The 121,896-nt window shown below is 34.8% G+C and overlaps 6 protein-coding genes, 5 long non-coding RNA genes and 1 pseudogene across 58 annotated transcripts; 9 read left to right on the forward strand and 3 right to left on the reverse strand.

Annotated features, from left to right (window-relative positions):
* Positions 1 to 2,361: 2,361 nt before the first annotated feature.
* LOC126722563 (putative disease resistance RPP13-like protein 1) lies at positions 2,362 to 4,286 on the forward strand (the record flags this gene model as incomplete). Its single annotated transcript, XM_050425714.1, has 2 exons — positions 2,362 to 2,875; positions 2,962 to 4,286. Coding segments are annotated over exons 1-2 (1,839 nt in total), but the record flags the coding sequence as incomplete, so codon positions are not given.
* Positions 4,277 to 16,330, forward strand: LOC126723679 (putative disease resistance protein At3g14460). Of its 9 annotated transcripts, none has more exons than XM_050427336.1 (10): positions 4,277 to 5,928; positions 6,784 to 6,852; positions 7,367 to 7,593; positions 7,747 to 7,860; positions 12,677 to 12,890; positions 12,988 to 13,608; positions 13,736 to 13,836; positions 14,480 to 15,124; positions 15,648 to 16,024; positions 16,131 to 16,330. In XM_050427336.1, the coding sequence occupies exon 1, from the start codon at positions 4,287 to 4,289 to the stop codon at positions 5,910 to 5,912; it is 1,626 nt and encodes a 541-aa protein (XP_050283293.1). In that variant the 5' UTR covers positions 4,277 to 4,286; the 3' UTR covers positions 5,913 to 5,928; positions 6,784 to 6,852; positions 7,367 to 7,593; positions 7,747 to 7,860; positions 12,677 to 12,890; positions 12,988 to 13,608; positions 13,736 to 13,836; positions 14,480 to 15,124; positions 15,648 to 16,024; positions 16,131 to 16,330. The 9 variants fall into 9 exon arrangements, with proteins under 9 accessions (XP_050283293.1, XP_050283294.1, XP_050283295.1 ...); XM_050427337.1 differs by having other exon boundaries at positions 12,988 to 13,548; XM_050427338.1 differs by having other exon boundaries at positions 6,724 to 6,852; positions 6,959 to 7,593; positions 12,988 to 13,836.
* LOC126723680 (uncharacterized) lies at positions 8,709 to 12,489 on the reverse strand. Its single transcript, XR_007654412.1, has 3 exons — positions 11,801 to 12,489; positions 11,295 to 11,584; positions 8,709 to 10,546 (listed from the first exon to the last, which is right to left on the reverse strand). It is a non-coding gene; the product is annotated as an uncharacterized LOC126723680 (long non-coding RNA).
* Positions 16,331 to 32,363: 16,033 nt separating the features above from the next.
* LOC126723681 (putative disease resistance RPP13-like protein 1) lies at positions 32,364 to 47,070 on the forward strand. 9 transcript variants are annotated; one of them, XM_050427348.1, is made up of 12 exons: positions 32,364 to 36,004; positions 38,941 to 39,234; positions 39,836 to 40,088; positions 40,207 to 40,592; positions 41,413 to 41,993; positions 42,113 to 42,503; positions 44,042 to 44,117; positions 44,203 to 44,417; positions 45,045 to 45,169; positions 45,296 to 45,406; positions 45,837 to 45,941; positions 46,488 to 47,070. In XM_050427348.1, the coding sequence occupies exon 1, from the start codon at positions 32,505 to 32,507 to the stop codon at positions 35,973 to 35,975; it is 3,471 nt and encodes a 1,156-aa protein (XP_050283305.1). In that variant the 5' UTR covers positions 32,364 to 32,504; the 3' UTR covers positions 35,976 to 36,004; positions 38,941 to 39,234; positions 39,836 to 40,088; positions 40,207 to 40,592; positions 41,413 to 41,993; positions 42,113 to 42,503; positions 44,042 to 44,117; positions 44,203 to 44,417; positions 45,045 to 45,169; positions 45,296 to 45,406; positions 45,837 to 45,941; positions 46,488 to 47,070. The 9 variants fall into 9 exon arrangements, with proteins under 9 accessions (XP_050283305.1, XP_050283303.1, XP_050283300.1 ...); XM_050427346.1 differs by lacking the exon at positions 45,296 to 45,406 and having other exon boundaries at positions 41,413 to 41,601; positions 41,727 to 41,993; XM_050427343.1 differs by lacking the exon at positions 45,296 to 45,406.
* Positions 47,071 to 47,791: 721 nt separating this feature from the next.
* On the reverse strand, positions 47,792 to 66,865 carry LOC126722564 (uncharacterized; annotated as a pseudogene).
* A 1,370-nt stretch (positions 66,866 to 68,235) lies between these two features.
* Positions 68,236 to 69,533, forward strand: LOC126724547 (uncharacterized). Its single transcript, XR_007655028.1, has 5 exons — positions 68,236 to 68,455; positions 68,588 to 68,646; positions 68,722 to 68,788; positions 68,898 to 68,947; positions 69,246 to 69,533. It is a non-coding gene; the product is annotated as an uncharacterized LOC126724547 (long non-coding RNA).
* A 1,884-nt stretch (positions 69,534 to 71,417) lies between these two features.
* On the forward strand, positions 71,418 to 75,819 carry LOC126724548 (uncharacterized). Its single transcript, XR_007655029.1, has 3 exons — positions 71,418 to 71,514; positions 73,381 to 73,460; positions 75,626 to 75,819. It is a non-coding gene; the product is annotated as an uncharacterized LOC126724548 (long non-coding RNA).
* A 3,451-nt stretch (positions 75,820 to 79,270) lies between these two features.
* On the forward strand, positions 79,271 to 81,125 carry LOC126723685 (putative disease resistance RPP13-like protein 1). Its single transcript, XM_050427387.1, has one exon. The coding sequence runs from the start codon at positions 79,440 to 79,442 to the stop codon at positions 81,099 to 81,101; it is 1,662 nt and encodes a 553-aa protein (XP_050283344.1). The 5' UTR covers positions 79,271 to 79,439; the 3' UTR covers positions 81,102 to 81,125.
* LOC126723682 (putative disease resistance protein At3g14460) lies at positions 81,107 to 91,467 on the forward strand. 31 transcript variants are annotated; one of them, XM_050427377.1, is made up of 16 exons: positions 81,107 to 83,185; positions 83,714 to 84,111; positions 85,363 to 85,400; positions 85,484 to 85,790; positions 85,879 to 86,194; positions 86,368 to 86,440; positions 86,587 to 86,701; positions 86,818 to 87,086; positions 87,668 to 88,346; positions 88,460 to 88,600; positions 88,728 to 88,825; positions 89,333 to 89,396; positions 89,643 to 90,009; positions 90,093 to 90,183; positions 90,633 to 90,998; positions 91,105 to 91,467. In XM_050427377.1, the coding sequence occupies exon 1, from the start codon at positions 81,146 to 81,148 to the stop codon at positions 83,153 to 83,155; it is 2,010 nt and encodes a 669-aa protein (XP_050283334.1). In that variant the 5' UTR covers positions 81,107 to 81,145; the 3' UTR covers positions 83,156 to 83,185; positions 83,714 to 84,111; positions 85,363 to 85,400; positions 85,484 to 85,790; positions 85,879 to 86,194; positions 86,368 to 86,440; positions 86,587 to 86,701; positions 86,818 to 87,086; positions 87,668 to 88,346; positions 88,460 to 88,600; positions 88,728 to 88,825; positions 89,333 to 89,396; positions 89,643 to 90,009; positions 90,093 to 90,183; positions 90,633 to 90,998; positions 91,105 to 91,467. The 31 variants fall into 31 exon arrangements, with proteins under 31 accessions (XP_050283334.1, XP_050283332.1, XP_050283318.1 ...); XM_050427375.1 differs by having other exon boundaries at positions 85,363 to 85,790; XM_050427361.1 differs by lacking the exon at positions 85,363 to 85,400 and having other exon boundaries at positions 85,401 to 85,790; positions 86,368 to 86,455.
* Positions 91,468 to 106,903: 15,436 nt separating this feature from the next.
* On the forward strand, positions 106,904 to 112,253 carry LOC126723686 (putative disease resistance protein At3g14460). 2 transcript variants are annotated; one of them, XM_050427389.1, is made up of 2 exons: positions 106,904 to 107,323; positions 112,182 to 112,253. In XM_050427389.1, the coding sequence occupies exons 1-2, from the start codon at positions 107,000 to 107,002 to the stop codon at positions 112,209 to 112,211; spliced, it is 354 nt and encodes a 117-aa protein (XP_050283346.1). In that variant the 5' UTR covers positions 106,904 to 106,999; the 3' UTR covers positions 112,212 to 112,253. The 2 variants fall into 2 exon arrangements, with proteins under 2 accessions (XP_050283346.1, XP_050283345.1); XM_050427388.1 differs by lacking the exon at positions 106,904 to 107,323 and adding an exon at positions 109,759 to 111,340.
* Positions 112,254 to 112,477: 224 nt separating this feature from the next.
* Positions 112,478 to 119,097, forward strand: LOC126723688 (uncharacterized). The gene is made up of 3 exons (XR_007654414.1): positions 112,478 to 112,615; positions 118,582 to 118,749; positions 118,893 to 119,097. It is a non-coding gene; the product is annotated as an uncharacterized LOC126723688 (long non-coding RNA).
* On the reverse strand, positions 114,119 to 117,358 carry LOC126723687 (uncharacterized). Its single transcript, XR_007654413.1, has 2 exons — positions 116,609 to 117,358; positions 114,119 to 116,392 (listed from the first exon to the last, which is right to left on the reverse strand). It is a non-coding gene; the product is annotated as an uncharacterized LOC126723687 (long non-coding RNA).
* Positions 119,098 to 121,896: the final 2,799 nt, after the last annotated feature.

Here is a 121,896-nt window from a genome sequence, read left to right on the forward strand (position 1 = left end):
ATTCTGACTGGGCTTCATGTCCAGATACCAGAAGATCTGTTACTGGATATTGTATATTCCTTGGAGACTCATTGGTTTCTTGGAAATCAAAGAAACAATCCACTGTTTCCAGATCATCAGCAGAGGCAGAATATCGGGCTATGGCTGTTTCAACTTGTGAAGTAGTGTGGATTCTTTATCTGCTAAAGGATCTTCAAGTTAATCACAGCAAAGAAGCTTTGTTGTTCTGTGACAGTCAGGCAGCACTCCACATAGGTTCTAATCCTGTTTTCCATGAACGAACGAAACACATAGAAATTGGCTGCCATGTTGTAAGGAATAAAGTGTTGGAGAAAGTTATCAAACTCATTCATGTTAGAACTCAATCCCAATTGGCAGATTTACTCACTAAGGCTTTGAGTCATAAGCAATTGTCAGGACTTTTATCCAAGATGGGACTTATCAACATTTATCAACCCACAGTCCATCTTGAGGGGGAGTATCAAGATCAAGGAAAACACCTGAAGCAGAAGAAGACAGGTTCAACGTGTATAGCAGAAGTTGAACAAGTGATCTCAGAAGCTCTTGTCGTTTAAGTAGCTGTATAGATATACGACTTGTAGTTTAGTTTTATTTTTCTTCCATTAGTTGTTACACGTGTGTAGGTTAGTTACTTACACGTGAGAGAAGTTGTTAGTCTGTTAATTCTGTTTCTGTTAGCTTAGATCAGAGCTTATGCTCTGTTTCCGTTTCTAGCTAATCTTGTAGATGTATATAAGGACAGATAGTAAGTTAATCAAATCAATTCAGTTTTTCCCAATTCTTTCTTTTCTCATACCGTGCACAAATTCTATATCTATGATATTTTTACAAATCTTATCTGGTAGGCATTGTTACCAACCGGTAATAGTTTGCTGCATCAAATTTGCGGTAAAATTATCATGAAAATATTGTAGATATGATATTTTTCATTTTTAGATTTGTAGGCTTACTGATTATTGTAATGAGAAGTATTACTACCGCATTATGTTCACAATATTTTTACAAATATCATAATTGAAAAGTTGATTTTGGTTTGAATTCACCATAATTTAGTAACAGTCAATATTAACTTGTTATTTAGGAGTTGTCGTAAAAATATTGTAAACATATTGTCACCATATCATTTCTCTATTAAGATGTCACGATATTTATCATATCATTATTCACAAATATCCTTTTACATGTACCTATCAGTAGGTGAGAAATTGTTGTGATTCTATAGAATATTCAGTAGACTTTACTGGCTTTAGTCATCTTGGCAGTAATAGTCGGAAGACTTAATTTCTTTGTTTCACACACCAAATGAGCACAGTGCCGACCTTAAACAGTCCATTCTCTTACCGACAGTACCAACTGTCCTTCACCAAGCTTCTAGAGATAAAAGAAACATGTGAACGATAGGAAATATCTTGGAAAATTTTCCACAGAGAGAGAGAGAGAGAGAGATTGAATTTTAAGAGTATCATCTCTATCACAACACACCGTGAGAAAGATGCTAAGGACTGTTTTAATAGTCCAGGTGTGTTGTGATAGGAATGATACATGCATGCATTTAATACACAAGTTAAATGATAAATTAAAAGACTTTTTTATGTTTACATTGCACTAGTAACTTAAATGATAAATTAAAAGACTTTTTTATGTTTACATTGCACTAGTAACTTAAACTTACCTTGTAGACACACAATGTGTATAATGTTGTAAATATATTATGTGTTTACAATGTAAGTTTACATTGTTAGAGCACTCATACTAATGCTTATATAATAGAAAATGTACCATATTTTAACCAACTAAGTCCAAAATTCACCCACATTAAGTCATACAAAATTGTGTAAAAATACATAATTGTTGCATAACTGTGTATATGTATTCATTTTGTATTTATTTTTTATTCTTTTTTTACATATCTCAAGGATGAAGAAATAGAGTGAATGATAATTGTTGGATGTGAAGAAAGAAAAACAATTTTAAAAATCAAGAAAATTTGATATTTTTTTAAAATAAAATGTAGTGTAAAATAAATAATATGAGGTGGGGTGTTTTAAAAAATAAATATGGAAAATAAAAAATAAAAAAGTACATTTTAATATTAAAATATATATGAATTTTTTCACAAGATTTGAATATTCGTACAGTGTAAACTATAAATTTTTCTAAACGTTTTAAACACTCAAAAGGGAAAAACTCCTTAAACGTGAATAAGTATTTTGAAAGGGAGCAAGTATTTTGAGAGTTGCAAAACGCTTTCACAGAGAACATTCTCTCTCTTGTGGTTCTCTTGTTTGCATTCTCTTGCCTTGGTTTTTCACCGCTCACGCCTTTCGCTAGGAATAAAGCATGGCTGAGACCATGGTGGTAGAAGCAGCTCTCTCTGCAATCTTTCACGCGGTATTTGAAAGAATAGCTTCTTCTGGCGTGGTCAACTATTTCATGGAAAGGAAACTCAATGATGAATCACTACAAAAGTTGAAGATGTTCCTGCTGTCTGCTAATGCTGTGCTCGTTGATGCGGAGGAGAAGCAAATTACAAACCCAGCTGTGAAAGAGTGGCTGGACGAGCTTAATGATGCTGTTCATGATGCAGAAGACCTTCTCGATGAGATTGCCTATGAAGACTTGGAATATAATTTACGAGCAAAATCTCAAACCGGCACTAGTAAGGTATGGAATTCCATCACTGCTTTTATTTCATTTGACGAAGGGATACCATCTAAGCTAGAAAAGGTTCTGGCAAAATTAAAAATTATAATAGAACAAATAGGTGTCCTCCGTCTGAAAGAGGTTGCTAGTGGGGTACCATTATCATCATCACGAACAACAACTTCTTGCCAAGAAAAATATGATGTGTTGGGTAGAGATATGGATAAAGAAGCGATATTTGAGTTGTGGCAATCAGATGATGCAAGTAGCGATGAGATATGTGTTGTGCCCATAAAGGTATGGGTGGTATTGGCAAAACAACTCTCGCTCGGTTTATATATAATGATAGTAGAGTAAATGAGAGATTTGACCTCAAAGCATGGGTTTGCGTTTCGGTGAATTTTGATAGTTTTAAAATATTTAAAACTATTCTTGAGGAGGTCAGGTCCGCTAATGACTTTCAAAACTTGAATTCTTTGCAAATTGAAATTAGAAAGACTTTGGCAGGGAAGAAATTTTTTCTTGTTTTAGATGATGTGTGGAATGAGAATTATAATGAGTGGGATGAGTTTCTTAAAGTCTTTAAATGTGGGGCACAAGAAGTAAAGATCATTGTTACCACACGGAGTGAAAGAGTTGCATCAAAATTATGCACGGTACCAACTCATCATTGTCTAAAAGAATTGTCAAATGACAGGAGTTGGGATTTATTTGTACAACATGCATTTGGAAATGGAAAGTTTTGTGCAGACCTTGAGGTAATTGGCAAACAAATTGTCAAAAAGTGTAGAGGCCTACCTTTAGCTATAAAAACAGTTGGGGGTTCGTTGCGTTCAAATCAAAACCCAACACATTGGAAAAAGATTTTGAAGAGTCATATATGGGATTTACCAGAAGCTAAAACTAATATCCTCCCAGCTTTAAGGTTGAGCTATCATTACCTTTCATCGCATTTGAAGCGATGCTTTGCTTACTGCTCAATTTTCCCAAAAGATCATGAATTTGAAAAGGAAGAGTTGATCTTGTTATGGATGGCAGAAGGTTTATTGCAGCAACCCAAAGAAGATAGGAGTATGGAACCTGAAGAAATAGGTGATGAATACTTTAATGATCTAGTATCAAGGTCATTTTTCCAACAATCAAATAAATCTAAATCACATTTCTTGATGCATGATCTTATTAATGACTTGGCAAAATCTATATCTGGGGAATTTTGTTTGAGGTTGGAGAACGATGAGCCCAATGGAGTAACAAAAAAGACACGTCATTTGTCATATTATAGAGCTAACATTGATGCCTCTAAGAAATTTGAGATCCCTTTTGAGGCTAAGGGCTTGAGAACATTCTTAGGAGAAAGATGGTTATCATTTCTGTGGTGTGAATCTAAGGACATAGTGAAGATGATAGATCATGATTTGTTTCAGAAATTTAAGTGCTTACGAGTGTTATCATTTTCTGGTAAAAACATTAGAGAGTTGCCAGTTTCTATTGGTAACTTGAAACATCTACGTTATTTAAACATTCGTAACACTAGAATCAAACACTTACCTAATTCTTTATGTAACTTGTATAATTTGCAAACCTTGATATTGTCACCATACATTAATGAGTTGCCGACCAATATGGGTAAACTAATCAACTTGCGCCATTTGAATAACAGTGAAAGCAAAATGAAAAAGATGCCACCACAAATGGGTAAAATGAAGAATCTCATAAAATTACCTATTTTTGTGGTGGGAAAACATGATGGGTCTAGCATTAGCGAGTTGGGAGAGCTCCAACACCTTTCGGGGAAATTGACTATATTGAACTTAGAAAATGTTCATTGCATTAATAAAGATACTATGGAGGTTATATTAAAGGATAAGCAGGATCTATCTAAGTTAGAGTTGAAATGGGAGCATGGTCATGGCACTGATGATTCAGAAGAGGAAAGAAATGAGCTTGAGCAGCTGTGTGCACATACAAAATTGAATTCTCTCACCATTGAACATTATGAGGGCACAAGCTTTCCAAATTGGTTAGGAGATTGTTCATTCTCTAATATGGTTTCCATAGTGCTAAGGAATTGCAAGTATTGCTTCTCCTTGCCTCCATTTGGACAACTACATGCCCTCAAGGAACTTAAAATTGAAGGTTTTGATAGATTATTAGGTGTGGGTCATGAGTTCTATGGGAATGATTCTTCTACAATTAAACCGTTCAGATCCCTTAAGTATTTAAGCTTTAAGAATATGCGAGAGTGGCAGGAATGGATTATATTTGAAGATGAAGTTTTCTCTTGTCTTCAATGGCTTCACATAAATTATTGCCCCAAGCTAAGCAAGAATTTGCCCGATCAACTTCCCTCTTTGACCAAACTTGAAATTAGAGAATGTAAGCAACTTGTTGCTTCATTCCCTTGGGCTCCTGCTCTCCATGAATTGTACTTTGATGGGAAAATACAGTTGCCAAGTGATCATTACTATCCATCACTTGAAAGTATGATCATGATTGGCGGCTGTGATTCACTTTGGTCATTTCCATTACAATTTTTCCCTAAACTCAAATTTATCGAAATTTTTAATTGTAAGAACCTTGAATCTCTTTCGGCATCAACAGGATCTCATCTAGATCTTACTTCTCTCACTTATTTGAAAATCTCTAGATGCCCAACTTTTGTATCTTTTCTTAGTGGAGGAATCTGTGCTCAAAAATTGACAAAGATTGAAGTCTTTAGTTGCAAAAAGTTAAAGTCACTACCCGAAGGAATGGTCACTCTCCTCCCATCTCTTTCGTCTTTGCAATTGTACAAGTGTCCAGAATTAGATTCATTTCCTAAGGATGGTTTGCCCTCCAATTTAAAAACACTTACGATCCAGTATTGTGAAAAACTCATTTCCTGTCGCAAGGAGTGGGGATTGCAAGCTCTTCACTCTCTGAGAGATTTCATAATTTGGAGTAAATGCGAAGAATTGGAGTCCTTTCCTGAGGAGGCGTTACTCCCTCCTACTCTTACCAATTTCAGCATCTCAAGTTTTCCAAATCTGAAATCACTAAATGGTAAGGGGTTTCAACACCTCACCTCTCTTCAAAGCTTGACGATTTGGTCCTGCGATAAACTCCAGTGCTTACCGGAACAAGGCCTACCCACCTCTCTTTCTGTGCTACAAATCTTTGGTTGCCCTTTGTTGAATCAACAGTGTGAAAAAGAAATAGGGAAAGACTGGCTCAAGATTGCTCACATCCCCTATATAGAGATTGATTGACATGATCAGACAACAGGTATTATTCTACACTAACGTTTAACTTTTCTTCTGCATATTTGCTCAATTTCATCAATACCCATCAAGCTAGGTCTGAGTTTTGTATGTATTTCTTTTCAAAGATTTTTTTTTTAACTCCTCTAAAAACAGCTTCATCAATATATTACAATATTTGACCCATTTCCATTATATATCATCTTCTTCTTTCTTTTTTTTCTTTTTTTTTTTTTATGATAATTCTACCAATAAAAAGAGAGAAATAAAAATGTCTATGCTGCATTTGGGGAAAATTCATCTTCCCATAAAGAAAATGTTTTTATAAAAAAAGAAAAAAGGTGGGCATACCAAAAAACAACCATCTCAAACTACTCATCAATATGTTTACTGAATAGAGGAGGAAAAAAAAAACCATAGAATTTTTTTTTTTATATGGGGATATATGTTAATTTCATTGCCCTTTCTTTTGTAGTGTAACTTTTAGTTGTCAATAACAACTGCCCACACAATTGCTATCAATTTCATGCCACTGCTAATTGCTGGTCCTTTTGGATCATGTATGAACTCCTTTCTGAAGTGTTTTCAAGTCACTATAAAAGCTCATTCTTTACTCTCATTCTTAATGGATCTGCTCTTGCCTCTTTTTTTTTCTTTTTTTCTTTTTTGTGATGATGTGAGACCTCAAAAAGGTAGGCCCTTGGAACTCACCTTTGAAGAGTAAACCACGAATACATAACCCTACCCACCATAATTGTGTATCAAGTCATCCAAAGGAATTTTTTGTGGAGATTTAAACCCAGGATGTTTGGATCTACAGCTCATCCAAGCCTCCCACCATTAGGCTGCACCTTGACGGATTGCTCCCTCCTAATTGTAGGTTCAGTACATATCTACTTTGGACTTTTGAAGTGCAAAAGACAGACTTTTCTGGAAATGATCAACCTAGGTAATGAACTTTTTCCAACATATGTCACATTTGTTTATTAAGTAAATAGTATTTTAAATAGTATTGTGATTTGACCTGCACATTATGGCATGCTATTTAATCTCAGGTAGACACTAGGGGAGTTGAAAGATAGTGCTACTTATTTACCTTCTAATAGCAGATGAAACACACTGCTCATTTTTTTAGAGGAACTTTCTCAATCTCCTTTTGATATTTTGGAATTGGTGGTGGATAGATAGATGTCAATTCCTGCTTATGTGTGGAGAGGAACTTTCTCAAATTCTCTCTCTCTCTCTCTCTCTCTCTCTCTCTCTCTCTTTGATATTTTGGAATTGGCCCAAGTTTTCTCAAATACTTGTTCTATAACAGATTAAGGCCAATCTCCGAGCACTCTCATGTCATTACTAATACGCCCTTTGTTGTTAGATTTCTTCAATTGATTTTTCTTTTATTAGTTTAAACTTTGGACTAGTAATCATAAATGATTTATAAATCTTTATCAACTCTTATGCAGGTTTTTAGACACAAAATGGGAAAAATGTTGAGGCCAACACTACAAGCATCTTCTGTTTAGTTCAAGTTTTGATTGCCATATGTACCTTGATGTATTGAAGAGCAGAAAAGAGAATTGTGCCTTATTGCTTCAGTTTCAGGTTCTAGATTTGACTGGAAGCATATCCTTAAGGCAATTTATGGGAAGTCAATTACGATTGTGATCTCTAGAACTTTATCTTTTTTTATGTGAGTTTGCTTAAATGTTTGCTTTAGTATTCTACTTATTTGATTTTAATTTCTGTAATTTTGTTCCATGTGTGTTTCAGGGCCATTAATTATTTTTTATTAATTTGTTGTCTTTTTACTTGTATGTCCTTCATTTCTGAAACAATACCAAAGAAAGAAGGGAAATAGCGGTACAAGATTGCTCTCATTCTTTGCATACATATGAGCAACGAAGTCATTGTATGAGCTAAAATTCCAATGTGGAACAAGCCCTTGTTTTACAATCAGGTACTTTGTTGAATTTAGCTGCTTTTGTTTGATTTTATTTATATTTATTTTCAAGTTTATTTTTGGATAAATATGCATGTCCTAAAAAAAATTTATACTTAATAAAAGATTTAGCTAAAGAACAGTGTCATTATCAGTTTCTTCATCAAGCTCAAGTAAATGTCCGCCAAAAGATGGGCTGCCTACCTCATTTTCTTTACTGAGCATCATTGAGTATTGTCCATTTTTGAAGGAATGGTGCCATATGAAGAAGGAAAAAAAGGGCAAAATATTACTCACTTGCCCTGCATATGAATCAATTATTAAGAGATCATATGAGCCAAGAGTATAGACTAGTGATTCATCATCCACTGTTTTCTTCATCCACACGTTCTGCAGAGACTAGCTAGCTAGTTGTCGAATTTATTTATTACCTTTAGTATTGGATAATCAAAGTTATCCCACTAAATCTAACTCTTATTTATTTTCACAACAATTGAACGTAAAAATTCATCATTTGGAGTGAATCTATAAAAAGTGAAAAAGGATGCATTACAGAAAACGATCGTGAGGGGCATTCTGTTTATCTTAACATTAGGCATATATTAACACATTCATATGTCCAGTATAATCCACCTTTCATCATCAGATGCAACAAACTCACTCCATTGGGCTTGATAAGACTATATCTGTCTTTGAGACTTTGGATTTGGTGGCGGAAGTGAAGATATGAAGTCCTCTCCAGAAGGATGGGTGTTTTTTTTTTTTGTTTTTCAAGCTAACTGTCTGAAGGCACAGCTTTGTGGAAGTGTCTGTCACGAGCTGAACCCAAATAGGTCCAAATCATGAGAAAAAAAACCATCAAGAAAAATGGTAAGGGATTTTTTCCCCCTTTCTTTATGATAAAGATAAGTAAACATTCTGAACTCTCCACAATATAAGTCAAAGCTCTATAACACAATTACAAATGCTACAATTGAATCATGTGCCTCCAATTATACATAAACTATTTCAAAACTCCATATGAATTAACACAAGGTTACCCCCATTTATAGCCACACTTCTTTCTTTTTGGCAAAACCCAATTAATTTCCCCACCTACACCCCATCTATAGCCACAGTGCCACACTTCTTTCTTTCTTCTTTAGAGAACGAATTAGTTTCTTTTCATCTCAAGACCAAAAAACAAAAAACAAAAAAAATGAAAACAAACAGATTAGTTTCTATCTCTCTCTGGTAAATTTATAGAGATCTGCCGCCTACAGCTAGCATGGTTACCATATCCACAAGCCACCGCGACAAAGGGTGTTGGATACTAACACGGCAACCCAACTACTGTGTCCATGCTTTCCAGTTTGTAAAACTATGAGAGAGTAGGATGAGCTAAAGCCCAGTAAGTAGCATAACTAATGGGTTGGGGGAAATGCAAGTTTAACGACAACGAGCACATTACAAAACATGCTATAATTTGAGAATTACTATTATTTTCTACAAAATCAATTTCAATAAAAACATGACGAGAATGATTAAAATAATGTGGGTCCAAGCTTCCCAAAATAACCATGAAACTACATAATGTTTACTGTAAGTCATAAACAATGTCCAATGCTATTTCAAAACCAGAAACAAGGCCACATGACAAGGTGCCACAAAGACGTAAATGTCACCGAGACATCATACTGCCACAGACATGTTAGAACCCAAACACAATTGCATGATATGTACCTCTTTTGGCATGTGGTTTATCGGCCCTATAGGCAACACCCTCAATCACACTCTCAAGGATTTACCTCTCCCCCTCATGGGGGGCAGGGAATAACGCGTCATGTAGTACCTCTTTTGCATGTGGTTTATTGGCCCTGCCTAGCCTCACCCACACACTCAAAGATTTACCTCTTCCCCTATGGGAAACAGGCAATGACGTGTCACATAGAACCCCTTTTGCATATGGTCTTTTGGCCCTATGGGCAGTGACCTTACTCACACATTCAAGGATTTACCTACGTCATGCAAAGTGGGAGGCTCTAATGTGGCTTGTTGTCATAAAGACAGGTAATCACACATCACAAAGATATTGTCACAAAGATAGGGCAATCACACGTCACACAGACATCATCACAAAGACTAGGTAATCACCAATAACATAGCACAATGGCAAACCCACATCAAAAGCCCATAAGTTATATGTATTCAAAAAACATATTTTACTTCCAAGTAGTTTCATAATATAATTCAATAGCCAAGATTTCTACAAAATTCTCAAATTCTTCGAAATCACTCCTTGCCAAAAAGATTTTGTATAACTTCCCAATTAATACAATTTAAGATAAAACATCTTTTAGTATTTCCAAATAACACCATAAATATATGAAATACATTATCAAATGATGAGATCAAAGACACTTGTCTTTCCATGCCAATAATTCATGCATTTCCCCATGTACAATATTAAATATGATGCACTTTCAATGTTTCATGCGTTTTCCATAATTTATTAACAGAATAGTTCAAATAGTATGTTTTAGGAAAACTATGAACAACACTTTAAAATGGGTTTAACTATAAAATACTTAAGTGCAATAATGATTCTTTTAAAAAATCCCATTAAGAAGCCACTTACCTCAGAAGACCAACTGATTTTACCTCAAACGGGCAACTTGTAATCAACCAATCCAATCACTAGGTCCATCACCAAGAATCTTGGAACCTAGAAACATTAGGATCAAGCATATCAAGAATTGGGCCTATCACAAGGTACTATTACACTTTGTTTCATAAATCGAAACAACCCCCTAAAATCAAACCAAATGCCCTAAAGCCTAGCTTGCCCATTCTAAGAGAAGTACCCCTTTCCCAAACCGGAACCACACAAGCATACAAGAAACTCATAGGGTTGTAAACAACCAAAGCATTTTATATCCCTACTGCAAATAATGTGCATTCATTAGATAAAATAACACACATCACTTTAAAAAATGGAGGTAGCTAGTCTCATGAATTCCATTTGGGTACTAAATAATAAGATCAAGCCATAATAAAAATTAGGCAAGTGTAATATGTACAAATGAATAGTCATATAAAGAATTATCACATCCACAAACTCAAGCAAATACAATTTCATAACTCATTGAGGTAATTTATCAAACATTTGGTATGCAATAACCACATGCTTACATCCCTTAAACAAAGTTCAAAGTTAACACTACACTCACATCCACACATGCCAAAGCCATTCAAATTGCAAAGAAATTAAACACACTTCCAAAAATCAACCCCAATGATTGCTCAAGGAACCCAAATGATCACCACTTGTAAAAAAAACCCTTAACCATTTAACAAATGAGTCACCAAATCAAAACCCACATACTCAATCACGTGTATATCACTCAAGTAGCTTAGATTAAAAAAAATCTTACAACAACATGAAAAGCTACCAAAATAGTTAAGATTTTTACCTTTAGAGTTTGAGATAATGGAGGTTGCTATGGAGTTTTCCCCGGTAAATCCCACCGGAAAGTAATGGTGGAGGAAGTGGTGGTGTGATGAACCGGTGGGAGATATTTAAGAGAACATAGAGTAACCTGCTTGCCATTGATGACATGGGTCTCTTGGATCATCTGGTCAACAACAGAAGGATCCTCATAGGTTATGAAACCGAATCCCTCTGGTCAATGTATGTGCCGGTCTTTCATTATAACAGAATCTGTTATCTTTCCATACTTCTCAAAGTAACTCACAAAGGTTTCTGAACGCAGTCAAATACGAACAAGAACTACATCATATATATAATATGTCACACATTCAAATAAAACCCATCAACAGAAACAAACATGCAAAAACAGTAACTTTTCACATACAACAACAATAGCAAACCCCCCATTACAGATTCAAAAACACCCATCAAGAGAAGCACAGTACCCACCAAGAGAATCATAGAAAAGAATAGAATGCTCTCTCTTACCGTAGGTGGTGTCCTTGGCTAAGCCTCCAATGAAGAATTTACTGCACCAAAAAAAAAAAAAAAACAAAAAAGAGGAAAAAAAAAAATCAATTCAATAGCACGCAAACAAAATAGTCAATGGCTTTTTACTAGAGACCGAAACGAACGCCCCAAAAAAGAAAAAAATCTAATCTAAAAACAAAAGAAAAAACCCTATTATTTCGGTTTCAGCTGCCTTTTGCTTTTAATTCATCAATCGCTTTCATCAAAAACTCACTCACTCTCTCTCGCTCTTTCTCTCACTGATCACTCAACTCACTCACTCACTTTCACTACAATTTTTTCCCTCTCTTTCTCGCATTTTTGACTAGGAGGAGGAGGAGGTGGTGGTGCATTGGCGGTGGTGAGGGAAGGTAGGGTTTCGTTTGGGAAAGTAGGTTCTTGATGTCACGCAAACTACTACTATTATTTTAGCTGCTTCAATTCAATTAGCCTTGGCAATTTATAATCTATAGGATTTTTGTTTTTTTTTTTTTTGAATTTAAATATATTATTTTAGTACAAACCACTAGTGTCTGTTGCTTTGATCAAAACAAGACAAAAGGGATACTGCCTAAAACAGTTATTTATTTGTATAGAGATAGAGGGATGTGTGTGTAAATGTGTTTAAGTGTGAAAGAAAAAGAAATAAGGGAGAGCCCTTAAACTAGTCGGCCAAGAGGGAGAGATATTTACAAAATTTGCGTGGTTCAGACTTGAGAGGAGGTAGGTCACGTGTGGGCTTTTAAAAATCTGATTAAATGATTTGATGCATTTATTGGTTTATTATTTATTTGAAATAATTTGTTTATGAATGATTAATCCATGATTGTTATTTATTTTCCTTTTCTTTTGCAGAAGTAACATGTTATTGACCAGTCCCAAGAAGAGGCATTAATGTGGTCCGTTGCAGAATAAGCTTGTTCGTTATTTAGGGATGAAACAATGATTGTGGCAGACAAAGTATAGACAATTATTTAACTTGGCACCCATACAAATTGACAGCCTTCACAAAATATAGATCAGGTGGAACTCTTTAACTTGGCACCCTGGGAATTTCAAACGATTAATAGTATGTTCCGCCTTTTATTTTTGGTTACTATTGAATTAAGCATTTGCTTGACTATCGATAATCCTTGGTTTTTTTGTGAATGTTATGGATTTATCAGCTCAGTACAAGCAATTGCTATTCAACTTTTAAAATGTTCATGGGATTGGCATGAGGAGATAGGGATGACTATATTTCTGGAAGCGAACTCCAGGCAAATCTTAAACGCATGGATACAACTTATGCCTTGGAATGAAAGACAGTTCTAAATCCACTTTGATTTTTATTATTTTCTTTGCTTTTTTTTTTTAAAAAAAAAAATTATTTTCAAGGGGTGTTGCACTATTCTACATGTTTTTCAAACAACAATATGCTGTAAATAGCCATTTGAGATTTCAGTTTATGATTTTGAAAATTATTACCTTGCTTTTAAATTCTAGGGTGACTGCAGCCAACCTCCCTCCACACGAACCGCACCCAATACTTCCTGTAAGTATATAAACCTCATCTTCCCATCAATATTTTCTGCAAGTAGCTGCACCACCTCATCCTTCTTTCAATATTTCTACACAGAAGTTTCCTAAGCTTCTATATTTGCTAAAGTTGCAAGTTGGCCCTGAGGGCTTGTGTTTACTTTTTTGCTAGACAAGACTCCTAAGAGCAATGGCAAGAATGGCCACAGGTGGTCCTCATTTTTATCACTGAAATTTGATTAAAAGAACATGTCATTCAAGCTAGTCGAGTATGAATCATGATCTTGAAATATCTACAACTTGATTAGTTTCTATGTGAAATATCAAGGGACTTTCTTGCAATTATATTGTTGTTCCTATTGCACATAGGTATTGATTTCCATTTATATTTTGTAGGACTCGTTGTTTGCTTGGTGAGAGAAGTGAGGTTAGGAAATTTAGGAGAAAAAGTATTGTTAAATGAGTATTAACTGTGGCAGCACTCCAAAGCTAACCTGGTACTCCATCTATAATTGCACTTCCAACTTGATTTTTTTTTTTTCCTAGATTTAATTAAATAGTCAAGGCCAGGTAGGAGTTTCACAAACTCTAGACTACATGTTGAAACTTTAGAGAAGGATTGCTGTGATCCAGTTCTTGAATTATTATTATTTTGGGGGGGGGGGGGTGGTTGGGGGTGTTATGATGGAAAGGATGGGAGTTGTTATGTATATAGGGATTGTGCATTTATAATATCTTTGGTAAATCCTGATAAAAGGTCTCTCAGAAACTTTGAGGCTTTTGACTATGATCTTCATAATGATCATAATTCATTGCTAATTATCATTGATCACAATAATGTGAAAATTGAGAAACTTCTCAAAATGTTGCTTATGTAGGGCTTGTCTCCATGATCTGTTTAATACAGTTTGAGTTTAGTAACTGACATGGTGATTCAAAGGAGAGTAGTTGGAAGAATTAATTAGCTGATTCTCTAAATGTAATAGAGATATATATATATATATCTATCTAGGTGCTCCTTGACCAAAATATACATATTTTTTCACTTTGTATTGAATATTTCATAGATCTACTCATTTGTATTCTCATTATTTTCGCCTATGGCCATTGACCTCAGCGTTTATTGTTGATATACTACAGAATTGTGGCTAAATTCTGATCCAAGTTTCCTTAACAAATTGGGGATTTGGACAATGATCTTATTGTTAGTTACTCCAACTCACTTCTTTATTATTATTTTTTTTAACAATGAGAATCATGAACCCCATCTCCAATGAGGGAATTTTAGCAAAAGTAGCTTAAAATCTCAGCCTCTATATTGAAAAGCAAATATATTATTTATTGATTCACAACATACAAAACATTAATATAAACTTCTATGGAAGAAATTGGTTCTGCTAGCTAAGTTACTAATGTCAATCTCTTATAATCTTAAAACATTCAGATTTGATCTCAACAAGACTCATTACTCCAATGCCACCTATGGCTCTGACAAGTCCATTATCGACATGGTATGATCCAAATGCTTGATGCAAATACCATATGCAAGGAAGGGGACATTGGACTTATGATTGTTATTACCTTAAACATAAGATTTCGGACCTCTGGAGTCTGTATATTAGCCCCATTAGTCGTTAGGAAAGAGAGGATGCAATACCACTTACACATTACCAAAGGCAATGACATGATCGATATTGAGAGCTATGGCCAGCTAACCCTATCTCTAATAGCTTCTGACATTCACAAAACTATAGGCTTGCCACCTCAATTGAATGTTACAGTCAGGTATATATTCTACACAATCCAGTATAGTATGCTTTGATTGTTGTCATGTATTTAACAATTGCTTCACATTTCTTTAATTCTTGGATTCTTCTTATTTGTGGATGCTTACTCTGGTTTTGCAAACCCACTACGTGCATGGAGTATATTGCTGTTGCACAAACAAGTTGTTTATCAAATACAAAATTTCATTTTACAGCTAGGTTCGTGCCAAAAAAACAAGGATCAACATCAGTTTTCTTTTTTGTTGGTACTCGTGAATCATTTTCCTAACCATCACCTATCCTTTTAATTCTTTCTAGCAACACATCCTTTGTTGCTAGAAAAATTTACTAGCCATTTCTGGGATATTATGCTCCATTGGATCTAATCCTCTCTTGTTGATTACAATAATGTTTGAATTTAAAAATCCATCATCTAGGGTGTATTTATCACAAGCAAAAACTAATGCATTCCATTTACCATATTGGGAAGGAAAATTTGTATATTTCATATCCCTAGTTTTAAATCCAATTTTGATCTCCAGATGCAACAATCTCACAATGATGGGCTTGCAAAGACTATTTGACATTTTGAAATCGGTGGTGGATGTGAAGATGTGAAGTCATCCCCTGAGGACAAAGTGCTATTTTTAGTTGTTCTCTTCCACTCCAAATGGCTCAAAAGTCTCAACATTCTTTATGTCATTGCTATGCTCACCAGTAGAAGCTTCCCAATTCCCTTTTGTACATCAAGAATTTTATATTGTCTTATGTCGAGACAATGGTTTCTAAAATATAGAAAGATGTAAATCTTGCTACTAGCACAAAATTGCTTAAGCCTTGTTCCTTGAAGGATCAAAGTCAGTCTTGAGGCTCTCCCATATCAATACCAGACTAGTAGATTTTCACGCCCAACAAGAAGGTGCTCTGTGGTTGTCAACTTTGTTCAATTAATTTATGTTTCTCGGTATAAGATTCTGACTTCCAACCAATGATTATTTTTAAATTATTTGCAAACTCTTTCATAGGTTTCCAACACAAAATATGCAACACATTTGCGGCTTCTAACAACAGTAGACCAGGCAATTGCTCCACATGATTCAATTTATTGGCTTGGTTTGATATGGGTTCTTCCAAAAATATCCCTTAATTTTTTTTTCTCTTGTTGTACTCTCCAATGCTATCATGTATTTAGCTTCATGGGTTTCTTTTAGTTTTTATTAAAGCATAGGAAAGCCTAATGTTTCCTTTGAAATTAATGCGAGTTGAAGATTTAAAAATACTATGTGGTTTGAAGGCATAGCTATAGGGAAGTGCCAATTTTCTTAGTGATTTGAATTTCAATAGTACGTGTTTTAGAGATCATAATGAGATCAAATCACTTTATTTTACAAAAATAGATAGGATAATGGAGTATTATCAAGTTTTAGTTATCTAATTATGTTGTAAGATGTTGCATGTGAGATATTGGGGTCTCTCTTCTCAAATATAAGTAGTCTTTTTGAAGGAACTTCAAATCTCTTGCTGTAAGAATTTCGAACTATTTTTCTCCCATCTTTAGATTTAGACAAAGCTACTAATATTTTTTTATTTGTAACAAATTATGTTTTGCAATGCATGAAAGTTGTCCCCAATTGGAAACTTTTATTTATTTTTTTTAAAACGTAAAATTTGAATATAGAAGATTTTGTTTCACATTGGAGGGGGGCAGGGGGGGCAACAAACTCCTTCATCTAAATTCTTGTAGATTTTGCTGTGTTTTGCCATCACTTTGGTAGCTCCCTATCTCCAAGACCTCTCAGTTTTTTATTATCCTCACAAAGATGGGTAATTGTTGTTACCTACACACTCTTGCACACAATTGAATATAGTGACTTTCAATGAAAATTTTGCTTGTGTATGTTTGTGTGCAAGAATTTTTATGTAATAAACACCACTCAAAGATACTAATCTCGTCCCTATTTCTTCCTTTATTGGGGTTGTGTATTTCACATTATTTTAATGGGCTTTTAAGCAGTTTCCTTAATGAACCATGCGATTCTATTGATCCAACTAAAAGCCCTTTGTATATTATCCATTCCTAGACTCGGCCTAAGTTCTTGAACAGTTCAGCCTATCAATACTATTTAATAATGATGTATCATATATTAATTCTTTGGGGTGTGACAAGGTATTTAATTCTTTGGGGCTAAAACATAAAGAGCTCTAAAAATTCTAAAATATAATATAAATGGGCTCATAGTCATGTCCGAATAAGAAAAACAAAAAAGGAAAATAAGTTCGTTCTAAAAGTGGGCTCTAAGTGGACCTAAAACCCAAATGCTGTTTCTAAAAAAACTTGACCTAGATTGAATTTACTTCCCAAGGAAATACCGCTTGTGTAACACCAAGTCCAACCAAGCAATACATTCATTATTATCCCACAACAATATTTTAAAAATGCAGTATCTCATGCTTTAGCTAAGTTAGTTAACTTTGTTAATAGTAATGTACTTATGTTTGTTGTAATAACTCTTCAAATTTGTTTGGTTTACTTGGAGGAAAAACTCTTTATTTGCTTTGTTGAATGAAATTTTAGATTTAAAAAAAAAAAAAGAAAAGGTTTGATGAGATTATAAGGACCATGACCATCCAATATTGAGAATTTATTGGATCAACTTAATATTCGGCTGGATGAACTTATTTTCATATTTTATTTTGTTTATTTTTTAAGTGCAATATTTTTTTAAAATTGTGTAAAATTATATTTTTACACGATAAACAAAATTTATTGAAGGAAATGAATTCATCAAATGCACACACGACATCTCTATTAGAAACACTAGAAAGTACTAGTTGAGTTGCAAGATTCTTGACATAATGAAGGTTGAATTATATAGCTTACAGTTGGAACTGAAAATTAGAGACATCAAATTGATTTCTTTAGTGTTTGGCAATTTTGAATTTTTAGGAAAATTTAAAATGCTACAACATGTATAATTGGAACTTGTATATATAGGAAAATACATGTCCAAAAAACCGATTTATATTATCAGCTCAAAATAGTATGAATCTTGTGGTAAAAGTAAATAGTGTTGGCGTTGGCTTTCTCAACATCGGGAAAATTCTATTATGGCCGTTATTGATGATGTGGCATGGTCGGTTAAAGAAATTGAATCAGAAGATTGTTCCAAATTTACTGTAGGGAATATTAGGCCCAAAAGTGGTTTGAAACCCATTAAATATGAATGAGGCAAACATTAATGAAGTATCATTTTCCCAACCATGGGCTTTACAAAGTGGCAGATGCAAACTATTAGATCTTTCCCTCAAAAAGATCTCAATATGAAGCTCTTCGAGCTATTCTTGGAGAGGAGGTACTGAGAGTTTTTTTTTTTTTTTTTTTTTTTTTTTTTTTTTTTTTTATAATAATTATTTTCTTAGGGTGCTAAAAAAAAGGAGTTATTAAGTTACGAGTCCAAATCTTCTGTCCCTTTTTTCCTATACCATTCTATGCTCCACAAATTAAAACTTAACACATGGCCACTTATTTAATTAAATTTTACTCTTTTGCCTTTCTTATTTCAATTGCTCAAAATAAATATTAAAAAAACAAAAAACCCAAAACATCTCATTGCCGATCCTCCACCACCAAAGATCGTCGACGACACTAACAAAAGATCGCTGGGGACATCAACGCTGGCCATCCACCACCACCACCACCAACATTCATTTGGATTCCTATTCTTTTGTCTGATCTCCAAGGCTCTTAAGCTTTCAGCTCCTATTTTTTGATCTAGATCTGTAAATTCAGGCCACAAAGTGAAATGGGTCTCTCTGGAAGTTTGGCTCTTTATGGTTTGTTGGGTGGGCTAAAATGTTGGTTGGTCATTTTTCTGGAGATCTATTGTAAACATTAGTGGGTTTTTGGTCTTTTGACTTGCTGAAACTTGTATGGGATTTGAAGAAGACAAGGAGGCAGTGGATATGGGTTACAGATTCAAAGAAGACAATGAGCTGGTTGTGTGTGTTAATGTTCATGGTAGTTCTAATTCAAAGAAACAAAAGAAGGATGACAATGGTTGAATTACAAATAGTGGGCACGAGGTTGAAGATGAGTTTCCAATGTATAGTGCAACGCACCGTTTCACTTAAAGTTAAAACCACAAACGCACCATTTTACTTAACACACAGCGCACCGTTTTAAGTGATAGTTATTTAAGCTTCTGAAGTAAGAAACGATGTCGTCTTGACTGTAGATTGTAGCTGTTGGTTTTGGCACCAAATGCAGTTGTGATTTTGGTGTAGATTCTGTTATAGTTTCCGCATATTGTGGATCGGTAGTTAGATAGTTAGATAGGCTCAGTGTATTATAAATATCCTTGTACTCCCAATTTTATCATTATGTAAAAGATTCAGAATTTTCTCTTTTATGAAATATCTCTCTCTCTCTCTCTCTCTCTCTCTCTCTCGTTCTTTCTCTTTCTCTCATTTTCATTCCTTTCTATCAATCTTTCTTACTTCACAAACAGAACTTATCTTGCTTAAAATCTAGTTTTGAACTCTGTGATTGTGTTACATAAAACAACACAGATTTCTTCATGGTATCAGAGCCTGAGATTTCTGAAATTCCTGTATAGAACTCTTCCATGGCATCTTCAAGTTCAAGTTCTACTACTTCTTCAACAACTTCTGGTTCTACAATGAATGTAATGAATCAGCCACTACTTCTTCTTTCAAATATGTCAAACATGATGACAATCAAACTAGATAATTCCAACTATATTGTTTGGAAACACCAAATCTCAATGATTTTGGAAACTTACTCTCTGTTTGAGTTGCTTGAAGAACCACAATTGATTCCAGAGAAGTTTCTCAAGGATCTAAGTGGTGTTTATACTACAATTGTTAATCTAGATTACACACTCTGGAGGTCAAAGGAGAAAGCTTTATTGACTTTTATTAGTTCCACTCTATCACCATCAATTTTAGCACTCACAGTTGGGTGTACTTCTACTTTGGAGGTCTGGAAGGTATTGGAGAACAGATTTTCTTCAATTTCTAGGTCTCACGTAATGAATCTTAAGGGTGAACTTCATAACCTTAAGAAGGGAGCAGATTCTGTTGATGTTTACTTGCAAAAGATTAAAGTGGTGAAAGATAAGCTACTAGCAGTTGGTGTAGCAATTGATGATGAGGAATTGCTTCATATAACTCTTAAAGGGCTTCCCAAAGATTTCAATGCCTTTAGGTCAGCAATACGAACTAGGAACACTAAGTTGAGTTTTGATGAATTGTCAACCATGCTTAATGCAGAAGAGGAGTCTTTAAATGAAGTATTGGATATTAAAGACTTAATCTTTGCAATGGCTGCAACTGCTACTCCAAAACTAAGTGGAAATTTCAATCAGAATCAGTTCAATAGAGGAAGGGGCAGAGGGAATTTCAACAATAGAGGTGGAAGAGGAGGCAGAGGTGGTCATCACTTACCTCAGTACAATCAGTACAATCCTTTCACTCTTCCCTTTCAGCCACATCAGTCAAATTCTGGTTCCTCAGCTCCTAGATCAGACAGACCTTCTTGCCAAATCTGTGGTAAACTTGGTCATATAGCCATTGATTGCTATCATAGGATGGATTATGCCTATCAAGGCAAACATCCACCTACTAAACTTGCTGCCATGGCCACTGCTTCCAATGCTTGTCTTGCATAGGAGTAACCTTGGTTAGCAGATAGTGCAGCTACTGATCATGTCACTGCCAATTTGAATCACCTCAACTTTCCTCAGCCTTATGGTGGTCAAGATCATTTGACAGTTGGTAATGGACAGAATCTACCCATCACTCACATAGGTAAAACTCTTCTTCCTTCAACTTATTCCACTCTTCAATTGTATAATGTCCTTAGGGTCCCTTCTATTTCTTCTAATCTAGCCTCTGTCCATAAAATCTGTCATGACAACCACTGTTGGTGTTATTTTGATGAAAATCTCTTATCCATTCAGGCTTTGGACACAGGGAAGGTCCTCTACCAAGGCAAGAGTGAAGATGGAGTCTATCCCATCTATCCTCATCAAGCCTCACATCCAGCTTTGTCTTCTAAAGTCTGCAACAATGTTGCCAAGTTTGTTGTTTTTAATAAAACCTTGTGGCACAGGAGGCTTGGTCATCCAAATGATCAAGTTCTTCAGTTTGTCTTTCCAAATGCAAAATTTGTAATGCATAAGTGTACTCCTTTTGTTCAATCTTGTACTCACTGCTTATATGGTAAAATGCACAAGTTACCTTTTCCAAATTCTCATTTTGTTGCTTCTTCTCCTTTTGAACTTGTGCATTCTGATGTGTGGGGTCCTGCCCCTGTGATGTCTATTGATGATTTTCGTTATTATGTTCTACTAGTCGCCAACCCGTGCTATGCACGGGAACCTACCTATTTATGTGGTAAACTAAATTGATTTTATAAAATTTTAAATTGATTAAGAAACTACATTATTGCATTAATTGCTCTTGTATAACTTCAATTTGTGTTACAATTTGATAAAGAAGTCATTGTTTGAACGTGCAATGACTTACGAAAAATATTAAAGAATAGTTCATGACTATAAACTTATAACTATTGAAAAGAATCAAAAGATTAAGAGCTTAAAAATTATAAAAATATATATGTGTGTGTGACTACACAACAGAGAAATATAAAAGAAAAATTTGTTACACTCCAAATAATAATTCATGGTTATAATTATTGAAATTTTCCAGATAGTTTTGGATATTACAAAAATATAACTCAAAAAGTCAGATGTTAAAACTTCCAAAACGCCAAAAAATATTAAGGAATCATAAGATTTACATCCTATAAATTATTGAAACAAAACTATATATATATATATATGATTTTATAATAGAGAAATATAAAAGAAAAATTGATTACCTTCAAAAGAATAATACATGGTATAGTTGTTGAAATCTGCTAAACATGTTCAAATATTGCAAAAACTAACACAAAATATATGACTATTCAAAAGAGAAAAATAAGAAGAAGAAAAAAGTACATGAACCTATAAAGTAATAAGTTTTAAATTTTAATGGGTCTAAACTTTAAACAATGAAAAAAAATCACATGTTAGGTTGTGTTCCTAGCAAACTTGAAAGTAAAAGTAAAGGGAAAAAAAAAAAACCATGAAATACCATCAGCCAATAAGTTTTAATGGGTTTAAACTACAAACAATGAACAAAAATAATCATAAACAATCATAGGTGCAGGGTTTGGTTACCAAGATCAGATGGTTGTAAAACACAACATTTCAACATTGATTTAGGGTTATGCAGAAGGCAACATAAATGATAGAAAATTGTTTTTACGTTGTCTGCTATGCCAACCATCTAAATATATTAATTCCAAAAAAAATTAAATAAAATAATTCCTAGAATTATATGAGATAATTAAGAAGAACATCAAGCCCTTGCGTGGATGTTATTTGTGGACGACTGTCCATCACTGCAATTCATAGACTTTGTTGTTAATAAGACAATCGAGTTCAAAACTAAAAGCAATTAGGTGGCCTTTGTACTACAGGATTTGTTCTCGTTGAAGAATCAACTTGCTTCCTACTATGGCTTCAATTTGATATGTGTGTTTTCTTTGTGAAAATTTGAGTGAGTATGAAGGGTTTCGACCTTGGCAGAAGTTTATATTTGTGAAAATTTTTGTTATAGAATTTTAGTTGAAATAGAATTTTCAAGCTTTTGAAACATATATCTAATAGAATTTTATTTAAACTAAACTATTGTAATACTTGATAAGATATAAAACCAAAAATAAAAAGAATCTAAAAGAAAAAGAAAATAGTGATGTCGTGGAAAATTGTGGGAGCTCCAAAGGCTATTTTCAAGCTTTTGAAACATATATCTAATAGAATTTTATTTAAACTAAACTATTGTAATACTTGATAAGATATAAAACGAAAAATAAAAAGAATCTAAAATAAAAAGAAAAAGAAAAAGAAAATAGTGATGACGTGGAAAATTATGGGAGCTCCAAAGGTTTCGGTTATATATATATATATATATAGATTAGTCACAAACCTGAGCGTTGCGCATGATAATTATTTTTATGATAGTTTTATTAAATTTTTTTTATACAATTTAAACTAATTTAATAAAGAGTAATGTATTTTGTAATTATATTTTTATTCATTATAAGAATAATCATAAATGTAATATAGAAACAATCATAAATCATAAATTTAATAATTTTTGTCGTACTAAAATGAAAAAAAATACAATTTTTCTCAAAAATTCAAAAGGCAATTTAATGAAAATATTTATTTTTTAATAAAATTTATTTATAACATTTTGTGAATCATTAAAAAGAAAAGAAAATTTAGAAATTATTCTTTTAGTTTTAAACAAACTTTCTCAAACTTATTTTTTCTGCCTACAATCCAAAACACTGAAAAAAGTAACTAAAAAAATTAATAAAACTTAACTATGATTAATTGGACCAATTAGGAAAAAAAATTGTTATTTATAATCTACTAAGGTTATTTTCTTTGCGGAAATTGTAATTTCGTCCACCCAAAACATATTATCAAATAATCAATTATTAGAAAAATCTAAGAAATAAATTTCTATATATGCATTGTTATAAAATAATAATAATAATAATTAAAGTAAAATTGCAAAAGATAAAATTTGTCTCTCATCCAATAACTTTTGTTTAGCCAACCTTTACTTTTCTCTAAATAAATTGCATTATAGAGTACTTTATCTACCACAAAGAATTAAAAAATAAACAAAAATTATTAAAGTCTCATAGTTTAACATCTAAATTGAGCACTATAAAAATCATGCTATCAAATTACAGTAGCTACCAAATTAAATTATCCAAATCATGCTATGTATTAGAATAATATTATATTTTTATATTTAATCCTTTATAATGTAATAGGATAACATTTAACAATCAAAGAGAGAGAGAGAGAGAGAGAGAGAGAGAGAGAGAGAGAGAGAACTGAATCGCATTAACCTAAAGTAGATTAAAGAATATAAAAAATTATCAACCTAAAGCGAAGATGCAAGAAAAATAAAAAATAAAAATCCACTCAAAAATTGTGTGTGTGTGTGTGTGTGAGAGAGAGAGAGAGAGAGAGAGAGAGAGCCTTTTTTTTGTAAGGGAAAACTATGCATGGAATGAATGAGATAGTGACAAATTTATAATAAGAAAGTGTGAATAAGAAGAGACAAAAATAGAGGAAGATGAAGGGAAAGATGAAGAATGATATTGATGTAGAGAGTAGTGGGGAGATGAGAAGGTGAGAGAATGAGAGAAGGAGAAAGGTTAAAGAAGTAGTGGGGAGATGAAAAGGTAAGGGAGGAAGAAAGGTTGGAGAAGTGTAAATATGAAATAAAAAAAAATTATAAATAATTATAAGAAAATGGAAAAAAAAAAAAAAAAAAGATGATGACGTGGACGTTGACGTGGCTCAACGTGAGTGCAACAGCATTAAACGCTACGCTTCAGCTTTTAGTAATATATTGATTTGTTGATCATTTTACAAGGTTTACCTGGCTATATCTTCTTTAGTCCAAATTTGAAGTCTTTTCAAAATTTATTGAATTTAAGGCAATGGTTGAAACCCAATTTTCTACTAAGATTAAGACTTTAAGGTTTGATGGTGGTGGTGAATACACCTCTTCTTCCTTTAAGTCTTATTTACTTCAACATGGTATTACTCATCAAATTTCCTGCCCTTACACTCCACAACAAAATGGTCTTGTTGAGAGGAAGCATAGGCACCTTGTTGAGACAACCATTACTCTTTTGTCTCAAGCTTCAATGCCCATTGCTTACTGGTCTTATGCCATTCTTACCACTGTTTTCTTGATCAACCTACTTCCAACTTCTGTTCTTGGCTTTACATCACCTTGGTCCAAATTATACTCTTCCTCCCCAGATCTGTCTCAGCTAAAAGTATTTGGTTGTGCTTGTTACCCTCTCCTTTGACCTTACACCTCTCATAAACTTGATCCTAGAACCAAAGAATGTTTGTTTTTAGGCTACTCTCCTAAATCAAAGGGGTATCTCTGTCTTGATCTTTCAACTAATAATCTCTATGTTTCTAGGCATGTTTTGTTTAATGAATCCAAATTCCCCACACTTACATCTTCTTCCCAATCTAACTCATCTTCTTCAGTTTCACATCTGTCCAATGCTCTCTGGTTGTCTAACCTTCTTTATCTTCATGCTTCAAATCAACCCTCCTTATTAGGTCCTTATTCCTCCAACACTACACCTTTACTTCCTGTTACTCCTAACCCAGATATACCATCCCTTTCTACTGTTCATACCAGCTCTGACCATCCAAGTCCTGATCACCCTCTACCTACTCTCCTTCCTACTGCACTTGTCCCTTTACCTACAGCATCAAATGATTCTTCACTACCATTACCACCTACACTTCCTACTGCTACTGTGGCTAATCAGCATCCAATGCAGAGTCAGTCCAAGAGTGGCATTGTCAAGCCTAAACTTTGCTATAAGGCCTTCTTGGATTACACCAAAACTGAACCTACTTCTTATAAAGTGGCTTCCAAATATCCTGTGTGGTGTACTACTATGGATGCAGAGTTTCAAGCCTTACAAAGGCAACAAACCTGGACATTGGTTCTTGCATCTCCTCATGCCAATTTGGTAGGTTGTAAATGGGTATTTAAGATCAAACTTCACAGTGATGGGTCTATTACTCGTTACAAAGCCAAACTTATGGCTAAAGGGTTTCACCAACAAGTTGGCATTGATTACTCAGAGACTTTCAGTCCTGTTATCAAGCCTGCCATAGTTAGATTGGTTCTTGCCATTGCTGTTAGCTGCAATTGGCCTTTGAAGCAGCTTGATGTGTCCAATGCCTTTCTCCATGACTACCTTAAATAAGAGGTTTACATGCACCAGCCTCTTGGTTATGTTGATGCAGCCCATCCTTCCTATGTCTGTAAGCTCCATAAATCTCTCTATGGTCTCAAACAGGCTCCAAGGGCCTAGTTTGAGAGGGTTACCTTCCACTTAATTCATCTTGGGTTTCAAGCTTCCTTTGATGATAGCTCATTGTTCATCTACCAATCCAAGAGCACCATCATTTATCTCCTTCTTTATGTGGATGATATCATCATCACTGGCAATAATTCTCAACATGTTTCATCTCTGATTGCTGCCCTCAGTTCAGTATTTGAACTCAAAGACTTGGGTGTTCTCAATTATTTTTTGGGTGTTCAGATTTCTAGAACTCAGTTTGGGCTTACCCTTTCTCAATCAAAGTATGCATCAGAGGTCCTTCATCGTTTTCACATGGAAAACTCCAAGCCCACCAAGACTCCATGCTGCCCTTCCTCACATTTGCTTCCTAATGATGGTGTTGCTCTTTCTAATCCTTCAGAGTTTTGCAGCATGGTTGGTGCTCTTCAGTACCTCACTTTCCCACGCCCAGACCTTGCCTTAAGTGTGCACCAATTATGCCAATTTATGAGCAATCCTACCACAGTACATCTAGAAGCTGCTAAGAGGGTTCTTAAATATATCAGAGGTACTCTTTCTCATGGCATTTTGTTTACTCTAGGTCCCCTCACTCTCACTGCTTTCTCTAACATGGATTGGGCTGGTGATCCTTCTGATCGTCGTTCCACAACAGGTCTTCTTGTGTTTCTTGGTCCTTCTCCTATTTCTTGGTCTTCCAAGAAACAGACCACTGTTGTTCGTTCTTCCACTGAAGCTGAGTACTGTGCTCTGGCTACTACTGCTGCAGAGGTATCTGGGCTACGCATTCTCTTCAAAGAATTGCGAATTTTTCTCTCACATGTACCTATTTTGTGGTGTGATAATGCTTCAGCAATTGCCCTCTCTACAAATCCTGTGTTTCACTCTCGCATGAAACATATTGAAGTTGACTATCACTATGTTCGTGAGAAGGTGTTGCATCGTGATTTATGTGTGCATTTTGTCTCAGGCAAGGATAACCTCGCTGACATGTTCACCAAGCCCTTACCTTCTCCCTCCTTTCTTCTTCAACGTCGTAAACTCCTATTGGATGCCTCCCCCAGTTGTTTGAGGGGGGATGTTAATGTTCATGGTAGTTCTAATTCAAAGAAACAAAAGAAGGATGACAATGGTTGAATTACACACAGTGGGCACTAGGTTGAAGATGAGTTTCCAATGTACAGTGCAACACCGTTTCACTTAAAGTTAAAACCACAAATGCATCGTTTTACTTAACACGCAGCGCACCGTTTTAAGTGATAGTTATTTAAGCTTCTGAAGTAAGAAACGATGTGGTCTTGACTGTGGATTGTAGCTGTTGGTTCTAGCACCAAATGCAGTTGTGATTCTGGTGTAGATTCTGTTATAGTTTCCGCATATTGTGGATCGGTGGTTAGACAGTTAGATAGGCTCAGTGTATTATAAATATCCTTATACTCCCAATTTTATCATTATGTAAAAGATTCAGACTTTTCTCTTTTATCAAATATCTCTCTCTCTTTCTCTCATTTTCATTCCTTTCTATCAATCTTTCTTACTTCACAAACATAACTTATCTTGCTTAAAATCTAGTTTTGAACTCTGTGATTGTGTTACATAAAACAACACAGATTTCTTCGGTGTGGTCTGCTGGCAGAGGATAACTGCGTTGATGATGCCAAAGACCTCTTGTTAGTTTCGCCGGTGAGGATTGGTGGTGGTGAATCGGTGGCGGTAGCAATGGGGATCTGTTGTTGGGTCTGGGATGTTTTTTTTTTCTTTTTAATATTTATTTTGAGCAGCTGAAATAAAGAAATGCAAAAAGTTACTAATTTAATTAAATATGTTAATACATGACAAGTTTTTATGTGTGGAATATAGAGTGGTACAAAAAAGGTGGAATAGAAGATTTGGACTCTTAAGTTACAAACAAAGTTTGGCTACAATAGGAATAGGAAGATAACATGTATTTCTATAATGTTCAATTTACATAATAAGGACACACTCATTTTCTTATTGTTGACTGTAACTTTAGATTACAACTAAATTTTGTTTCTCAAAAAAAAAAAAAAAAGATTACAACTAAATTTGTAGTCATCTCATCAAAAATAAAAGAAATTTTGTAGCCAAACTTTGTCAAAGACATTTTTCAAATTCTTTTGATCTTACTGGTCGACCAATTCATTGTGATATATTAGGAATTGTCATTTTAAAAATTAAGAAATTTAATTATTTAACCAAACTTTTAACCCATTTAAATATACAATGATGAATTATAATCAATTTCAATTTGCTAAAAGATGCACCCTATTATATATTTTTGGAGCATTTGATTAAAGAATAACAACTGTAATGTAGACAATGTGAGTCAATATGCCCTCCCAATAAGCGAAAATTATCTCCAATGCACAGGGATGCATTTTTAGCCTTTTTCTCTTGTGCATTGAACCTAAGCCCCCCCTCTTAAAAAAAATATGATATTACTTAGACTAAATCATCATATTCACATTATTCCTCAATAAAATAGTTAAATTAAATTAGAGTTCAAAATTTGTAGTCAAATTCTTGAATCCTCAATTTTTCTAACTTCATATTTTTAAAGTACTTTTCTAGTATTATGGAGTATTCTACTTATTTCCAAAGGAGATTTTTAACTTCTACACTACGTAGAACTTTCTTATGTAAAACATCTAAACTATTTCAAATCAAATGAATATGTTATATCAAAATCTAAATAAAAGATAATTAAATCCTTGAGATTAGATCCTATTTGTATCATAGATGGGGTTTATAGGAGGAGAACGTTGTACTAGTCTGGGCAAAACAAATGGGCTCTGTAGGGACAAAGTTTGGAGTCCAAGCCCAAACGTATGGAATCCAGGTCCAATAAGCCCAATACAATGAATTTTGTAGAGTATGGGTCAAAGAACTAGGTCTAGATAAGTTGGACAACGACTAGCATGGAGTTAAGAATCGATCAAACACGAATAAAAGCTATTATGACCAGAAGAATTTTCATCCGAGGAGACCAGGATTTTACGTACATATATAGATCACAATATTAGGATTGTTTAGCATACTACAGTATTCTCTCTCACTCTTTTTCTGTCCACCTCCTTCACAGGGGCTCTTCCACATTATATAGGTCTTTCCTGATCATCTGGACCTTACACTTGTTGATCACCTGGATCCCCACTTGAGTATCCATCTCATCAGACACCCCTTTCAGCCTTCTGTGAGTTGCAGCAGCCAAGACAGCACTGTTCAGGGGTCTTCTCCACATTAATGCGGTCAAAAAAGCAGCCGCAGTGCATTAAATGTGGTGGTGGCAGCTTTTCCTTAAATATTTTGAGTTTTCTTCCCTCTCACGTGCTCTGAGGGTGCACTTCAACTACTTGAGTATACACTTGGTCTGCATTTGTCGTGTCAGAGGAGGAGTTCCTCCTCGGACCATCTTCCCTTTGTCTCCCATTGATGAGATTTGTAACGTAGATCATCTAGGCCGTGTTTTCTTCCTCGGACTTGTTAGTGTCCTTGGACAAGGCCCAAGGCCCAATACATTATTAAGCCCATAGGCCATCCCAAGTATTTTTGAACATTCAACAATATCAAACTCATAAAATGAACAGTCCAAAGCACATGAGTCAGTCACTGATCTTGCTGTTATTGATGTTTTTGTTTTACCAATACATGTCCTTGTCCATGATTAAACTAAATTTGTACTCAATTAAAAAATATAAAAATAAAATAGTTAATCGGAGGGTGACAACAAAGTCCATCAAAAGACCTCTCTATTGCTCGACCAACTTATTATCTTTATAAAGACACTAATCTCATCCCTCTCTCTTCTTTTGTACAAAGCTTGTGGGATCCTTGAAGTTAAGTTACAAAGATATTAATCTCAATTTTGCCTTCGTGAGACAATCTCTAACAACAACCCAAATTTTAGCCATCATACTAATAGTGACTCTTAATAGCTCTACCAAAACCTGCAACCCATGTCCCATTACTGTCTCTCAAAGTACCACCACCCTAAAAAAAAAAAAAAAAAGCAAGTTTCATGAACGTTATTATCAATTTCTTTCCCTTAGAAATGTTCTTACTCCGTTGGGTTCATAAAATACCCAAATTCCCATTGAAAAAACAAGATTCCAAGGCCAAGAGAAACATAAATCATGAAAAAAGATTGAAGAACTCTGATTTGATTCAAGAAGTTGGTAGGAAACACCATAGACAGATAGAAACATTCCAATTCAAGACGCAATAGCTTACAAAAACTCGCAATCCTTCATCAATCAAATTTAATGGGTCATCAAGTCATTCTCTTAATGGACCATTGAACTCCAGTGATCCAAATAAAGCTCACAATTGGCCCATTTCTTACACTAAACCTAAGTTCTTAAATAGTTCAGCCTATGACTATTTAATGATTTATTAATTCATTTGGGGTGTAATGTGATGAGGTATTTAGTATTCACTCCATAATGTCTAGGTCCCTAAGCCCGTTTGGTTTGGTAGTAATTTGGAATTAAAAATTATGGTAAATTTTTTTTTTTAAAACAAAGTATAATTTGAGTATTCATAATGTAAAAAATTGTGTTTGATACCATATTTTTTTAACTTCTTTGAAAAAAAGAAACTGAAACCACACACTCAAGTGTTTTGCATAAGTATTTCCTTTTAACAAAAGTGTGTTTTATGTATTTTTCAACATCTTGTGGGTCCCATGATTTTGAAATTAATAATAACCATGTCATTCAAAACTGTTACTTGAAAACTAAGTATATATATGTGTGTGAAACCCTCTCTTAGAGACATGAATCACAACCCTTATTCTCCAACTCACAAGAATTTGTACTTGTGGAGTGATTATCACACCAAAGATACGTAGCAATCACAATTTTTAGCACTTAAAAATTAAGAACTGTAGTTTAAATCTTTCTACCAAACACGCCTAAGCCTTACATTTCCATTTCTTACTCGGATCAAGATTTTTAGAGCCCTTTAGAGTACTCTACCAGGTAGAGTTCATTTAATCTGGACCATTCAATTTCTTAACCAATAACTTATGTTATAAAATGTCATTAATCCACCTAGAAAAGCCTTAAATGACAATGTCATATCAGGCTGTTAAAAAGGACAACTTTACAAGTTAGATTGTAAATGTGCCTTTTGGAAGACCAATAACTGTGTGGGATCTACCACAACGCGTAATTCAGTCACCCCATTAAAATCAGCTGTCCTATCTCTTTCATCTTCATTTTTAGCAATCAACTTCCACTCGATTTTTTTATTTTTACTTTTGGAGCCTAAACTTGTTACTTGACTTCCTTCCACAGAAAATAGTTACAAACATTACGAGACATCTGTCTCTTGATTTGTCTCATTTTAAAAGAATCCTCATGTAGTTAGCCTTTACAAGTCAACAACTATGTTCTCCACTTCTCCTAAAGCAAGTTACATGAATGTTATTATCAATTTCTCCCCCTTACAAATTTTCTTATTCTAGTGGGTTCATAAAAACCCAAATCCCCATAGAAAAAAAACAAGAGTCCAAGGTCAAGAGAAACAAAAACCATGAAAAAAGATTGGATGGCTCTGATTTGATCTAAGAAGTTGCTAGGAAGTGACTTCCACTAGGTTTACTATTTATTTTTAGGAAGTGAAGTTCCTTTCACTGGCTGAAAAAAAACCTTGACCCGCATTGAATTTTCTTCATATAAAGTTACAAACAATACAAGAAAAGACGCCCCAATCCAATTGTAACCTCAAGGAAAATAATGGTTTGAGTAAAAAACACTACTTGTTGATTATAATCTTTCAACTGCTCCTTTCTATTATCAGAAATTACAGAAAAAGAGACACCTTGCACCAATGCTAACCTAAGGATATAATGGTTTGACTAACACCACCCATTCTAAGATCAAACTCATCAAAGCTGGATGAGATTATATCCATTGCTTCTTTAGTTTATTTGTTAAGTACACTTCTTTTAAAATGAATAATTGTAATTTTGTATAATAAACCCACGAAAATAAACTCAATTAACTAGATAAATTTTCCTGGTCACTCGATCACTTTTTATTTGTTAGTAGGAACCACACAGACTGATAGGCAGCACAGTTGCACAAAGAGCCATATATGTCAAATTCTTTGTCAATTTTTGTGCTTATAACTGTGTCTGGAATGTGGGATCCACCAGAACGCGCAATTATTCATTTACATCAATCAGTGGTTCACATTTGGTTCACACCTAGATCTTTCAGCTGCACGTCTTAAAAGCAATAGAGGAAGTATTTTAAGAGTTTCTGCAAAACAAAAAAAACACTTTCACCGATCACATTTCTCTCTCTCTCTCTCTTGGTTCTCTTGTTTGCATTCTCTTTCACCACTCACGTCTTTTTGCAAAGAAGAAAGCATGGCTGCAGAGTTTGTGGGTGGAGCAGTTTTCTCTGCATTCCTTCAGGTGGCGTTTGACAGAGTGGCCTCTCGTGACGTTGTCAACTTTCTCAAGCGAAGCAAAGTTATTGAAGGATTGGTGCGAAAGCTGAAGTTAGTGCTGATAACTGCTGATTCAGCACTCAGTGATGCGGAGGAGAAGCAATTTGAATACCCAAATGTGAAACGGTGGCTGAACGAGCTTAAAGATGCTGTTTATGTTGCGGATGACCTCCTCGATGAGATTGCCACTGAAGCCTTACGATCCAAGTCAGAAGCTGAATTTCAAACCAGCACTAGTACGGTATGGGACTTCTTATCTGCTAATTCAATTGATATACAATCGAAGCTAGAAAAAATTCTGGATAATTTAGAATATATTATAAAACAAAAGGATGTCCTTGGTCTTGTAGCTAGTGTTGCCCTGAAGGATGCCCCTGGTCTTAAAGGTATACAATCAAGACCACTGACAACTTCTTGCCCTGAAGAATATGGTGTATTTGGTAGAGACAAGGACAAGGAGGGGATATTTGAGAAGTTCCAATCTAATGGTGCAAGTGTTGATGGGATATGTGTTGTTCCCATAGTGGCTATGGGTGGAGTTGGAAAAACAACTCTTGCTCGGTTTGTTTTCAATGACAAAAGAATAAATGAGAGTTTTGATCTCAAAGCTTGGGTTTGCGTTTCAGAAAATTTTAATAATTTTAGGATAGCAAAAACAATTTTTGAGGAGGTCACTTCCTCTGCTTGTGACAATCAAAACATGAATTTTCTGCAAAATAAAATTAGAGAGAAATTCATGGAGAAGAAAGTTTTCCTCGTTTTAGATGATGTTTGGAATGAAAAATATGATGATTGGGTTGAGCTACTTAAAGTTTTCAGATGTGGGGCAAAGGACATTAAGATCATTGTTACTACACGGAGTACAAAAGTCGCATCAAATGTCCGCACTGTTGCAACTTTTTTTCTAAGAGAATTATCAGATGAAGAATGCTGGTCATTGTTTAAAAAACACACATTTATAAATGGAAAGGCTAGTGATCCAAGTCTAGAGGATATTGGTAGGCAAATTGTCCAGAAGTGTAAAGGCTTACCTTTAGCAGTAAAAACACTTGGTGGTTTGCTGCGTTGTGAGCAAGATCCAAAGGAGTGGACAATGATTTTGAAAAGTGATATATGGAATTTATCAGAAGAAAAAAGTAGCATCCTTCCAGTTCTAAGATTGAGCTACCACTACCTCCCATCACATTTGAAGCAATGCTTTGCTTATTGTTCCATCCTTCCAAAGGATTATGAATTTCAAAAAGAGGAGTTGGTCTTGTTGTGGATGGCACAAGATTTTTTACAGCAATCCAAAGGAAATGGGACGATGGAAGAAATAGGTGAACGGTACTTTGATGATCTTGTATCTAGGTCACTTTTTCAACAATCAAGTATTAATGAGTCACATTTCATACTGCATGACCTAGTCAATGACTTGGCAACATCTATATCTGGAGAATTTTGTGTTAGGCTGGAGGAAAATGATGAGTCGAAAGAAATAACTGAAAAGGCACACCATTTTTCATATCAAAATAAAGGTCAATTTGATAACTCTAAGAAATTTGAGTTCCTTTATGAAGCAAAGGGTTTGCGAACCTTCTTGGGAGCAGAACCATATTGGTGGCGAGACTTTGACAATGTAGAGATGATGATGATAGATGATTTGATGGAGAAATTTAAAACCTTACGGGTGTTATCATTGTCTAGCAAGCGAATAAGGGAGTTGCCTGATTCAATTGATAATTTAAAGCACCTTCGTTATTTGAATATTCGTGGCACTAGAATTAGTCACTTACCTAATTCTCTGTGTAACTTGTATAATTTGCAAACCTTGATATTGTCATTGTACATCACCAGGTTGCCTGCCAACACAAGTAAACTAATCAACTTGTGCCACCTAGATAATAGTGAAGCCAAAATGGAAGAGATGCCACCGCAAATAGGTAAAATGAAAAATCTCATCAAATTACTTGTTTTTGGTGTGGGCAAACATGATCATGGGTCCAGTATTAAAGAGTTGGGGGAGCTTCATCATCTTTCTGGAAAATTGTCTTTATTGAACTTGGAAAACGTTCAATGCATTAATAAAGATACTACAGAGGTTATACTAAAGAACAAGCAAGATTTATCTAAGTTGAAGTTGGAATGGAAATATCGTCACGGGGCTGAAGATTCAGAAAAGGTAAGAATTTTGCTTGAGCAATTGTGTCCTCATACAAACTTGAATTCTCTTACCATCACTAATTATGAGGGTACAAGCTTTCCAAAATGGTTAGGAGACTCGTCATTCTCTAAAATGGTGTACATAGAGCTTCGTAATTGTGATAATTGCTTCTCCTTGCCTCCGCTTGGACAGCTACCTGACCTCAAGAGCCTTAAAATTCAATGTTTTGGTGGAATATCAAGCGTGGGCCCTGAGTTCTATGGGAATACAATTAAGCCGTTCAGAGCGCTTGAGTGTTTAACATTTGAAAATATGCCAGAGTGGCAGGAGTGGGTTATATTTGAAGGGGAAGTTTTCACTTGTCTTCGAGAACTATATATTAAACATTGTCCCAAACTTAGTGGGGGTCTGCCCGTTCAACTTCCCTCTTTGACCACACTTGATATTAGAAAGTGTGAGCAGCTTGTTGCTTCGCTTCCTAACTCTCCAGCTCTCCATGCATTATTATGCTCGGGGAAAATACAAATTCCAAATGGTGACGACTATCAATCACTTAAAAGAGTGAACATAAAGGGTGGCGTTTATTCAATTTTGCCCTTTCTACCAGAGTTTGCTTCCCTCTCTTTCTTGGCATTCTCTGAGTGCCCTGATTTAGTTTCCTTTCCCAGCGGAGGACTGTGCGCTCCAAATTTGTCTGAGATTGTAATCTTTGAGTGCGAAAACTTAAAGTCACTGCCTGAAGGGATGCACACCCTCCTCCCATCTCTCGTTCATTTAAGTCTGTGCCGGTGTCGAGAACTGGAATCGTTTCCCGAGGGAGGTTTGCCCTCCAGCTTCGAAAGTCTTGCTATAAACAGGTGCGACAAACTCATTTCCCGTCGCATGGAATTGGGATTGCAAGGTCTTCACTCTCTCAGAAGTTTCGAAATTTGTGGTTATGACAACGAATTGGAGTCCTTTCCAGAGGAGGCGTTGCTGCCTCCTAATCTTACCGATTTCGGCATCAGTTATTTACCAAATCTAAAATCGCTCAATGGTAAGGGGTTTCAACACCTTACCTCTCTTAAACGCTTGACTATTCAGGGCTGCCAAAATCTTGACTGCTTACTAGAAGACGTTTTGCCTACCTCTCTGTGTGAGCTATTTACTTGGGAATGCCCTTTGTTGAAAGAACGGTATGGAAACGAGAAAGGGGAGGGCCGGGCCAAGATTGCCCACATTCCCAATATAACCATATATTATTGAACTATGAGTCGAAGAACGTTTCTGCCCAGGTACTAATTCTCATTTTCGTTAATTCCCATCAAGCTACAGTGAAAAGTTTAAATCTTTTTTACCAAAATCATTTTAAATTATCTAACTTTTTAATGCCAAGCTTTAAAGTATCTTTTCTTTTTAAATTAATATATGGGTGAATATTTCATCAAAAGCCTGAAGGTATGTTTATAAACACTTAATCATAAGCTCTATAGACCATATATCATAAACCGCAGGTTTAGTTTTAGTTTTAGTTTTAGTGTGTTGTTTAATTGTAAATTACATAAAAACTCCCCAACATACAGAACTATCTTTATAATAATAACTAATAGTCAAAACGTTTGACTTTTTGTTGATTGTGCCTTATTGCGCCACATGACTACCTAAATTTATGCCATGTTTACAATTAAAAACACAAAAAAAAAAACCTTTTCGTTTGACACTTAAAAAAACTGTTTCAGTATTATTTTCTACTACCGTTGTTGTTTAGTTGCACCGTACCAGTTGGTAGTTATAAAACTGAAACGTTCACCATAAAAACAAAAAAAAAAAAAAAAAAACTGCCTATTGCTACATAGAGACACAACGATCTGTCTCAAAAAGGAGCAGTAATGATAAATAAAATTTCACTTCTTTTTTATGTCTTTCTCATTGTACGCTCTTTTTTCCTCACTCTCTCCTTCTCTCTGAAATTTACCATTTGCAGCAGACTTCTCTTTTTTGTAACACCAGCCAACGAAGCCAAAACAAGTTTAAAGGTCAGATACCCTTTCCTCAAATGTATGGTAAATATTCATTGGGTACAGATTAACGTAGTACAACAATATTTCTATTATAAACTCAAAGGAATAAGTGAAAATCACTTTTAAAAAAATTAATTGATTCTATTTTCTGAAGTATGGGAAAAACTCCACTAAAAGAAATTGCCAAATTACAACCATCTTAAACCCAAAACAATAAATGCATTGATTTTATTTTATTAAAAGACCTGTAAGATTATTTCTGCCCTTGAAATGCCCACTATGTTCTTACTTAGATCATTTTAGAAAAGAGTAGTTCTATAAGAGAATGATGAGAAAGGATCTATCTACGGAAAAAAAGGGGACGATTTTTATTTTATATTAAAAAGGTATTTTACAGGCTCATAACACCTTATCACCATTGTTGAAGCTTCAACCACCATGAAATCTATCAAACGTTGATGGTTTGTTTTCAAAGTTGAGGAAGAAGAAAACAAAGAAGAAGAAGAAGAAGAAGAAGAAGGCTACTTGCTATAAGGATTGAATTCTCCGTTTATTCAAAGTTGATTTGTGCTTTCTTCTTCTGACCCTTTTTTGTTTCGTCCTTACCTCTACATGACTAACTTGTGGAAAATTGAATGGTGGGAGTTGAAAGTGTCAGACTATATTTCATTTCAATTTTCAGTCCCTCCCTCACGTGATAATGATATGTATGTATCATCTATCATGTTCTCTCTCTTATTCTTTTTTTGTCAACGTGTTCTTCTTTTTCTTTTCTTTTTCATTATTTTTAGGTTCACGTTATGATTATAATATTCTAAAAAAAATGTAGTTGTTATTGTTATTATTATTATTATTAGGTACAGATTTGGGTTTCATATTGACATATTAATTCAAATATCTTAAACATTATATGGATTTTGACCAATATTATATAAAGAAATATATCTCTCTATATTTATTGGACTATTTTAATTAATTTTTCTATTTGTACTAATTTAATATATTTATTTATATGTTCAATTAATTATGATGTCAGCATGGTTCAACTTTGATTTGACCTCGGTCTAATTTCAAAAATCTTAATCCTTCTTTTTTACAGTTTATTGAGTTGTTTGGGTCTGAAAATAACAATAAGATGAATACTTTTGCGAAATCTTTTGACAAAAAAAAAAAAAAAAAAAGACAAAGAAAAAAGGAGTGCAAGATTTTTTTTTTTTTGGGTAAAAAAACATAACATTTTTATTGTTTTTGTGAGTGAAACTAAGAAGAGAAAGTGAGGAAGAGAGAGAAGGGAGAAGCTGTATTGATGTAGCCATATAGGATTGGGAAAATAAAAGATAAGGCACTGGAATTTTTTTTTTTTTTTTTTTAAAAGTGTGTATAAGAACAATTCCAAATAGGAGTAAAAAAAATAGAGATGAGAGAATTTAAAAACCGTGGAGAAGGAAAAAAAATAGAAGAAAAAAAGAGAGGTAAGTGAAATTAGGTTCACAAATTGAAATGCAGAAAGAATTTTAAACTTTTTTTTACCAACTACTTTCTCACCTTCACGTCTCTTCAATTTTTTAGATTATTTCAAAATTATAAAATAGGTTGACTCATATTGAATTGTCTACATTATTTCCCTTATATATTAATAACTTAAAAATACTTATTTTGCAAGTCCTACTCTTATTTTTAGATAAACAACTACAAATTTAATTACTACTGCTCCAAGTTTGTTAACCATTTCTTTATTTTTTATATATATTGTTCCTATTACATATGATTTTTAGGTATTGAGAATAATTATTAATGTCATCTTTAGCATAAATTTTAGGTATAACAAATTATTAGTGATAGAAAAAAAATATCAAATTATATTGGATTTGGACTTATCATTATTGGTATTAGTATTTTTTTTCCTCTTAAATTGTAACTATTATCAAATCTCAAGCTCTTGGCTATCACAATATCTCAGTATATGTGATAGATTTTATTACTTTGTAAGTGATAGATTTTAATGGTTTGGTATATAAATTATACCATGATATTGATATTTTTTTTTCCATATTAGGGAAGTTATCAATAGCTTTCCCGTGTATCACACGGGTTTACAACTAGTATACATATATAAAGGAAGCATTAGATCATGCTACAGTTGAAATATTTGAACTAGGTGATTTTCAACATTGTTATATATGCTCATTTCATTGCCTTTTCTTTTGTAGTGTTACTTTTACTTGTAAATAACAAGTGCCTTACACACTGGCTGTCAATTTCATGCCACTGCTAGCTGCTGATCCTTCTGCATTGTGTATGAATTCCTAAATGTCAATTCTCCAAAAAAAAAAAAAAAAAAAAAAAACCTCCAAAATATCTGATTAGTTTTCAAGTCACTGTAAAAGCTCATCCTTTACTCTAATTCTTGCCGGAGATGCTCTTGCCTCATTATACATTCGCTACATTTCTACTTTGGACTTTTGAAATACAAGACAAAGACTTTTGTAAATGTTTAAACTAAGGTAATTCTAAATTTCCAGCATATGTATTTGTTGATCAACACATTCATTTAAAAAGTTAAAAGGATTTTTTACAATCAACGAACCGCAAACTACCAATCAATCTGTCTATTTAATTGAGAAAAAAATTATAAAAAAATGTTCGTTCAAATTATTTGATTAAAGTTTTAGAGGATAAAATAACAAATGGATAATGTATAGTAGCAAATAAAAAAAATTAATTGGTTTTATAATAATTTGTTCAAGGTATGTCATTTATGGTTATAAATGCCTTATCCTATGCTCTACAGACTGTATATCATGATATTGACACCACAACTTTAGTATTAGACGTTTTAGTTTTTTTTTGTTTTAAATTAATTTATGGAAAAACTTCATGGCATCCAGAAAAATGTTCAAATTTATCTATCTATATATATTCCAGAACAAAGTAAAGCTTTCTAGTAGTAAAAATATTTTTGGTACACCAATGTAAGAGATGTTGTTAGATGTTTTTCAACCAGAGGCTCTGGATCCCAAGATTATTCTACAGTTGACATTTTTTTTTTTTATATTTGAACTAGGTGATTTTCAATATGCTCATTCATTGCCTTTTGTTTTGCAGGGTCACATTTACTTGTAAATAACATGTGCCTCACACATCCGTTGTCAATTTGTGCCACTACTAGCTACTGGTCCTTTTGCATTGTATATAAATTTCTAAATCTCTTATATGTTTTCAAGTCACTATGAAATCTCATCCTTTCGTTAATTAAAGAATCATTTACTCTCATTCTTGCTGGAGCTGCTTTTGCCTCATTATACTTTCATTGCGTTTCTACTGTGCAGTTTTGAAGTGCAAGACAAATACTTTTGAGGTGATGCAATATTTCCAGCATATGTATTTATGAATAATACATTTGTTTTATAAATTTACAGTATTTTAAGAAATATTGGGATTTGACTCGGCCAGTTTGGCATGCTGTTTAATCTTAGGTAAACTATGTGGCAGTTGATGGCTAGTGCTACTTCTTTACCTTCTAACAGCCACTGAATCACACTGATCAAGTGTGGAGAGGGACTTACTCAGGCTTCCTCTTTGGAATTGGTGGTAGATGGGAAGATGTGACGTCCCCTCTAGAGGATAGGTTGCTGCATTTGGTTCTTTTTTTCTTCCTTGCTTGAAAGAGCTCAAAAGGTTTAGCTAGCATATGACTGCTCTTGCTGTCCTCACCTGTTGGAGCTACCATTACTACCAAGAATTTTAAATGCCCTATTGTATGACAATGGTGCCAGAGGCAGAGGGGGGAAAGCTGGCTGAAAGATTGCTGAGATTCTTGTTTCATGACAGATCAAGTCCAGAGATGCCCTGTGATTGTTAGGTTTGTTCAAATGAATTGTGTTTGTTGTTATAACTTTGAACCTATCATCATTAAATGCTTTTTAAGTCTTTGTCAACTCTGCAAAGTTTTAAGCCTCTGACAAAGGCATGAGGGACAATTGCTTCAAATCATCCCATTGATGAATAAAATGATTATAAACCTACTAGATGCATCTCTTGCAATCAATATTTTCGAAGAGCTAAATTTAAATTCAGTGAGCCGCAATTATGTATGTCCTGCTAGCATGTTCTGTTTTCTTCAAGTTTGGACTGCCCTATGTACTGTATTGTGATGAAGAATAATGTAGAGAATGGTGCCTCATAGCTCCAATTCCAGCTCCTAGATTTGAAAGAAAAGATATCCTTTAGGCATTTTATAGGATATCAAGTGTGATTGTGAGTTCATGACACCTTGAGAACTTGATTGTCTTCCATGTGAGTTTGTTTGGATGTCTTCCGAATATTCCTGACTTCATACTTTTTTTGGTACTTTTCCATCGCTCTCCATTATTCAGCTTATCCACTAATTGTTTTCCTTGTACCTGTGCATGCTCAATTATACATTTATTGAATTAACTTGTTGTCATTGTACATGTATTTCCTTTGATGATGAAATGATACCAAAAAAAGAAGGGGAAAAAGTGACACAAGATTGATCACATCCCCTGCATACATATAGATGACTAAGTCATTTTAGGAGCTAAAATTCCAATTTAACCCAAGCTGCTGTTTTACAGCTAGGTACATTCCATTCAATTTTATATTAATATAAGTTTATGTGTTGATAAATATATCTGAAAAAGTGTTACTACTTGATGAAGGGCTGGCTGAAGAACAGTGTCATAATTTTTTTCTGCCTTGAGATCAAGCACTTTTTAGGTGTTGTCCTTTGTTGAAGGAATGGTTCCATTAAGAAGAAGGGCAAAGAATGGCAAGAATGCCCATTTTCTTCAACATATTAATTGATGATGAAGTGATCATGCGGCCTGAAGGGATGCACACCCTCCTATGTAAGAGATGCTGTCAGATGTTTTTCAACCAGAGGCTTTGGATCACAAGATTATGCTACAGTTGACATATAGTTTTTGAACTATGTGATTTTCAACATGCTCATTCATTGCCTTTTGTTTTGCAGGGTCAATTTTACTTGTAAATAAGTGCCTCACACACCCGCTACCAATTTATGCCACTACTAGCTATTGGTCCCTTGCATTGTACATAAATTCCTAAATCTCTGATATATTTTCAAGTCACTATGAAAGCTCATCCTTTTTTTTAATTTGAGAATCATTTACTCTCATTCTTGCTGGAGCTGCTCTTGCCTCATTATACTTTCATTGCATTTCTACTCTACACTTTTGAAGTGCAAGACAAATATTTTTGAGGGAATGATTAACCCAAGGTAATGCAATTTTTCCAAAATATGTATTTGATGATTGATACATTTGTTTTATAAGTTTAGAGTATTTTAAGAAATATTGGGATTTGACTTGGCCCTTTTGGCATGTTGTTTGATCTCAGGTAAACTATGTGATGTTTGATAGCTAGTGCTACTTCTTTACCCTCTAACAGTAGCTGAAATGCACTGATCAAGTGTGGAGAGGGACTTGCTCAGGCTTTCTCTTTGAAATTTTGGAACCAGTGGTAGATGGGAAGATGTGAAGTTCCCTCCGGAGGATAGGTTGCTGCTTTTGGTTCCTTTTCTCTTCCTAACTTGAAAGAGCTCAAAAGGTTCAGCATGTGACTGCTCCTGCTGTCCTTACCTGTTGGGGCTACGACTAGCACCAAGAATTTTGAAATGTCCTATTGTGTGACAATGGTGCCAGAGGCAGAGGGGGGAAAGCTGGCCCAGGATTGCTGAGATGCTTGTTCCATGACAGATCAAAGTCTAGAGATGCTCTGTGATTGTTAGGTTTGTTCAACTGATTTGTGTTTGTTGGTATAAACTTTGAACCTGTCATTCGTTGGTATAAAATTTGAACCTATCATCATAAATGCTTTTTAAGTCTTTGTCAACTCTGCAAAGTTTTAAGCCTCTGACAATATTAGCATAAGGGACATTTGCTTCAAATCATCCCATTGATGAATAGAATGATAATAGACCTACCAAATGCATCTCTTTCAATCAATATTTTTGAAAAGCTAAAGTTACTTTCAATGAGCCACAATTATGCTTGTCCTGCCAGCATGTTCTGTTTTTTTAAAGTTTGAATTGCCCTATGTACTGTGTTGTAATGAAGAATGACAGTTTTTAGACCCCTTAAACAATTGATTAAACCTAGGTAATTAGCCAAGTTGTTACTTTATCCAATTAAACAAGTCTAGGTTATCACAATAATAAAGATCAAATCATGCAAAGCAGCGGAAAATAAATAACACAAGATATGATTACCCAGGAAACCAAACCGATAAAAACCTGGGGAGGATTTAACCTAGCTATCCTCAAGGTAAACTTGAATCCACTATCTTGAAAGAATCGAAGTTCATACAATAAGACTTACAAGCCCCCACGCTCGACTTCTTATTGCTACCAACCAGTAGAACTTACTGACACGACTACGTGCAAGCTCCGAATCCACGGACTCCTTCTTTCTTGGATTCCCACCAGCTACAAGCACACCCGCTTGTGTAGTCTTTAAGCTTTAATGGCAGCAACTGAATTGATCATCAATGTGTAGAAAATATCTCCTCCTTGAAAACCCTAAGTTTGTGTAAAGGAAAGCTCCTCTAGATCTCACAAGAGATTTACACAAACTGCAAAAATGAGCAACACTAAAACGTGGTTAGGGTTTGCCTTTTATACTTAGGACAAATAAGAAATCCTAAAAACGTTTTAAAACAAATAGGGCTGAGTTGGACGAATCTGTAGAAAAGCAATCTGCGCGAGCTTCGATTAGTCGAGCCTAAGCTTCGATTAGTCGAGCCTAAGCTTCGATCGATCGAGCCAGGCCGAAAGCCACAGTGCTTCCTACTTTAAACTTGATTCCAACTTTACATTGACATACAACTTTGAGCTAGTTTTAAACACTTCTAAACACATTGTTTTAATCATGGTTTGCCAACAATACACATTAGAGTTCTAAATACATAAAATCCTAAACTTTAGAACCTAACAAAGAATAATGTAGAGAATGGTGCCTCATAGTTCCAATTCTAGCTCCTAGATTTGAAAGAAAAGATATCCTTTAGGCAATTTATAGGATATCAAGTGTGATTTTGAGTTCATGACACCTCGAGAAGTCGATCATCTTCCATGTGATTTTATTTGGATGTCTTCTGAATATTCCTAAATTCATACTTTTTTGGTACTTTTCCATTGCTCTCCAGTATTCAGCTTATCCACTAATTCTTTTCCTTGTACCTGTGCACATTCAAATTATTCATTTATTGAATTAATTTGTTGTCATTGTACTTGTATTTCCTTTGATGGTGAAATGATACCAAAAGCAGAAGGGAAAAAAGTGACACAAGATTGATCACATCCCCTGCATACATATAGATGACTAAGTCGTTGTTGTACAGTTAGGTATGTTCTATTCAATATACACACACACATGTATAAGTTTACTTTTTGATAAATATGTCTGAAAAAGTGTTACTACTTGATGAAGGACTGGCTGAAGAACAGTGTCATAATTTGATTTTGCCTTGAGATCAAGCACTTTTTAGGTTTTGTCCTTTGTTGAAGGAGTAGTTCCCGTTAGAAGAAGGGCAAAGATTGGAGCAAAAAATGCCTATTTTTTCAAAATATTAATGGATGATGAAGTGATCATACGGCTGAAAAGTGTACACCGTGTCCTTATTCACCGTTTTATTTTAAAGTCAGGTACATAAATGTTCTACTAAAACCATCTAGTTCTCAAAGTGATTTAGTACCTTCAATTATTGGATAGTCAAATTTAAATGATGTTAATTATGATGAATCAGAAGGCTTTCCAGATTCCTTCCTTCATTATTTTGGATATATCAAACTTAATTGACATGAGTAGGAAGTGGTCGGCAATTCTTCTGCTTTATTATGTGTGCTTCTATTAGTTAATTAGGAAAAGTGACTGATATGTTGCATTTATGCAGAAAGTTCATTTGTTTTAGGTATGATATGTAAAACTTATATTTCTAAAACTGTCTGTAAAACTTATATTTCTAAAACTATCCTTTGCAATGATAATTTTGGCAGACAGACCCTAGGGAAGTGTTGCCAAAGATTGCTAATGTCTATCCCAAATCAATTGACACTTCACAAAACTTAGTTTAAATACAATGATTTAATTAGGAAATTGCGTGAATCAAAAATCTTTTTTTGGTTTTGGTCAATGTTGTCACTTTCTCAGCTTGCTACCAGCATTTTGCTATTAAACTTTTTTCCATTCTTTAATATTTTAATTTATTTTCAAGGCTTCTGCACAATTCTACCTAGTTTTCCATCTGATTTGTATTTCTTTTGTGCTTCCAGATATAATATGCTATAAATAGCCCTGTGAGATTCAAGCTTGTGATATGAAAATTATTACCTTGCTTTCAAAATCCAGGGTGACTTCCGCCAACCAACTCAAACTTCCTCAGCAACTAGCACTTTTGGTAAGCATTCAAACCTCTTTCTTTGAGATTTCTACAAATGGTTTACTACCGCTTATTTATTTATTTTTTGTTTTCAAGATTTATCCTCAAAGTTTCCTAACCTTCTATTGTTACTGGTGCCTGGAGGTTGGCCTTGAGAGCATTTATTGAGCAATGGAAAAAATAACCACTGGTTGTCCTCATTGTTAGCATTGAAATTTGATTAAGAGGAAATAATTTCCTTTAAGAAAAAATCAAGTATGAACAAGGATCATGAAATTTCTTCAACTTCATTATTTCTTTGTGAAATGTCAAGCAAATGTTTTAAGATATTAATTTTGTTCCTTTTGCACATAATTCTTGAATTCAAATTATAATTTCTAAACCTTGCCATATGCTTGACAAGAGGAGCTTGGGGTTATTCAGGAGAAACTTATCATATCATCGAAAGAGTATTGGTGGTGGTAGCATTCCAAATCTCACCAAGTACTCCATCCTAGTTTCCACTGGACTAACCCTTCATTTATGCATTTCCAAGTTTCAAATCCTTTGAATCTTTTTCCTTTTTTCTTTTTTGTATATTTTTTTCAAAAAGATTAATGAATAATAGGCATCAGCTTAACTTTTTGGTAGTACTCGCTAAAACATTTCCTTACCATCACTAGTCCTAATATTTTATTTTGTGCAGCACATGAACAAGGCCAATGTCCTGGCTTTCTCTGCTCACCACCAACAAATGCCCTTATTTGGCTGTGGACAGATCTGTTTGTATGTTATTTCTGATTAGTCCTAGGTAAAAATCCTTTAATTTTCAAATAGAAGCATATACAAGTGCAATTCTTATGTTGAATTTTAAAAAAATGAAGCAGTAGTTCTAATGAGAACTATGTGAGCCTGCAAGTCATGGAATGAATAAAATCCATACTGAACAGATCCTGAATAAAATAGGGGCTAGCTCATTTGTTTCAAACCAGTGCTTTGATTTATCATAATTTTAAAATTAGAAAAACATTTATGAACAAATCCTTTGTTTGTTAAAAGAATTTCTTCTTCAATTTTACAAACCAATCTTGGCAAATTTTGGTGCTTGATAATGCTGAGTTATATTCCATCTGATACTTACAACAAGTATAAAAAATTGTTGATTTTCATTGCATTTGAATGTAAATATCCACCATCCAAAGTGAATTTATCAATGCATTTCAGAAAATGCACCATGTTTCTTATTTTACTAAAGTGAGGGTAGGGGGTGATATATTATATGATTTCTTATTTTAAACTTAGGAATGAATTATTTTACATTTCATATGCTTAGTTTAAATTCAATTAACATCATCAGATGCAGCAAACACAGCCTGCAGGTGGACTGCCTGCGGATGGGCATTGGGCTCATAAAGAATCTTTGAGATTTTGGAAATGGCGGTGGTCGTGAATATTTGAAGTCCTTGCCAGAGGACATGTTGCTACTTTTGTTTTTCCTCTTCCTAAATACCAATCAGCTCATAGACTCAGCTAGTCACTCCTTTTGCCAAGGTTACTTTCAGTCACCGGTAGGAAGCGTCTAACTCGCTTTTTCACATCAAGCATTTTATAGTCATATGCTGAGACAGTGGTGCCTGAATGAGACAGGGAAAGCTGGCTGTTTACCCAAGATTGCCCAGTTCCTGTTCCTTGAAAAATCAAGGCAATTCTTGATTTTAGTAACAGTAATTACTAATATGTTTTCTCCAACCAGAAGGTGCTCTGTGATTGTTAGGTTCATTCAATTGATTTATTTGTTTATAGACATTCAAAGATTTGTCTCATGGTGTAAGCTTTGGACCTCTATCAAACATCTTTGCAAACTCTTCTCTCTATGTACAATTATACAATGAAGAGCAATGGAGAGAGACTGGGGCCTTAGCACCTAGATTTGATAAAAATTGTAAATAAATGGTCGTTTTCATGCTTAAGAACATTATGGAAGTGACAATATGTATTCGTGAGCTTTTATATAGCTAAGAACATTAAGTGTGAAGAGATTCAAGCACACTTGTGTGGGCTTCAGTATATGAGTTTAGACCTAATTATGTTATATTAACATTTTCTTCTTGTTGTTAGTATTTGATGTGAGACTTTACTAAGTTATAAAGTGTTACCCAACACCAACCTTATTTTAAAACATTAGCTCTATTCAAATCAAATGAACATGTACTATCATATACATGGGGACAGATGGGGTTTAAAGGAGGCCGAATGCTCTTGGGTTATCAGAGGAAAGAAGAAAGAAAATAAATAAGATGAACAGGAAGTATTTCACAAAATATCTATTTAAATTATAAACCAATGAGGATGCCAATAAGTGAACTTGAACTGGAAAAATACATTTTTAATTCTAAAATAAATTAAAGACCATATTTTACATTTTTCTTAAAGTGATTTTAAATATAAAAAGGCAACTGTGCAAAAATATCCCAAATGTCATGTATTCGTTAATTAGTAAACCAATTGAATACTACGTGACACTTTCATTAGTAATTTGATACAAAAACATAGCTAAAAGAGATGAGATTGAATCAACCTAAAAGTATAAAGGGTGTGATTAGACATAAAAAATAAATAAAATAAAAAAACCAAGTGTGAGTAGCCAAATACATAGCCATCTAATTTCATCATCTAAACCACTGTTAAAATCTCAAATTTTTTTACACGCACGTGCACACACACAAATAGTACAAAATGAGTGTACAATGACAACATTTTCCACCATTAGTAAGACAAAAAGCATAGTCATAGTTGAATTAAATTAGCAACATTAGCTAAGCCCAAAATTGCATGATGCTATACTTACAATTAGTATTTGGTATAGACAGCTGGAACAGATAATTTCCTATCTCAGGATATAAAAATGTTCAACAAATTTGGCACTGTACAGCTGAAACATATTCTGATATGCAACATGCATCTTTTCTTTCTGCCACATGACGTGCTTGCTCTTCAGTAGTTAAGTCTCACAATTTCCAGGCCTATATTTTGAGTTCCAAGTTTTTCACCTAAACACCAATGAAGGACTTGAGACCTAGTCTTTGCAGTTATAAGCTTAATACCTCAGTTTTAGGAAAGGAATTGGCTGGTTGCCACGATTATGATTGACATAAAACAGAACCTCCAAATCATTTAAAATTAGCAAAAGAAGAGGACTCCTGTGAGAAGCACTATTAACTAAACTACTCCGTCATATTTTCCTCACTTGAATTGCTTTCAGGTAGCCTATCATTTTCATCATTTTTACTAGCTTCCTTATCTTCTTCCCCATTTGAATGACACGCAGGCAGAACATCCCCATCTATCTTAGTATCCTCTTCCATGATGCTTTCATGTTGCACAGAAGGTGTATCAGTGTCCATGGCATTGAACACAGTTGTTGAATTTTGTTGATCATTTTATCCCGAGTAGGTTATATAATGATCAAATTGATGACTCATATATTGTTCCTGACATCAAGAAAATTACAAGTCTTCACTTTAGAATTCAGTCAATTGTGAGTAGCCAAATACAAAGCCATCTAATTTCATCATCTAAACCACCATTAAAATCTCAAACTTTTTAGCACGCACACACAAACAGTACAAAATGAGTGTACAATGACAACATTTTCCACCATTAGTAAGAAAAAAAGCATGGTCATAGTTGAATTAAATTAGCAACAACATTAGCTAAGCCCAAAATTGGATGAGGATATAGATTACATTCAAGTGTTATACAAATTTATGTAATTAAAAGCATTAATGCATAACCTAAAGTCAAAACTTCTTTCCAAATTGATGCACCAATCATGCACTAATGAGGACAGAAATTTAAAACCTGAAAAAGAAAGCTATACATACCTGATACATCCAGTTAAAAATGCTAATCATCTCCTCAACACCACTGACAAGATGGATAGGTCCAGTGTCTTCAACATGTCGTTCTGTATATGATGTGATCTCATTTAGATTGAGGGCAAGGCGATCAGGTCTCTGAAGCAGAAGTTGAAATGTAGGCTGCAGTTCATAGCATTGTTCAAACGGAGATCGGCGACAAAACACATACAAACCAAGTCGGGCACGAGACATGGCAACAACCAATCTTCTAACATCACGAAGGTGACCAACAAAGGGAGTACGCACAAGAGACAACACTATAAAATCATTTTGCTGACCTTGAAACTTATCAACAGTTGTAACCTATACACAAACATTAGTGAAAACAGTAACATATTAATACAATAACATAGTGCGGTCCTACTATTATTCTGGAAGGATAACATCTAACCAGGCAACAATGACAATAATATAAAACCACACACAAGGATGTCTAGGGTAGTTTAATCATGTTTAACATGCACACAGGATATTAAAAAATTTAAACCATCAATTAGAAGAGTCCAACCAGGCCTCTGCTCTTGGTAGAGCACATGTTCATCCCGAAAAATGTAAAATTTACACATCCTGACCCACAATTTAACTGTTGATATGCCTGCTAATTATAATGTAAAAGTGGGTACGCTTAGTAATCTACTTTGCTGGGTGGACCAATGAAGTCATATGGAACACATCTTCTATTGATAACATCTCGGATTAAAAGTTTCTGGCCATTGTAAGTTGTCAAGATGGATATCTTATTTGATGGGTACCCAAGTAAACGCAGGTACATATAGACACTGACAACATATTCAGCTTCTCCCTCGTTTTGATAAAACCAAGGGGAAGGGGCACTTTCACCTCTACCTTGGTAATCAGGCACATCCACTAACTGATACTCATAGGAGAATCCAGCATTTGCTCCATGGAAGACAGTATCCTCCTTTACGTAAGGAAGGTCACCCAAATTTCTGTGCCTCCAGTTGTACATTTTGGCTATACTTGGCCTGGCTCTACCCTGGGCATTAAGCTCAATATAAGGAATGCCGAGATGAACAAACCTTGTAAATAGACTCTGATCCGTATGGCTATACTTCTGGAAAGCCATGTTCTTCACAACAGGAGGCAACTGGTGATGATCACCAATCATGATGCAGCGCTTAAGCCGTGCATAACCATCTTCTTGCCTCTGGAGCAACATTGGGATGAAGGTCTCAATCTCCAATATTTGAGCACTTTCTTCCATCAACAAGTTGTCATACTTGAAACCTAGCTGAAGAAAATCCTTCCTCTTGAGAGCCGCATGAGTGCAAGTCATTGCAACAATCTTTGCCTGCTTGGTCATGAGATAATTTGCTCGATCAGCCGTTGACTTGAGCAATTCAAATGCCCTACACTCTTCAAGCTCTTGAAACATGGTCTTAAGATGACGAAAGCACCCCTTAGCTGCTCTCATGTCTTTCTCAAAAGACTCACCCATAAAATTGGATGCGGAGTGTCAGAGAAAATTTCCATGAAGGGAAAGCGGTCTTTAACAAATGTTGGTTTATCTTCATTCTCAGCACAAGCCGCCAAGAATTGTTCCTAGCGAGAGTATACACGAAGCAACCAGAAATATCCAGCAGTTTCGCATGTATTACCTACATCCTCAGGCAGTTGAAGAGATCTAGCCAACCTCTCCACTTCACCAAGCAGTTCTAACCGTCGGATAAGCATTGCCTACTAAAATCGAGATCAGTCGCTAGTTCTTGTTCTCCTTGACCAAGACGGAGTAGATAACGTGCAGGTACATCCCTCTAAAACAATAAACATGAAGATGCATTAAAAACTATCCTACTAGTAGCCAAAGAACCGTACACACTACAAGCTCAAGCATAATCACTATACAAATGAAGAGGAAGGGCAAAGTTATCATCCTGAAGTGGTACCTGCATTATCTTCTCAAAAAGGTCATTCAAAGCCTGATTTGAATGTGTGATTATCAATGTCCGCTGAGAAGGACAATTGTGATAAAGCACATTCAGGATTTGCACAGCTGTATCAGTTTTTCCCGTACCAGGTGGACCCACAACCATAGTTAGTCCAGGCTGAATACCAGAGATGATTGCTCCAATCTGTGCAACAAAAAACACTACAAATACTTAGTGACACTTTCAAAAAGATGTAAACATGGCAAATGTAAGTAATGATGTTCACACAAACACCAGCACCAATGTTGAAATGAATCTAGAAGCAAAATATGAGAACACTAGAACTAAACTACAGTTGCATATTTTTTTTTAGAGTCGAATAGTTTTTCCAAAGTGGCACAAAGATAAGTTTATTCACAAAAATCCTCACAAGACTGCAACAAAAATTGAATTCAATCGAAACAAAGATTTGAGGATCCCAGAAAATGACTTACCACAGGTCCACATATATAACCCACAATTTACACTTAACACAAAAAGGTATCAGGATAATGTTTTTCATCCATGTGTGAAACTAAAACAAAAATAAAGAGAGATATCTTCCAAGCCAAGAGTCTGGGCATTTTATTATCAACATGGAGTTGAACAAGTTAGCTCCAACATAGAGCTGGAAGCCTAATTACGCACATGAGGTATGCTAGTCTAAGTACCTTCTCCATTGGCTATACTACGAAAGGGTATTCAAAATGATTACATGCATAATATCATCCATTGAAATTAGCATATGTACCATTCACAATACCAGCCATCAATGATCACAGCCATCAATATGAAAATCCAATGAGAATCCTTGATATTCCAAAATCTTGTATATGTATCACTCACTTTCACAAGGTAAAATAAACACAAAAGACAACCAAAATGTCTCTAATCAGTAAAAAAACTATCAGATGCCGTGTCTAATCATAAATTGCTTGAGCATAAAGATGAATTTCGAAGCTAAAACTCTGGTAGCAGAAACTTCAGTCATACAACCATGATAAACAGATGACCAATTCAGTCAATAAAAAGAGAGAGCAAATTCAGCCCAGGAGAAGATTAAAGTCCATTTACTTTCTTACTTCTCATTTCTCTTTCCTGTTAGAAGGGAAAACTCACACAGCCTGGGGTTGGATACTTAAGCTAGGTTCCTCTCATAAGCCCTAGTAACTGTTAGTGTGGTTCAGTACTGTTTCTTTCCAGTCAAAATGTTCAGGGGGTGAATTGCCCTCTCTTCCCCATCTGATCATCCCTATTTAGATACTACTATTAATCTAACATAATAATCAAGTTTAAACCGAGATACAAGCTGCATATAATTATATAAAGGCCCACTAAATGATCAATTTAGTTAACAAATTTGCTAATTCAAACTTAAATTCACGCAGCCAATGGGATAAGTACCAATTATATAAGGATTACAATAAATAGGCAAAGCACTTCGGATCATCAGAAAGGATTTAACACAAATAAGCATGAAAATAATACAGTGCAAATGAAAAAAAATAGTTGCATAGCACCTGTGTAGGTGTAAATCTAACTGAGTTCTGTTTCGACTGATCTTGGGGATAAGGACCTGTGTCAGGAGGAGTGTATGCCTCAACAATGAGTGTATCCTCCATATTGACACCATCTGCTGAATCAACACCAGATATCTTATTCCCAGTAAGTGCATGACTACTGCCTTTCTGCGTCTTGGGAAGCCTAATTCGAAAAGGAGGCATCGGCTGCAAGTTTTCTCTGCCATCTGGATTTATAAAACAAACCTAAAAGAAGAGAAGGAAAGGTAGTTTTTAAGTGACATTATTTTTACTCAACGCATGATTATACATAAAACATCAAAAGAAAGGGCAAACAATAGCAAACCTGATAATCCGGAAAACTGTCTTTCAAATGGTCAGCATCAAGAAAAGTATCTTTGAAATCTACTATTTCCAAAAGATCAGGCATGTTAGTCCATTGTGCTGCAGAAGGATTCCCATAGCCCAAAAATACGTTGTGCAGCCAATCAGGAACAATACAATATTCATTCATAAGATCTCTTATAGACTCTAAAATTGCTTTGAAATTGTTTTCTTTTGGCTTCCTCCTCATCAATATATTGAATGTCCCATAAACATCATCTGCACCTTTCTCTGCAATATTGCTGACATCCATGTGGTATTGCGCTGTATCTAAAGCAACAATTACAGTTCTCAGTTCCCCTTTTGGAGGCTTCCACTCATCTCTTTTAATTCTTCCTGTGAAATCATTCATGAGAGTTCCCTCCTCATCACGAACCTCAATAATCTCACATCCCCTCACATACTGAAGTCCAAGCCTTTGTGGCACACTTGCCTTGGCAGCTTCTTCAGCACTTAGAGGCTCAAATAAAGAGCAAATCGAAAGTAAAAACAGAACATCGTGCTCTTTAAGGGCATTCCACTCTGATCTTATTTGTGCTTTATAACTGGAAATGCTAAAAGTCACATCTGCAGTAACAGATGACGGCTTGACTTCTCCAATGTTTGGCTGTTTTACCACGGTGATCTTAAATTCTTTAATTGGCACAGCCATTCTTGACCAACCGCGAAAAGCAGTTTCTCCTTCATTATTGATGTAGGCAAGGAGATGTGGTACAGCTTCCTGAATATCCTCACGTATCTCATATGTTGATTCAAGACGGAAGAGATTAAAATTTCACAGAAGATAATCATGAAGCGTTAAGAATTGTAAATTAAGTTTTGGAAGAGCTAGACAACCCTCGCCAGAGTAATTTATGCTTGGTACAAGGCTTTCATCCCACATAATTTGCTCATTTGGGTAGAGTGGGAGAGCATTTATGGCTTATTTTTGAGATTATTGTTTCTCAAAAAAGGAGACCATGACTTCAATAAGAAAATCAACCCTTTCGGACCAGGGATCTTCCTCTGAGAACAGTTTGAGCTGCAAAAAGGGATCATGTCAGCTAGCTAGTGTCCAAAAATCATACAGTTTTTAAAACAATATCTTTATAAGTAAACACAGTCACACACACAGGGAGAAAGCATGAGAGGGGAGAGTACATTAAGAAAGAATATTACAGCCAAATGGTTTTATGACATGATTTTAAACTAGTGCAACATAAGATGAATGGCAGCATTAGTATACCAGATTTGCCCCAGACAGAATTACAGAAGAATAACTTTCTCTTGAGTCTGCAAGGGACAATATAGGGACTTTTATGTACAAAAAAAAATTATTAAAATATAATTCATTTCTAAAACCCAATGGCAGTTAAAGCCAGAAATTTTTAATATAGTTGCAATACTACATTCAGAATCATTAACGTTAAGGCAACGTGGAATTAATCATTCATTTACAAACCTTGTGGCAGACCAAATCCCTCAAATCCATAGGAGAGAGCTCAGACAACGTCTTACAGAGATCAGCCCGCTTGTTAATTGCACCAATGTTAGCCAATGCAAGTTCTCGCAACTACAAGCACCAATGGAAAGAAAGTTGAGACATTTATCAAATTGAATTAAACAATAATCAGAGCAATAATGGTGATAACAATAATAATGATAACAACTAATTGGTCCTTAATATTAACATCATAAGCAGCAAAATTTTCAATTCAGAACATTTATAAATGCCTGCTGAGACACGGACCTTGGGGATCTTCTTGAATGCAAGCAGTTGAAAAGATTGGAAGCGGTCATAATGAGACTGCAGCACCTCATCATCTGCCAGTTGAGTCCCAACATGATCATTAATCTCAAATTTCTCATACAACTGCAGCAAGTCGACCAGTTGTGCAAAGAGTTTCCCCTTCTCATGTTTATAGTGTGCACTCAGATGGCACTTGGCAACAGCAGCCACGTCACCAACAAGAGGTCTCAGGTACCTGTATGCCCCAGAAAAGAGAATGTGTTTTGAAAAAAAGAGAATAAAATTATTCCCATTAAAAAAAAATGATAAATAGAACTCGAGAAGAAAAAATAATGATAAAACATAGCATGAGTAAATAAGTTGACCAAAGGATTCCACCATTCATAAAAGCATATAATTTCACTTGGAAAAATCGTTTCCAAGGAAGATCTAGTATGTGATAAAATAATCACCACAATCTAAAGAAACCAATGTCAAATAATGTGGGGAACAGGATCCAGTTGTATAGTATCATTTTGGATTTTAAGATTATTCTCCACATATAGGCAAGATTGAAGAACAAAACGCTAAGATCTCAACTTTAAAAACATAAAAACCAAGGAAACTATTATAGATCAGAACAGAAAAAAAGTCCCATTTTATCTTTCTACTTGCTAAACTTAATTAAGTGTAATTTCAAACTAAAATTACCATTAAAAAAAAAAAAAAAACAGAAAGCAATCACATAAGCCCATCCCCATCTGCTCAGATATAAGTTTACAAAACGTTTTTTTTTTAATGAAAGTAAGAATAATTTTATTGAAACCAGACTTCATGAAAAAAGTCACAAAATACCCATATGTATTACAAATGGAAAAAATATCTACATATGAATGGACTCTATGAAACATTGAACAGAATTACTATTTGTAAGACCCAATGCAAAAGACCACTCATAAAGAGAACTAATGAAGGATGCTAGAAATTGAGTTGACGTGCACTCCACATCTTCAAAAGGGAGTGTGGAAAATGATAAGAAAAAAAAAGGTGCACTTTACCTCCTTGTTGGCAGTTGGCTCAAGAAATCAATAAGAAATTCCTTAAACCTCTCACAGTACAAAACACAAGCATGTCAACTTGCTTCAAACCATAAGCATCAATTATTTTATTATCTTCATTAACATGTTGCTCCTGGGAAAAAACCGTTGAATCCAATACCTGGTACAAATTGATAAACTTAAACATAAATGCCTTGTGCACCATAGTTATAGATCAAAAAAATATTTTCATAGTTTATTGTACGATAAAACCTCCAAAAATTCTTCAATAAGATTTCTCAAGAATTTCACTTCAAGCTTAGTTGACGGGTCAAAAAGCTCTCCTCGCTTTGTTGCCTCCTTAGCTTCTCTCTTTATCATTCTTTTCCATTTCTTGATCAATTCCTGATTAAGACAAAGCTCCATCTACAGAGAAGAGAAGCAGATATTTAACAAATTCCAACCACTATGGAAACAGATTAAGAAAAAGCATGCGTCGTACCTGAAAACGACCGTATGACAAACTGTGCCAGGATTGCAAACTTGCCAATCTCAACACAGTCTCACTGACAACCTCATCTCCCAAGCTCTGTTACACAACATGGTTAAATAAATCAACAGACAAACAACTAAACAAGAACTCATTTATGTGCAAGAACGAATTGTATAATGTAAGTTTATAGACGCAGGCGTATGTATACATGACCAAATGTATGACTGTGTTGAGCATGTAAAAACGTCTTGACATACTTGAGTTTAGATGACTTTAATTATTTCTTATCATAAGGGCAATAAACGTTATGTAGCTCTACATAGGAAGAATCAAATACAGGTATGTTTTAAGTGAGAGTCTGAAGTTTATTTCTTTCCACTGAGAATTTAAAGTGTGAAAAACGAACCATCAGCAACTTAATCATTCTAACTTCATAAGACCATGAAATGTAAATTTAAAAAAAAAAAAATGGAAGCATTGATATAATTAGATATAAATAATATAGTAGTACATATCACATAAATAGAGTATGACAGTGCTAATTAAGCAAATTAAAAGGTTTAGGAGATAATGCATATATGGACCACATAGTAGGTCAGAGACATCCAACAAGTGATTGTTTCTAATGCTAGCATACCTGAAAGGCATTGATCATGAAAACCAAGTAATTCGTCTTCTCGGCAATGCTTAATTCTATTCCCTACAGTTACATTTGACATAAAAGAGATTCAGATACATCAACAGTGCATCAAGTTCATCAGATAATCAGATCATATTTTTAAAAGTAAACCTACCTTCATAGAAGTTCTTTTAAAAAGCAAAATTCGTAACAGCTTTTTCTTTTGACAAGTAATAAATTATATCCCGAAAAAATCAACAAGTAAATGGACTATAATAGCTGAGAACATAATAAAACCGTCTTTGGAATGTCATACATTCAATAAGACATTTACAAGTTTGTAAATTCTCAAAGAGTTAGACAATTTAATCAGAGGTTTCATTAGAAATCAAGCTAGTTTATGACCATTACGCATTCAAAGAAAGTGAGCATATATTATGGGAGTGCACATATTAAATAATCCTTTTAAACCCAAAACAGATAATGCAAAAACCAGTCTCATGATGATAGACGCAAAAACCCAACAAACATGCTGCAAAAATTCATAAGCAAACAAAACAACTACAAAAGTCCTTATAATGAAAGGACAAAATACAACCATAGAAAGAAAAAGTACACAAACCTCCTTCAGCCGAAGAACCCTCTCAAGGAATCCCTTAAAAATGTCTTTTCGATCATAAAAGCATAACCAAGCTGCCACATGCTCCCGAAACTGCAAGTTTTCAACATAAAAAAACTGTGATTTCAGAAGCTCATCATAAGTCATAACTATCCATCCCATTCAAAATCAATCCCCCATAACCACATTTTCAAAACTAAACACCAAAAACCTCATGCTTCTACAAGTGAAGTGTCACAAAACAATTACACCAGATTAGACGGAGTCTTTTATCTGCTTCTTTTAATAGAATAAAAAAGTGCATATTACAGCATTATACACACATGCTTATAGCTTCTTTTTTATTGGTAAATTACACATGCAAACAACATAGCTGTTATATGGTCCACAAAGCATCTGTCATTTGCAGGAAGATTACAATTGCTTCAATCTGTCTTGCATGGAATTCAGGTATATTGGACCGATATTTTTATTCTCCCCGCTAAAATTGTGAAAATAATTGCTCTAGGGCTTCTTGTGGAAGGGCACCAATAAGCGATGACTCATCTTTTGGGGCAAACGAGGCTTGGGATTTGGTGTGCGCCCCAAAACAGAGGGAAGATTAGCTTTAAAGAAAGTAGTTTAATGGAATAAAGAAGAAATTCTAAAGCACATTTGGAATATTTTTGTTAAATCAGGTTCCATATGAATTCAATGGGTTTTGAGTATTTGTTAAGGAATAGAAGATTTTGGGTTGTCATATTCCCTGTGATGCATCATGGGGTTGGAGAAAAAATGGAAATTACTTCTTAGAGAGCTAGCTAGGCATTTACAAAAGAATAGAATTGAGCAGGGAGGAGATGTTTTTGTGTTGCTAGATAACTCACGCACAGATGGTCCTTCGTTTCCTAAATATGGTTTCAGAATTGTTTATGGAAAACCTTTTTCTTCAAATTTAAGTTCGGGTGAGTGGCTTAGAGTTTCTCTGTCATTAGAGAAGGGAGACTTTGAACTCTCATCTCTTTGCCAGTAGAAGTAGCTGTTCCTTTTTGGTAGACGTTTGTTCCCTAAAGTAACAGAGTTACCTGTAGAGCTAGTGGGGTCTGTTTTGTTTTGGGGTTAGGGAAACACTGATAGCTAGGATGGACAATCTTATGAACAACTGGCGAAACTTATCGCTAAACGATAGGGAAGGAGGTAAACTAGTAGTGAAGAAGGATAGAGCATCACATGAGCATACAATTGTGGCAAAATTCCTAACGAAGAGAGCCTTAAATAGTGATGCAGTGATCAGAACTTTTAGTCCTCTTTGGCGCTCACGGAACGGGTTTAAGGTCCGTAACGCAGAGGACCACATTCTGTTGTTTGTGTTTGATAATCCAGAGGAGGTTGAAAAAATCTTGGCAAGCGAACCATGGTGTTTTGATAGACATTTGGTTGTTCTTCAGAAACTGAATAAGGCAGTTCCAGTACATGAAATGCCATTAAACACAGTGTCGCTTTGGGTGCAAGTCCACAACATTCCGGTTGGTTACTTGAACAGGGGAGTAGCTAAGGATTTATGCGATACAATGGGGATAGTGGATCGCAATGCGAGTGATATGGAAGTTGACCGAGGCAGTTTTATCTGAGTCCGAGTGCGAGTGGATATTTCTCTACCTCTTTGCAGGGGACGAGTTCTATCCATAGAGGACGGTGAAGAACATTGGGTGACATTCAAATATGAACATCTCCCTAATATATGCTACTGGTGTGGGTGTTTGGATCACTCGGACAAAGACTGTGACAGATGGTTGGAGAGTGAAGAAACGCTAAAAGAAAATGATCGGGCGTATGGGGCGTGGATTAGAGCAGCCTTTGCTCCAGCGAGTCGCAAGGCAGTAGTGGTGGTGCCGAGGTTTTATGAAGATAAAAAAGGGAAGCTGCCAAAGTCATCCAAACCGGTGACTGGAAAACATCCATCGCCGGTGACAGAAACAAGGGTAGACGTTACAAAGCCAGGGCAGGTTCCGGAAGCGGTTACAGAAGAAACAGAGGAGCAAATTATGGACTCATTGATTGCACCAAAATCATTAAGTGCTGAAACGGCTAAGGGAGACAATTACGGAATTAAAGGAAATTTATTGGATGAGCAGATATTGGAGATAGGCAGGGAATTAAATGGGATCGAAATTTCAGGGAATGAGGTAAGGGGAGTTAATGATACTAATAAGGAGTCAGATTTGGACGTTCCAAATAATAAGGAGAAAATATATGAAAGCGGCACTGGGGTTGTAACTGAGAAGGGTGCTGATCACGTGCCAAACTTAAGTGAAAACCCTAATTTTAATAAGGCAACACTTCAACCTGATGTGTGTGAAAAAAATTCTGGCAGTGCACGAAGTGGGCAGACTTCTAACAGAACATGGATTAGAATAACCAAAAAGGCAAAAGACTTGAATGATGAAGGAAAAGGAGGAATTGACCATAGCATCAAACGGTCTTTCATGGAAGTGGATGGGTGTGAGGGTCAAAAGAAAAGAAGGTTGGCTCCTTCAAAGAGCAAAACGAATTTACCAGTGGTGGAGGCTGAGTGTCAGCCCCACCAAGAGCAATGAATCTCCTATGTTGGAACTGTCAGGGGCTTGGGAACCTCCAGACAGAGCAGGAGCTTGGGGATTTTATCCGGGCACATGATCCCTCAGTTGTGTTCTTAGCCGAAACATGGCTTGACAAAGCAAGGCTAGAAGAGATACGTGTTAAGTTGAAACTTGGTGGTATGATTGAAGTACGTCGTGACAAAAGAGGAGGAGGTATTGTAATCTTTTGGAAAAAGGATGTCGATTTTTCTTTTGGCACCTTTTCTCCAAACCATATCGATGGCATTTTGAACAAAAGGAAGGAGGATGAATGGAGGTTTATGGGGTTTTATGGAGAGCCAGAAACACATAATCATCATATATCATGGACTTGCCTTCGGAGACTAAAGAATAGGAATGCGATCCCTTGGTTGTGTGCAGGTGATTTCAATGAGATTACTCGCAGTCATGAAAAAAAAGGAGGAATATTGAGGCCTGAAAGACAAATGGTTGAATTTAGGGATGTCCTTGATGAATGTGGATTCAGAGATCTTGGTTTTGTAGGAGGAAAATTCACATGGTGTAATGGCCATCCGGATGGCTTCACTATTTGGGGAAGACTAGATAGAGCGGTAGCAACCATGGAGTCGATAGAAAAATTTCCTGCTACTAAAGTGATGCACTTGGAGTGTGGTTCATCGGACCATAAACCAATCCTTATCTGCCTGAATGGGATACCAAAAATTCGACAAAAACCATGGTGCTTTGAACACATGTGGCTGACGAAAGAAGAATGTAAGGAAGCAGTTGAAGAAGCATGGGTACATGAAGCCAATGGGCATTCCATGGCTCGGGTTGAAGGTAAGATAGGGCGTTGCCAATCTAAACTGACATGGTGGAGCAGGATGGTTATTGGAAATATAACTCGGCAATTAAAGGAAAAAAGAGAGCAGCTACGCAAGGCTGAAGATGCAGCTATAGATGGGAAATCCATGAGTAGGGTATTTCGGCTTAAGAGGGAGATAAATGACCTTCTTTCCAAGGAGGAAAAAATGTGGCGGCAAAGATCACGTACTCTATGGCTACATGAAGGGGATGGTAACACTAGATTTTTCCATAGTCAAGCTACGCATAAATATTGGAGAAATAGAATTGAGGTGCTAGAAAATTTGGTTAGGGAAAGGTGTGAGGAAGAAGGGGAGATAGCAAATATATTGATAGAATTCTAGACCAATTTACTTTCCTCATCCTCTCCGGATTAGATTGAGGAAGCCTTAGAAGCCATTCCATTGGTGATTACAGAAGAGATGAATGATGAACTTGCTGCCCCGTTTCAAAGAAGTGAAGTGGAATTAGCTATAAAGCAGATGGATCCTCTAAAAGCACCCGGTCCAGATGGGATGCCTCCATTATTCTTCCAACAATTTTGGCCAACTGTAGGGGAGGATGTGATAGAGGCAGTCCTAACTTGCCTTAATTCTGGTACGATCCCTCCTTCCATCAATCGAACCTTCATTACACTCATTCCGAAGGTAAAAAGCTCGGTAAAAGTTTCTGAATTTTGCCCTATAGCACTTTGTAATACTCTTTACAAGATTATTTCTAAAGTCCTTGCAAATAGACTTAAGAAAATATTACCTTGTGTTATTTCGGAATCTCAAACTGCTTTTCAGTCTAGTAAAGCTATTTCTAATAATATATTGGTGGCTTTTGAAACTCTGCATCATATGAAATCACAAAAATCTAAAAAGACTGGTTTTATGGCTATGAAGTTAGATATGAGCGAGGCGTATGATAGAGTTGAATGGAAGTTTTCGATGATGATTATGGAGAAAATGGGCTTTTGTGAAAAGTGGAAGTCTCTTATTTTTTAGTGTATTAGCACTGTGTCTTATTCGATTTTGGTGAATGGTTAGCCTAAGGGAGACATTAGACCTACTAGAGGGATTAGACAAGGTGATCCTTTGTCACCCTATCTTTTTTTGCTATGCTCGAAGGGGTTGAATAGGTTGCTTCAAAGGGCAGCTTATAATGACAAAATAAGGGGCTTTTCTTTATGCAAAAATGGCCCAAAAATCTCACATTTATTTTTTGCAGATGATAGCTTGGTGTTTTGTAGAGCTACCATGTCAGACTTACATGAAATCCAGGCCATTCTCTCCTTATATGAACGTACTTCAGGTCAAAAGCTCAACCGGGAGAAAACTTCTATATTTTTTAGCAAGGCAGTAAATGTAGAAAGAAGGCAAGAGATTTCGGACTTCTTGAGGGTTCCGGAGGTAAAAGAATATGAAAAATATCTTGGCTTGCCGGCGGTGGTTGGAAGGAATAAAAAGGAGAGTTTAAGATACATAAAGGAAAGGGTATGGAATAAAATACAAGGGTGGAGAGAAAAACTATTATCTCAAGCAGGCAGAGAAATTCTATTGAAGGCGGTGGTGCAAGCAATTCCATCCTTCGCCATAAGCTGCTTCAAATTACCAGTGAGTCTTTGCAATGAGATTGAGGCTATGATTCGAAAATTCTATTGGGGGCAGAAGGGGGAGCAAAGAAAGACCCAATGGAAAAAATGGAAAATTCTTTGCAAACCAAAGTTGGAGGGAGGCATGGGATTCAAGGACCTGGAAAAATTCAACAATGCTATGCTAGCTAAATAGGGGTGGAGGCTATTAAGGGATCAAAATTCTCTCTTCTTTCGTGTCTTCAAGGCCAAATATTTTCCAAAGGGTTCGGTCTTGGAAGCTACAACTTCATCTGGGTCCTATGCGTGGCAAAGTATTATGAAAGCCAGGAAGGTAATCACAAAAGGAATGAGGTGGAGGATTGGAGATGGAAAGAGCATAAATCTGTACTGTGACAATTGGCTTCCAGGTGGGGGGTCCTCAAAAATAATTTCTCCATGGGTACCTGAGTTAGAAGGGGCAAAAGTTTCAGCTCTTATATCCCAGGATACAGGTACATGGGACTAGAATCTGCTACATCAACATTTTTTCTCCTTTGAAGCCCAACGTATCATGGCTATTCCTTTGTGTCTAACAAACCAGAGGGATGTTTTAACATGGCCGGGTTGTCCCAATGGGGAGTATTCAGTCAAATCAGGTTACAAACAGCTGTGTGAAGAGGAAAACATTTCGAATGCATCGACCTCGGATGGCTCACTTCAAAAAGCTTTCTGGAAACGTTTGTGGAAGATCCGAGTGCCAAACAAAATTAAATCATTTCTTTGGCGAGTATGCTCTGACGCACTACCTACAAAAGTGAACTTGGAAAAGAGGAAAATCCTTGAAGACACATGATGTGGCACTTGCCTTTCCGCTCAAGAGACCACCCTCCATGCTATCTGGAGTTGTGAAGAATTGCAAGAAATTTGGCTCCCCTGTTTCACCTGGGTTAGAGCAGAGTACCCGAATATTAATGAGGTTCAGGAGCTAATTAACCTAGTTGGGATGCAGAAACAGAGGCTGGAATTGTTCGCGGTAGTGGCATGGTTCGTATGGAATTGTAGGAACAAAATACGGCTCAAATAACCCAGCTTGGATAAGTGTAAAATATTCAGTGCAGCAGCGCAATACCTCTCGACGTTCCAGTTGAAGTTTCCGATGAAAGTGGTTAAGTCCCCTGCAATTGTGACGATGGAGTCCACCATTGGGCGAGGGGTATAAAACCTACTATGATGGGGCAGTTTTTGAAGACTCGGGTGAGGCAGGGATAGGTGTTGTTTAGAAAAAATTCCTTACCCCGGCTCAGTGGAGTTGGTGGAGATCTTAGCTGCAAGAAGGGCTGTTCGGTTCATTGTGGAATTGGGCATGTCACAGTCAATATTTGAAGGAGACTCAGAGATAGTTTACAAGGCGTTGAAATCAGTTGATGTGGGCCATTCCTCAATCGGTCAATATTTGAAAGACATTATGTCTATTTCCGGTTCGCTTCGAACTTTCACTTTCTATCATACTAGGAGGCAGAGTAATTGTGTGGCTCATGCCTTAGCCAAGAGAGCAAGATTTTCTTTTTCGTTGTTAGTCTGGATGGAGCATATTCCACTAGACGTGATTCCTATTGTACTTTCAGATTTATAGTGTTCTAATAATATTTCGTCGTATTCATTCTCAAAAAAAAAAAAAATTGTTTATGATACGCAACATCAATTTTCAAATCTTCAGTGTTTTATCTGATGAATAATTGGTGATGGGTGCTCGCTAAATCTGATGTTCTGGGTGAAATTGAAGTTAAAGTGTTCAAGGTGAGCTTGGGAAGAGGGATTCTGTTGCATGGTCTGTCTCCAAATCCAATATTGTCAATTGTGCAAATACGTGGGAAGCTATCAGGTCTAAACTTCCAGTTGTGGATTGGTGGAGTATGGTCTAGCACTCTTTTAGTATTCCAATTTCCAAGACACATTTATAAGCTAGCTAACCTTAGAAATAGGCTTAGCACTTGAGAATTGAGATAGACTCTTGAGTTTGTGCTATCATGTTGATTCTCTACGTGATTTCTTTTGGGGGTTAAATTGAGAGCAGGGATCACTTATTTATTGAGTGCTCTTCTTCCAAAAGAATATGGCATCATATTCAAGGCAATCCGAGTACAATATTATGGCATCATATTCAAGGCAATCCGAGTACAATATTTTTCAACAAGCTGTCAGTACTTCAAATGAGAAAGGGTCTCAAATCAGTAACCCACAAAGTAACCTGGGCTCTGGCATTGTATAACGGTGTTACGAAATCTAAAGAAAGCCTTTATCAAGCTATTAAATGGGATGCAAAAATCAGACCTTTATAAACTTCATTGCATAACAAAACTTTTTTTTTTTTTTTTTAATAACTACGAAACCTTTCAAAAGAAGAGCCCTTTGGACTCGCGTCACTCCAAGTGCATTATTCACTCTTGACGGGCTACGCAGTTAATACAGTTTTAATGAGTGCAAAGGGTAGTTTTAGCTAAAGATTTTGAGTTTCACACTTCAAAGTGTTCTAACTATGCTGTGCTTGGTAAAATCTCAGCTCATTCATACAATTATAAACTAAATTAATAAAAATAAAAACTTTGCACTTTGTATATGAACTTCACAACAATTATATTTTACCTTCTCATTGACCATGAGAATCATCGACATGACGTGCTCGAACGACGCCGCATCGGGGTCGAAATTGGGCCAGAGGTAGTTCTCCAAATATTGACTCACCTCCAAAATCATCACCCTCTGCAACGGCACGGGCTTTCTCCCTCCTTTGACCAGCAACTCCGTCTTGTAAATCTCCTTCACCAGCTCCGCTTCTCACCGCTGGAGTTTTTCCTCTGCAACCAGCACTTTTGGTAAGCATTCAAACTTCTTTCTTCGAGATTTCTACACATGGTTTACTACCGCTTATTTATTTATTTTTTGTAGTACTCGCTAAAAATCCTTTAATTTTCAAATAGAAGCATATATAAGTGCAATTCTGATGTTGAATTTTAAAAAAGTGAAGCAGTAGTTCTAATGAGAACTATGTGGGCTTGCAAGTCATGGAATGAATGAAATCCACACTGAACAGATCTTGAACAAAATAAGGGCTGGCTCATTTGTTTCAAACCAGTGCTCTGATTTATCATTATTTTAAAAATAGAAAAACATTTCTGAACAAATCCTTTGTTTTTTAAAAGAATTTCTTCTTCAATTTTACAAACCAATCTTGGCAAATTTTGGTGCTTGATAATGCTGAGTTATATTCCATCCGATACTTACCACACTGTTTAAAAAATTGTTGATTTTCATTGCATTTGAATGTGAATATCCCTCATCCAAAGTGAATTCATCAATGCATTTCTGAAAATGAAATGGTGCATTTATTTTTCTTATTTTACTAAAGTGGGGGTAGGGGTTGCAATATTGTATGATTTCTTATTTTCAACTTAGGAATTAATTGTTTTATATTTCTTATGCTTAGTTTAAATTTAATTAACATCATCAGATGCAACAAACACACTACCTGCGGGTGGATATGGGATCATAAAGACTCTCTTCAAGATTTTGGAAATGGTGGTGGACGTGAAGATTTGAAGTCCTTGCCAGAAGACATGTTTCTAACTGTGTAGGTGTAAATCTAACTGAAAAAAATAACACTGCAAATGAAAAAAATAGTTGCATAGCACCTGTGTAGGTGTAAATCTGACCGAGTTCTATTTTGGCTGATCTTGGGTATAAGGACCTGGGTCAGGAGGAGTGTATGCCTCAACAATGAGTGTATCCTCTATATTGACACCATCTGCTGAATCAACACCAGATATCTTATTCCCAGGAAGGGCATGACTACCGCCTTTCTGCGTCCTGGGAAGCCTAATTTGAAATGGAGGCATTGGCTGTAAGTTTTCGCTACCATCTGAATTTATAAAACAAACCCAAAAGAATAGAAGGAACGGTAGTTTTTATGTGGCATTGTTTTTACTCGACGCATGATTATATATAAAACATCAAAAGAAAATGCAAACAACAGCAACTTGATAATCCGAAAAACTGTCTTTTAAATGGTCAGCATCAAGAAAAGTATCTTTGAAATCTACCATTTCCCAAAGATCAGGCATGTTAGTCCATTGTGTTGCAGAAGGATTCCCATAGCCCAAAAATACATTGTGCAGCCAATGAGGAACAATGCAATATTCATTCATAAGATGACGACATTATAACTGGAAATGCTAAAAGTCATGTCTGCAGTAACAGATGAAGGCTTGACTTCTCCAATGTTTGGCTGTTTTACCTTGGTGATCTTAAATTCTTTAACTGGCACAGCCGTTCTTGACCAACCGCGAAAAGCAATTTCCCCTTCATTATCTAAATTAAGTTTTGGAAGATAATCATAGATATGGCCATATAGAGGAGGAGATTATGTACTGATGGGTTTCTTAAAAACATATATTTAATATGGGCTGGGTCAGGTAAGAGGACCCTCTCTAGTATGGGCCCCATACCTTTTGAATGACTGATGGGTTCCATTGCAGCCCATTGAAACTCACTGCTTGTGTGTGGAGAGGGACTTGCTTAGGATATCTCTGTTTCAGATTTTGGGAATGGGTGATGAATGGACTGATGTGTAGTCCTCTCCTGAGACAGGTTGCTGCTTTTGGTTCTTTCTTCTCTTCTTAACTTCAGAAAGCTCAATAGGTTCAGCACATGACTGCTCTTTATGCTGTCAGTTCACCTGGTGTAGCTATCTAACTCTCATTCAAACTAACAAGAATTTCAAATTGTCCTATGGTAAGACAATGGTGCCAGACACAGAGAGGGGGAACACTAGACCAAGATTGCTCAGGTGCTTGTTCCATGATAGATCAAGGCCAGTCTTGAGGAACTCTTATGTCATTACCAGAAATTACTAATAGGTTTTTTAATCAAGAGATGCTCTGTAGTTTTTTTTAGTTTTGTTCAATTGATCTGTATTTGTCCAGTGCAAACTTTGACTTTCACAAGAATTCAGGTCGGTTGCTTAATGTCTGGAACAATTGTGCATAAGGAGGATGGATAAAATTGCTCCAAGACGACTCCCATTACACAGAGAGACAATGGCATAATATTGAGAGTTTTGGCCAGTTAAGCTAAACATTCACAACACCATAGGCTTGCCACAACAATTGAATGTTACAGTCAGGTATTTATTCAAAATTCCACTTGAGTATGTTCTTAGCTTTGATTGTTGTAAGCAAGAATTTAAGAAGTTGAAGGACATTTCTTAAATTCATTGGTTCTTTCTTATTATCCATGGATGCTTTGTCTGATTTGCAGAGCAAATGTGTATGGAGTATATTGCTGGTACACAACCAAAGTTTCTATGATATATATAAATTTCAATTTACAGGCAAGTATATGTAAAAAAGACAAAAAAAAAAAAAAAAAAAAAAAAATGATAAGCTCCAGTTCAAACTTTTTTTAGTACCTCTGACTGCGGGCTTCATGCTCCAGATGGATGATGGTTCAAGGACCTGGGAACAATGTAGATATGAGAGGGTCCATAAGCTGTGTGTTTGTTGTGGTTTGATTGGCCATACTAGAAGCCAATGTAATGAATGCATGGACGAGATAGAAAGGATGCTCATCAGACAACGCAACCGAATCCAGCGTGTTCATCAGGTTCGGTTTGGCTATGACTCTCTGGAAGCTCATTTCCACAAGGAGCTCAAAGCCTTTCACAACATAATTTATGACGAAGAGGCTCACTCCAACTTGATTATACTTCCCACAGTACACATAAACATTAGACACCAACTTGCTTTAGGTTTCACTTCCCTAGACCACCAACGTGGTTTGCGCGTAATTGCGTGCACATTTCAATAAATTCAAAATTAAAAAAAAAAAAGAAAAAGAAAAAAAAAAAAGAAAGAAAGAAGTAGTCTCGAAGAACTCTGGATACCCACATTAGCTATTCTAAGCTAATTCAACCTAGAGATTATATAAAGCCTTGAATTTTTTTACTAGTGGGCATTCCTTAAAAAACAAGAAATTTGGGTTACATAAACAAAATATGTTATGCGAGTTGAAAAATTGTAGAGAACCCGCAAATTCGAGTCTTCTCTTCTCCTTCAACTTCAGGTACTCTCTCTCTCTCTCTCTCTCTCTCTCTCTCTCTCCTCACTCCAAAATTAATAAAGCAATCATTTTTATTTATTTATTTATTTTTATAAATTTTTTTTTGTTGACTGGTTATGTATCTCATCTATGCAGAATCTAGAGGCAGAACTATGTACTTCGGATTCATCTCAACCACTTGATGAAGATATTTCGTATGTTCTTTCTTTTTTCCCCCTCTATCTAATACTTAATTCCTTGTTATTTAGTTAATTAACTAATTAACGTAGGGTTGATGAGCTTAAAATTTTGAGTGAAGGAGAATTAGTGGATATGGCTATGAAGGAAGCATTACAGGTATCCTGCTAAAGCTCTAATCTTTGATGTGCACCAAAACTCTACTGCTTGTGCAGTTTAATACTTTTGTCTCACTCTTTAACACAAATTTTTGTTCTTGTTGCATCAGGGGGAGAACCATGATTGTCTCTCGCAGCCTTCACAAGAGCCGGTGCGAGAGTAAGTCCTAATCAAATCAAATGTGCTATGCTATGCAATTCCTTATTTTTCAAATATGTATATATATGTTGTTTTCAATGCTATTAATTTGGACTTGTATCATGTAAATTTTGTAGCTTTATATGTTCCTAGCTCTAGTTCATATGGCTGCAGTTCAATTCATTTCGTTACAACGTTGTTATCATACTTCTTTTGTCGTCTATGGCATCACATTGTCCTTGAGAATACCAAAATTATGATCAGATAGGTTTTTATTCTCATGTGTGTATCTATTTGTTCCTTTTATCTTACATCTCAGGTTCGGTTTGGCTATGACTCTCTGGAAGCTCATTTCCACATCTTGTGTTTGCATATCTCTTCCTTTATTCTTTGTGCTTTACATTTACGGTTTATTGTATTTGATTATGCACAAGAGTGTTGTTTTGGTTTATTGTGTTTCATTTACTCTTATTTTACACTTAGATAAGTAGAGTAAAAGCAATTTTGTTGGATGTTTAAAATTGAGGGTCTAAACAAGTTATAGTGTTTTACACTATTGAGCTCTAAGTAATTACAAATAGAAAGGAAGTTAGAACCCTAAATGTCATGGATAAATTTAGGTCTTGAAATGTTTTACTGGTTTTGAAGTTACTGAATTAGCATCCACTAGCAATTAAATATCATTTCTGCTCCAACAGCTACTTCAATGAAGTAGAGGGGGGTTAGGATGATGATGATGACTTCAAATGATTTATCATACCTCCAACCGCCCGCACTAGTTTATACTTATACAAATTATGTTAAATTCTTAATCATTCTTTTTGATAAACATTGTTAATCATTCTTTGTCAGTGAGGAATGGATTAGTTTGAGTCGTCGTGAATTGGTTGGAATGAGCATCCTCTTGCAATTATATATACTTTCATTTTTGCCATTCGCTTTCTTTGCAGATCATTTTCAATCAGTCTATAAATAAATTAGATTCAAGCTTGTAAGCAAGTAATTAAATTATCTGTTTTTTTAATATACAATAACTATCACTTTGAGGTGTCCTAGTTGCATTGGACAGACCTCCAACAGCCATTAATTACTAGTTTTAAAATATATTGTTCATCATCTTTAAGCGTGTCAATTCATCTAAGCTTAAAAAATAATCCTAGCATGTACAACCAAAGTTAGCAATAATGGTGAGTTCCAGTTAACTCAATTAGTAAAATCTCTGATGGTTGTATAAGAGATATGGGGTTCAATCCCTGCTTACACAAAAAACCGACTGATGTCTTGGTCTGATAATAAATAGCTATTATCAAGAGCTAGCGGACATCATAAGTTAAAACTCCCGAAAAAAATTATAAAAAAAAAAAAAAAAGCGTGCAATAATGTCCCATTTGCAAAAGGGTATGAACCTAACCTAAAAACAAGGACTATATATCTACTTATATCTGCCAATAAACTCTTTTAACTCGATAAATTCCTTTTTTCATTGACTTTGTAGTAGTTGGTAGAAACCATGTCTAATTTGATTTATTGAGACCATGTCTAATAAGAACCCAAATTTTAGCCATCATACTAGCAGTGTCTTTTAAATAGCTCAAGCAAAACCTGTAACCCACGTCCCACTAATGTCTCTCAAAATATCACCCCAGTGTCATGTCGATCTCTCGGTTTATCTCACTTTAAAAGCTTCTCCCTGTTGGTAAATTTTCTCCCCTTAGAAATTTTCTTATTCCGGTGGGTTCATAAACTACCCTAATCCCATAGAAAAAACAAGATTCCAAGACCGGAAGAAACAGAAACCATGAAAAAACCTTGATAATCAATAATTTAAAGTATAACAAGTCATTAATCCAAATACAAAAACCTTAAATAATAATGTCACATCTATATCTATATAATACTAAAAGCTGAGACGTAGCATTTAATGTTGCTACCCTCTCATTGAGCCACATCAGCAGCCATGTCATTACCAATATGTTTCCTGAATTTCTCTTATAATTTAAAATGCATTTCCTAAATTTTAAAATACTAATAAAAGAAAAATGATCTCCAACTTTATCTCCACCATAAAGCCCAATCTTTATAGCTTTAATTATAGACTTGTATCTCACATTAATGATGACCAGCATGAAGCCCAAACCTATATGTTGTCCACCATAAAGCCCAAACCCAGCGGAATAGTCTTTAATTTTTAACGGCAAAAAACCCTTTCTGTCTCCCCATCTTTTGCTTTACCCCTGTTTCACGGTTTCAAGCTTGCTAACGGCAGTCTCTCTCTCTTCCAAAGACAGTTTTAAATCTTCACAGTTCAGACTTCAGATTCATAATGCCAGGGCTCTCACGGTTCTTCCTTCCTTCCGATGTTCAAGTCCTTTCAGTTGCTGTCGTTTCAAAAAAACCAAAGGTAGGGTATTTAACGCAAGGTGAAATTTTTACGGTCTCCACGTATCTTTTAGTTTTGTTTTTTATTTTTCAAATTCTACTTATCTTTCAACCTTGCAGTGCCATGACTACACAATTGAAGAGCTCATCACCAAGAGCTTCAATAACGTCATCTAGCAATCAGATTGGCTAGATGAATATGGAGAAAGGTACATCATGAAAACAATACCTAATCTTTCTCCCTCTCTCTGTTTGGTATTGGAACATCCACGTTTCATTTTTTAATCCTTTTGGGTTTTCAATTCTGGCATATTTTTATTTTATTTAGTTTCTCAATTTTTGGAATTCTTTTTTTTTTCTTTGGTTTCTTAATGACGCACAAGTGTTTGAAGAAATGCTTAAACTGAACTTTGGATTGGATGTGTGGAACCCAATTGCTTATGCACGTGCAATGCTATTTACATATTTCTTTTAAATTTTGTTGTTGATTGTGATATCAATATTAGTTCTTTGGAAATTTGGTTTTCTTTTTAATGTTGTGGTTTTATTCAAGTATATGTATGTGAGATTGACCTATGTAAGCTCTACATATATATTCATATTGGTATATTCAATTTGTGTTTGCCAATTGGGTTTGTGTGTGGCCTTGGGTCCTTGCTATCTAATTGGTACTTTCTCTCCCTCAAAAGGTTGAAAACTTTGTTATATTGAGTTATTTGGGTTTCGTTTGAATAGTTTTTACTGTTTTTTACAGGTAAACTTTGGCTTTGGGATTTTTTTTTTTTAAATTTTCTGTTAATAAAGCATATTTACACTCAAAAGTTGTTGGGTTAGTAAGTGAAGGGTTCCAGTGTTGATTAGCTTCTTATTTATGGTTTTTAGGGTGCATATACTTTATAGGAATTTGTAAATGTTTTGGCTGCTTTTTGTTCAGGTGAATTTCATGTAAGACGTGGTTGAGATTTGTAATAGAAATTGGATGTGAAGTTGACCACAAAGCACTTGCATGCCTTAAAATCAAATCCACCATCTGGTATGGTTGTGCATATTCTACCTCCAATTCTTAAAGTACAGGTAATGTCCTCTTCAAACTTATCAATCTTTGAAACCTTTTTAGTTACATGATAAATCATTTCATCTTGGGTCTTTCACATCTTAATTCCCCAGAACCATTATTTTCCATAAATTCAACCATTAGTGCAAATTGTTCCATGTTGATTGGCTTTTGAAAGGTTAGGCCTAACAAGTTTTCATGGGGAATTCAATTGCCGACTTTGGTAAGTTGGGTCCATCAAATTAACAAATCATTTTTTTTTTCATGAGTCCTTCATTTGCTACTTAATATAACATTGCAAGTGAGATTTTAGATGGTGGTTTGTTCTAAACCTCATGGATGCTATTTCAATGCAAAGGACTTGGTCACTTTCTGAACATGTTAGCCAAGCAAATTATAAGTTTGAATTTCTCGATTGCAGTTAATCATTTTTTTTTTTTGGGTGGGGGGGAGGGGGGTTATTTTCAATTGCAAAAATTAGGAACTTTTCTATGCAATTTGGATTTTTTATATGAAAATTTCAATCTAGGACCATTAGCTATTTAGGTTTTGCAATGTTAGCCCATAACTGCAGCTCCTAAAACATGGCAATGGTAGCCATCTATTTCTCCTCATCTCAAAATGAATATGGCACTTACCTTTTTCAAAAAGCCACCAATTATGCAGGTTTGGGCATTATTGTTAAAGATAGTTATGGTTCTCTTATTATAGTCCATACTGAATTAATTCCTTGCCAAAGATTGTGGATGGCTGCCACAGCTATGTTGAGAGCATCACACGCGTTAATTTAATATTTTCATTTCAATACAGCAAATTGATTTACAAAGCAAGTAGTGTTATGGTCAAGGGTGAAAGTTTTTAATTTGAGTACTTTCTCTTTCTCTTGGCTTTTAGATCCTTTGGACATATTTTGATATGATTAGGCAAGGTCATTGTGCAAAATCCATTGTACCATTTAGAGTACTTAATATTTTGCATTTCTTACTCTATGCAAATTGAGTGCAGTTGATTTTATTTGTAGGAACTGAGGGCAACAATACCAAATCACAAGAAAAGGTGGTGGCATTGATGAATAACTACCAAATTTGAAAGCCATTGAAGGTACTCCCTTTCTCTATCTCTCTTGCCTTTATTTTTTTTTTCTTTGAATTGTATATGGAGGTTGCATTGGACTTGGCCAATACACCACTAAAAAATTATGACAAACTGTCTGAAAAATGAGGGGGAAAAACCTCTTCCTTTTTTTATGGACCATACAATAAGGGTAAGTTTGTAGCTTTAAGATTTTTCCTTAACGTTCCATTTTTTAGGTTTTAAGTAGTTATTGAAGAGAGACACAACTTGATTATTTACTATTTAATGGTCCTTTGTTCTTTTTTTTTTTTTATTTGGTTCTGTTGTGTAGATTGCAAATTGTCAAAGTTGAACTTTAATCTGAAGGAAAATTACTGGCTAGGGTGCTTCAACGTTATTTTGGAGCATGGGTTGCTTTTTTCACTATAGTGAGGAAAGTCAATTTACTTTCTATAATATTGTGCCTTTTGTTTTCCGTATCTCAATGCATTATTTCTAATACCTTTCAAAAATTAGGATCTCTATGGACTAATCTCAGAACCTCCAGCTTTATTAGGTAAATCAATTAATTTACGAGAGGTTTATGTGTAGATTACTATGTAGAAGTCAGATTAATCTCTTGAGAGGTTTATGCTTTAAGGGAATAGAACGGTCAACTCTTGAGATTAAATCTCTCCTCCTCCACTCTTTGTTTGCTTGGTGTTCTGCTTTCTCTTCTTTTTCTTGCTCTAATCTTTTTGTTATGCTTGATCATTGTAATTTTTGATCTTGATGTAAATCTTTCCATGTACACTCCTGATGTACCTGGGGCTTTTGTTTTATGAAATATCGTTATTTATAAAAAAAATAATAATAAATAAATAAATAAAATACCGTGTAGAAGTCAGATGGATATAGGGAAAACAGAGAGATTGCAGAGAAATGGGTTCAACTATTTAGTACTTCCTATTTCTTAGTCACAGCTATGAATGCAATGGACATATTCAGTTGATAAAAATTAACTTTACAAATTAGTTGGTTAGAAATATGAGGTATCATAGTTGCAAATTGTTTATAAAATCTTTGACATGAATAAAGGAATTTTCTTAGAGTGATTTGTAAGTAGATTTTAATACGGTAGAAATATAAATATAAATTTCCATTTTATATGTTGGGTATGATTTGGTGCACATCAATCAATCATTACATTCATGCTTTGTTCATAATTTCTTTATATAATGTTATCAAATTAATCCATGATGTGGAAGGAGTTGAACTATGTGGTACCCTTAAAAATTTTGTTGACTTAATAGCATGTTAGTAGTATAATTTAGTTCTTTCTCTTCTTCTTTAAACAATTTTTATAAGTAATGGAAGAATTATTCACTAATGGGACAGGTTCTTTGGATGACTTGGAGATGGGAAATAACACAAAATTAAGTGCAGAGAATACTCAACTAAGCTAGAAGTTTTTTAAGTAGTTTATTAGTTTCTCATTTGCTTTACTGTTTATCTTGGCTGTTAATGTATGTTTAGACTGCAATAATGAAAATTAGTTTATAAGAGATGAGGGCATTTACCAAGTTATTGTTTTCATTTGTCAAGGATACGACCTTCTTTGAGACCCATGGTGTGGTTGATCTAAAAAGAACATTCTAGGAAGTAGATAATTGTAATATTTATTCTTGCATAATTTGCAAAAAGAAGCAACTACAAGTTTACAACATAAAGGCAAGTTAAATGATTTATAATATAAATGCACAGACCCATAAGATAGTTGGAGATGACTGGATAATCTACCAATGGTTTCTTTGCTATATTACATGGAGAATCATGCTAAGATTAAGTACTGGTAATGATCTTTTTGTGCAAGGATAATTTGTAATTAAAAATATATATGTGCAACATAGCAATATGACATAGAAGGAGTTTGGATTCGAATTATAAGTGGCTGCGTTTGCATTTTCTGACCTTTTTTTTTATTTTTTGGTTCCAGCCGCACTATTTGACCAAGTCAACCGTGAACAGTGCACGGATGTACTGTTCACGGACCCACAAATTCCACTTTTCAGTCACTTTTTTATTAAAAATGGGTCCCACAATACTATTTACACATTTAAAAATTATTTTGCTACAATGTTTTTAGTTTTCAGTTTTCAGTTTTAGCAAAATAAGTTATATCCAAACAGACCCATAAATGTTTTGGTTTACAGACTCATCAAGTTTAAATGTCGAGGTGCTTCAATTCTGGGGGTAGTAGCTCGAGATGAAATGTAGTCTTATGTTAAAGCTTGGACAAAGAAATTTAATTTGAATGATCCTTTAATGGCAAAAGCAGTGTTCATTAAAGGATCACTGTAATCAAAGGGTTGGAGCATATGGTTTATTGTGTAGGGTTTGTGGCATTATTATGAATCCAATGGATAAATATTTTTAATAGAGGAGTTTGAACAGATACTTTGATAGGTACAATCTCTCTCTCTCCAACATGAGTTGTAATGAAGCTGAAAAGGATAGAAGTTGTTAACATGCATATTCTTTTGAAAAGCTTTGAGAATACAATGTATTTAAATAGATATTTCAAAGTATCTTACCCGTGCATCGCACGGGTTAGCAACTAGTTAGCTATTAAAATGAAAAACAAATTTACGTGTAATTAATCAATTAGTCATATGGTTACCCTTTCTTCTTCTTTTTCAGGAACAACCTTAGCAAACAACTTCCACTCGATTTTTTAATTTTTACTTTTGGGAAGTAAACTTCGATGCTCCTTCCATAGAAAAAGTTATACAAACATTACAAAAAAAGATACCCCAAATTGTAACCCCAAGGAAATAATGGTTTGAGTAAAGCACCATCCATTCTATTTTTTTATTATGATCCTTTCAACCAAAAAAAAAAACTTGTTGATTATGATCTTTCTATCATCTAAGTTACAGACATTAAAGAAAAAGATGCCCCGCCCCAATGCTAACCCAGGGATATAATTGTTTGACTAACACCAACCACTCAAATATCAAAGTTGGATGAGTTTATTTCTATTGCTTGTAGTTTATTTGTTGAGTACAATTTACCAAAGAATCATCCAAGCACAGACACGCATCCATTAGAAACAAAAAGTCTAGGGACACTTTGCCACAACTTTTTTTTTTTTTTTTTTTTTTTTTTGTGTCAATTGAGGATTAGAGTGCTTTAAGTTGTGAACCCATGTGCAAGTGAAGCAATCCAATTACTAGCTAGTTAATAACTAAGTAAGTTGTGGCAAAATGTATGCAAAATGGTGTATCTCTAGAAATTCATCAAATTTAAAAGGACTGAATCAATACGAACAATTTGGTAATTACAAAAAAAAAAAAAAAATGGAGGTTTGAACCTGGAACCATAGATGCCATGGATAAATTTAAGTCTTGAAGTTACTAAATTAGCATCCACTGGCAATTAAATATCATTCTGCTCAAACAAAGTCCAAATCTTCTATCCCACTTTTTCTGCTCGACTTTATACTCCACCAATAAAAACATGTCACGTGTTCACCTAATTAATTAAATACTATCATTATTGACTTATTAATACTAACATTATTAATTAATAGTAATATTTAATTAATTAGGTGAACACGTGGCATGTTTTTATTGGTGGAGTATAAAGTGGAGCAGGAAAAATGGGACAGAAGATTTAGACTCCTACCGTCACTAGTTTATACTTAATACATATATTGTAAATCATCCTTAGCCAACTTATCCCACTTTTTCTGCTCAACTTTATACTCCACCAATAAAAACATGTCACGTGTTCACCTAATTAATTAAATACTATCATTATTGACTTATTAATACTACCATTATTAATTAATAGTAGTATTTAATTAATTAGATGAACACGTGGCATGTTTTTATTAGTGGAGTATAAAGTGGAGCAGGAAAAATGGGACAGAAGATTTAGACTCCTACCGTCACTAGTTTATACTTAATACATATATTGTAAAGAACAAAGTTTCTCTCCAAACTAGTTTGGAGAGAAACTCTTCAAACTTCTCATATATTTCTTTTTTAAGTGTGATTTTTGAAAATCTAACCGTTGAATTTCATGTTCCTTATGTTCTTAACATGCATATCAAATTTTGTTCAAATCGGATATTATTTACTATTTGATCAATTAACTTATTTTTTATATACAACTTTAGATTACAAAAACTTGAAATTATAACATTTATTGATGACATAGTAGTTGATCTTTGATTTTCTTGAAATTTTGTAAGCATTAAGGATGTAATAAGAACAAGCAATCTAACGGTTAGATTTTCAAAATTCACACTCAATATAAATATATATGATGAGTTTGTAGGGTTTCTCTCCAAACTAGTTTGGAGAGAAACTTTGTTCGTTTGTAAATCATCCTTAGCCAACTGCCCTCACTATCTAGTTTATACTTAATTCAAATTATGTTAAATTGTTAATCATTCTTTGCCAGTGAGGAATGGATTAGTTTGAGTCATGAAGTGGGTTAGAACGAGCATCCACTTGCAATTATATAGACTTTCATTTTTGCCATTCGCTTTCTTTGCAGATCATTTTCAATGAATTTACAAAATAAATTAGATTCAATAATCTAAGCAAGTAGTTAAATTTTCTTTTTTTTTTTCTTTTTTAATATCCAATATCTATCACCTTGCGGTGTTCTAGTTACATTGGACAGACCTCATACCTGTTCAATTCCACCGTCATTGCAACAATCAAATTATCAATACAATACAAAAAAAAAAAAAAAAAAAAAAAAAAAAAAAAAAAACCTTAAAAATATGCATAATTGTCAATTTATATCACAGTTTCCCAAAACATGCAAATAAAGTAAATGAATAATTATTCCTCTTTTCCATACTAAAATTTTAAAATATTTAAACAAGGGAATGGGGTAACCATTATCCTCCCCACCCCTCTCCTCTCCTTACCACCTAAACTACATCATATTCAAAATTAATCTTGAATTTATAATTAGATTGATTAAGAGTTTAAAATATTTAAAATTCTTCTCAAGCAAATATGCCTTGAGGGTCTTTGCAATGGAGAACAAATGACCTTGCTACTTTCAGTATCCTAAAACTTTTTAATTAGAGTCTCTGTCATTGAATTTATGGTATACCTCTATGTTAAAACAATGTGAAGACTCCCCATGGTATGGATCATTATTACATACATCCCTTAACTTTTTGTATTTCAAATAAGACAATTGCCTTCTCAAAAAAAAAAAAAAAGAAAAAAAAGAAAAAAGACAATTGAGTCTTATGTTAGACTTCAATCACTTTTATAATATTGGGCCAAAAATGACCACGTGGACATTTTGTTAATTACTTTAACCCCAAAAAAAAAAAAAAAAAAAAAAATCATATCTTGTTAAATTTTAATTCCAGTGCGTTTGGGTTGTCCACTAGTTAGTTGGAGTCTTGGAAGTATTGAATTAGTACTCATAAAATTGTTTAATGAATTTGTAACATCCATGTTGTATAATTTCTATTTCAAGCTCCACGATGAATTGCTACAAAACTTGAAGGTTATGCTGTTATCTGTTAAATTGTTAACCATCCTTAGCCAGTGAGAGGCGACGTCAGAAAAGGTTCACCTAGAGAAATAATTAATTTCTTTTTGGCCATTAGCTTTCTTTGCAGATCATTTTCAATGAATTTATAAAAATAAATTAGATTCAATAATGTAGGCGAGTAGTAAATTATCTGTCTTTTTTAATATCCAATAGCTATACCCTTGAGCTGTCGTAGTTGCATTGGACCGACCTCCAACTGCCACAACTAGTTTATAAAATATATTGTTCATCATCTTTAAGCGTGTCAATTCATCTAAGCTCAAAAAATAATCCTAGCATGTACAATGTGCAACTGCAACCAAGACGGTATGAACCTAACCTAAAAACAAGGAAAATGACTTATTCATTAAACCATTCACTTCTGGTTTTTGCCTAAATTGCAATCACTTAATTCTCTTTCGCTTTTTTATTTCCTTCTTCCAACAAGAGACCATGGCTGAAGTCTTCCTGGGACAAGCACTTGCCACTTCAATCATTAAGGTGGCACTTGGTAGATTGGCCTCTCCTGAGGTCATAGACTACTTCAAGAGAAGGAAACTTGACGATGAATTGCTACGAAAGTTGAAGGTTATGCTATTATCTGCTGAATCAGTGCTCATTGATGCAGAGGAGAAGCAATTTACAAACCCAGCTGTGAAAAATTGGCTGGACGAGCTTAAAGATGTTGTTTATGTTGCAGATGACCTTCTGGATGAGATTGCCACTGAAGCCTTACGATCCAAGTCAGAAGCTGAATTTCAAACTCGCACCAGGAAGGTATGGCGCTTCGTCTCTACTTCTGTTAATTCATTTGACAAAAAGATACAGTCAAAGCTAAAAAACATTCTAAGTATATTACAAATAATCATAGAACAAAAGAATGTCCATAATCTGAAAGAGGTTGCCGGTGGAGTACCATTACCACCACGACAATTAACAACTTCTTGTCCTGAAGAATATGGTGTGTATGGTAGAGATATAGATAAGGAGGAGATATTTAAGAAGTTGCAATTAGATAATGCAAATGGTGATGAGATATGTGTTGTTCCTATAGTGGGCATGGGTGGGGTTGGTAAAACAACCCTTGCTCGGCTTGTATATAATGACAACCGAGTAAAGGAGAATTTTGATCTCAAAGCATGGGTTTGTGTTTCAGACACATTTGATAGTTTTAGAATAGCAAAAACTATTTTTGAAGAGCTCTCTCTGCCTAACTGTGACATTCATAGCTTGAATTTGTTACAAATTAGAATAAGAGAGAGCTTAAAGGGAAAGAGGTTTCTCCTTGTTTTAGATGATGTTTGGAATGAGAGTTATATTGCTTGGGATGAGTTCCTTACGATGTTTAGATGTGAGGCAAAAGAGATCAAAATCATTATTACAACACGTAGTGAAATTGTTGCGTCAATTGTGCACCCAATTTCAATTCATCATCTAATGCAATTGTCTGAAGAAGAATGTTGGTTGCTATTTGCAAAGCATGCATTTAAAAATGGAAAATTGAGTGAAAATTCAGATATAGAACAAATTGGTAGAGAAATTGTTCGCAAGTGTAAAGGCTTGCCTTTAGCTGCAAAAGCACTTGGGGGTATGTTGCAGTCTAAACAAGACCTAAGAGGGTGGAATCATATTTTGGAGAGTGATATATGGGATCTACCAGAAGGTGAAAGTTCTATCCTTCCAGCTCTAAGATTGAGCTACAACTATCTCCCATCACATTTGAAACGATGCTTTACTTATTGCTCAATCTTTCCAAAGGATTATGAATTTTCAAAGGAGGAGTTAGTCTTGTTATGGATGGCAGAAGATTTATTGTTGAAACCCAAGGGAAATGAAAGTATGGAAGAAATAGGTGAACAATACTTTAATGAGCTAATATCGAGGTCATTTTTTCAACGATCAAATAATGATGAACCATGTTTCATAATGCATGACCTTTTTAATGACTTAGCAAAATTTATATTTGGAGAATTTTGTTTTAGGCTGGAGATTGATAATTCATGTGAAATTACAAAAAAATGCGTCATTTGTCATATTTTCCAACTAAATTTGATGTCCCTAAGAAATTTGAGGTGTCTTATGAAGCCAAGAATTTACGAACCTTCTTGGGACTAAAATTGTCATCTACGTCAAAGTTTCGATATAATAATATATCAACAATGGAGGTAAACAATTTGTTGTGCACATTTAAGTGTTTACGAGCATTATCATTGTGTCTCTATGGATTATTAGCTGTGTTACCTGATTCTGTTGGAAATTTGAAACATCTTCGCTATTTGAATCTTAATGGCACCGAAATCAAAGGCTTGCCTGATTCTGTGTGTGGTTTGTATAATCTGCAAACCTTGTTATTGAGGAATTGTTATTGCCTCAAAGAGTTGCCAACCAACATGGGAAGACTTGTAAACTTACGTCACCTAGATATAAGAGGGACCGATTTGAAAGGGATGCCAATACACATGGGTAAATTGAGAAGTCTCCAAAATTTAAGTACTTTTTATGTGGGAAAAGGAGAACGTAGTGGGAGTAACATTAAAGAGTTGGGAGAGCTTCCACATCTTTCTGGATCGTTGTGTATATCAAAATTGGAAAACGTTTATCAAACAAGAGATGCAAAGGAGGTTAATTTGAAGGATAAGAAGGGCTTGTCAGAGTTGGAGTTGAAATGGGAAAGAGATCATGAGAACTATGATTCAGAACGTGAAAGAGATGTGCTTGAGCAGTTGTGTCCTCATACGAACTTGAAATCTCTCTCCATCATATTTTATTATGGTGCAGAATATCCAAGTTGGTTAGGAGCATGTTCATTCTCTAATATGGTGTCCCTAAAGCTTAAAGATTGTAGATACTGTTCCTCCTTGCCTCCACTTGGGCAGTTAACTGCCCTTAAGGAACTCTCAATTGAAGGTTTGAATGGAGTATCATGTGTGGATAGTGAGTTCTACGGGGATGGCTCTTGTGCAACTAATAAGCCATTCAAATCCCTAGAAAAATTAACATTTAGAAGGATGCTAGGGTGGAAGGAATGGTTTATATTTGAAGGTGAAGATGAAGGCGGAGTTTTCCCAACCCTCCGAGAGCTTCGCATTATCGAATGTCCCAAGCTTACAGGAAATCTGCCCAGTTTACTTCCTTCTTTAAGTGTAATTGAAATTGAAGATTGCCCCCAACTTGTTGCTTCACTTCCTAGTCCTTCGGCTCTCCATGAATTGGCCTTGACGAATTGTGATGAGGTGGTGTTGAAGGAATTATCACCTAAGCTACAAAGTCTTGGAATTGGAGGATGCCACGTGACTCTCCTTGAGGGTGGTCTACACACTACTTTAAAAACACTTCATATCAATGGAGTACTTCAGTTGCCTGGGAGTCATTACTATCCATCAATTGAGAGCTTGAAGGTAAATAAAGGTCCTGGTTCACTTTGGTCTTTACCATTAGAGTTTTTCCCAAAACTCAAATCTATCGAAATTTCGAATTCTGATAATCTTGAATCTCTTTCGGCATCAGATAAATCTCTCTTGGATCTAACTTCTCTCACTAAATTGACCATCTATGAGTGCCCTAATTTTGTATCCTTTCCCAGCGGGGGATTGTGCGCCCCAAATTTGACAGAGATTTCTATTTCTCACTGTGAAAAGTTAAAGTCACTTGCTGAAGGTATGCACACCCTCCTCCCATCTCTTCTATATTTGGAGTTGAGGGACTGTCCAGAACTGGAATCATTTCCTGAAGGGGGTTTGCCCTCCAATTTACAAATACTTCAAATCGGTCTCTGCGACAAACTCTTTCTCAGACGCATGGAGTGGGGTTTACAGAGTCTTCACTCTCTCAGAGAAATTATTATTCGGTATTACGCCAGAGAAGTGGGTTCCTTTCCGGAGGAGGCGTTGTTGCCCCCTTCTCTTATCCGCCTCAGCATTACATTTCCACATCTGACATCACTCAATGGTAGGGGGTTTCAACACCTTACCTTGCTTAAACAGTTGGAGATTTGGTGCTGCAATAACCTCCAGCGCTTACCAGAAGAGGGCTTTCCCGCCTCCCTTTCATTTCTAGATATTTGGGATTGCACTTTGCTAAAAAAGCGGTATCGGAGAAAGAATGGAAAAGAATGGCGCAAAATTTCTCATATACCCATCATAATGATTGACAATGAAGTCATCACATAAGCTAATGAGTCCAGAAGAACTACTGCCCAGGTATTTGTTTCTGCACTAATTTGTACTTTTCTCTGTTTAATTCTGAATTTTGTTTATTCTCACGAACCATCGCAGCCAGTGTTGCAGTTCTCTTTGTTATTTTCGTATTCCAAAAATATCATTTTTTAAATGGGAATGACTAGCTAGCCTCTATCAAAATTAAACTTGTATTTGATTTGGGCAACATAAATTTAAACCTCATACTCATACAACATATTTCTTAAATTTATTCATATTGTGTTTAATACGTTTTTAATGTTTATAAAGGTATCACATGGCCCAATCATCATGATTCCACAGTCTTCTTTTTTATTTTTATTTTTTTGAATTATAGATAAATTTCAAAATATTTAGAATGAAGCTCAGAATTCTTTTAATTTGTTTAATAAATATCGAAGTAAACCACTGTAGTAATGTAAATATTTTTGGTACACTTGTGAAAGAGATGCTGTTAAATATTTTGGGTCTTGCTACAATTAAATTCTTATGAACTAAGAGATTCTCATTCAGTTGCCTTTTCTATTGCAGTGTCATTTTCAGTTGTTTCGGCTTTTTTGAGAGATGATGAGAACAAATTAATGAGAAATGGGGGTAATGGGAGCTCAATTGGGAAAGGGAATGGAAATGGTGGTGTGATGGGGAGAGGGAAAGTGAGGGCTGAATCGGTTATTGAAGCAGCAACACTTGCTGCTAATGGACAGCCATTTGAGGTTGTTTACTATCCTCGTGCCAGCACGCCGGAGTTTTGTGTGAAGGCTGCGATGGTTAAAGCAGCATTTCAGATCCGGTGGTGTTCGGGAATGAGGTTCAAGATGCCTTTTGAAACCGAGGATTCATCACGGATATGTTGGTTCATGGGAACCATTTCTTCTGTTCAGGTTGCTGATCCCATTTGCTGGCCTGATTCACCTTGGAGGCTTCTACAGGTACTAGAAAAATAAAATTAGCTTAATTTGTGTTTGCCTGATTTCAAATTTCTGAACTAGATACACAAATTAGATGGTTTGCTAATATGCTCTGGATCATTGGTTACCCAAGTGAAAGTTCAAATATGTGTATAAACACCCTTGAAAGTTTAGACCCCCAAATTACAACTTAATCAATTCAGGCATTATGTCAAACAAATAGTGTGCGGAAAATTAACATAAACTATAATATGGAATTGGTAAAACTATCTAAACTAAATTAAAATCACAACTCACAGCAAATAATAAAAAGGCAAAGATAAAGAGGAAGGAAGATGCAAACACAAAGACAACACGCGATGTGTTATCGAAGAGAAAACCGAAGCCCTCGGCGTAAAACCTCTTTGCCCTCCAAGCGATAAACAATCCACTAGAAAATATAGTTGGGATACATGGACAGCAATAGACCCTCCAAGCCTAATCTACCCAGTGCACCTAAGCCCTCCAAGCTTCTTGCTCCAACGAGGTTGCGCCGAACCTTTTTCTTTTCTAACTTCCCGGATTCCGCTACTAGACCGTAGCATCAACCAATAAAAATTGGTTCCTTCCTAACTGCTTCCCAGAAATCCAAACAGCTCTCTCACAGTAATGAAAATGGTGAGAACAAGGTTTGGTAAGATGCCTCTCAAGGATTTGACAATGGAGAGGAAGAGAGTTGAGGAATTTGAAAAGACTCTAATGTATAGATTGTTGGTGAATCAATCTTGTTTTTCTTTAGGGTTTCTCTCTCAAAAATCTCTCTGGAAGCTCTCTTACATTTGTGGGTAAAAGGGGTATTTATATTGGAGTGGGAGAGGAATGTGAAACGTCAGGCTTTACAAAACAGGGATGGCTCACGGCTTGACCTTGTGACTTGACTAAGTCGCGAGATCCAGTCGCGAGATAACCGTATGGCCAGTTGTCCTGTTTTGTCCTGTAGTGCTCCAGCTAGTATGACTGTTCACCTTCCGGCATGCTTGGCACGTGTGCTGCGTCTGACGGCTTGCAGCTGCGAGTCACCCGCGAGCCCAAGTCGCGAGTCTCTGTTTTCTTGCACACTCTTGAGCAAACTTCACTCTATCTCACTCACTACCCTTACAACAAACCCACCTAAATACAGGGTTACTAAATGCTGAAATACAAGCAAATTTGGCACGGAATAAAGCCAATTAGATGGTTGAATAAATTCAACCTTACACCAAGAACAATCAATTTGCCTATTTTCTAATTCAGTTTGCTGATAGGCAATATGGCATGCTATTTAATCTCAGGTAAGACACTGGGGCAGTTCAAAGCTAGTGCTGCTTCAATACCTGCTAATAGCAGTTGAAACTCACTGCTCATGTCTGGACAGGGACTTGCTTAGACTCTCTCTTTTTGAGTTTTGGGAAGTTTTGGTGAACGGGAAGATGTTAAAGTCCTCTCCAAAGGACAGGTTGCTGCTTTTGGTTCTTTGTTCTCTTTCAAACTTAAGACAGCTCAAAAGGCTCAGCACATGACCACTCTTGTAGAGACAATGGTGTCAGAGGCAGAGGGAGAGAACTGATCTAAGTCTGGGAAGGTGCTTTTACATGACAAATCAAGTCCGATCAGCACACTCATGTCATTACCAGCAATTATTAATATGCTTTTTAAAGATAGAGATGCTCTGTGGTTCTTAGGTTTGTTTAATTGATTTGTGTTTGTTGGTAATAAACTTTGGACCTGTAATCATAAATGATTTTTAAATCTTTATCAATTCTTCTGCAGGTTTTCAGACACAAAATGTGCGAATGTTGAGGCCTCAGACAATAGTATACAAAACCAAGTAAACCTCCTGCAATCCAAAACTTCCAGATGGCGAAATTACATCCAATGAGCTGCAATGATATGTCCTGCTAGCATGTTCTGTTTACTTCATGTTTTGACTGTATATCTGTAGGTGTAATGTAGTGAAATAAAGAATGATGCCTCATAGCTCCAATTTCAGCTCCTCGATTTGACTGAAAACAAATCTTTTATGAATTTATAGATATCAATTGTGGCCACAAATTCATGATGCCTTTAGAACTTCCTCATTTTTCATGTGAGTTTACTCAAATGTCTTCTGAAATATTCCTAAATTTGCACTTTTGTTTGAGTACTTTTCCAATGGTACTAAATATTCTGCTTACTTGTAGTAATTTTGTTCCTTGTCTAAGGATTGTGAGCTGTTTTCATAACCAGATCATTTGATCCTTTATGGTTTCACTGAACTAGCTCTTTTTCTATCTTCTATGAACTCTCTGAGAATGTAGCTGGAATCTGCTGAGAAGACATGGAAGAGTTATCGGTAAGTGTAAAAGCTGTGAGTAGATTGATTTCACTATCACGTTTGTTTGTTTGTGTGTTTTAGGGCCAATTATATATTTAGTGAATTAATTTGTTGTCTTTGTACTTGTATGTCCTTCAATGTTCATAAATGAAATGATGCCAAAGAAGTAAAAAGATTGGTGCAAGATTGCTCACATCCTTGCATACATATGGTATGGATGATGAAGTAATTACATGAGCTAAAATCACAATGTGATCCACACCCCTGTTTTATAGTCAGGTAATGTGTTGTAGTGTTGTGCTCGTACTCTACCCATTTTAGTTCGGTTACATTTATATTTATTTGTATGTTTATTTTTTGATAAATATATCTGAAAAAATTTTCACTTAATAAAGGATTGGCTGAGGAATGGTGCAACAATCACTTTCTGCCTTGAGCTCAAGTACATGTTAACCGAAGAGATGGGCTGCCTCACTGAGGATTGATGAGTAGTCTCCTTTGTTGAAGGAACAGTGTTGTGATGAGAAGAGGGGAAATGAATGCCTAAGAATGTTCACTCCCCCATCATATTAATCAATGGTGATCATATGAAACCGAAACTGTAGACAAAGTCCTCATCACCTGTTTTCTTCATTCACATGCAGCAACATAATATTACAGTTTGGTACGTACTTCTTGTTGTACATAAACCAGCAAATTGTCGTATTGATTTGGTACCACAACTCAAAAGTGCTTCAAGAAGCAGTAAAAACATGTTTTTTGAGAGAGAATTTCTCTCTCCCAATAATCTGTTCATTTATGAAATAACAAGAAGATTATTGTGTATTAAAAAAAAAATTCTATTTCCTTGGTTTTAATTATTTAATTATGCATTTATCCCTTTCATTTTTAGTCAGGCCAATATTTATTCTCAACTCATTTCTTGTCCTACATTTCTTATAGATTCACTAGAATGTTCCCTGGCGTTGAATTTTTTTCTTTTTTTCTTTTTTTCTTGGTACACAAGTCAACTAAACCTTAATTCCAATCAAAATTTCAAATATCACAATAGAACCCAAAAAAAAAAAAAAAAAGTTCAGCTTTCATCTTCCTTATTCACTGGAAAAGCTATGGAATGATGTAACATGGGACAGCTAGATACTGATTAAATGATTTGATGCATTTATTGGTTTTTTATTTATTTGATATAATTTGTTAGTGAACGATAAAACCATGATTGTTATTTATTTTCTTTTTCTTTTGCAGAAATAACATTTTATTGATCAGTCCTAGGAAGAGGCATTAATGTGGTCCATTGCAGAATAAGCTTGTTCGTTATTTAGGGATGAAACAATGATTGTGGCAGACAAAGTGTAGACAAGTATTTAACTTGGCACCCGTACAGATTGACACCCTTCACAAAATATAGTTTAGGTGGAACTTTTTAACTTGGCACCCTGGGAATTTCAAACGATTAATAGTATGTTCTGACTTTCATTTTTCGCTACTACTGAATTAAGCATTTGATTGACCATAGATAATCCTTGGTTTTTTGGTGAATTTTATGGATTTATTAGCTCACTACCAGCAATTTCTATTCAAATTTTAAAATGTTCACAAGATATGCATGAGGAGGTAGGGATGGCTATATTTTTGGGAGCGAACTTCGACGAATATTAAGTGCATGGATACAAGTTATGCCTTGGAATGAAAGACAATTCTAAATCCGCTTTGATTGTTATTATTTTCTTTACTTTTCTTTCTTAATTTATTTTCAAGTGGTGCTGCACTATTCTACATGTTTTTCAAACAACGATATGATGTAAATAGCCGAATGAGATTTCAGTTTGTGATTTTGAAAATTATTACCTTGTTTTTAAATTCCGGGGTGACTGCAACCAACCTACCCAACCTCCCTCCACACGGACCTCACCCAATACTTCTTGTAAGTATTTTAACCTCATCTTCCCATCAATATTTCTGCAATTAGCTGCACCACCTCATTCTTCTTTCAATATTTCTACACAGAAGTTTCCTAAGCGTCTGTATTTGATGAAGTTGCAGGTTGGCCCTGAGGGCTTGTGTTTACTTTTTTTTTCCAGACAAGACTCCCAATAGCAATGGCAAGAATGACCACAGGTGGTCCTCATTTTTAGCACTGAAATGTGATTAAAAGAACAAGTCCTTCAAGCCAATCAAGTATGAATCATGATCTTGAAATGTCTACAACTTGATTATTTTCTGTGTGAAATATCAAGGGACTTTTCTGCAATTATACTGTTGTTCCTATTGCACATAGGTGTTGATTTCCATTTATATTTTGTAGGACTTCTTGTTTGCTTAGTGAGAGAAGTGAGGTTAGGAAATTCAGGAGAAAAAGTATTGTTAGAGTATTAACAGTGGCAGCACTCCAAAGCCAACCAGGTACTCCATCTATTCCTACATCATTGCACTTCCAAGTTTCATTCATTTTATTTTTGGGGGGTGTGTTATGATGGAAAGGATGGGAGTTGTTATGGGAGTTGTGCATTTATAATATCTTTGGTAGATCCTGATAAAAGTTCTCTCAACAACTTTGGGGCTTTTGACTATGATATTCATAATTACCATAAGTCATTGCTAATTATCATTGATCACAATAATGTGAAAATTGAGAAACTTCTCAGAATGTTGCTCATATAGGGCTTGTCGCCATGATCTGTTTAATATAGTTTGAGTTTTGCCACTGACATGGTGATTCAAAGGGGGAGTATTTGGAAGAATAAATTAGCTAATACTCTAATAGAGATATAAATCTATTTGGGAGCTACATGACCAAAATATACATATTTTGTCATTTTGTATTGAATATTTCACAGATTTACTCGATTGTATTCTCATTATTTTCACCTATGGCCACTGACCTTGGTGTTTATTGTTGATATGCTGCAGAACTGTGGTCAGATTCTGATGCAAGTTTCCTTAACAAATTGGGGCTTTGGACAATGATGTTATTGTTAGTTACTCCAACTCACTTCTTTCCTCTCTTTTTTTTTCCAACAATGAGAATCATGAACCCCATCTCCGTAACATAAGGGAACTTTAGCCAAAATAGCTTAAAATCTTAGCCTCTATATTGAAAAACAAATATATTATTTATTGATTCACAGCATACGAAACATTAATAGAAACTTCTATGAAAGAAATTCGCTTTGCTAGCTAAGTTACTAATGTTAGTCTCTTATTATCTTAAAACACCCAGATTTGATCCCAACAGGACTCATTATCGACATGGTATGATCCGAATGCTCAATGTGAATACCATATGCAAGGAAGGGGACATTGGACTTATGATTGCTATTACCTTAAACATAAGATTCAGGACCTCATCAACCAGGACCTCCGGAGTGCATATGTTAGTCTCATCAGTCGTTTGGAAAGAGGGGTTGAAAAGTTGTTGCAAGACCACTTACACATTATCAGAGACAATGACGCGATCGATATTGAGAGCTATGGCCAGCTAACCCTATCTCCAATAGCTCTTGACATTCACAAAACTGTAGGCTGGCGACATCAATTGAATGTTACACAATCGGCTATGGCCAACTAACCCTACACAATTGAATAGAGTATGCTTTGATTGTTGTCATGTATTTAACAATTGCTTCACATTTCTTTAATTCTTGGATTCTTCTTAGTTGTGGATGCTTAGTTTGGTTTTGCAGACCCACTACGTGCATGGAGTATATTGCTGTTGCACAACCAAGTTGTTTATCAAATACAGAATTTCATTTTACGGCCAGGTACATGCCAAAATGACATGGATCAGCATCAATTCTCTATTTTGTTGGTACTCATTAAACATATTCCTAACCATAACCTATCCTTTCAATTCTTTCTGTACAACACATTGTCAAGGCCAAGATCAAAATCCATTCTAAATGGATTTGGAACTAAATGGCATTATCTCATATATTTTAAACCATTGAGCTGATTGTCATTATTACAGAAATAGAGAAGAATAGTACATGTACATCCTTTGTTGGTGGAAACATTTACTAGCCATTTCTGGGATATTATGCTCCATTGGATCTAATCATCTCTTGTTGATTACAATAATGTTTGAATTTAAAACTCCATCATCCAGGGTGTATTTATAACAAGCAAAAACTTATGCATTCCATTTACCATATAGGGAGGGGAAAATTGTATATTTCATATACCTAGTTTTAAATCCAGTTTATATCACCAGATGCAACAATTTGACTGTGATGGGCTTGCAAAGACTTTATTTGACATTTTGAAATTGGTGGTGGACGTGAAGATGTGAAGTCATCTCCTGGGGACAGAGAGCTATTTTTGGTTTTTCTCTTCCACTCCAGATGGCTCCGAAGGCATATTGTTGCTGCCCTCACTAGTAGAAGCTTCCCAATTCCCTTTTGTACGTCAAGAACTTTATATTGTCCTATGCCGATGCCATGGTGCTTGAAATAGAGAAAGATGGAAAATCTGGCTACTAGCACAAAATTGCTCAAGTCTTGTTCCTTGAAGGATTAAAGTCAATCTTGAGGCTCTCCCATATCAGTACCAGACTAATAGGTTTTCCCCCAACAAAAAGGTGTTTTGTGGTTGTCAGCTTTGTTCAATTAATTTATGTTTCTTGGTATAAGATTCTGACTTCCGACTAATGATTATTTTTAAAATATTTGCAAACTCTTTCACAGGTTTCAAACAAAAATGTGGAACACATTTGCGGTTTCTAACAACAGTATACTAGGCAATTGCTCCACATGATCCAATTTACTCGCATGGGTTGATATGGCTTCTTTAAAAAATATCCCTTGATGCTATCATGTATTCAGCTTATTTCTAGTACTAATTAAGTTCCATATGGTATCTATATTGTGCTCATCTATGATGATTGGCAGTCGTCTTGTAAGTTAGCTTCATAGGCTTCTTTTAGTTTTTAATAAAGCATAGGAATGCCTAATGTTTCCTTCAAAATTAATACAAGTTCTAGATTTAAAAATACTATTGATGTCACTGCTATAGAGAAGTGCCAATTTGCTTAGTGAATTGAATTTCAATACTATGTGTTTTAGAGCTCATAATGAGATCAAAGTACTTTATTTTACGCAAATAGATACGACAATGTTGTATGAGTTATACAATTTATGTTGCAAGTGAGAGATATTTGGGTCTTTATTCTCAAATATAAGATTTTTTTTTTTTGGAGAGTAAACAACAGATCAAATATAAGAATGTTAAGTAGTCTTTTTGAAGAACTTCAATCTCTTGTAAGAATTCCAAACTATTCTTTCCTCATCTTTGGATTTAGCCAAAGCTACTATACTTGTCCCAATTGGAAAAGAGAAAAGGTTAACCTTTTAATGGGCCTTCAAGCAGTTTCTTTAATGACCATGGGGCTCCACTGATTTAACTAGAAGCTACCCAAAAGCCCATATTGTAGCACCCATTCTTACATTCAGCCAAGTTCTAAAACAGTTCAGCCTATCGCTATTTAATGATGATATATTGATTTGTTGGGGTGTAACAAGGTAGTAATTCCTTGGAGGCTAAAATATAAAAAGATATAACAATTCAAAAAATTGATATACAAATGGGCTTGTAATCACGACCTAATAAAGAAAAACAAAAATGGAAAAGAAGTTCGTTCTATTCTAAAAAAAATTATTACAATCGCTTTAGTTTCAATTGTGATAAATTGCATTTCTAATGCTTAACTTGAAGAGGTTTGAGGATTTTTACAAAGCTAAGCATTCATTGCACCAAATAGAATTGGACGTGGAGTTGTACTAAACAAAGAGGGTACCACATGATTTATTGCCGACACTAAGATGTTATTGTATGTTATCTAATAGAATTGTTAGGTTCAATTGGAGATTTCTAACTTGTACACTATCTTACACCTATCTTATTCTAAAAGGTTTACACTATTTAAATCAAATGAATATGTAATATCCAATTAAAAGATACTTAAATCATTGAAATTAATTCCCAGTCATATATAATCATAGATATGGGATTTGTAGAAAGAAAATATTGCATTGATTTGGGAAAAATATGTGGGATTTATACGACGTAAACACTAAAAGATATAGCTCACTGTGTTAATGTTGTAGATCAAACCTTTATTAGTAAAAGCTTGATCTTCAAAGTTTTTCTTAGAATTTTCTTTAGTATGGGTCTGGTCTCTTTAGAAAGGCTGATGGGTTTTAGTGCAGTCCAAAGGAACCTCGATCCAAAAGAGTGAATGATGGTAGTGATTGGCTACACACCTTGATAGCCAGAAGCTAGACTGCAAGCTTTTGCCTTGTGGTCGAGAGAGAGAACAGGTTAGAGTTAGACACAAGGGTTGGATCCACAGCCTTGACCCAATCCTACCCACTAAAAAACCAACAATCACATAGCCTGATCCATATTAAAAACACACGACTCAATCTAGAACCTTTCTTTCCCGACCCGATCCGACCCATTTGAGGAAACGAAAGAGAAGTGATGAGAAGCGTTTCAACTTTCAAAGCCCATAAGCAATCCCAAGTATTTCTGAACTTTCAGAAGTTTCTAGCCCATAGTATATATGAACAGTCTAGATCACATAAGCCAGTCACTACGATGGGCTTGCAAAAACTTTTTGTTAGATTTTGGAATTTTTAGTGAACTCAGGACTCGTATTATAAAAAAAAAAGTATCATATTTTAACTAATAAAACTTAAAATTCACCAACATCAAGCCATATGAAGTTATGTAAAAAAATACATAGTTGCTATGTGTAAATTTACATTGGTACTATTCATATTGTATTTAATTTTTTATTCTTTTTTTTTACGTATCTTGATATTGAAGGAAAAGAATGAATGATGGTTGTTATGGGTAAAGAAATAAAAACAATTTAAAAAAATCAAGAAAAAAAATGAAAAGTTAATATTTTAATAAAATGTAGTGTAATATAAATAACCTAGTGGGGTGTGTTGAAAAATGGGTATGTAAAATAGAGAAAAAAAAGAGAGTATGTTTTTAAGTTAAAATAAAAAAATAAATAAAAATTTACACAAGTTTATGCAATGTTTTTACAGGTGCTGTTTTTGGTATTTGTTACTCCATAATGTCGGAGTCCATAAGCCTTGCTTCTCTAGGCCTAAAATCCAATACCACCTGTGTTTCGAAGCTAAATTGCTTTATCAAAAGTTGAATCATAATCAAATTCACACCGTCAAATGTAAACAAAATAACTAATAATCAAAGGGGGGAAATGCTTTTACACCTAGACTCAGGTAAAATCTTTGTCTTTTCATAAACAGCTTTAACAAAGCAATTTCCATTGGAGCTTTTTTATAGGGACCAATGACCCATAACCATCCAATATATTGAGAAAGAAACTCTCTATTCCCTCTAACATGAAAATTTTAAAAAGATTGTGTTCATCTTCATCCAATTAATTTTTTTATAGATACGACAATGGAGTATGAACTATCCAATTCATGTTGCAAGTGAGATATTTGGGTCTTTCTTCTCAAATATAAGTAGTCTTTTTGAAGGAACTTCAAATCTCTTGCTGTAAGAATTTCAAACTATTTTCCCCCCATCTTTGGATTTAGCCAAAGCTACTAATCTTTTTTAATTTTAAACAATTTTGTTTTGCAATGCATGACCATATCCTTCATTACACTATACTTGTACCCAACTGGAAAATAAACAAAGTTAAATTTATATTTGGAAGGTTTTGTTTTAGATTGGACAGGGGACAACAAAGTCCTCCTAAACTCTGTAGATTTTGTTGGGGTTTGCCATCACTTTGGCTGCTCCATATCTGCAAGACCCCTCTGTTGTTTAGTATTATTCTTATCAAGATGGTTAATTGTTGTTACACACAAATTCTTGCACACAACTGTACACACAAGCAAATTTTGCACTAAAATCATGACTTCAAGTCATAATTTCAGTGCAAATTTAATGAGTATGGTTGTGCAAAAAAGCATGTAATAGATACCACTCTACAAAGATATCAATCATGTCTCTATTTCTTCCTTTTTTTTTGGGTGGTTGTGTATTTCACATTATTTTAATGGGCCTTCAAGCAATTTCCTTAATGAACCATGCAATTCCACTAATCCAACTAAAAACCATTTGTATATTATTGCTCATTCTGACACTCGTCCCATGTTCTTGAATAGTTGAGCCTATCACTATCTAATGACTTATAGTATATCATATAACAATTCTTTGGGACTAAAATATAAAGATTTTTAACAATTCCAAAAAATAATACAAATGGACTCATAGTCATGACCTAATAAGAAAAACAAAAAAAGGGAAGAGAAATTCATTCTAAAAAGGGATCTGAGTGAACCTAAAGCTCAAGTGTGAGATATGCAAACAATGTTTCTACAAAAACTTAACCTAGATTAAATTTACTTCCCAATGCTAACCCAAGGAAACACTGGTTGAGTAACACCAAGTCCAACCAAGCAATATTAATCATCATTATCCCACAATAATAGTTTGAAACCACAATATGATTTAGCAATGGGATTTATCTAAAGATACTAACCCAATTGCTTACTAATTTGCAATCCTTCATAGGTCAAATTTAATAGACCTTCAAGCAGCTTCAGCTACCTTAATTAGTACTATTTAATGATTTGTTAAATAGTAAGTATTTAGAAGCTTTTTCCCAAAGTTTGGGATTTATTTGAAGATACTATCCTCTTTCATATGCAACAAATTTATATTTGTAAGTTTTTGTTTTAGGTTGGAGGAGGACAACACAAAAAAAATTATAAATAAAACTTGCCATTTTACTTATTTAAGATAACAATATGAAACCTTGAAGAGGTTTGAGAACTTTTACGAAGCTAATGCTAAGCATTCACTGTACCAAACAAATTTGGACATGAATTTGTACTGACACAAGATGTTTTTTTGCGTGCTATCGAATAGAATTGTAAATGTTCAATTGGAGCTTTCAAACTTCTGCACTATCTAGACCTTTCTTATTCTAAAATAAATCAAACGAATGTGTATTATGTCTAAATATATAATAAGATAATTAAATTCTTGACATTTGGTCCCAGTCATATCATGTATAACCTCCCAACTAATAAAATGCTGTTATATATACAAATGTAATATCATCTAGTAATTTTTATTTTTTATTCCTTGTGTCAATTAGGAAGCTCACACATACATTTGTATATATGATATCATCTCATTGGTCAGGGAGGACCACATCAGCAATCCTCCCAGTGTAAATAATAATTTCTCGAGATAAAGGAGGTGATTTTTGTATTGATTTGGGCAAAACATGTGGGTTTTATAGCCCACTATGTTAATGTTGTGGGTTGGGCCTTTATTAGTGAATTCTGGGTTTTCAAAGTTTTTCTCAGACATTTGTTTATTTTTTTAAATAAAAATTTTAATCTGGGCCGGGTCAGGTAAGAGGCCCTTATCTAGTATGGGCCCGGTCTCTTTAGAAAGGCCGAAGGTTTCTGTTGCAGTTCACAGGAAGGTTGGAAAACAAACTTTCACGGTTTCATCTAGCCTGATCCATATTTGAAAAAAAAATAAATAAATAAAAAAGGGCCCAATTTTTAAAACCTTCCTTGCCTAAGTGGACCCATTTGAGAAAGAAAAATAGAGAAAAGAGAAGAGTAGAGTTTCAATTACAGTAGCCATCCCAAGCATTTGATGAACTCTCAACAGTATAAGGCCCAGAATAAGAACAATCTAGAGCACATAAGCCGATTATCCCAAACATTTATACCATTAGGAAATATAAAATTTAATTATTTAACCATAATTTTAATACGTTGAAATGTACTTCCACCAGTTGACAAAGATGAATCATAATCAATTTCGCTTGGCTTAAAGATGCACCTATTATATTTCTAGAGCATTTGATTAAAACACAACAACAGGTAGTGTAGACAATATGACTATGTGGGTCAGCATTCCCTCTTATCAAGTGAAAATTATCTCTTGTGCATGGAGAAAGATATTACTTGGACTAAATTATATTATTCACATTAATCCTCAATCAAATGGTTAGATTAAACTAGAGTTCAAAATTTGCACTCTTGAGTTTTGAAAGTATTAATTCATGTTAGTGTTAGTCTTAGAAGTATAGTGCAGCTCTTGACACATAGCTTTTCAAAATTATTTTGCTTTTGCTAGTCTAAGACAATATAATTTTCTTAATTTTTTTCACAATCGTTGATGTATGATGTTGTGATGTTATATCAATAATCAATTCATGTAAAAATATTTACCCCAATCATAATTTAGCTTGCCATGAGTAATGTAAAAATTGTAAAAATTATTGTGGCTTGGCATTAGTGTTGCTAATAAGCCTTTATCAAAAGCAAACACTCAAAGGGGAAAAGGAAAATGCCTATCACCTAACAAAGGTAAAGTCTTTGTGTTTTCTTTATCTCTCTTCTTTTATTGTTGTTGCTAGTCACCAAAATAAGTCATTAGCCGACAAAGTTGAATCATAAATCAAATTCACTTTCTCAAATGTAAACACTAGTGTCCGTTTTTTCTTATCCCTCTTTTTTTTTTCTTCTTTTGCAAGTAATTCGCTTCTGCTAGCTTTTCCCATATTTATTTTTATTTTTATTTTTTTGTAGTAAACTTCCTTCACTGAAAAACTTAACCCCATTTGAATTTACTTCACATAAAGTTACAAACATTACAGGAATAGAATGGTTTGAGTAAGACCAACGATTCTAACATACTAACATCTAAGCTGGCAAGTTAATTTGTTAAGTACAATTTTTTAAAATGTATAAATGAAATTTTGTATGATAAACCTATGAAGATTTTTATTTTATTTTATTTATTATAGAGAATTTCAACCTATGCTAGTGGGAGAGAGTAAGGCTTAGCATAATGACGGGTTAGACTAAGAATAATTTTGGGGGGGGGGGGGGGAATGTTAGCTCACTCCTTACAGATTTTTTTTTTTTTTTCCTTTACTTATTTTATGAAAATACGTGAAAGCATATCTTAAAATCATAACATTTATTTATTTTAAAATGGCCTAATTGGATTTTGTTAAAGCATTCTCATCAACTTCTTCAGAACCAAAAAAAAAATTTCATTTATTTATTTTAGATAACCACTTTTACGACACATAATACATCTCATTCTTTATTTTGTGTTCTTAAGATATTAAAATAATATATTCCCAACACATTAAAATAATACCAGCCACTAAGAGGAGAGAGTGAGAGAGAGAGGGAGATTTTAATATTTGCATGATGCTATCATAACATCTATTGTTAGATGTTATTCTAGCATCTTTTTTATTAGCTATAGTGATGCACAAACCATTGCAAAGGTGTTTTAACTTTTAAGTGTTTTTTTTTTTTTTTTTTTGGCTACAGTTGCATTGTCTAATGGGAACTCTCGTTGGGGGAAAGTGTGGAAATATTGTGAATTTTTGTTTCGTCAATAAGTTTATTGTTCTTTTGATTCTATAGTTTTTTATAAAAAAGATTTTTTTTTTAATTATCTTATAAATAAAAGTTGATAGTCACAATTTTAAAATCTGAAATGTGTCAAATTACTAGGACACATAACCAACTGGAATCCACAGAATCATATTGAAGTCATTAATAATAAAGTAGCTATTAAAATTATATTCAATTTTTTTTTTTTTTTTTGGATTTGGTTTAGCATCTTTATATATTTATATACTAATAATAATTTCATTATAACTAATGAGTCAAAAAAGATGATTTATTTGTAATGGTTTGACTCACAAACCATTCTAATACCAAAGATGGATGAGTTTATTTCCTAAATGCAAGAAAATAAACTCAATTAACTAGATACAGTCCTTCACTCGCTCACTTTTTACTAGTTGGTAGGAACAACCGCAAACTGATAGCACAGCTGCACAAGAGCCATACATTATAGTGCTCATGACCGTGTCAACTCACCATTTCACATATGATGTATATATTTTAAAAATATGTTATTGAGAGGAGAAGCATCGGTAATGTGTAGGGAAGAGAATGAGAAATTTGAGTAGAATAGCATTCATAAGGCATGTGAAGAAATTGTTTAATATTATTGTTGCTACCATTGGTGTGGCTTGATTTCTAGACCTTTTAACTATTTAACAACAACAAAAAATCCGACTTACAAATAGCAATTTTGGAGAAACCCACAAATTTCTTGTGCTTCTAAGAAAGATGAAAGAGAAGAAGTTGAGAAGAAGTTACCAAATGAATATGAACCACTTATTATACCTAATTAAAGAATTATTCATGACCCTTCAAGAGACTCCTTTTAATTCAATATGCACATTTTTGGTCAATAGGCACCTTTTTGGTCAATAGACATATTTTCGTTTAATAAGCACCTTTAATATCTATCAAATATAAAGGGCTATGACCTTTCAATAGGCACCTTTTGGTATATCCAATTTAAATGGTTATGAACTTTCAATAGTGTTAGGTTCATATTTTTATGTAATTGACATATCCTATGACAAAACGCACTTTACTTGTATTTGGGTAAATATAAGTAGGTTCAAGATGATCATTATAAGTGGTTACATTGAAGACATGAAAATTACTTAAGAACTGCTCAAGAAAAACCGAATCAGCAGGTCCCGATACCTCATCAATACCTGTCAATCTATCGAGATTTATTAAAGCTTGATACCTGTCTCGATACTTGTCGATCTATCGAGCTTATGGTATTTCTGATATAGCCTACAACGGTTTGATTCCTAAAGGCTATTTGTTTATGGGTTTGCATAATACACATTTAAAAGTCCCATTAAGCTCCTATTTAAATAAGGAGGTGGACAAAGAAAACCCTAACCCTAGAAAGTTTCATAAGGTTTTCTTTTTGAAATTCTAGCCTCCTCCTACAAAAGAAAGAGTTATTGCTGCATTTCTTGTACGCTTTTGGGTTCTATAACCAAGCAAATTCTCTAGCACCAATATTTAAGATCTTATTGGTGTTTCTATGTGAAGTTATTGCAAATCAACTACGATAATCAAAGGGTTGCTATGGAGTTAGTCACGTAGGATCCATGCAAAGGAGTTAGTCGCAGATTAGAGATTTGTGCAACAAAGGAAAGAAGGCTACTACAAGATCAAGTCCAATTGGGTATTCGAGCAAAGGTTCAATTGTAGGTTGGTATTTTGGGATAGGTCAGGGTAGTGGTAAGATTCCTTATACTTGTAACCGCTTGATTATTGATTAGTGGATTCTTGGGAATGGTGACCTTAAATTCACCCGGTGAGGTTTTTGTCTTGCTAGAGGTTTTTCCCATTTGTCAAGAAATCATCATATCAATTTAATTTCCACTGCATTTAGTTTATTTGGTGACTTATTAGTGCGTGCCTCCACGATTTGCATGTAATTTGAATTAATCAACTGGGGTCAATCTATTTTAACTCTACAAATAAGCACCTTTTGGTATATATATATTGCAACCTATCGTGTATATACCTATATATACATTATATAACACAAACTAAACTAGAGATGTAACATTATGTCTCTTATTCCTTCCCACAAAAAACTAATAAATAATACAGCATTGCTTCTTCTTTTCTTTTTCTTTTTAATTTCCTAAAACTCATCCAGTAGACTAGTAATAATAATAATAATATCAATACGCAATCCATGTAAAAAATAACGTAAATCTAATAATAATTTAGCATGTCATAAGTTATAAGAAAATTGTATGAGTGATTGTCGTGATTAGCATAGCATTACTGTTGCCAGTTCGCAAAATAATAACACAGGCAGACAAAGTTGAATGATAAATCAAATTCACTTTTGTCAAAAGTAAACAATCAAAGGGGGAAGGTCTTCTTTCTCAAAAGAAAAAAGGGGGGGGGGGGGGGTTGTGGAAGTTTTTACTTGAAAGTTGAAACTAATGTACAAGATTTATGATGTCATGGAAGCTTGAAGAAAACATACACATTTTTGGTTGCAAACCTCAAATTCACGAGGGATCTCTTGAATCCATAAGGTGATAGCTAGATCTGGAATCCACTAAAGAAAACAATAGACAAAATTTGAATTTTTATTAATAATAATATGAATTTATCTTTGGAGGTTGCAAAAGAAATAAATACTGAAAAGACAAAACCTTAGGACAATTAGGAAACCATCCAAAACCCTAATTTGCACTAATCACGAAATTAGGTGGCAAAATATCGAGTTTGACCAAAACTGATAAAATTGAGTTAAAAGCAAAACCATAAACCAAAACAAAGTAGGACCTTTGTAAGGTTGAATTTATTCAATCATGTGTTGGCTATATTTCGTGCCAAATTTGCTTGTATTTCAACAATTAGATACCTTGTATTTAGGTGGGAATTATGTAAGGGTTGTGTGTGAGAGAGTGTGAAGATTTCAAGTGTGTGAGCATTTAGAATGATTCTCGTGACTGGATCTCGCGAGTGACAAGCGAGGCAACTCACCAAAATGCCATGAGTGTGAAGCATGCAGGAGGCTGAAAGGTCATGACAGCTTGAGCATTATAGGACAAAAAATATAGTCTGGCCTAGCAGTTATCTCGCAACTCAAACTCGCAACTCATCCCACTCACAAGTGAGTTGCTAGAATGCCCTGTTTTGCAAAAAAATGACTTTTCACATTCCTCATGTACCCTACTATAAATACCCTTATACCCATGAAATGTAGAGAGCTTCCAGAGAGAATTTTGAGAAAGAAACCCTAGAGAAAACCAAGATTGACTCATCCATAATCTTAGACAATTGATTCTCCAAATTCCTCTACTCTCACCTTCTCCATTGACATACCCTTGGGAGGTTCATTAGCCAAATCTTTATCTCACCATACCCATTTTAGTGAGGAGGTAATTTGGTACATGGGAAGCAGTTTGGAGATGACCAATTCACTTGGTTGATGCAATGGGCTTATTGTGGGATCCGAAAAGCTAAAGAAGACACGGTTAAGCTTGACCTTGTTGGAGTAAGAAGCTTGAAGGGCTTAGGTGCATTGGGTATATTAGACTTGGAGGGTCTATTGCTATTCATGTATTCCCACTTTATTCTTTAGTGGATCATTTCACCATTTGGAGGGTGGCAGAGAGGTTTTTCACCGAGTTCTTCAGTTTCCTCTTCGATAACAAGTGCTGATGTTATCTTTGTATTTGCATCTCTCTAACCCTTACTCTCTCCTATTAATTGCTGTTGTGTTGTGATTAATTATGGTTTAGAGTAGTTTGTTTATTTGGGTATTGCTTATACTTATCATTCCACACATTTATTGTTTGAGTATAAGTGTGTGTTGGTTAATTTGATATTAGGGGTCTAAACTTTCATTAGTGTTTTACACACTAAGTGACTTTCAACCTTATTTTGACTTTTAGAGGTGTTAATGAAGGAATTCACCAAAATTGAGGGGCTCCAAATTTCATGCAATTCTGGCTCTGGGCCTAAGGATTTGTGCTAGTGCCGTTTGCCTTAAGGATATGATTTCAGGTGCCCTTGCTATTCCAAAAAGGCCATTGTTGTCTGTTCTACATCATTTTATAAGTTCCTAGAATAATAAAATGGACAAAGTTTGTCTCCAACTCCACTCAATATTTTTTTATTAGATGTGAATTTTGACAAATTCATCATTAGATTACATTTTCTTCTCATATAATTCATTCTTGCAAAATTTTAAGAAAAAAAAAATCAATAGCTATATTATCAAAAAAAGTTCAAATTTCAAGTTATTTTGTAATTTAAGATTATGCATAAAAAATAAGTTTATGGATCGAAAACATCCAATTGGCATGAAATTTGACATGCGTGTTAAGAACATAAATAATATACAATCCAATGGTTAAATTTCAAAATATGTAATCATGTAATTTTTTTAGTGAGTGTTGGAGTCAAACTTTGTCCTAATAAAAACTATTATTTTTAATCAAAATAGGGGGAAAAGTTTTTCTCTTTTTTTTTCTTATCCTAGATTTTTTCATCTTTTCTAGGTACAACTTTCTTCACAATCGTGAACTTCAACCTGATCTATTATTTCAGATAAAATTCAAAATGCTAATGTGTAGTTTCCAAGAGCCTGTTTGGTTCACTCCATTTCATTCAGTTTCATAATCCATTTCTTGTTTTATGTAGGCCCCACCATCTCAAATATTGTTTGGTTTAGGTTTTTTAACTCAGTTTTCATAATTCATCATCCAAAAAGTGAGAATGAGTTAAGAAAATGAGAACAACATTTTTGAGTTTTCATTTCTTAGAGAACTAAGTTAAATGGAAAATGAGTAATAAAAATGAAATACCCACATGCAAGACTTTTTGTCATCAAGTCAGATTTCACAATTAAAGCTCAACGGTTCTTTCACTCCATATATAGAGAAATTATTAAGTCTACTAGGAGGACTACTGAATTGATCCTCCTAACCAATAAAACAATGTCATCTATGCAAATATGTAAATCAACTTTGTAATTAGTACAAGAAATAAAAATATAAAAAATCACTAGGTGATGTCACATTTGCATAAGTGGCAGCGTTTTATTGGTTGGGAGGACTAAGGAGGACCATGTCAGTAGTCCTCCAGTGGACCTAATAATTTCTTTCATATCATATTTTGCACTAAAGGTCCGTTTAATTGGGAGGATGAAAAAGTGGGAAGATAGAAAAAATTTTAATTTCTCTCGTTTGTGTTTAGTTAGAAGGGTGGAAAAGTGGAGGGATTGAAGACTTTTTTGTTTTGTTGAGATTAAAAATGAAAGGATTGAAATAGAGTTTGTATAAATTTACAATCATGTCCCTTTTAAATAAAACAAAAAGTAACACATTATATACTTTTTAAAAAAATTGTGTATAGATGGGCACTTCAATAAAATGAAAAAATAAAAATAAAAATAAAAAGTATAAGAAATTAACCCAAAATTGTTTTCTAAAAAAAAAAAAACCCAAAAAAAAAAATGAGAAAATAAACATATGAACACCCACCAAAAAAAAAAAAAAAAAAAAAAAAAAAAAAAAGAAGAAGAAGAAAGAAACGTCCAGAAAAAGACCCATAAAAAAAAGAATCTAAAAGGTTCAAAACATCCCGAACGTTTATGTTGGGGTATATTTGTCCAAAAGCAACAAGGAGCAAAGCCACCTTGTTTTCTCTCCTATAATCTCTCTAATTTGGGGAGATTGGGTTTTGGTGAGCCTAAGGAGAAAACACCTAGTTCCCACCAGTTTTCTCTCCTCCCTCCCCTCCCAACTAAATTCCCCTTCCAACCATTTTCTCTCTCTCTCTCTCTCTCTCTCTCCTCCCCAAAATCATCTTAACCAAACATACCATAAAAGAATAATAGAGCATTTCCTCTTATTTTCCTCTCATTTCCTCATCTTTGCCACTCATCTCTCTTAACCCAACGGTTCTACCTAGATCATATTAGCTCAGGTGAGTCTCTTTGCCTCACTCTTAGTTTGTTCACTATATTTCAAAACTCTTTTCTTTGTTCTTGATGTTGTGTTGTTTGGTTTATTGGTTAAATTTAAGTGGGATTTTAAGTTTCAGAGGTTTTTCAGTAGGTGTTGGGTTTGTGAATTTCCTTTTTAGCAGTGGGTTTTGGAGTGAAGCTTTCAGTTTTAGTGGGTCAGTTACGTTGGGTTTTAAACTTTTCACTTATATCCGGTTTGTTTCTTCACTATCTCTTGCTATTATCCATCTATTACTACTTACTACCTAGTTGTCGATACCATATTTTATCTGCCCTTGTTTTATACACAAAAACCACAATTTTATTTAAAAATGACAAAAATTCTATTTTCCACATTTGGATCAGAAGGATGTTGAAAATAGTTTAATTTGTCCCTATAAATGTTGGATTAACCAATTTTATGGTTTGGCAATCAAAATTACCTAATGCCCTTTGTTGACTAAACTTTGTCTTAATTAACCGATAATCTAACAAAGTCAAAATTTAATTAAACCACTGAATTTCATCATTTTATATCAATATATACATTTTCAAACAGTTCCCACAAGTTTGAGTGCGGTCAACTTGAACTTGACCTTGTTTTGACCAAAAATTTGACAATTTCATCGGAATATATTTGAGCTCAAGATAAATAATATATTGAGACAACTTATTTTTCCCACCAATGTCATGTTTTATTGAGTTCAGAACTATTGTTTATGCACGTGTGAGTAAAGTCTTACATTGAATAAGAATAAGATAGGTAAGTGATTAATATAACATAGTTAGTTCCAAACCATTGGGTCAAGTGATATCCCTATATGTTATATCAATTATTCATCTAGAGGCTCCCAAGGTGTTAATCTCCCCGACAAGAACATAATTATCAATTGCACAAATTAATCAATATTTTAAATATTAATTCATGTGAATATGGATGGGATGGTGCTTTTTATTAGACCAAAATTAATGGAAGGGTTTGAACAATTCATCTACTATTGCTATGTTTGTCGTACACGCATAAAAACAGAGATACAGCGAGAGCAGAAAGGGCTTGGTTTGAATTGGAAACGAAATCCCTTTAAAAAAAAAAAAAAAAAAAAAAAAAAAAAAAAAAAAAAAAAAAAAAAAAAAAAAACCAATTCAAAGGCTAAAATACTTCAGTGCAAACTAATTTTTGATTCACCAAGCCAAAGGCAGTAAATAAATTGAACTAAAGAGGGAAAAAAAAAAAAAACCACCCTTCTTTTGAAGGCCTGAGGTGAACACATTGAGGAACCTTTTGCTGCTGAGCTGCATGGCTTGAGACTGGCATGGAATATCGGACTGAAAAGGGTGATAGTTGACTGAGAAAAAAACAACACCATCATTCTTTAAGAAAAAAAAAAAAAAAAAAAAATCACTGATAAAGTAAATGGTGAGCTACCCAGCGAAGCAAGAAACAATACTAAGATGCGAAATTTTGGTGGGCCATACGGGTGAGGTGGCAGGGCACATATGCAGAGCGTCAAATTTGTTGTCAATTTCCGTGCACAAATTCTATATCGATAATATTTTTACAAATCTTATATGGTAGGCATTGTTACCTACGGGTAATAGTTTGCTGCATAAAATTTACTGTAAAATTACCATGAAAATATTGTAGATGTGACATTTCTCATTATTAAATCTGTAGACTTATGGATTATTGTAATGAGAAGTGTTACTACCGTAAAAATATTCAGTAACAATCAATATTAACTTGTTATATTTTTACAAATATCATAGTTGGTAAGTTGATTTTGGTTTGAATTCATCATAATTATGTTTTTGTCTATTAGTAACAGTCAATATTAACTTGTTATATTTTTACAAATATCATAGTTGGTAAGTTGATTTTGATTTGAATTCATCATAATTACGTTTTTGTCTATTAGTAAGAGTCAATATTAACTCGTTATTTAGGAGTTGTTGTGAAAGTGTTATAAACATATTGTGACCATAACATTTCTCTATTAAGATGTCACAATATTTATCACATCATTATTCACAACTATCCTTTTACATGTACCCATCAGTAGGTAAGAAATTGTTGTGATTCTATAGAATATTCAGTAGACTTTACTGGCTTTACTCATCTTGGTAGTAATAGTCGGAAGACTTAATTTCTTTGTTTCACACACCAAATGAGCACAGCGCCGACCTTAAACAATCCATTCTCTTACCGATAGTACCAACTGTCCTTCACCAAGCTTCTAGAGATAAAAGAAACTTGTGAACAATAGGAAATATCTTGGAAAATTTTCCACAGAGAGAGAGAGAGAGAGAGATTGAATTTTAAGAGTATCATCTCTATCACAACACACCGTGAGAGAGACGTGAGAAAGATGCTAAGGACTTTTTTAAGAGTCCAGGTGTGTTGTGATAGAGATGATACATGCATGCATTTAATACACAAGTTAAATGATAAATTAAAAGCCTTTTTTATGTTTACATTGCACTAGTAACATAAACTTAACTTGTAGACACACAATGTGTATAATGTTGTAAACATATCATGTGTCTACAATGTAAGTTTACATTGTTAGAGCACTCGTATTAATGCTTATATAATAGAAAATGTACCACATTTTAACCAACCAAGTCCAAAATTCACCCACATCAAGCCATGTAAAATTGTGTAAAAATACATAATTATTGCGTAACTGTGTATATGTACATATCTCATTTTGTATTTAATTTTTTATTCTTTTTTTACATATCTCAAGGATGAAGAAAGAGAGTGAATGATAATTGTTGTATGTGAAGAAAGAAAAACAATTTTAAAAATCAGAAAAAATTGATATTTTTTTTAAAATAAAATGTAGTGTAAAATAAATAATCTGAGGTGGGTGTTTTAAAAATAAATATGTAAAATAAAAAATAAAAAAGTACATTTTAATATTAAAATATATATGAATTTTTTCACAAGATATGAATATTTCGTACAATGTAAACTATGAATTTTTCTAAACGTTTTAAACACTCAAAAGGGAAAAACTCCTTGAACGTGAATAAGTACTTTGAAAGGGAGCAAGTATTTTGAGAGTGGCAAAACACTTTCACAGAAAACATTCTCACTCTTGTGGTTCTCTTGTTTGCATTCTCTTGCCTTGGTTTTTCACCGCTCACGCCTTTCGCTAGGAATAAAGCATGGTTGAGACCATGGTGGTAGAAGCAGCTCTCTCTGCAATCTTTCACGCGTTATTTGAAAGAATAGCTTCTTCTGGCGTGGTCAACTATTTCATGGAAAGGAAACTCAATGATGAATCACTACAAAAGTTGAAGATGTTCCTGCTGTCTGCTAATGCGGTGCTCGTTGATGCGGAGGAGAAGCAAATTACAAACCCAGCTGTGAAAGAGTGGCTGGACGAGCTTAATGATGCTGTTCATGATGCAGAAGACCTTCTCGATGAGATTGCCTATGAAGACTTGCAATATAATTTACGAGCAAAATCTCAAACCGGCACTAGTAAGGTATGGAATTCCATCACTGCTTTTATTTCATTTGACGAAGGGATACCATCTAAGCTAGAAAAGGTTCTGGCAAAATTAAAAATTATAGTAGAACAAATAGGTGTCCTCCGTCTGAAAGAGGTTGCTAGTGGGGTACCATTATCATCATCACGAACAACAACTTCTTGCCAAGAAAAATATGATGTGTTGGGTAGAGATATGGATAAAGAAGCGATATTTGAGTTGTGGCAATCAGATGATGCAAGTAGCGATGAGATATGTGTTGTGCCCATAAAGGGTATGGGTGGTATTGGCAAAACAACTCTCGCTTGGTTTATATATAATGATAGTAGAGTAAATGAGAGATTTGAGGAGAAAATAGGTAACTAGCACTAAAAAACTAACTATTTAGTTAGTAGTTAAGGTTTCAAAACTAATTTGTTTTCTAGCATCTCGAGTATTTTAAACTCGATTTTGGCCAATAAATCGACCATCAGACGCTCGATTTCTATGCTCTGATTACTGCCGACGTGGCAAACTTTGCCACATGGGAACACAGAAATCGAGTCTTAGAGACTCGATTTCTAAGTGTTCTCAGTGAGGAACCACAACGTCAGGCAAGAAAGCAGAGAAAAAAAAAAAAAAAAAAAAAAAGAAAAAAAAAAAAAAAGAAGAAGAAATAGAAAGAGAGATCTGCGAGACCCAGGCCGCGCGCGGCGCCTGGGTCTCGCCTGGGCTCGCCGATCTGCGGCCTGGGTCTCGCCGATCTGCGGCCTGGGTCTCGCCAATCTCTCTTTCTATTTCTTGTTTTTTTTTTTTTTTTTTTTTTCTCTGCTTTCTTGCCTGACGTTGTGGTTCCTCACTGAGAACACTTAGAAATCGAGTCTTAGAGACTCGATTTCTGTGTTCCCATGTGGCAAAGTTTGCCACGTCGGCAGTAATCAGAGCATAGAAATCGAGCGTCTGATGGTCGATTTATTGGCCAAAATCGAGTTTAAAATACTCGAGATGCTAGAAAACAAATTAGTTTTGAAACCTTAACTACTAACTAAATAGTTTGTTTTTTAGTGCTAGTTACCTATTTTCTCCGAGATTTGACCTCAAAGCATGGGTTTGCGTTTCGATGAATTTTGATAGTTTTAAAATATTTAAAACTATTCTTGAGGAGGTCAGGTCCGCTAATGACTTTCAAAACTTGAATTCATTGCAAATTGAAATTAGAAAGACTTTGGCAGGGAAGAAATTTTTTCTTGTTTTAGATGATGTGTGGAATGAGAATTATAATGAGTGGGATGAGTTTCTTAGAGTCTTTAAATGTGGGGCACAAGAAGTAAAGATCATTGTTACCACACGGAGTGAAAGAGTTGCATCAAAATTATGCACGGTACCAACTCATCATTGTTTAAAAGAATTGTCAAAATTATGCACGGTACCAACTCATCATTGTTTAAAAGAATTGTCAAATGACAGGAGTTGGGATTTATTTGTGCAACATGCATTTGGAAATGGAAAGTTTTGTGCAGACCTAGAGGTAGTTGGCAAACAAATTGTCAAGAAGTGTAGAGGCCTACCTTTAGCTATAAAAACAGTTGGGGGTTCGTTGTGTTCAAATCAAAACCCAACACATTGGAAAAAGATTTTGAAGAGTCATATATGGGATTTACCAGAAGCTAAAACTAATATCCTCCCAGCTTTAAGGTTGAGCTATCATTACCTTTCATCACATTTGAAGCGATGCTTTGCTTACTGCTCAATTTTCCCAAAAGATCATGAATTTAAAAAGGAAGAGTTGATCTTGTTATGGATGGCAGAAGGTTTATTGCAGCAACCCATAGAAGATAGGAGTATGGAACCTGAAGAAATAGGTGATGAATACTTTAATGATCTAGTATCAAGGTCATTTTTCAAACAATCAAATAAGTCTAAATCACATTTCTTGATGCATGATCTTATTAATGACTTGGCCAAATCTATATCTGGGGAATTTTGTTTGAGGTTGGAGAATGATGAGCCCAATGGAGTAACAAAAAAAAACACGTCATTTGTCATATTATAGAGCTAACATTGATGCCGCTAAGAAATTTGAGATCCCTTCTGAGGCTAAAGGATTGAGAACATTCTTAGGAGAAAGATGGTTATCATTTATGTGGTGTGAATATAAGGACATAGTGAAGATGATAGATCTTGATTTGTTTCAGAAATTTAAGTGCTTACGAGTGTTGTCATTTTCTGGTAAAAACATAAGAGAGTTGCCAATTTCTATTGGTAACTTGAAACATCTACGTTATTTAAACATTCGTAACACTAGAATCAAACACTTACCTAATTTTTTATGTAACTTGTATAATTTGCAAACCTTGATATTGTCACCATACATTACTAAGTTGCCGACCAATATGGGTAAACTAATCAACTTGCGCCATTTGAATAATAGCGAAAGCAAAATGAAGAAGATGCCACCACAAATGGGTAAAATGAAGAATCTCATAAAATTACCTATTTTTGTGGTGGGAAAACATGATGGGTCTAGCATTAGCGAGTTGGGAGAGCTTCAACACCTTTCGGGAAAATTGTCTATATTGAACTTAGAAAATGTTCATTGCATTAATAAAGATACGATGAAGGTTATATTAAAGGATAAGCAAGATCTATCTAAGTTAGAGTTGAAATGGGAACATGGTCATGGCACTGAAGATTCAGAAAAGGAAAGAAGTATGCTTGAGCAGCTATGTCCACATACAAAATTGAATTCTCTCACCATTGAACATTATGAGGGCACAAGCTTTCCAAATTGGTTAGGAGATTGTTCATTCTCTAATATGGTTTCCATAGTGCTAAGGAATTGCAAGTATTGCTTCTCCTTGCCTCCATTTGGACAACTACATGCCCTTAAGGAACTTAAAATTGAAGGTTTTGATAGATTATTAGGTGTGGGTCATGAGTTCTATGGGAATGATTCTTCTACAATTAAACCGTTTAGATCCCTTAAGTATTTAAGCTTTAAGAATATGCGAGAGTGGCAAGAATGGATTATATTTGAAGATGAAGTTTTCTCTTGTCTTCAATGGCTTCACATAAGTTATTGCCCCGAGCTAAGCAAGAATTTGCCCAATCAACTTCCCTCTTTGACCAAACTTGAAATTAGAGAATGTAAGCAACTTGTTGCTTCATTCCATTGGGCTACTGCTCTCCATGAATTGTACTTTGATGGGAAAATACAATTGCCAAGTGATCGTTACTATCCATCACTTGAAAGTATGATCATGATTGGTGGCTGTGATTCACTTTGGTCATTTCCATTACAATTTTTCCCTAAACTCAAATTTATCGAAATTTTTAATTGTAAGAACCTTGAATCTCTTTTGACATCAACAAGATCTCATCTGGATCTTACTTCTCTCACTTATTTGAAAATCTCTAGATGCCCAACTTTTGTATCTTTTCTTAGTGGAGGAATCTGTGCTCGAAAATTGACAGAGATTGAGGTCTTTAGTTGCAAAAAGTTAAAGTCACTACCCGACGGAATGGTCACCCTCCTCCCATCTCTTTCGTCTTTGCAATTGTACAAGTGTCCAGAATTAGATTCATTTCCTAAGGATGGTTTACCCTCCAATTTAAAAACACTTACGATCCAGTATTGTGAAAAACTCATTTCCTGTCACAAGGAGTGGGGATTGCAAGCTCTTCACTCTCTGAGAGATTTCATAATTTGGAGTAAATGCGAAGAATTGGAGTCCTTTCCTGAGGAGGCGTTACTACCTCCTACTCTTACCAATTTCAGCATCTCAAGTTTTCCAAATCTGAAATCACTAAATGGTAAGGGGTTTCAACACCTCACCTCTCTTCAAAGCTTGACGATTTGGTCCTGCGATAAACTCCAGTGCTTACTGGAACAAGGCCTGCCCACCTCTCTTTCTATGCTACAAATCTTTGGTTGCCCTTTGTTGAATCAACAATGTGAAAAAGAAATAGGGAAAGATTGGCTCAAGATTGCTCACATCCCCTATATAGAGATTGATTGACATGATCAGACAACAGGTATTATTCTACACTAATGTTTAACTTTTCTTCTACACATTTGCTCAATTTCATCAATACCCATCAAGCTAGGTCTGAGTTTTGTATGTATTTCTTTTCAAAGATTTTTTTTTTTTTTTTAACTCCTCTAAAAACAACTTCATCAATATATTACAATATTTGACCCATTTCCATTATATATCATCTTTTTTTTTTTTTAATGATAATTCTACCAATAAAAAGAGAGAAATAAAAATGTCTATGCTACATTTGGGGAAAATTCATCTTCCCATAAAGAAAATGTTTTTTATAAAAAAAGAAAAAAAGGTGGGCATACTAAAAAACAACTATCTCATACTAATCATCAATATGTTTACTGAATAGAGGAGGAAAAAAAAACCATAGAATTTTTTTTTATATGGGGATATATGTTAATTTCATTGCCTTTTCTTTTGTAGTGTAACTTTTAGTTGTCAATAACAACTGCCCACACAATTGCTATCAATTTCATGCCACTGCTAATTGCTGGTCCTATTGGATCATGTATGAACTCCTATCTGATGTGTTTTCAAGTCACTATAAAAGCTCATTCTTTACTCTCATTCTTAATGGATTTGCTCTTGCCTCTTCTTTTTTTTTTTTTTTTTTTGGTGATGATGTGAGACCTCAAAAAGGTAGGCCCTTGGAACTCACCTTTGAATAGTAAACCACAAATACATAACCCTACCCACCATAACTATGTATCAAGTAATCCAAAGGAATTTTTTGTGGAGATTTAAACCCAGGATGTTTGGATCTACAGCTCATCCAAGCCTCCAACCATTAGGCTGCACCTTGACGGATTGCTCTCTCCTAATTGTAGGTTCAGTACATATCTACTTTGGACTTTTGAAGTGCAAAAGACAGACTTTTCCGAAAATGATCAACCTAGGTAATGAACTTTTTCCAACATATGTCATATTTGCTTATTAAGTAAATAGTATTTTAAATAGTATTGTGATTTGACTTGCGCACTTTATCTTTTTTTATGTGAGTTTGCTTAAATGTTTGCTTGAGTATTCTTCTTATTTGATTTTAATTTCTGTAATTTTGTTCCATGTGTGTTTCAAGGCCATTAATTATTTTTTATTAATTTGTTGTCTTTTTACTTGTATGTCCTTCATTTCTGAAACAATACCAAAGAAAGAAGGGAAATAGCGGTAAAAGATTGCTCTCATCCTTTGCATACATATGAGCAACGAAGTCATTGTATGAGCTAAAATTCCAATGTGGAACAAGCCCTTGTTTTACAATCAGGTACTTTGTTGAATTTAGCTGCTTTTGTTTGATTTTATTTATATTTATTTTCAAGTTTATTTTTGGATAAATATGCATGTCCTAAAAAAAATTTATACTTAATAAAAGATTTAGCTAAAGAACAGTGCCAATGCATTAGGGGTGTGCTCGGTTCGGTTTCGGTCGGTTTGTATAGGTATGGCCAACCGAAACCGAATATTTCAGTTTGTGAAATTCTCAACCGAAACCGACTGAAATGGCTGGAAAACCATCGGTTTCGGTGTATATCGGTTTCAGTCGGTTTCGGTCGGTTTTCGGTTTTCCAAAGAGAGGGTTATTGAGATTTTCAAAACCCTAAATTTAATCACATATAAAAAACAAATAGAGTAACAGAGAGAGAGAGCTGTTGAACAAATCAGAATGACAGAGAAAGAAAAATTTCCAACAATATTTGTTCAACAATTTACAGTATTACATACAGATTCCAACAAAAAATTGAAAATATTTTGATTTAGCAAAAGGGTCCAGACAGAACTTTACCGTTGCTGCACCATAGCAGGAGCCTACCACCATGCTTGAGTCTACCACCATGTCTCTGTAGTGAATTGAAGAAAGAACAGAGACATGTGACTTAGAGAGAAGAGAAAGGCATGGCCATGGTCCATGGGACTCAGAGAACGAAAAGAAAAGAAAAGAATGAGGCGGCTGGACTGAGAAGGGCAGAGACCAGAGAGAAAATTGGGGAAGGAACGAAGGGTAGAGAGAAAAAATTGAAACGAGAAAGGAAGAGACAAACAAAGAAAAAATTGAGAGAAAAAAATGGGGAGAGCGGCGACTGAAGAAAGAAAAGGGAAGCTGAAGAAAAGGGAAGATTAAACAGGGGTATTTCGGTATTTATGCTACTACTAGGGTTTTAAAAAATTAAATAGCAAAAAATACAAACGTCCCGCGCGAAGGCTCGAACCTGGGATCAGCTAGCTAAATCATAAGGAGCATACCATTAGGCCACTGATCAGTTATGTATTAATATTACATAAATATATATATTCGGTTTGTTCGGTTCGGTTTCGGGTGAAAAAATCCAGCACCGAAACCGAAACCGAAAATTTCGGTTTTTAAAAAATGAAACCGAAACCGAACTGAACCGAAACCGAACCGAAAATTTGGCAACAGTTCGGTCGGTTTCGGTCAGTTTGTTCGGTTCGTCGGTTTTTTGCACACCCCTAAGTGCCATTATCAGTTTCTTCATCAAGCTCAAGTAAATGTCTGCCAAAAGATGGGCTGCCTACCTCATTTTCTTTACTGAGAATCATTGAGTATTGTCCATTTTTGAAGGAATGGTACCATATGAAGAAGGAAAAAAAGGGCAAAATATTACTCACTTCCCCTTCATATCAATCAATTATTAAGAGATCATATGAGCCAAAAGTATAGACTAGTGATTCATCATCCGCTGTTTTCTTCATCCACACGTTCTGCAGAGACTAGCTAGCTAGTTGTCGAATTTATTTATTACCTTTAGTATTGGATAATCAAAGTTATCCCACTAAATCTAACTCTTATTTATTTTCATAACAATTGAACGTAAAAATTCATCATTTGGAGTGAATCTATAAAAAGTGAAAAAGGATGCATTACAGAAAACGATCGTGAGGGGCATTTTGTTTATCTTAACATTAGGCATATATTAACACATTCATATGTCCAGTATAATCCAACTTTCATCATCAGATGCAACAAACTCACTGCGTTGGGCTTGATAAGACTATATCTGTCTTTGAGACTTTGGATTTGGTGGCGGAAGTGAAGATATGAAGTCCTCTCCAGAAGGATGGGTGTTTTTTTTTTTGGTTTTTCAAGCTAACTGTCTGAAGGCACAGCTTTGTGAAGTGTCTGTCACGACCCGAACCCAAATAGGTCCAAATCATGCGAAAAAGAACCATCAAGAAAAATGGTAAGGGATTTTTTCCCCCTTTCTTTATGATAAAGATAAGTAAACATTCTGAACTCTCCACAATATAAATCAGAGCTCTATAACACAATTACAAATGCTACAATTGAATCATGTGCCTCCAATTATACATAAACTATTTCAAAACTCCATATGAATTAACACAAGGTAACAATCCTTCCTAGAATTCGTAACCTCAACCAAAAAATCTAGACCCACCACGCCTAGGGCTAACAAACCTTGAGCCTAACCTCCAATAGGATTAGCTATGGCCTCTAAATTTAACAAGTTGAGTTACCAACTATTTACAGCACAAATCTCCTAATTTTTCATAGTACTCCAATCACCCCCAATAAATAAACTTCATACTCGAGGTATAGCTAATTGATCTGTAAACTAGGAAGCACCTACATGGATACGAGTGCGGGTACAGTATGGTGACATGGCAATTTTTTAAAAAGTAAGACACAAGTACGGCAGGGATATGTGGCAATCTATCCATACATTCCTTGAATAAAAAAAACACTTGATTAATTTTCCCACCTACCCCCATTTATAGCCACACTTCTTTCTTTTTGGCAAAACCCAATTAATTTCCCCACCTACACCCCATCTATAGCCACAGTGCCACAATTCTTTCTTTCTTCTTTAGAGAACGAATTAGTTTCTTTTTATCTCAAGACCAAAAAACAAAAAACAAAAAAAATGAAAACAAACAGATTAGTTTCTATCTCTCTCTGGTAAATTTATAGAGATCTGCCGCCTACAGCTAGCATGGTTACCATATCCACAAGCCACAGTGACAAAGGGTGTTGGATACGAACATGGCAGCCCAACTACTGTGTCCATGCTTTCCAGTTTGTAAAACTATGAGAGCAGGATGAGCTAAAGCCCAGTAAGTAGCATAACTAATGCCCTAAAGCCTAGCTTGCCCATTCTAAGAGAAGTACCCCTTTCCCAAACCGTAACCACACAAGCATACAAGAAACTCATAGGGTTGTAAACAACCAAAGCATTTTATATCCCTACTGCAAATAATGTGCATTCATTAGATAAAATAACACACATCACTTTAAAAAATGGAGGTAGCTAGTCTCATGAATTCCATTTGGGTACTATATAATAAGATCAAGCCGTAATAAAAATTAGGCAAGTGTAATATGTACAAATGAATAGTCATATAAAGAATTATCACATCCACAAACTCAAGCAAATACAATTTCATAACTCATTGAGGTAATTTATCAAACATTTGGTATGCAATAACCACATGCTTACATCCCTTAAACAAAGTTCAAAGTAAACACTACACTCACATCCACACATGCCAAAGCCATTCAAATGCAAAGAAATTAAACACACTTCCAAAAATCAACCCCAATGATTGCTCAAGGAACCCAAATGATCACCATTTGTAAAAAAACCCTTAACCATTTAACAAATGAGTCACCAAATCAAAACCCATATACTCAATCACGTGTATGTCACTCAAGTAGCTTAGATTAAAAAAAATCTTACAACAACATGAAAAGCTACCAAAATAGTTAAGATTTTTACCTTTAAAATTTGAGATAATGGAGGTTGCTATGGAGTTTTCCCCAGTAAATCCCACCGGAAAGTAATGGTGGAGGAAGTGGTGGTGTGATGCACCGGTGGGAGATATTTAAGAGAACATAGAATAACCTGCTTGCCATTGATGACATGCGTCTCTTGGATCATCTGGTCAACAACAGAAGGATCCTCATAGGTTATGAAACCGAATCCCCTTGGTCGATGTGTGTGCCGGTCTTTCATTATAACAGAAGTTGTTATCTTTCCATACTTCTCAAAGTAACTCACAAAGGTTTCTGAACTCAGTCAAATACGAACAAGAACTACATCATATATATAATATATCACACATTCAAATAAAACCCATCAACAGAAACAAACACGCAAAAACAGTAACTTTTCACATACAACAACAATAGCAAACCCCCCATTACAGATTCAAAAACACCCATCAAGAGAGGCACAGTACCCATCAAGAGAATCATAGAAAAGAATAGAATGCTCTCTCTTACCGTAGGTGGTGTACTTGGCTAAGCCTCCAATGAAGATTTTACTGCACCAAAAAACAAACAAAAAAGAGGGGAAAAAAAAATCAATTCAATAGCACGCAAACAAAATAGTCAATGGCTTTTTACTAGAGACCGAAACGAACGCCCCAAAAAAAAAAAGAAAAAAAAAATTCTAATCTAAAAACAAGAGAAAAAACCCTATTATTTCAGTTTCAGCTGCCTTTTGCTTTTAATTCATCAAAAACTCACTCACTCTCTCTCTCTCTTTCTCTCACTGATCACTCAACTCACTCACTCACTTTCACTACAATTTTTTCCCTCTCTTTCTCGCATTTTCTCCCTCCCCCCAAACACAAATTAAGAGAGAGACAGACACAGAGAGAGAGAGAGGGAGAGAGAGAGAAAGGAATCTTCGAACAAAACGGAGCTGCTACAGTGAGAGGAAATCTTCGAAAAATTCTCCCTACTTTTTTTGTCTCACAGTCTCTCGTCGCCATTGTAATCGCACTTTTACACCTTTCTTTCTTCGGATTTAGATTCTGGTTGTGTTTTTTCTTTTCGGTGGAATTTGTCGTTTATTTGGTAGTGTGTGAAGCTTGAGCTGTGAGAGGATTGGGATCGAATTGCGGCGATTTGGTTCGGTGTGGTTCTTGGAGGAAGAGGAGGAGGAGGAAAAGGCAATGAGTGGAGAAGTAGAAGGAAGGTAGGGTTTTGTTTGGGAAAGTAGGTTTTTTTTTTTGAGAGAGTTTTAACCTACGGCGTCCGCTCCTGATGATTGCTCTTTATCATCAGACCAAGATACCAATTAGTTTTTGGTGTAGGCGGGGATTGAACCCCAGATCTCTTATACAACCATCAGAGACTTTACCAGTTGAGCTAACTGGAACCCACATGGAAAGTAGGTTCTTGATGTCACGCAAACTACTACTATTATTTTAGGCTTTTAGCAGCTTCAATTCAATTAGCCTTGGCAATTTACAATCTATAGGATTTTTTTATTTTTTATTTTTTTTGAATTTAAGTATATTATTTTAGTACAAACTACTAGTATCTGTTGCTTAGATCAAAACAAGACAAAAGGGGTACTGCCTAAAACAGTTATTTATTTGTATGGAGATAGAGGGATGTGTGTGTAAATGTGTTTTAAGTGTGAAAGAAAAAGAAATAAAGGGGTAAGGGTGGCTTGATGCATTTAGGGGCCTAAGGCGAAAATTGATCATCTTGTTTTAGATGCAAAATTACTGCTAATTAACATGAACTACGTAGAATTTTTTTTCTTTTTTTAGAAATTTTATAGACAGAAAAAATTTGACAAAATTTTTCATACTTGTTGATGTAGTAGATTGATAGTGATAAGTAAAACAGTGGTGTTAGTAATAGACTTAGATGAAAACTAGTAAAAGTTTGCTAACTAAACTCTTACTATTATTCTTTTTTTTTAGAAGTGCAACATTCACAATATTTTTTACAATAAATCCTAGATTTTAAACTGCTTTTTGTTTTCTATTTGAAAATATCACTATAATTATTTTTTTGACATCAACAATAGGCTGTAATAACCTGCTACTTAGCATTAGTTGTAAAAGTGTTGTGAAAAATATTGTGGACGTTGCATTTTTCTCTATTTTTTTTATTTGATTTTCATCTGGTAAAAAAAAATATTTTATTTATTGATTATAAATAACCCTATTGGTGAAAATTTGAGGGCCTTTTTTTTACTTAGGGCCTTAAGCAACCGCATTTTTTGCTCCACCATTCTGCTGGCCCGTAAAGGAGAGCCCTTAACTAGTCGGCCAAGAGGGAGAGATATTTACAAAATTTGTGTGGTTCAGACTTGAGAGGAGGTGGGTCACGTGTGGGCTTCTAAAAATCTGGTTAAATGATTTGATGCATTTATTGGTTTATTATTTATTTGAAATAATTTGTTTATGAACGATTAATCCTTGATTGTTATTTATTTTCCTTTTCTTTTGCAGAAGTAACATTTTATTGACCAATCCCAAGAAGAGGCATTAATGTGGTCCATTGCAGAATAAGCTTGTTCGTTATTTAGGGAAGAAACAATGATTGTGGCAGACAAAGTATAAACAATTATTTAACTTGGCACCCATACAAATTGACAGCCTTCACAAAATATAGTTTAGGTGAAACTCTTCAACTTGGCACCCTGAGAATTTCAAACGATTAATAGTATGTTCTGACTTTTATTTTTGGTTACTATAGAATTAAGCATTTGCTTGACTATCGATAATCCTTGGTTTTTTTGTGAATGTTATGGATTTATCAGCTCACTACAAGCAATTGCTATTCAACTTTTAAAATGTTCATAGGATTGGCATGAGGAGATAGGGATGGCTATATCTCTGGGAACGAACTCCAGGCAAATCTTAAACGCATGGATACAAGTTATGCCTTGGAATGAAAGACAGTTCTGAATCCACTTTGATTTTTATTATTTTCTTTGCTTTTTAAAAAAAAATATTTTTTTTTTCAAGTGGTGTTGCACTACTCTACATGTTTTTCAAACAACAATATGCTGTAAATAGCCGTTTGAGATTTCGATTTGTGATTTTGAAAATTATTACCTTGCTTTTAAATTCCAGGGTGACTACAGCTAACCTCCCTCCACACAAACCACACCCAATACTTCCTGTAAGTATATTAACCTCATCTTCCCATCAATATTTCTACAAGTAGCTGCACCACCTCATCCTTCTTTCAATATTTCTACATAGAAGTTTCCTAAGCTTCTAAATTTGCTGAAGTTGCAGGTTGGCCTTGAGGGCTTGTGTTTACTTTTTTGCTAGACAAGACTCCCAAGAGCAATGGCAAGAATGGCCACAGGTGGTCCTCATTTTTATCATTGAAATTTGATTAAAAAAACATGTCATTCAAGCTAGTAGAGTATGAATCATGATCTTGAAATATCTACAACTTGATTAGTTTCAATGTGAAATATCAAGGGACTTTCCTGCAATTATATTGTTGTTCCTATTGCACATAGGTATTGATTTCCATTTATATTTTGTAGGACTCGTTGTTTGCTTGGTGAGAGAAGTGAGGTTAGGAAATTCAGGAGAAAAATTATTGTTAAATGAGTATTAACAGTGGCAGCACTCCAAAGCTAACCTGGTACTCCATCTATCATTGCACTTCCAACTTGATTTTTTTTCCCTGGATTTAATTAAATAGTCAAGGCCAGGTAGGAGTTTCACAAACTCTAGACTGCATGTTGAAACTTTAGAGCAGGATTGCTGTGATCCAATTCTTGAATTATTATTATTTTTGTAAGGGGGGTGTTATGATGGAAAGGATGGGAGTTGTTATGAATATAGGGATTGTGCATTTTTAATATCTTTGATAAATCCTGATAAAAGTTCTCTCAGAAACTTTGAGGCTTTTGACTATGATCTTCATAATGATCATAATTCATTGCTAATTATCATTGATCATAATAATGTGAAAATTGAGAAACTTCTCAGAATGTTGCTTATGTAGGGCTTGTCTCCATGATCTATTTAATACAGTTTGAGTTTAGCAACTGACATGGTGATTCAAAAGGGAGTACTTGGAAGAATTAACTAGTTGATTCTCTGAATGTAATAGAGATATATATATATATATATATATATATATATATCTATCTAGATGCTCCATGACCAAAATATACGTAATTTTTCATTTTGTATTGAATATTTCACAAATCTACTCATTTGTATTCTCATTATTTTCGCCTATGATCATTGACCTCAGCATTTATTGTTGATATATTGCAAAACTGTGGCTAGATTCTGATCCAAGTTTCCTCAACAAATTAGGGCTTTGGACAATGATCTTATTGTTAGTTACTCCAACTCACTTCTTTATTTATTTTTTAACAATGAGAATTATGAACCCCATCTCCAATGAGGGAATTTTAGCAAAAGTAGCTTAAAATCTCAGCCTCTATATTGAAAAGCAAATATTATTATTTATTGATTCACAGCATACAAAACATTAATATAAACTTCTATGGAAGAAATTGGCTCTGCTAGCTAAGTTCCTAATGTCAGTCTCTTATAATCTTAAAACATTTAGATTTGATCTCAGCAGGACTCATTACTCCAGTGCCACCTATGGCTCTGACAAGTCCATTACCGACATGGTGTGATCCAAATGCTTGATGTAAATACCATATGCAAGGAAGGGGACACTGGACTTATGATTGCTATTACCTTAAACATAAGATTTTGGACCTCATCGACTAGGACCTCTAGAGTCTGTATGTTAGCCCCATTAGTCGACCGGAAAGAGAGGATGCTATACCACTTACACATTACCAAAGGCAATGACATGATTAATATTGAGAGCTATGGCCAGCTAACCCTATCTCCAATAGCTTCTGACATTCACAAAACTAGAGGCTTGCCACATCAATTGAATGTTACAGTCAAGTATATATTATACACAATCTAGTATAGTATGCTTTGATTGTTGTCATGTATTTAACAATTGCTTCACATTTCTTTAATTCTTGGATTCTTCTTATTTGTGGATGATTACTCTGGTTTTGCAGACCCATTATGTGCATGGAGTATATTGCTGTTGCACAACCAAGTTGTTTATCAAATACATAATTTCATTTTACAACCAAGTACATGCCAAAAAAACAAGGATCAGCATCAGTTTTCTTTTTGTTGGTACTCGTGAATCATTTTCTTGACCATCACCTATCCTTTTAATTCTTTCTAGCAACACATCCTTTGTTGCTAGAAAAATTTACTAGCCATTTCTGAGATATTATGCTCCATTGGATCTACTCCTATCTTGTTGATTACAATAATGTTTGAATTTAAAATCCATCATCCAGGGTGTATTTATCAGAAGCAAAAACTGATGCATTCCATTTACCATATTGGAAAGGAAATTTTGTATATTTCATATGCCTAGTTTTAAATCCAGTTTTGATCTCCAGGTGCAACAATCTCACAATGATGGGCTTGAAAAGACTATTTGACATTTTGAAATTGGTGGTGGATGTGAAGATGTGAAGTCATCCCTTGAGGACAAAGTGCTATTTTTGGTTGTTCTCTTCCACTCCAGATGGCTCAAAAGTCTCAACACTCTTTATGTCATTGCTATGCTCACTAGCAGAAGCTTCCCAATTCCCTTTTGTACATCAAGAATTTTATATTGTCTTATGTCGAGACAATGGTTCCTAAAATACAAAAAGATGTAAATCTTGCTACTAGCACATAATTGCTTAAGCCTTGTTCCTTGAAGGATCAAAGTCAGTCTTGAGGCTCTCCCAT

This window comes from Quercus robur, chromosome 4 (genome assembly GCF_932294415.1).
Source record: "Quercus robur chromosome 4, dhQueRobu3.1, whole genome shotgun sequence".
Classification (NCBI taxonomy): domain Eukaryota; kingdom Viridiplantae; phylum Streptophyta; class Magnoliopsida; order Fagales; family Fagaceae; genus Quercus; species Quercus robur.

Bases quoted from the DNA above. Each gene is read 5' to 3' on its own strand.
- LOC126723679 (XM_050427338.1), top strand. From the start codon at position 4,287: ATGGGTAAACTAATCAACTTGCGCCATTTGAATAACAGTGAAAGCAAA.
- LOC126723681 (XM_050427348.1), top strand. From the start codon at position 32,505: ATGGCTGCAGAGTTTGTGGGTGGAGCAGTTTTCTCTGCATTCCTTCAG.
- LOC126723685 (XM_050427387.1), top strand. From the start codon at position 79,440: ATGGCTGAAGTCTTCCTGGGACAAGCACTTGCCACTTCAATCATTAAG.
- LOC126723682 (XM_050427375.1), top strand. From the start codon at position 81,146: ATGGAGGTAAACAATTTGTTGTGCACATTTAAGTGTTTACGAGCATTA.
- LOC126723686 (XM_050427388.1), top strand. From the start codon at position 109,768: ATGGGTAAAATGAAGAATCTCATAAAATTACCTATTTTTGTGGTGGGA.